Below are 127860 nucleotides of genomic sequence, written 5' to 3'. Positions count from 1 at the left end.
TACATTGGGGAAGAATGGTTCTAAAATGGTGTTCTGGCACCTCTGATTCTAAAAAGGAAAAAGGAAAAGTCTGATTTGTGCGCAGCGGCACCTGTTCCGCTATAATTAGCCTTCAGCGGCACTGTTTTATTGAACTCTGCTGCTCATAGAATTCCACCACTTCGCTAAACCCATTATAACCACTGATTACAATATGTGATTTCATACAATACGCTATCAATAATACCAGAATTCATTCGGTTATCTATTCAGATTATAAGTATATGAATTCCAAGCTTACTGTGATGGGGTTGAAATACACTAAATATAAATTAAGATTTATGGGTTTCAGTTTCTTAACAAAATTCCATCAAATTGAACTGAGTAATCTTAAATAACATAAAATTTAAAAAACGCAATATTTTAAGTCTTACCGTATTAATTTAATTTTGTAACAAAATGTAATAAAAATCTTAAAAATAGGCTAAAAACATTTTCATGTAATTTTTGAGTCTAGGCTTATTTCACTTACCATTCATTCTATTACCATTCAAGTTACTGTTCTCTGCTGTGTTGTTGCACATTTGAGAAATAAAACCTTAACTTTTATACTTTAAGATCATTCCGATCACTTTGTAAACTGTAAATTCTTCTTACAGAATTATTGCAAAGTGATTTTGAAAATGATCCTTTCTTAAAGGAAACGATGCCATTTGCCCCATTTGATACTGCGTCACATTATTTGATCAAATTGTTCTTGACACAAAACACAATAATAATAATAATAATAATAATAATGTGGTGTGGTGTGGCTCAATGATATTTGGCTGTCAAGAGCGTTACTCGACATTTTCTGCACTAACATTCAACCCCGAAACATTTTGAATATACAGAGTTATATTCACAAAATAAGAAATGTCATTGGTTACTGATCATTTTTCAACTACAATATGTGGTTTATTACAATGTGCACCCAAACTAAATGATACTACCAGAATTTATTCAGTTATCTATTCAAATTTTGAGTATATGAATTCCAAATTTACTGTGACGGGGTTGAAATAATGAAGTGTTGTAGGGTTAATCTTGATGTTAGTAACAATAAAAAAAACTATTGCTTCTTTGCAGTGCTGTAGCCAAATATTTATCGTTTAAGAATCAGCCACTGAAATAAGCATATTTGATGAGCACTGATCTCAATATTGAGATGTGTCCTCCATTGTTGGTTATGGCCCTGGTCCTTTGGGCCTGAGAATGGAAAATATCAGTTCAACAGTAACCTTCTCAAATAAATCGATACAAAACATTACAAACGTAACAAGTTTTCAAGCACAAATAACACTGTTTGATAATGGCCCTGCATGAAGTTAAACAGAAATGCCTAAAATGTTGATACATTTCTGATCCAAATGTTTTCTCCATGTAAAACAATGCATCTTTTGAACTCAGTGATCTTTTCTTTCACTTTGTAACACAAAGGGACATTTGAACACACTGAGAGGTCTTTAGTCTTCATTCTCACCTCATGTGGAGTCATATGTGTGGGCAATAGATGCCAGAGACAAAGAGCGACTCAGTGTGAAGAGGCACAGGATACTTACTGCTGAGGTGATATAATTAACATGGGCTTCACAGATACAACATTTCGTCAATGGCACGCCACATGTTTGCCTTTTGTCAATTTGTCATTTTGAGATTACAAAAACGAGAGAGACCTGGCCAAAATGGCAGCATAAAACGTTGCAACAATTAACATAAAATACACAAGTAAAACAATCAGGGTTTTAAACTGTATTCAGACGCACAACAAAATGTACAATGGAAACTGCAACCCTATCTCACAAAAAATAAGAAAATACGAAAAAATCCAAATGGTCTCGTGATTTGAGCATATGCTGTCAGCCCATCTGAGTAGGAGTTTAAGTCAACTAATCCAGCAAACACAGAGTGTAATTTGTTCAGCAGAAAATCAATGTTGGAGTTCATCTCACATGTGTCTCTTTGGTTTTTCTTTGTAGAGAGCAAAACTTATGTGAATGTCCTCTCTGTTAAGGCTGTGCCGGGGCATTCGGTCCAGGCTCTGCATTGTGAGGAGGATGTCGTAATCGTTCTTAGTACAGAGAACGCTGCCAATTGCTGTTTGAGAGAAAATGGGGCAAAGGGTCACTTGAGCTGTTGGATGTTTATGGACTTTGAGGCTGAGCATTCAATGAAGACTGAAACCTCATTCAGATGTTCATATTCTTAAGCTTAATGAGCATTATTGTGCATTAAAGGAATGTTCCGGGTTCAATACAAGTTCAGCTCAATTGACAGCTTTTGTGCCATAATATGATTACAACAAAAAGAATTTAGAGTCATCTCTTGTTTATTTTACTTAATAATAAAATAAAATTAAAAACATCTGGGTTACAGTGAGGCACTTACAATGGAACTCAATGGAGGAAGTTTCAAAAGTATAGCCACAGATGTAAACATTATATATGTTAACGTGATTTTAGTGTGATAAAATTGCTTACCGGCATTGTGTCGTTATGGCTACAAAGTTGTAATAGCACATCATTTAAAAATTGTTTACTAACTTTACACAGATGCGGTTAGTATCACTCTAAAATCATGTGTTTAATGTTGGTTACACTTTACAATAAGGTTCCATTTGTTAACATTCATTAAAAACATTAGTTAACATGAACTAACAATGAGCAATACTAATAAAGCATTTATTAGCATTTATAACTTATACAACTTTTTATTTAAAAATGTATTAGTATATGAGAAAAACATGAACTAACAATGAACAATTGTATTTTTGTATTTAAGTATTTATTTATCAGTGTTTTTGTCTTGTTTGCAAGAAGGAATATTTAAACACGCTTAAAACAAGTTTAATTTCCTTGAGGTTATAAACTGATCTTATTTTTCCCAATTGTTTAAAGCATAAACATCATTATTTTGTTTGATTTATGCTTGAAACTCGAAAAACTGGTAATTGGGTAAGAAAAGTAAACAATTCAAAGTATATATTCTCTGAAAAAAGTAAATTGAAATTAGAACTGAAGGATTCTATATTTTCCTTTGCAAAAAAGACAAAAATACTGATTTTTATTTATTTATTGTTTGTGGTCAGAGTAATGCCTGCAAAATGGCCTTTGGACATCAAGGAGCCAGTTTCATCTTGTGGAAACAGCTATGCAATTTTTTATCACTGTGAAAAAAATGAAACCTAGCTGTGTCTGATGTTTTTATCTTGATCTACTCCTGTATTATGTTGTCACATAATGAAGAAACAGTTCATAGAAGTGAAGGAATTGTGAGTATATCAGCTCCACTGACTGTCAACGGAGCGCCTGATAAAACTGATAACATGACGTATTAGAGGACAGAAGATGATCAATTACACAACAACAGCTGTTGATTAAAAACAACAAAAATAAAGAAAATGTTATCCTTTGTTTTATGTTTGCCTTTGTTTAATGAATAAAAAAACTATTGAGCTGAATTATGACAGCATATGAGTGTGATTTCAGTGATGAATAATGGCATATCAGTGTCTGAAATATAATTATGAAGTCATTTATTGATGGTAAGTATACATCAGAAATTTTCCAATACTCATCAGAACAGCAGAATCACTGGTTCTATATTGGCTGGTTTTATATATATATATATATATTGTAAATGAGGTACACAGTATGGCTGAAAGAAATGCATTTCTCAAATGTAAAAATATATTGCAAAATTTACTTTTGGAGCAAAAATGAGCAACACCGAGGTCATGGTTCGATTCCATGAAAATATATTGCTTCAAGTGTCTGCTAAATTAATACATGTAATATGTACATTTAATGGCATAGTACCATCAATACGACAAGGAAAAGCAACTTTCTATTCTTGTGTATTTTTTTATGTATTTTGAACAATATTTACATATTTCGATTTTACAATTTACAAAAAACAAAAAAACAAACAAACAAACAAAAACGTCTGAAATATATAAAGAAAAACACAATAATTATATATTGGGATTTTAAAGTAGTAAAAAAATTGGCTGAAAACATATCAGGAACGATAACTTTATTGACCACAAAATTATTAAAAATTTGAATTTATTCAAAATACATTTATATAAATACATATATAAGACCAATACATTTTCCTGATATAGTTTGTGTGTGTATAAACATCAAAATATTATATTAGTATTTATTATATTATATATAATATTTTAAATTACATTACAAATATACATTTTACCATACACAGGTTCACCTTGATAATTAATAATAATAATAATAATAATAATAATAATTTTATAATGATTTATGGTAATTTGTTCACTGTCTTCACAATTTAAAAAGTAACTCCTAACTCCTAAGTAACTAAAGATGTATCTGGTAATATAACTTTCAGAACCCCATCTTGTTTACCAGTGAGTAACACTACATTGGAAATATTTATCATTGTGTGTTAGTATATATATATATATATATATATATATAAACACAATGTGTTCCCAGTAAAAATGCATTTCCTTTCAAATGCTTTTTCACATTTACACAACCCATGTGTAACAGAATATATTGTGATAAAATGCATTACTGTTGATGTCTTTTGTTCCTGTATGTAGAGACTATTAACTGATCCTCTTCCCTTCCCGCTGATGTCACTGAACCCTTTGGGCTATTTCTCACTCATCTTTATGAGCCCTGTAACACTTCGTCTCTTTGTACTTGATCTTTCTGTTCTCTCCTCACTGCATGTGAATGAGTGATTGTACAGCTCTGTTCTGAGATCAGAGTTCAATTGAGCAGCCGTTAGTTCTCACCTCTCGCCTGGTGTTAGCGGAGACGACTCGGCTGTTAGTTTGAAGGATGGATTATGGCCAGTGCTCAGAGACCTACAGTGGCCCAACACTTGAAAAAAATGCACTGCAAATGTAAAATTGATATTGATGCTCAAGCTTGAATGTGTGCAATATACTGCAAAGCTACATGAATTCAAGTTTTATCAAACACTCGACAAGCTGCATTTGCAAAATATAGAGGTAAAATTGCGAAAATCTATGGTTGTATTAATTTTTCTTTATTAATTTTTCAGGCGTAGTTTTGATATAGCTGACATAAAGGGGATCAAAAACTGTTCTATCACTGCTTCAAACATTGTCAGTCCAGGAATCTCATTAGGGTGTATTAGTCAAATATGTTTTATTCTCTCGACAACATACAAATATAATGTGCATTTGTCAGAGTTAACACACTTTATGTTGAGATCACAAAGAGCCAAGCATTGATATCGATGATATATATATATATATATATATATATATATGTATATGTATATATATATATATATATATATATATATATATATATATATATATACATATATAATTTATTTATTTATTTTTTTCTACTTTATCTACTTAGGAAGCCACTTAAATTATGCATATTTTGCTTTATAGTGAAGTTTGGAAAAATTGTGCAAATTTGCAATGATACCTTGTGAATATAACAAAATGTCACTACTGCTATTATCATGTGTACACAGGGGCGGACTGGTCATCAGGAGAACTGGGACTTTTCCTGGTGGGCCGGCCGCGAAATGGGTCCGAATGGGCCACGATAAGCTGAAATGGGCTGCCGCGTTATGCAGAACGAGCCACAAAAATATGCCGAAGGGGGCAGCGATATGCAGAAAAGGACAGCGACACCATCCCTCCGCTCAACAACTTTTGGGCCAGTTTCTATGTAAAATCCTGGGCTGATTTCTCTTCCCAGTCCGCCCCTGTGTGTACACATACATATGCTTTGACTTCCTTGAGAAGCTTGTAGGTTGAACCCTCTGTATGTTCATGTCAGGACAGCTCTCTACTGTATACTGACTAAAATCACTCTGCATTCCCACCATTGGTCCAAAATCCCCGCAGCATTGCCCTAAAACCTACCTTTAATACGGCGCCCTGGTGCAAACGACACACCCCTCGCCCATTTCACTTGCCAAAACAAACACGCATGTTATCTAGATATCTAGAATATCAAGTATTTATTGAATGGAAATGTTAGCTAGCTAGCAAGATAAAGTAGCTTTGACAACTCATCGACTTTAACTGCCACCGTGTCCCGAGTTATCTCTTCACTAACAGCAGGACGATGTCCCAGCACAGCATCCATGATCTCAAACCATTGAAAGTTCTTCATTTGGGCATAGCTTTGTCCATTGTGCATCTTAAAGTATTTGTAACATGTCCGCAATTTTTTTAGCCAAGATGCAGATGCGTGACTTCCCCAAAAAATGTCAGCACCCTGAGATGTACAAAGTTAGTGATAAACATTCACTTTTATTAAATGATATTGATCAATGAGTCAAAGTTCCTATATTACAAGATATTAAAGCTTGTTTAACAAATGTTTGCAGAGACAGGTGTACAAAATTAAACTGTCTTTTGATGACAATGAAGAGTTTGCCAAAGATAATTTGCATGTGAAAATAAAAAATGGTGAATTTGCAGCAAGTTAACTCTATATTTTTTGTAATGGGGTAGGTCTTGCTCACGGTTGAGCATTCTGCCATTCAAAAGAATGCTCTTTTGACTGTGAGCTCATGTGGATGTGTTTGGCACATGTGCACAACAACAGTGTTTTGTGAAAGTCTTTTCGCTTTAAGACCCACTTTTGCACTTGTGCAACATTCAGACGAATTATCCTATATTTGTACACGTTTATTTTATGTGATGCCAAAATTTTTCTGTCACTGCACACGCTGAGAATTGAGAAAAGACAAATGGGGGAATTCACTAAGAATGAACTGCAGCTGGTAAATGTGCTATTTATTAGCACGCACTTTCTGCACTGGTTTAGCCCACCATTCACTAAAGGAATTTTGCAGATCAGCGCACAGCGCAATTGCGCTCACAAAAAGTGTGTAGATCGTAATTTGTACACACAATTCCGATTTTGCGTGACGGTTCTGAGCGCAATATACTGTAGTGGAGGATGCTACAGACCACCGTATTTGAAACCCTGCTGGGACTGTACATCTCCACTGTGATCCAGACACCTAAATCATCATTTAACCTTGTGCGACCCTGTACACACATGCCTGGACATGTTTTTTGGCTTCTCTACAGTATATGCAACGCATAATTAAATTTCATATAAACTGACTGATCTCAGTTCAGAAGACTCCGTGCTGTCAGTAAAGGGTTAAACTTTTGACATATGGGATCATGTGACAAAACAACATGGTGCTGATCACAGCAGAGTTTGTCTTTGGGAGAAACACCAACAAAACTACATCTGGTAAAAAACCTCATTAAGTTTTTACATTGAAACCTGGTTGAGTTAAAAAGAATATTTTCTGGTTTCATCCGATTTTATAAATTTAAGTGATTTATCGTGAAACGACATGCTGCTAAACACAATGTACACAACTGTGTATTTTAGTGCTATTGTCCCTTATAAATCCTATATTAACTGTGCATTATCACATTGAGAATCAATGTATTCATCCAAAAACTGAAATTTTTTGATTTCAGAGGCTTTGTACGGAGTTAGGATAAAAAATAAGGTGCATTTCGAACTGTTCTGAGACCAGTGCAGACAGACAGCACACTGGAGGTTAAATCATTCACTAAATAGGGAGCAAGGGTGCATCCTATAGCTTTCCAATGCAGCCATGTGCATTCACTCCTAAAATCTGATTAAAAGTTCAGTTTCAGGCTGCAGATGATGTTTGGCCACTCAACATGTTTGGAAGACAATGTTAATCAGTACATAGATTCATAATTTATAATGTAGAATTGTATTTTAACATGGTTGGCAGTGATTGGACGATGCAGGCCATTACTTTGAATCAGAATTATTTATGCTAATTTCTGACTGGTAAAATGCTTCAGCACTGGCAATCACTTGTTTGTTTGACTGTGCAAAGAGAGAACATTGAGATTTTGTTGCCAAAGCACAAAAAAAAAAAAAAAAAAAAAAAAAAAAAAAACATTGTAACATAAAAGTCAAATCAAGTCAAATAATTTATATTTGTATATTTTTTTATTTGTGCTTTTCCCAATATACATTGCTTCAAAGCAGCTTTATAGAAAATCAGCTGTAATGTCTGTAACTTCTCAAAAGCATGATTATACCATGGTCTGTTCTAATACTCAATTCTGATTGGCTAAAATGCATGCAGTTCAAACCGTTGAATACACAGGTAGTTCCATTCAGTTTTAATCACTGTTCCATATTAATACGCTGTTTGTAACCATAGCAACATAATATTACAGAGCAAGCAGAGTGAGCAATAGCAATTGAAAACATTTCCTAATCACTTTCACCATAGGGTGGCCAGATGTTCCATTTTGCCCAGGACAGTCCCATATTTAAGCACTTTTTCTAGTGTCCTGACTTATTCTGAAAAAATTGTGTTTTGTCCCATATTTCCCCTCTCCTAAAATTTCTCTATCGCCTATGTGGCTTTCTCAGTCACATGAGTATTCTTATCAAAGGCAGACAAGGATACGGTTGTAAAACCAATAAAATCACACCTTGTTATTTGAAGTACATGGTTGGATTAAACTATCCAATCACAATAACCTATCAATAGATGTCCAGCTAGTGAACTGATTGAAGAGTCATTTTGAAAGAGCACACAGATGAAATTGCGGCTGGAAAAATGTCAAGGAAGCGTGCATGTACATTTAATGAGGATCTTCAAAAAGAGTTTACATTTCTAAAAAGGAGTCACAGACAGAGCCTAGTAAAATGAGGTGTGAGATTTGTGGAGCTTGCTTTTCCATCGCCCATGGAGGCCACACCGACATCGCGCAGCATGTTCATACAAAAAAGCATGTGGATGCTGCTAAAGGTATGTGTGCCACACCAAGTGTTAGCGATTTTTTTGTGAAGCAAAGTTCAGAATCTGACAATGTGCATGCAAGTGAAGGACTTTTTGCTTATCATTCTGTTGAGCGCGGCCATAGCTATGCACATACATGACCTGAGAAAAGTCTTGCAGGCCAGGCTGGAAGAATCATTCATACCCTCTGACATTAAAAAGCAGTTGGATGCCATGATTGAAGCTGGTGACATTCGAGAAGATTTATTTTGTGCAGTCAGAAACTTTTATTCAGCATTGGTGGATTCCCTACAAAATTGGAGCCACTCATTGGAGAACACAGAAAAACATGAGTGGGCCCTACTGAGAGACATCCCTGAGCGGAAAGACATTCAGAGCAGCCTCGAACACTTCTACTCCAGAATCCCCACTCTCAGTTTGATTGACGAAATCATGCTTTTTGATGAGTGGGCTTGCATGAAAAACATTGTCACTCGTCGCATCACTGAGTGGAACATGAACAAGATGGCCGTGTCTGAGAGATCAAACAGACATTTTTTGTGAGCTGGAGAGCAAGACCATCAACTTTGGAGTGTGTTATGTTGCTGTGCTGAAGTGCCGCCTACAGCCACTACTATTACTGCCACGTTTGTTAAAATATAGCTGCAAGCAGCGATGACGGGCCCAAGCACCATGGGTCCATTTCCACCCAGTGGCTTTCGGAAAACAATGCATGATGGACACATGCATTTGGTCGAATAAACAAGACACCATGTCTTACCTTCTGCTAAGACATAATGGTTAACAACTTTGATGTGTGTGGAAAATGTATTAAATGTTTACCCTTGTACAGTCCAATAAAGAATATTTTATTTGACCTGTGGCTATGATAATATCATGTAAGATATCAAGAAGTGTTTTGGATAAAAGTAACAGGACTGTTTCAAAGTCTGTTGTAAGTGCCACACTTCCTGCTGCCAGTTAGTGGTGTTATGATGGTGACCCACAATAGCCACATCCATGTGATCAGACCCCATTACTAAACATACAGCTCAATTTTGATCTAAATCACACAAAGAAGATATGGATGCTTCCTGTTTCTCATTTTTTGCCATCAATTTATTGCCTCGCCCCCCAATCCCCCCAATAAACACCCCCCTACAACTTTTGCCCAGGCCTAATGGGCGACAACTCTGATGTGTGTGCAAACTTTTATGAGTTTTTAGGCATGTTAAGTGCCCCAAAAGCACCCAAAACCTTGAATAATAATAATAATACATTTTCAAAAAATCCAAAAATGGCCAACTTCCTGTTGGCTAATGACTGTAATTATGAAAGTTGTCCAGACTGATGAGATCTATATATGTACCAGTTTTGGTGACTGTAGGTGAAAAAGGAGGTGCCAAGGGGGGCTACACACCCCCCCTACAACTTTTGCCCAGGCCTATTGGCCTAAAACTCTGATGTGTGTGCAAAATTACATGAGTTATTAAGCAAGACAAGTGCCTCAAAAACACGTAAATATATAAAGAAAAGAATACGAACATTTAATGTGTTGCCATGGCAACATGACTTAAGCTATCAAGAATCCCTTCACAATTTTACATCAGCGGTGTCTGAACATTATTCTAAATAATTCTGAAGTGGTTTGGGTAAATTTGGTGGTGTCGCTATGACCGTGAATCTTAATAGCTGCATCAGTGTGATCAGCCTTCATTACCAAACATACAGCTGAATTTTCATTAAAATCACACAATGCACACAGAAGGTATAAGCATTTCCTGTTTCCCATTTTTCCTCATAAATGTATTGCTTCGCATGGCGACACCATTCAAAATATAAAAAATCTGTTCACAATTTAGCATATAAAATGTCTTGGCATGATGTTGCACAAATTTGGTGAATCCCCTAGTAGGAGTATTTAAAAGTTCAGAGCCTGCAATTTTCAGAAAATCCAAAATGATCAACTTCCTGTTGGATGTGCTAATGACTGTAAGTATGAAAGCTGTTTGGCTTGATAAGAACAATATATGTACCGAACAATATATGTACCAAGTTTTGTGACTCTAGGTGAAAATGGTGGTGCTACAGAGACCCTGTTACATGCCTACTTTAAAGGGGGGTGCTACAGAGCTCCCCTATATGCCCATTTGTGAACATTTGCCCAGTCCTAATGACCGACAACTCTGTGTGTGCAAAATTTCATTAAATTTTAAGCATGCCAAGTGCCTCAAAAACACCCAAATATAGGAAGAAAGGAATATTTCTTTTGCTCCTGACCTCCACAACACACACACTTATCATACAAACACACCCTTCACTAGCCCATTGCGGCTCGCTGGATTTCAGCCTTCTGTAGCCAGTGCCTGGTGCACCTTATCTTAACATCGAGAACTTTGTTAATAAAACCATTGAACCGTCATCTCTGCTTTTGGGTACTTTGTCTTCTGTGCTGGTTTGGTGTTTGAGATATTAGACATAATTTTTTTGGCTGTGTGATGACACTTTCCACCCCATGTGTTCCAAATTTCTCCAAACAGGTGTCGTTCATTTGTGCTCGATTTGTGCTGATTTGTGCCATTAAAAGAAACACTGTATCTGTTTCCCTGAATTCCTTAGATATATGAATTTGAATTTGGTAGCAGTGATGTCACTCTCCACTCCATGTCATCCAAATCGCACCAAACCGGTGTCATTCATTTGTGCTCGATTTGTGCTGGTTTGTGCTGTTAAAAGAAACACTATACAGTAACTATTTATCTTCCTTAGATATAGCAAGAAACTTGTCAGGAGCAGTGACGTCACTCTCCACCCCATGTCATCCGAATCACACCAAACCGGTGTCCTTCACTTGTGCTCGATTTGTAATGATTTGTGCTGTTAAAATGAATCTTGTATCTATATCCCTTCCTTAGAAATAACATAAAACTTTTCGGGAGCTGTGATGTTACTCTCCACCCCATGTGGTCCGAATCACTCCAAACCGGTGTCGTTTATTTGTGCTCAATTTGAAATTTAAAAGAAACATCATAACATATTCCTTTCTTTGTATTTAACAAGATAGCTTTTGGGAGCCGTGAAATCATGCAGGCTAAACCCCATGTCAACCCCTGTCTTCATCGTTTGTGCTCACTTCTGGTTTGTGCCGTGTTTGATATCATTGGAGCATTAACTTTTGGCCAAAGATGTAATCTTTCACCACATCAAACTTAAACACATCTCTCTGTCAGGAAATAACAGATTTGGACTGATATTTAAACCAGGATGCAAACTACTCACACTTTTCCACTCCAGCGCATGTGTGTTACAACATCCAGTTCATATTGGATCTAATCCAGTACGTCATCGTGCTACAGGCTGCAGTGAGGACCTGTTGGAGCTTGGCTGTCCTCTGACCAATGGAGCTTGGCTAAAGTCACTTTTCCTGAAACTAATTTGACCAAATTGTTTGGTAAAATTTCTAAATTGTCCTTATTAAAATCACTTTAAATGGTTACTTGAAGCCTAAAAACTTAAACTAAAAACTTGAAACTTAGTTATTCTCGATTTATCTACAGCAATAGCAAAACATAGCAAGATACAATACAAATCAAATATAGTAAAAGTTAGTAAATAAAATTATATCAAGAACTTATAAATATAAAATAAATATAGCCTACACAACCAGTCTAAAGGACACTGACTAAGTTTGTTTCTCATAATCTTAAAACCTTTTGATCTAAAGGCTTATGGTCAAATGCTTGTGATTATTTCTGTACTCAAAAATAAATTGTGCCTAATTATAGTTCCCTATCTGTCACTCGCTTGACGTTGTGTCGATGTCACTCTTGGGAGCCCGAAACACCTCTGGTCTTTGAAAAAAGGCCAATGAAAATTGGCGAGTGGTATTTGCATACCACTCCCCTGAACATACGGGTGTTAAAGGAGCTGGTATGCAACCACTCATTCAGATTTTCTCTTCGGAGCCAAACGGTCGATGCTCACTGAGCTGAATTCTTATGGCTGTTCATTCACCTCTGCTGGATCTGACGGCGCATTTCAGCGGCTTCTCCCCCACTGCACTGGTGCACTGCAGAGAACGCCCCTGGGTGCTTCGGCAGAAATAAAGGAGTATATTCTAAAAGAGTATGTTTCTCTAAAAGAGCGGCACACACGGAATGTCTTTTTAAAGATGCCCTTCCATTTGTGTGTTATTCCTGGTTGCGGTCGTTATCTCTTGCCTTCTGACGGTCACGATCACTGTCTTTCGTGTCTGGGTGCTACCCACATGGAGACAGCGTTCGTGGATGGATCATGTACTCATTGCGAGAACATGACCATGGCAACATTGCGGTTGCAGCTTGCCTTCATAAGAAAGCAAGCCACCCCAGCGGCTCCCCGCCTTGGTCCTTCTACCTACGGGTATGAGGCCAGCGCGGCTAGCACTGGGGGCGATTTGGGCACCCCAATGGGACCACTTCTGCCGGGTATCTCCCCATGGACCTCCCATTCCCCAGCACGCTCGTCTGCCCCGATCGGGCTTCCGGATGAGTCCGCCGGCTCGTCCACGGCAAGTTTGACCTCTTGTTCGGAGCCCGCGAAGGTGATGAGCTCTCGAGCGCAGCATTGGAGAGCGGGCTCGTCCAGTCAGACGCGGAAGCCTCAGCTGGGCTCCCCCCCTCGGGTACGGTCGCCCAGTCAAAGGCTGACGCGGAGATGACGGACATGCTTTCCCGGGCAGCCACGAGCGTCGGGCTAGAGTGGAACCCTCTGCTCTCCCCTGAACCTTCGTGGCTCGATGATTGGTTCCTGGGCTCGCGGCGCCGCTCACAGCCACGCCCCGCCCCAGTTCCTTTCTTCCCGGAAGTGCACGAGGAGCTGACAAGGTCATGGGGGGCACCTTTTACTGCCCAGTCCCGATCTTTCAGCTCCCCCACCCTCACTACCCTCGATGGTGGGGCGGCCAAGGGCTATTCGGCGATCCCCCGCAGAGCGCCGCCACCTGGTGCGGGTGCCCAAAGCTCCCGTCCAAGGCCTGTAGGTTTACGTCGTCCCTGACAGCCAAGGCCTGCGGTGCCGCTAGACAAGCCGACCTCCACCCTGCACGCCATGGCTCTCCTGCAAGTCCACCAAGCCAAGGCGCTAAAGGAACTGCACAAGGGTAGTTCCGCCCCGGGATTGATGCAGGAGCTGCGCTCGGTGACCGACCTCGCCCTCCGGGCGATGAAGGTCATGGCGCGGTCTCTCGGGCGGGTGATGTCCACCTTGGTGGTCCAGGAGCACCACCTTTGGCTCAACCTGGTCAAGATGGGAGAGGCTCACAAGGCACGGTTACTTTTTTCACAAAATCTTGAGAAAACTACCTACTAACTACCACCCCTGGAGTCACAAGCTCGAATCCAGGGTGTGCTGAGCGAATCCTTGGACAACCAAATCCTTGGTCTCCTAAACAACCAAATTGGCTCGGTTACTAGGGAGGGTAGAGTCACATGGATTAACCTCCTTGTGGTCACTATAATGTGGTTCTCGCTCTCGGTGGGGCGCGTGGTGAGTTGTGCATGGATGCTGCAGAGAATAGTGCTCAACAAGCCACGTGATAAGATGTGCAGATTGACTGTCTCAGACTCGGAGGCAACTGAGATCCATCCTCTACCACTCGAATTGAGGCAAGTCACTACACCACCACGAGGACTTAGAGTGCATTGGGAATTGGGTATTCCAAACTTAGGGAGAAAAGGGGAGAAAAAAAGAATAGGCAAGTGTGATCAAACTTTTCTAAAGAGTTCTAGTCTTACACTGAGGGGCCGTTCACATTGAGCACATTTTTGTGTCCGACCGTGCTGTTTTATAATTTATTTAAATGTAAACGTGTGCTAGATAGACATCTTTGACGGCTTGTTCATGTTTTTATACACCATGTCAAGTTAAAGAAGAACCTAAACTGTTAACCGTTTTGAGTTGAGACACCTACGTTTTGCTCTTTTGTGGCGGTGCGTGTAATTTTAGTGCAACAACAATGCATTCCAGTATGTGAACGGCACCTAACATGTTTTTTAACATTGCGCTGAAATTTCTAACAAATATTTGGAATATTAGCTAACAAATAGGACTATGCAATTACACAACCACCGTCAACACAAGTCGTGCCAGCTTCTAGCTAAATTAAAACTAATATACAAATTCAGAGCTGAATACTGTGGCTGTTTACTTACAAAAAAGACTTGGAAAAATGAACCTATATTATCATTATATATAGCTTTGTTCAGCAGTGTCACATATAGCCTATAAACAAATCATAATTTGCAGCACAAACACAGAAATTTATTTTTTTGTTTTTTTTGCATTTGGAGTTTGATGTGGTGAAAGATTAAATCTTTACCAAAAATTAATGCTTCAATGATACCAAAAATGGCACAAACCAGAAGCAAGCACAAATGATGAAGAGGGGTGAGAGTGATTGACATGGGGTTTAGCCTGTGCGATTTCATGGCTCCCAAAATGTAAAAAGGGATCATTTTCTATCCGTTCTGGAGTGGAGCTTCAATAAATTGCCCTTGAAGGTCTCTGCGTTGTTCTGTGTTTTCTGAGCACTGAAATAAAGCAATTTTTGTTAATTCACACTTTTGATTCCGTTATTAATTTTATCTGACTCCAATTTTATATTAATCTGACTCCAATTTTAAGTTGACCTCTAATTTATATTTAAGCTCTAATTAATTTCTGATCATTCTTTTAATTTAATATTTTTAGGTTATTGATTACTCTAAATCCTCTTCTATTCATTGTCCTTTCGATCTTTGGAGACTTATGCCAGCCGTTATTAAATTACGTAAACCTCCCGAAAATGGATAGCCAGTTCCCTTCTTAGTCAGCGGTTGTAGGGTTAACTAATATCATCTGGTTTGGCTTGTCTCCTAACCAGATGATATTGCCGCTTAGTCACGTACATACAGCTTGCTAAGATGGGCGGTGAGCAGTGACTGAGAGTCTTTAAATGGCTTTCTCCTACCTGGTTGTCCTAGGTTGTTGTCCTAGGTGGTTATCCTACCTGGTTGCCCTGAGTGGTTTCTCCTATATTAAAGCTCCAGTATGGTCTACCCTGGTCTAATGAAATTCAAATCATACCCGGTTGTCCTAGGTGGTTGTCCTACCTGGTTGTCCTGAGTGAAATTCAAACTGAGAGTCTTTAAATGGCTTCCTCCTATATTAAAGCTCCAGTAAGGATATAAATGATTTTGGAGGAATCAGAATAAATCAAATATTAACAATTTATTTGTCAGGTAGGATATAAAACATTGTTGCAGAAATTCAAATCAAAGCCAATTTCACATGATCAGAATAAACAAGCATTACTAAAAATAAAAGACAAGTCAAAGAAACATACCTGAAAAAACTACATGCAGCAGTACAGCATGGGAGATCTGCTTACAGATTCCTGGTAAAAACGACTACACACATCAATTGTGTGGGATATCTGCTTACAGATTCCCCGAGCTTCTTGCCAACTTTCCTTAAATACCCAGACAGAATAAACATTGTGTACCAAATGGTATTATCCTTTGAACTATGAGAATTTGGGGGTGAATGTGTTCTTGACCTCCTGGGTTTAACCTTGTTAACATACAGGAGATCATTTAAATTGTAGGTCAAGGAGGGGGATAGACCTCCAGAATCATGCAGTATTTGGCAAAGACCTTATAACTTTGTTACCATTAGTTTTATCAACATGGGAAAGAGACCACTATACCAGTCGCACAGAGACCTCTTAAATGATATCAAACACATACAGTTGCATTCATTGTTATCATGGTATTTGTTATATTTTTACATATAAATCTTGTGTCTTTGTGTTGGTCCAGAGCTGTTGAAGGGAAGAAGGGGGAGAGAGAAGAGGGGGCAGCAGGGTGATTTGCAATTTATCACACTGTGGTGATATTCAGGTGAAGATTTCAGCTTTTGTGAGAGAGTTCTATGACGTTGATTCTCGCAGAGTTCTTTGACTTTTACCGGAAATGGTGCCTTTTGGTTGTAGACATCTTGGTGCCAGCCTTACAGTTTCCTCCGCTTGGCCCCCGGGGACAATTCCAGAAGAGTCCCTGTGGGGTCATTGAGTCTTAACTTTTTTTTTTTTTTTTATCTCAGTCGCTGAAGTGTGTAGAGGAACTGGAAAGGATTTGTAAGTCTTTTTGGCCAGGTTTGTCTCTACCTGTGCCTGGGTGAGGTGATATTCCGTCTGCAAGATGATTCTTTGTGCCAAGTCCATTGTGTCCGCCCCAGCTTGGGCGCTGTGCTCGTAGTCAGTGGTATCCTCCCTAGGATGTTGATCTGACCCATAGAAAAGTCCTCTGTTACCTCCAAGCAAAAGGAGTTATTGGCAGGACAGGTCAGTCCTCCATAAGTGAAGGAATTCATCTCACTGATGACACACCACTGAGTATGTGACACCTGGACTGCGTCAAAATGGCCATGCAATGACTGAACATTTATGAGTTTAGTGTTATTATGAAAAAAAGGTTGTAAGGTGTTACATGTACAAACAACATAGTTATGAGTGTCATGACATGTGCGACTGGTAAACAAAGTCTCAGTACCCTTCAACGTCATACCCAATAATATGATCCCATTTTACTAACTGAATTATTCACTATCACGCCAATCGGGTGTATAGTAGTGGAATTTGGACAAGCTGATTTGGATGGATTAAAGGAAAGTTGGCACAGAATCCAAGGCAATCAGAACATTCATCACCAGTATACATCATCAATATATAGTTATAATAATAATTCTATGATTGTAGAATCACAGTTACATATATTATAATCACAGTGCTAATTCCAAATTATCCAATGTGTGTGATTTGATGGCTAAGTCATAATCGATGATACATGTCTATTTTCAAAATGTGTAGTGGATCGATAGAAGTGGCTGAACTTCATATCATCCACTTCTTATTACTTTTGCATTGTTATTAGTGATGTGTTGAAAACCAGGGGCCCTCTGGTTTGCAACCATGCCAACAACAATCAATTGGTTCAATTTATATTTAGGTGGAAATGTTAAAATTTGGGTGGCAAGTTTGCTTGCAATTAGTAATTAAATCATCGATGTGCGACTGTAGCCATGCACATGTCCATGTACATTACAGTGTTTCAAATAAGTTACAATGTTTTGTATAGGCATATAGAATATTGGATATGTTGTAAATTACATGAGTCATCACCAGATTTACATCATGAAACAAAGTCTTATTAATGTTCCCTTTGATAAGTTCACCAGGAGGAATTGGGTATAGCTTTGGGTATTGCTTTGGTTTACTATACCCACAGGTGGTTAAATTAAAACAGTGATTAGTAGTCCATGAACAGTTTTGTGGGCTAGTGAAATTGTTCTCGCTCATTTGACATTTTCCTTCACTTTTAATCCCTTCCTTTCGGCTAGTCCAGATTAAGGTTTTTGGCCCATTGTCATAGGGTTTGTATAATGTTAAATTGAATTTATATTCTGTGTAACTTATGTGTGTAGGGTTTAGTGTTTCTGTGTGGGTGCACCTATATGTGGCAGGTTCCAAATTGTTAACAAAATAGCAGATTTTAGGGTCTATGCCATCATTGTTTTTCTCATATAAAATGCGCATCCCACCTTCTTTAGCTCCTGGACATAATTTTAATTGATACCAGGCAGTGATATTGTGCTGGGATGGCCGTGCTGGTGTATGTGTTGATATGTTTTATGTATACGGGATGGGTGGAACCTAATTTACAACAGATTTGTGGTGTGCAATTTTGTTCCGGTGCTACTCCGGGAGGCCATGTAACTATTTCTTTGGGTGTAATAAGAATTTGAGAGGTGTACGGCCCCTTCGTATATTTCCATACCCATCTGCCGCATCCTAATGTGTGTGTGAGCAATACCCGTTGACCCAGCTTGATGCAGGTGGGTCCGGACACCTGCCTTGTGTCCGATCTCAGTGGGATTGCAGAGGTTATCCTGAAACAGAAAAAGGGAAAAAAAATACAGTTTATTGGTTAGCTGAACCTTTGAACAGTTTGCATTGAGACATGTGATACCGTCTTGTCTTTCATCTGACAGCCACAGCCACACAGCTGTTGCAGACCGCTTTGACCTCATATGGTCCATGCCACCTTGGACCGAACGTGCTTTGTTTTACAAGGACTCGCACCATTACCATCTCTCCTTCTGAAAATTTCGTTTCAGAGGTTGGATTAAATTGCATGTCATTTGTTAGGTCTGACTGTTGCTGCTTTAACTCGGCTCGTGCCTGTAGCACTCTGAGTCTTTCTTGTAATTGGCCCAGCACAGTCTGTTGTGTTGCAAGCATGAGAGGTCCCAGGTCTGCTGGGGAGACATTTGGATCAATCGGGAGCTTCATGATTCTTCCGGTCATGAGCTCATATGGGCTGATGCCTGTGGCTTTAGATGGGGTTGCACGTAGTACAGTGAGGACAGTTGGTAAGGCATCTGTCCACCTGTTTTGATGTTGTGCAATTTGTTTAGCTATGTTTTCTTTGATGTTGCAGTTCATGTGTTCCACCATACCTGAGCTTTGTGATCTGTAGGGAATGTGAAATTTTTGTTTGATGTTAAGCATTTTACACATGTTTTTCATAATTTGCCCAGTGAAATGGGTTCCCTGATCAGACTCGATTTGGACGAGTGCACCCCAAAGCAGGATGATTTGGTTGGCCATCACCCATGCCACAGTGTTTGCAGTGTTATTGCGGGTGGTAATTGCTTCCACCCACTTTGAGGATTTATCAATGATCACCAAGTAATAACGATATCCCCCTTTGGCACTGGGGAGTGGACCAATGAAATCCAACTGTATGGATTCTTCAAAGCCTGTAAGGTTGTTCGGTTGGCTGTGTCATTACAAATATACATGGCCATGCTTGGCCATTATAATATAATGCATATTATAATGTGATTATAATACAATTATATTATATTAAAAATAGTATAAATTAAAATAATTTTATTACTGGTCTCTGGAGGTTTTCTAGGATGAGATATTTGTCATCTCGCTGCTCTTTTGAGAATACATGCCTTTTGATTTGGCCCTGTATCAGATGTAGGAGCATGTTCATTGTATGCAAAGGTCAGGCTGAAAGCCTTTGGACATGTTACTGTAAACACCCAATGACTGCAGGCCATATTTACATGGGTCAAATTTCTGCTCAAGCTGCAGAGCTTTTGCGATTACAATATGAAATTGAATGCAATTTTCTCATTTTCTTGAGTTAAGATGTCACTAGGTGTATTCTCATGTGAATCTATTTGAATATGTAGAGGGGGCTGGGCAAAGTCAGAGGTGATGCAAGGCGCAAAGAGTATTCTTTAATTTTAAAGGCTTAATGAAGTTCTTCAGTCTTTTTAAAGTTACTGAAGTTTAATGCTAACTGTGTAAAACTACGGAGAGTTTGGTAATTGTGTAAAACTACTGAGAGTTTGGTAATTGTGTAAAATTACTGAGAGTTTAGTAATTGTGTAAAACTACTGGTAGTCACATGAAATTTTGTTCTCAGTATGGTTTAACAGCAGCTATATGGCAAATAGCACAGTGTGCCATATCAGAGACCAACATATCTGACATGATCTTTTAGTTGTTTACAGTTGCTACCCGCTCATTCTTTTAAAATGTTGCGAGTTCCTTACAGCAAAGTAAATAAACAATAGCGACAGTGTTCACTGATTTTAGAATGAAAGTTCCAATTGCAATCCTCCCTTGAATACCGGAATACAATTTTGGATGATGTTTTTGCCAGTTTAAGTTTGATCTCTTGTCGCTTGGGCGAACAAAGAGATCATTAATTTGCAGAGCAAGAGATTTCGTTTCACCCATACTGCCGCTACCACTTCCCTGATACACATGTGATTTTGTCTAATTTCTTTAGCCCCACCGGATTTTTCGGTCTCCGGTCTAACAGTGGGTATTCCAACCCGTTCTACAAAATGTGTCTATATGGGGTGTGTCTGTGCTTTCCCTCAACACTTCTAAAAGGCAAAAAGAATGGACTTACCACAGCAGCTGGAGACAGAGAAGTAGAATCTCAAACCTCTTTTCCTTTGTGGAATGGAACTGAATGTCGTGCTGAAAAGACATCACTCGCTCGCTGGAGATCACGTCGGGTTCACCATTGTAAAAAGGGATAATTTTCTATCCGTTCCAGAGTGGAACTTCAATAAATTGCCCTTGAAGGTCTCTGCATTGTTCTGTCTTTTCTGAGCGCTGAAGTAAAGCAATTATTGTTAATTCATACTTTTGATTCCGTTATTCATTTTATCTGACTCCAATTTTATATTAATCTGACTCCAATTTTAAGTTGACCTCTAATTAATATTTAAGCTCTAATTAATTTCTGATCATTCTTTTAATTTAACATTTTTAGGTTATTGATTACAATAAATCCTCTTCATTGTCCTTTCGATCTTTGGAGACTTACGCCGGCTGTTATTAAATTATGTAAACCTACCGAAAATGGATAGCCAGTTCCGTTCTTAGCCAGCGGTTGTAGGGTTAACTAATATCGTCTGGTTTGGCTTGTCTCCTAACCAGATGATATTGCCGCTTAGTCACATACATACAACTTGCTAAGACGGGCAGTGAGCAGTGACTGAGAGTCTTTAAATGGCTTTCTCCTACCCGGTTGTCCTAGGTGGTTGTCCCACCTGGTTGTCCTGAGTGGTTTCTCCTATATTAAAGCTCCAGTATGGTCTACCCTGGTCTAATGAAATTCAAATCATACCCGGTTGTCCTAGATGGTTGTCCTACCTGGTTGTCCTGAGTGAAATTCAAACTGAGAGACTTTAAATGGCTTCCTCCTATATTAAAGCTCCAGTAATTATATAAATGATTTTGGAGGAATTCAGAATAATCAAATAATAACAATTTATTTGTCAGGTAGGACATAAAACATTGTTGCAGAAATTCAAATCAAAGCCAATTTCACATGATCAGAATAAACAAGCATTACTAAAAATAAAAGACAAGTCAAAGAAACATACCTGACAAAACTACATGCAGCAGTACAGCATGGGAGATCTGCTTACAGATTCCTGGTAAAAATGACTACATACATCAATTGTGTGGGATATCTGCTTACAGATTCCCCGAGCTTCTTGCCAACTTTCCTTAAATACCCAGACAGAATAAACATTGTGTACCAAATGGTATTATCCTTTGAACTATGAGAATTTGGGGGTGAATGTGTTCTTGACTTCCTGGGGTTTAACCTTGTTAACATACTGGAGATCATTTAAATTGTAGGTCAAGGAGGGGGATAGACCTCCAGAATTGTGCAGTATTTGGCAAAGACCTTATAACTTTGTTACCATTAGTTTTATCAACATGGGAAAGAGACCACTATACCAGTCGCACAGAGACCTCTTAAATGATATCAAACACATACAGTTGCATTCATTGTTATCATGGTATTTGTTATATTTTTACATATAAATCTTGTGTCTTTGTGTTGGTCCAGAGCTGTTGAAGGGGAGAAGGGGGAGAGAGAAGAGGGGGCAGCAGGGTGATTTGCAATTTATCACACTGTGGTGATATTCAGGTGAAGATTTCAGCTTTTGTGAGAGAGTTCTATGACGTTGATTCTCGCAGAGTTCTTTGACTTTTACCGGAAATGGCGCCTTTTGATTGTAGATATCCTGGTACCAGCCTTACACAAAGAAAGGAATATGTTGTGATGTTTCTTTTAATAGCACAAATCAGCACAAAAGAACGACACCGGTTCAGAGCGATTTGGAGTGATGTCACTGCTCCTGAAAAGTTTCATGCTATTTCTAAGGAAGATAAATAGTTTCAGTGTTTCTTTTAACGACACAAATCAGCACAAACGAATGACACCGGTTTGGAGCGATTTGGATCAAATAGGGTGGAGAGTGACGTCACTGCTCCCGAGTACAAGCTGTTATTTCTAAGGAAGGGAAATAGATACATGATTAATTTTAATGGCACAAATCAGCACAAATCGAGCACAAATGAACGACACCGGTTTGGAGCAATTTGGATGACATGGGGTGGAGAATGACACCACTGCTACCGAATTCAAATTTTTATTTCTAAGGAATTCAGAGAAAAAGATACAGTATTTTTTTTTTTTTTAATGACACAAACCGAGCACAAATGAACAGCACCAGTTCTGAGCGATTTGGACGATATGGGGTGGAGAGTGACGTCACTTCTCCTGAAAAGTTTCTTGCTATAGGCCTATCTAAGGAAGGGAAATAGATACAGTGTTTCTTTTAACGACACAAATCATGCACAAACGAACAGCACCAGTTTGGAGCAATTTGGACCACATGGGGTAGAAGTGACGTCACACAGCCAAAAAAATTATGTCTAATATCTCAAACACCAAACCAGCACAAACATTAAATTTTTCAGGACAAATCAGCACAAACGAATTGTATAGATTTGGTAATGATTTAATTATATGGGGTACCAACTTCACGGAGATGGTTTGTTTCATACCGTTCAAACAATCATGACGTCAACAAAATTGGACTCTATTGGAAATTTTTGGTACTGCGTCTCAGCACACTGCCACTCGACCTAAAATTTGGAACAGAAAGGGCTTTAATTTTCTACTATTTTCACACTTCAGTTAATATTTTTGTTATTTTTTTATTTATATAAAAAAATAAAAGGTTTGTGCAGTACATTTTCATTACAATAAAAATAAACTTCTATAGCTTTTTTTATTTCACTTTAAAAACTGCTTTCCTTTACACAATAAACTGCCATGGCAACAATATTTAAGCTATCAAATATCCCTTTACAATTTTACATCAGCAGTGTTTTGACATCATTCTAAAGAATTTTGAAGCAATTCATGTAATACAAGAGGGCTATTTCAAAGTCTGTTAAAATTGCCTTACTTCCTGCAGCCAGTTGGTGGTGCTATGACCGTGACCCATAATAAATGTGGCCACATAAATGTTATCAGGCCCTATTACAAAACATACAGCTGAATTTTCATCAAAATCATACAATGCACACAGACGTTATAAGGCACTTCCTGTTTCACATTTTTGCCCTTAATTAAAAAAAGTTTTTTTTTTTAATTAATAAAAAATGTTTTGCCCTTAATTTATTGCCTCACCATGGCAACACTGGTAAAAATATCAAAAATCCATTCGCAATTTAGCATCTAAAATGTCTTGGCATAATATTGCCTAAGTTTGGTGCCAGTCACATGAATACCCTAGGAGGAGTATTCAAAAGTTCAGGGCCTGCAATTTTCAAAAAATGCATATTCAATCCAAAATAGCCAACTTCCTGTTGGATGGAGCTAATGACTGTAAATTTAAAGTTGTCCGGCTTGATGAGAACACTATATATAGCAAGTTTGGTGACTGTAAAAGAAACTGACCCCTACAGAGCTCCCCAGCCACACCCATGTGTTAACTTTTGCCCAGGCCTAATGACCAACAACTCTGATGTGTGTGCAAAATATCATGAAAATGTAAGCATGCCAAGTACCTCAAAAACATGCGAATATACATAAAAAAGGAATAATGACATTTAATGCATTTCCATGACAACACTTTTTAAGATATCAAGAATCACTTCAGAATTTTAAATCTGCACTGTCTTGACCTTATTCTAAAAAAATTAGAAGCAATTCAGGTAAACATAAGAGGAATATTTCAAAGTCTGTTAAAAGTGCCACACTTCCTTCCACCAGTTGGTGGTGCTACGACTGTGACCTACAATAGCCACATCACTGTGATCAGCCCACAAGGGCAAACATACGACTCAATTTTGATGTATATCACACAATGCATGCAGACACTTCCTTGATTCTCATTTTGTTATGTTAATTTATCACGTCGCCATGGCAACACTGTTCAACATTTCAAAAATCAGTTTGAAGTTTAGCATCGGCAATGTCTTGGCATGGTGTCGCCCAAATTTGGTACCTGTAAAATGAAATCCCTAGGAGTATTTCAAATTCCAGAGCATGTATTTTTCAAAACAATCCAAAATGGTCGACTTACTGTTGGGCGGAGCTTATGACTGTCTGCGTGAAAGTTGTCTGGCTTGATGAGATCTATATGTGTACAAAGTTTGGTGATGGTATTTTAAAAGGGATGTGCTACAGAGCCCCAAGAACATGCCCATCTTCTAGGTGGTGCTACAGAGCCCCCTGCACACCCCCCCCCCACCCCATAACTTTGCCAAACCGTAATGGCCGACGACTCTGATGTGTGTGCAAACTTTCAAGAGATTTCCCGCATGTTAAGTACCCCAAAATTACCGAAAACCTTGTAAAGAAGTAAAAGAATAATCTTCAGAAGAACAATAGACTTTAATAATAGTCCTTAGAAGAACAACAGGGCCTCCGCACTTTCAGTGCTTGGGCCCTAATAATAATAATCCTAAGAAGAACAATAGGGTCTTCACACTTTCCGTGCTTGTGCCCTAATAATACAAAACAAAAAAATCAATGACAGCTGAAACTAATCAATTCTGGCAAGTGACCATGGTATAAGCGACATAATCCACAGCTAGGTGCGCTTTAAATCTTTTTAAAAGCACTTTGCGGAGGCATTGGGTGGTTCTTCGCCTTGGTGGTTCTTCACGTTGTGCATTTAAAATCATTTAACGCATACCTAGCCGTGGATTATCCCTTACATAACCGACACTCCTGGAAACATTATAAACTATTTGATATAAAAATAAATCTGCATTTCTGTAGCTTGATATTATTTACTGTAAAACTTAACAACTTAGTGCTGCTGTCCACATGTGGACATACATTTTTTACATTTTTTTTTTTTTTTTTTACTATTTATTTATTTTGCATGTTTATTAGGTGCTACTAGTTACAAATCAAAAAAGGAAAAAGCACCCAGCAGTCATGCTCGGGTCTCAGGAGATTAAACATGATGAAATTGGGCTTGACCACACTGCGCATCTGGATATATGCCAGGTTCTCCATCATTTGATCATTATTTGATGAATTACTGCTGATATGATCAGTTGAAAATGTTCACAAACTTATCTTTTAAACAAAATAAATGTTACCATCTACTTTCATTCACAGTAATAATGCGATAAATTGTGCCAGGCAATTGTTTTTAAATGAAGCGCAATCTACAATGAGCCTAATTTACATAGAAAGGAGGCATGTTTGCGCGGAAAGGAATGACAATGACTTCATTTAAATACTCAAAATGCAGCACAATTTCAGTACTGATTGCGCCAGCTAAAATGGATTGCAGGTGGTTAGTAAATAAAATGCAGACATTTTCACTGAAATTCCTAAAGCAAAAGTGGCGCAACGTTTAGTGAATCTGCCCCATACAGTAATGTAGGACAAAGACTCGGAAGATTGATACATTTGAAGTTAATTAGACTAAATTAAATTGAAGCAAATTAGACTAAATTTAACCCTTATTTACAGTAGAAACTTTAAACAGTTGTTGCAGGTTTGGTGTCTGATGGTTAGATGACATGTTATAATGTATTACTTTGATTGTTCAGTGGGTCAGAGGGTTTATCTACAGTGTTATCTACGGTATGTAGAGCATTCTGTATTCTGATGTTCTAGTAAAATTATGAGTAATAATACACAGATGCTCTGTTATTATATATCAAATATAATAATATAAATGATATACTATTTGATTAATTATTACTTTTTATTCCTAGTAATATTGAGAAACAGTTTATAATATCTCTAATTTATAAATTAAAGTAAGACATACATAAGCTAATGTATAATAATGTGTTAAGCATTGTTTAATATGTGTAGAAGACTAATGTACAAGTTTAATTATACTGTATGTTATTCTTAGTCCAAGCATCGAAGGTGCAGGAACCATATTGAATTTGTATTGATTTTCTGTTTATTATTTATTATTCTTTTTCTGCCTTAAAAATGTCTGGGCATCAGAGACCGTAAGTCGCAGAGACACCAAACTTGGTGGGTTGGTCCGAAATCTCCCCCCCCCCCCCACTACTCAGGCACCCACACACACCCATCGGACACTAGGTGGCTCTATAATAAGCACCTTTGCGTTTGTGGTCATAACTCTGGAACCGTAAAGGCTAGGATAAAAATGTACTTTTTTTAACTGCTCCAAGGCCGTAAGTCAGATTCGCACGAAATTTGGTATGCATCATCTATGGAACATCCTGACAAAAAGTTATCAAAATAATTTTATTTTGTTGAAGCTTTACGAAGATATAAGCCAACAAACTGGTCAGGCATCGTCCATCGATCGAAATTGACCTATATCTACCAAACTAAAAGTCCAAACTTAGCAAAACTTGATAAACATAGAGAACACGACATTCTAAGTCTGCACACCAAGTCGCTTCAAATTCCGCCTATAAGAGGCGCTACAACTGAAAAACGCTCATAACTGTTTGATCACTGATGTTGAAAATTGGTTTGCATCTTCTATGTCCCAAAGGCTAACATATCACTCAAATATCATTTAGAAAAATCAACAAACATGGCTGCCAGCAGACAATCAAATTTCAGGAGCTAATAACATCAAATCTGAATGGCCGGCCATTATGAAACTTGAGATATTCATATACAGTGTCAAAATGAGGCTGTGTACCAAGTTTTGTAAGTATCGGCCACAAGGTGGTGCTCTAAAAAAAACATTTAAGTTTTTGCTAATTACTCCGCATCCGAGCACATTAAAATCAAAATGCTTTTTACCTCTAAATCCTTGCGTCAAATCCTACAAAATGTATATCTCATTTTATTTCATTTTATAAAATGTTTCTGCCATTCTAATTTACTGAACGCTACTTTTTCGAACTCCTCTTAGGGCGTTAATCAGATCTTCACCAAACTTGGCCCAGGTCAGCGCTAGACCATGCAGGCAAAAAGTTATCAAAATAATTTTGATCCATTAAATCGTCTAGAAGATACAATCCGATATATTTGACTAGTGTGGCCCATTATGACTAATATTCCTGTATCTTGTGTGTACAACTGCCACACTTCACAAAACTGTGTAAATATGGAAAACAGGACATTCTGAGGAATCATACTAAATTTCATGGTTTATGATGACAGCTAACAACAAATTTTAAATAATCAGCCATTTATCTGACCAATGAAAGCTGTAATACTATTTTTTGTCCACCAGAGGGAGCCACAGGATAAGGAATCCTTTTAAGTCTAAGGCTTTCATGAGTGTATGAATGCATATACATTTATTTGAAGAATATGGTACACTGACAATGTCTTCTGACTTTTATAATATTAGTTTGCTAATAAATCTGAAAATGATTATAGATAATCAAATGTCACCTTAATTTTTACATATCCTAAAAAAAATTTAAAACAAATTTGTCAAGTTGCCAGACATAAATAACTGTCACATTGTTATAATTATAATTAATAATTATATTTATTTATCACACATTATACATTTGCACATGTACAGTGAAATTCTTTTTTTTTCCACATATCCCAGCTAAGCTGGGGTCAGAGGGATATGTTTACATATGTCTGGAATTATATTATGTGTTTATTTCTCCATTATCCCATTTCTGTCTCATGTCATTTCTATATGGCTGTGTCTGAAAACTGTAAAATTTTACCTTAAAACCAGCCCAAAAGTGCCCATAGGCATTCTATGGCAAGGCTCTTGCCCATGAAAACAATGACAAGACAATGAATTTTGTGGAATCATATCTCCCAATCAGAATGTCGTAGAGACATAGGGGCAGGCTCATTTCACTTGGGCTACCAATCAGTCTTTAAGTATCAGCATGGAAATGGAGTAGCCACACCCTAGCAACCATTTAAGGCACCCTAGCAACCACCCCCATAGACTTCCATTCAAATTGGCTCAGAAGGGTATCTTCAGAACAGAATTTTGTAGACACTTGGTGATTGGATCTTTTGAGTCAGGTTAGTAATCAGCCAATAAGAATCTCTCTGGTCACTGGCTAACCATGCCCTAGCAACCATTTAGAGCACCCTAGCAACCAGCTCTATTGACTTCCATTAAAAGTGGCTGAGAGGGATATTTTTGGAACGGAATGGACTACAGACATGACAGTTGGCTAGTTTCACTTGGGTGAGCAATCAGACTTCATGAATCCACTTGAAAAACTACTTAGCCACGCCCTAGCAACCAGCCCCATTGACTTCCATTCAAAATGGCTGAGTGTGATATCTTTGGATCAGAATATCCAAGAGAAATCACAGTTGGCTTGTTTTACTTGGGTGAGCAATCAGACTTCAGGTATCATCACGGAAACTACTTAGCTATGCCCTAGCAACCATTTTGAGCACCCTAGCAACCAAATCCCAATTGACTTCTATTCAAAATAGGCTGTTGTACTTTTTGTCCACCAGAGGGAGCCACACGACAAGAGATGTCTTCAAAGAGTATTAACAGTTAATATTGAAATATTTTGCCATTCAGCCACTTATTGTAAATCAGATGAATAATTTATTAAATTTGCAGCTTTTTTATTCTTAATTTCTCCTTTAGAAGAATAGCTTCTTTTTGTCAGTTGCTTTGGATAAAATCATCTGCTTAATGAATAAAGGTAATAACAGGGTTTTCACAAGGTCCTTAGAGTGCTTAAAGTGCTTGAATTTAGCTTTTCGAAGTTTAAGGTCTGGAAAACCTGGAAAATCTTGTTTTGTGGAATAGTGCTTAAAAGTGCTTGAAATTAAAAATGGAATGTGTATGCGATTTGTACAAATTATAAAAAAGTCAAAGTCTATAACGATATTTGTAATATTCCCCGCAGGCAGGACACAAACTGCCCTTGATTGGAAGGGCTGTGTGACTGACAGTACAGCTGCCTTCTAGAATTAGTGTTAATAGTGGAGTCCCCCTCCCTCACCCTTTTACAACTACCACTGCGGTTGATGAATTTTATAAAATTTTGTGACATTTTCATGCTCAGATTCAGTTGATTTTGTGTGCTCATTTTTGCTAATCAGCTAATTTGAACCTTATTAATGGTCATGGTTAGATAACTATCATGCCTGGTAAGTGTAAATTCAATTGACACTTTGCTCGTGTCTGGCAAGAGCCAACCATAATAATGCACATAGAGCTTGTTGTAAGTTATCAAAAAAGAGCCACATGAAGGGGGCAAAACATTTGGCGTCAGTTTCTCAAGTTGGATCGTCTTCAATTCGTGACTTTGTGGGACATCCATCACTTGCGAGAGAGCAGGTAAGAATACGGAGCAGTTAAGTTAATACTGTGGGTGCAGTAGTAGTGTGACACATCTATACTCTTAAAGTTGTGCAGCTTTTTCAACAAGTAGTGGAGTACTGTCAGTGTCAAATTACTACATCATGTTTAAGTGATATTAATTTATAATGTGTTCCTAGAGACGGGTTGTTCATGAATGATTAGTTCATTTTGAACTAATCTTTTATATGACTTGGAAAAAAGAGTAGTCTCAGAGAGTGATTCGTTCATTATTTTGTAGCTGCACATGCGTAAAATCCGTGCTCGTGTTTCTTTCATTTTAAAAACATTTGGGGGAAAAAAACATGCACTTCCTTTTAGCTATTTATATTAATACATGAATGTTTGTATTATTTATATGAATTCATCTCATGTTCACATGGATTGTTATTAAAAGTATTTGTAATCTGTTCAAGTGCTCTTGTATTTTGCGAGAATTTATTCATGTTCCTATGGATTATTAATATTTGTTGGAGTCTATTTTAAGTGCTCTTTTGTATTTTGCATTAATTCCATGTTGATATGAGGGAGGTAGATATAGCCAGGGAAATAATGGCGATCAGATGCCGCTCTTTGGCAGCAAGCTGGCATGATCAGCGTTACTATGGAAACAATCACGGCTTCCATGGCAACGCAGATTATGCGAGTCAGCAACACATGAACAGAGAACGTGATGACAAACAAAAACAAACTAGCGGACTCTACATCCCTTAATGATCATCATGGAAAGTACTTAGCAACCATTTTGAGCACCCTAGCAACCAAACCCCATTGACTCCCATTCAAACTGGCTGAGAGTGATATATTTGGATCAGAATGTCCTAGAGAAATGATAGTTGGCTTGTTTTACTTGGGTGAGCAATCAGACTTCAGGTATCATCATGGAAACTACTTAGCTATGCCCTAGCAATCATTTAGAGAACTAAATGGACTCAAGATGGTGCCGAGTATGGCTGCTACGTTGCAAGCTCTGACACAACATTGTAGTGTTTTGTTTGTTTTGTTTACAATTCTTATGTTTTTTGTCTTGGATGTTGTCTGCCTTTTGGACATTGTTTCTGCAATTACACACCGTAAACCGGACTTCAGATTCCTCAATGCCGACCCGCTGTTTACAAACACACCAGCAGAGCCCTTTGTCTGGGCAGCCCGGCTGCGGAAACGCAAAAGGAAAAGGGGAAACAGAGCCGGCGTTCTCATCAGAGTAAGACGTCGTGCAAATCGACCCTCGCTACCCAAAATTCTACTGGCAAATGTTCAGACTCTGGACAACAAACTCTGCGAGCTGAGAGCGTGGATCTCTTTCCAACGAGAGACGAGGGACTGCTGCATTATCTGCCTTACAGAAACTTGGATGTCTGCGGAGATTCCAGACTCAGCCATTGAACCCGCGGGGTTCTCCGTGCACCGAGCGGACAGAGCGAAAGACCTCTCAGGTAAAAGCAGAGGTGGTGGTGTATGTTTTATGATCAACAAATCCTGGTGTGATCAGAGGAATGTACATTCTATCAAGTCTTTCTGCTCTCCTGATCTGGAATTTCTCATGCTTCTGTGTCGACCATTCTGGCTACTGAGGGAATTCACAGCGGTCATTATCACTGCTGTTTACATCCCGCCACAAGCCGACACAGAATGGGCACTCAAGGAACTGTATGGGATTATAAGCAAGCAGGAAACCACGCACCCTGAGGCCACGTTCATTTTGACCAGGGACTTTAATAAAGCCAGTTTCAAATCAGTCGCACCAAAATACCACCAAAACATTAGTTTTAACACACGAGGGGACCGGGTTTTGGACCATTGCTACTCTCCCTTCCGGGACAGCTACAAATCCCTCCCCCACCAACCATTTGGCAAATCGGACCACTCTTCCATTCTGCTTCTGCCCACTTACAGGCAGAAACTGAAACAGGAAGCACCCACCCTCAGAACGATCCAGTGCTGGTCGGACCAATCAGACTCTACACTACAAGACTGTTTTGATCACGCAGACTGGGAGATGTTCCGGTCCACCTCTGATGACGACATCGAGCTTTTCGCTGATAGCGTAACGTGTTTCATCAGAAAGTGCGTAGAGGACATCGTTCCGACCAGATCAATACAGATCTATCCGAACAAGAAACCTTGGATTAATAGCGATGTTCGCGCGGCACTTAACATGCAGACCTCCGCTTTTAATTCCGGGAACGCGGAGGAGCATAAACAAGCCAGTTATGCCCTCCGAAAAACAGAACAGCAAAACGCCAGTACAGGAACAAGATTGAAGGACAGTTCAACACCACCAACTCTAGAAGCATGTGGCAGGGAATTAACATCATCACAGACTTTAAAGGGAATAAAAACTCCGCTGTGAACACCACTGCCTCTCTCCCGGATGAGCTAATTACTTTTTATGCTTGTTTCAAGGGAAATAACACCACCCTCACAAAGAGAGCTCTCCTGGCCGAAGCTACAGAGGTTAGTTCACTCTCCATCTCTGTAGCGGATGTAAACCGATCCTTCCGATGGATGAATATCCGCAAAGCCACGGGTCCATACGGCATTACGGGCTGCATCATCAGAGCGTGCGTGAACCAACTGGCTGGTGTTTTTACGGACATTTTCAACCTTTCCCTCTCTTTGTCTGTAGTCCCCACATGCTTTAAAACGTCCATCATTGTGCCTGATCACTTGCTTAAATGACTGGTGTCCTTTTGCTCTGACCCCCATCATCAGCAAATGCTTTGAGAGACTACTCAGAGATTACATCTGCTCTCTGCTGCCTCCATCACTAGACCCATTGCAGTTTGCTTACTGCAACAACCGCTCCACTGATGATGCCATTGCATCAACAATATACACTGCTCTCTCCCACCTGGAAAAAAAGAACACTTATGTGAGAATGCTGTTTGTAGACTAGAGCTCAGCATTCAACACCATAGTGCCCTCCAAGCTTGATGAGAATCTCCGGGCTCTGGGCTTAAACAGCGCACTGTGCAGCTGGATCCTGGACTTCCTGTCAAGCAGATGCCAGGTGGTTAGAATGGGCAGCAACATCTCCTCATCACTGACCCTCAACACTGGAGCCCCGCAGGGCTGTGTTCTCAGCCCACTCCTGTATTCCCTGTACACACATGACTGTGTGGCAACACACAGCTCCAATGCCATCATTAAGTTTGCTGATGATACGACGGTGGTAGGTCTGATCACTGACAATGATGAAACAGCCTACAGAGAGGAGGTGCACACTCTGACACACTGGTGTCAGGAGCACAACCTCTCCCTCAATGTCAGTAAGACAAAGAAGCTTGTGGTGTACTTCAGTAGAAGAGATAGAGAACACAGTCCCATCACCATCAATGGAGCACCAGTGGAGAGAGTCAGCAGCTTCAAGTTCATGGGTGTCCACATCACTGAGGAACTCACATGGTCCATCCACACTGAAGCTGTTGTGAAGAAGGCTCATCAGTGCCTCTTCTTCCTGAGACGGCTGAGGAAGTTTGGAATGAACTGCCACATCCTCACACGGTTCTACACCAGCACTGTAGAGAGCACCCTGACTGGCTGCATCTTCGCCTGGTACGGCAATAGCACCGCCCACAACCAAAGGGTGCAAAGGGTGGTGCGAATTGCCAGACACATCATCAGAGGTGAGCTTCCCTCCCTCCAGGACATATATACCAGGCGGTGTGTGAAAATAGCTCGGAGGAACATCAGAGACTCCAGCCACCCGAGCCATGGTCTGTTCTCACTCCTACCATCAGGCAGGTGGTATCGCAGCATCAGGACCCGCACCAGCTGACTAAAACAGCTTCTTCCCCCAAGCAATCAGACTTTTGAACTCTTGATCTCCCACCATCAATACATCAGCACTGCACTTTATTACACTTATAACTCACACTGGACTGTCATAAATGATATTATTATTATATTATATTCTCTCTTAACAACACACTGGCAACTTACTATCAACCGACAGCCTGAATGTCAATACAGTACAATACAACCTACTGTATATTTTATATATACTATATATACTTTTTTATTGTATAATGTGTATTCTATATTGTGTGTATTGTATACTGTACATTGAATGTTATTATTTATATATTGTGTTATGTGTAATTATGTGTATATTAGATTTTAAATTGTGTTGTGTTAATCTGATGTCTATTGTAAATTGGTATACGTCTCATCACTGTCATGACTACTATGTTGCTCGGAACTGCACCCAAGAATTTCACACACTATTGCACTTGTGTACAGGTGCATCTCAATAAATTAGAATGTCGTGGAAAAGTTCATTTATTTCAGTAATTCAACTCAAATTGTGAAACTCATGTATTAAATAAATTCAATGCACACAGACTGAAGTAGTTTAAGTCTTTGGTTCTTTTTATTGTGATGATTTTGGCTCACATTTAACAAAAACCCACCAATTCACTATCTCAAAAAATTAGAATATGGTGACATGCCAATCAGCTAATCAACTCAAAACACCTGCAAAGGTTTCCTGAGCCTTCAAAATGGTCTCTCAGTTTGGTTCATTAGTCTACACAATCATGGGGAAGACTGCTGATCTGACAGTTGTCCAGAAGACAATCATTGACACCCTTCACAAGGAGGGTAAGCCACAAACATTCATTACCAAAGAAGCTGGCTGTTCACAGAGTGCTGTATCCAAGCATGTTAACAGAAAGTTGAGTGGAAGGAAAAAGTGTGGAAGAAAAAGATGCACAACCAACCGAGAGAACCGCAGCCTTATGAGGATTGTCAAGCAAAATCGATTCAAGAATTTGGGTGAACTTCACAAGGAATGGACTGAGGCTGGGGTCAAGGCATCAAGAGCCACCACACACAGACGTGTCAAGGAATTTGGCTACAGCTGTCGTTTTCCTCTTGTTAAGCCACTCCTGAACCACAGACAATGTCAGAGGCGTCTTACCTGGGCTAAGGAGAAGAAGAACTGGACTGTTGCCCAGTGGTCCAAAGTCCTCTTTTCAGATGAGAGCAAGTTTTGTATTTCATTTGGAAACCAAGGTCCTAGAGTCTGGAGGAAGGGTGGATAAGCTCATAGCCCAAGTTGCTTGAAGTCCAGTGTTAAGTTTCCACAGTCTGTGATGATTTGGGGTGCAATGTCATCTGCTGGTGTTGGTCCATTGTGTTTTTTGAAAACCAAAGTCACTGCACCCGTTTACCAAGAAATTTTGGAGCACTTCATGCTTCCTTCTGCTGACCAGCTTTTTAAAGATGCTGATTTCATTTTCCAGCAGGATTTGGCACCTGCCCACACTGCCAAAAGCACCAAAAGTTGGTTAAATGACCATGGTGTTGGTGTGCTTGACTGGCCAACAAACTCACCAGACCTGAACCCCATAGAGAATCTAGGGGGTATTGTCAAGAGGAAAATGAGAAACAAGAGACCAAAAAATGCAGATGAGCTGAAGGCCACTGTCAAAGAAACCTGGGCTTCTATACCACCTCAGCAGTGCCACAAACTGATCACCTCCATGCCACGCCAATTGAGGCAGTAATTAAAGCAAAAAGGAGCCCCTACCAAGTATTGAGTACATATACAGTAAATGAACATACTTTCCAGAAGGCCAACAATTCACTAAAAATGTTTTTTTTTATTGGTCTTATGATGTATTCTAATTTGTTGAGATAGTGAATTGGTGGGTTTTTGTTAAATGTGAGCCAAAATCATCACAATTAAAAGAACCAAAGACTTAAATTACTTCAGTCTGTGTGCATTGAATTTATTTAATACATGAGTTTCACAATTTGAGTTGAATTACTGAAATAAATGAACTTTTCCACGACATTCTAATTTATTGAGATGCACCTGTATATGGCTGTGTGACAATAAAAGTGATTTGATTTTGATTTGACTTCCATTCACACTGGCTAAGAGTGATATCTTTGGATCAGAATGTCCTAGAGAAATGACTGTTGGCTTGTTTTACTTGAGTGAGCAATCAATCTTCAAGTATCATCATGGAAACTACTTAGCCATGCCTTTGCAACCATTTAGAGCACCCTAATAATCAAACCTCATTGACATCCATCAAAATGCTTAGATGGGGATCTCAGGATCAGAATGTTGTAGAGACTTCTGGTTTCATTCATTGGACTCAGGGTAGCAATGAGCCTTTTGAGTATCTCCTTGGTAACTGCCTAGCAACAAGATGGGGTTACCCTAGCAATTAAGTAACAAATCACATATCTCTTCACCATAACATCATAGCGACATCCGGTTTCATTAATTTGTCTCAGGGTAGCAAGGAGCCTTTTGAGTTTCACCTTGGTAACTGCCTAGCAACCAGATGCAGTTACCCTAGCAAACATGTAACAAATCACATATCTCTGCACCAGAACATCGTAGACACTTCTGGTTTCTTTCATTTGACTCAGGGTAGCAAGGAGCCTTTTGAGTATCACCTTGGTAACTGCCTAGCAACCAGATGGGGTTACCTTAGCAACCATGTAATAAATCACATATCTCTTCACCAGAACATCATAGAGATTTCTGGTTTCGTTCATTTGACTCAGCGTAGCAAGGAGCCTTTTGAGTATTACCTTGGTAAATGCCTAGCATCCATATGGGGTTACTCTAGCAACCAAGTAACAAATCACTTATCTCTGCACCAGAACATAGTAGAGACTTCCGGCTTCATTTATTTGACAAAACAAACAAAAATTACATTTTGGGCCATAACTGCTGAATAATTTTGCTTCAAAAGATATGGATTCAACCATTGGAGTCGTATGGATTAATTTTATGCTGCCTTTATGTGCATTTTACAGCTTCAAAATTTTGGTACCCAGTTTTCAACAAATTTAGTTTAGGCAGGATCTATTCTGTCAATTTGTATTATTTGGCATCCACTGGATCATTTCTGTCAGTTCAGATTGTTTTGTTTATTTCTTCACATGTGCTTGGACCCTGATGATTGCCGCTTGCGGCTATATTTATTATTATTATTATATTGTAAATTATTATTAATATTATTATTTTCTTGATACATTTTTTGATTAATATATCCTGAAATATCTTTTTTTTTTATTATTAGGTGACATTTTCAGTAAATATTGATATATGCAATTAATTAGATTTTTATCAATTGACTGACCTAGTTAAAATGTATCACCTTACAAGTCATGCAACATAGTAAGAGTGTTTAGATGTCATAAGATAGCATTGTGTGAGGAACAGGGTGAAAAATAAGTGTTTATGAACTGACTATCTGCCATTTTACTCGTGATTTGTGTGAAAGTGAATAAAAGTCATTGTTGTTTTAGCTCCACTAGTAGTCATTTCACCAGGAAACTGCTGCGATATGTACAACGAGCAATGAAAAAATCATGACGTGACTCTATGAGCCCAGGTATGCACTTTATATTTTGACCTTTTCTCCATTTGACTGAAACATACATAATTGTGGCCTATTATTCTTATTGTATTTGAATGAACTTTTAGACTCAAATAGTGACTACACATAGTATGAAATTTGGGTGAAATTGTGCCATTGTTTTTTTTTTATTTTATTTGTTTTAAATTGGGTCAAATTACAGTCATTATAAAACAACGATCTTTTACCTCGTCCACCTCCTGAACTGAATGACTCGGAAAATAACCTTTATTTTATGCAGTTTTGTGGTCATTACAGAACAGAAATATTTAGGGAAAATGTCACTAAAAAACTTGAAGCATTATGTTGCCAGCAGTTTTGTGATGTGAGAGCACTGACTGTAAAAGAGACTTGGTAAAGGTTTGGTTAAGGTTAAGGCTTGATTATCCACTGAACGGCCCCAGTTGCACACACATTGGTTTAATAATTTAAATACAAACGAAACAAAATGAAACCTCAATCATAGTGGGTCTTCATCTACTGGGACACTGTTGAAATGCATGAATTGATTGGATTTGGACGTTCAAAGCTCAATGAGGTTACATCTGCTCTCTCAAACAGACACCCACATACGCTGATAAAGCAGGTTAAAGCATGTCCAACTCAAAGTTCTGCAACTGACTTTTATATAAATTAAACACTTTATAAAGCTTTTAGTTTTGGTGAATTCACAGTTTCATTGCAACAATTATGTTTTTTCATAATTGTGTATTTTTGTTTTATATTGTTTATAAGCTTCATTTTAATTATGTATGTATGGTTTAAATATGTTTGCCTCAACATTGTTATTGTCTCCCATTTTGTAAGTGCAAATTTAGGCCACTAGATTCGATTCTGATTGTAAGTGATTTCAGCCTAGTTTACTAGTCGACTTGTGCTAAGCATTTTACTGCCACTCTGTGGAACACAAGAGAGATTCATGTGCTGTGATGTCACACGGAGAAGCTGTCACAAGATCTGTATCTCAGAAACGGTCAGGTTTTGAGTCAAAAGTCCAGTCAGACAAATGTGTGTTTTCTTTAGCAGTTGTTTTGCATTGGTTTCAAACATAGTCTTAAAAATCCTCTTAAATTAGAGTATTTTTTGTGAATTTTATGAATCTCTTGAATTCTTCTACGCTATACTTGTTGGTTAAACAAGTGAACAAAATAAAACCACACTGGCATACTTCAGACAAAAGTCAACAGTATAATGAAGGATTTTAATTGAAAATTTGAACTATTTGCTCAGGGTATATTTTGTAAATGGTATGTCAGGGTAAATTGTCACACGAGTTTTAAATATACACAACAATTTATAACTTGAAATATTAGTTGACCACAACTATGGTTTGATAGTTTTGCATGTTTCATGAATTTTCATAAGTTTTGTGTTCCATAATTGTTTTACTCTTTAAATTTTGTTGAAATAATGGTGTGCCTTTATATATATATATATATATAAATATAACACAAACACACATACACACACTTTTTAATGCGAAATTGGCATTATTATGAATAAGTTAAAAAGCGATAGACAGCTCATTGTCACAAAACAGTTTGTATTTATTATTTTAAATATTTCTAGGCATCCTTAAACAATATTATGTATTTATTAAAGCCAGTGGACAAATTTCTCAATACAGTTAAAAATAAAAAGAGTAGTGAAGTTTGCACAAAGAAAAGCAATTGAAAACAATGATATAATAATATAAAAAGTCAAAGAAATGTGAGCTGCTCATTGTAGACCAAAATAAACAGAGAATATTCAAATACATTGAAAACATATTAAAAAACAAAGAGCGTTAGGTCAGAGTGTTTTGATGTCCTTAACTGTGTACCTGAAACAAATAGTAATATATTTCTTTTCCATTTCTGATACAGTTTCAAGAGGCCACCGTATATAAATATTATCCTTAAGACATATCATGACCCAAAAATCTATATACTAGTCTTGTTAAACATCCTTATTTGTCAAAAATTAAATACCTTCTAACAACAGAAAATAAGCATCTATAGTAAATATGTGCAATCATTTTCCCCTTTTACTCAATGCAATGACTGTTCAGACTGTTATTTAAAGTTTTCTTTTTTACTGCTTACTAATATTATTCTTTTTCAACAGAAAATATATGACATGTGACAAATATATAATTTATCTCTATAGACTTTAACTCCATGTCTATAACATTATAACATTACAGATATTTTTACTATGAGCATCCGTCATAAAGAAACGGCGTCAATATATTTCCTCTTTCATGCTCGTCATTAAACATGCACTTGTGGAATGAGTTCAACTTCAAGGCCTGGAACAGCTTTTCCAGACGAGAAATCATAAACGTGTTAGCCTTGTTAACAAAAATATCGCTCTACAGTACTTTATATCTCCAATAAGAAAATAAAAGAATTTTTCCATTAGAAACTTTCTAAAAGAAGCAATTTTGCAGTGTTGTACACAGACAAAACCAAAAATACATACAACAGATGCAATTAATGAACAATGTACAAAGAAACGTACACATTGTAGAAAAAAACGATTAAATAATTTCACTGTGTCTATCCTATGATATCGAGCACTTAAAAAACAACCTTGGAAGTACAAACACGCAACGGACAACAAGCAAATTGGTTAAAGGGCTGCTGTCTTGACCGGCCCCTGAACCAGAACACCCTTCACAAAATCAATGCCTTTATTTTTATTACCTGAACAAAGACATTGTTCTATTTAATAAACTATACTGCGCCTGTAAGCACTCAAAACAATAACAGCCTTACAGAACAAATCAACATGTCCAAGTCATATTTCACCCACAAATAAATATATATATTATTTATTTATTTATTTTTTGCATAAAAAATGAAGCTCAGGAGCATTCATTTTCTTGAAAATTAAGCACATTTCTTTCCAAATTCCCAAACATTTCCCAAAAATCTCATTCTCATAACTGTAATGTAAGAAAAAATGAATTTTTGCAGATGTTTATATTCAAAATCTCATCATATAACTTTTTTTTTTTTTTTTTTTTTTTTTTTTACTGTAATAGAATGATGACTGTGTTACGGTATGAGAATCTAATAAAAATTACTATTAAGAAATAGGGTGGGAATTAAGTTTTTTCGAATATAGTTTTGCGTTCCCTCACAATACATTCTGTATTCTCTTGCAATACATTAACTACTGATTATTACAGTAACCATAGCTGAACAATGGTATTTGTAGTAAAACCATATTAATCACAACATTTACCATGGTTTTAGTAAAAATCATAATTTCATGGTGACCATAGTTCAACAATGGTTAATGTAGTAAAACTATGGTTAACCCTTATGAAAATTAACTAGGGTATTATTACAGTAACCATTGTTTAAACATGGTATTTGTAGTAAAACTACAGTAAACAAAATACTAACCAGAGTTACTACAGTCATGGTTAATATAATATCACTATAGCAAAACCACGAAACCCCAAATAATTGCAAAAGAATACAAAACTATTTCAGAAAATAAATTCCCTTCGTAATAATGAGAATTACCGCAAAATCTGAAAAAAAGAAAAGAAAAAAGAATAAAAGAAAAACAAATCTCAAACGTAAACCTCCCAGACGCATTGCAGTAATGAGAATGAGATTTTTTTTTATTATTTTTATTTTTGAATTTGGGGAAATGTACTTAAATATACATCAATATATATATATATATATATATATATTTAAATTATTAAACTATTTTATATTATAAAACATTAATCATTCTGATTACGTAATACATCTGGGAAGTTTACAGTTTTATTTTTATTTTGTAATTATCATTATTCTCAATGGTGATTTCCATTCTCATTCCTGTCAGTCATTATTGTATAAAAAAAAAAAAAAGAAAAAAAAAGAAAGAAATATTGTAAGACATTTTAAATATTAATATCTGTCTAAATTAATTATATAATTTAAATAAGATATCATTATTTTTGTATTGCATTACAGTATGAGAATTAGATTTTTTTTTTTTTTTTTTTTTTTTTCATAATATAGTAATTAGAATTTTGGGAAAGGTTTGAAAATTTAGGAAAATTTGTTTAATTGTCCATAAAATTATGTCACAATGCAAAAAATCTTAATAGTCCTAAAATAGACTTCATTTTCTTACTGCAAAATAAAATTTCTTAATGTGTTTTTTGATTTTTGGGTGAAATATGACCCGGCATGTATTCATGAGATTCAAATGTATAAACTGTTTACTCTATTTCTGGAATTGTAAATGTGAATGCACAAACAAAATGTGTCTTCATTGATATGGTCATCACGTGCACTAAGCTCTAGACAAGGCCGGCGCGGGCCAAACTGATGCCCTAAACAGAGGGGGGTGCACGAGGTAATAATCTGACGTGGTGCGCGCTGCGAGGTGATCGTCTGTGTTCCGCGACTTCTATCGGGTCCTTGAATAATGTATAATGTGCAAGGAAGGGCAGTCAGTGGAGTTTCTGGTGCCCCGCCAGGTTCACACATCCTCTGTGAGCGGGGCGTATTCATTTCGCCGTCCATATTAACGGATTACACCGATCGCACTGCAAGGGTGAGTCGTAAGGTGGCGCGTCCGAGACACGGCATTGAGTGAATAGTTTCGGCGTTGACCCTATTTTTGCCATGTGGCTCATGCTGAGATCAGTGGCTCTGGGTGCAGTACAACACTAAAATAATCAGGAGATTATAGAAAAGACACAATTTTTTTTTTTAAAAAATCTAAATTATTCAAACTGAACCTATAGTACACTACAATTTATATGTCTGCATGCAAGTAAACTCAATAAAATAAAGAATTAATAAACTGCCGTACAGTATAGACACAAAATTAACCAATCACAACCAAGTGTGCTGATAAAGATGAATTGCATGTGACTGCCCGCTGTTGTCCTTGAAGCAGCAATAACCTCAGCTTATTATGACCTTATTAAAGAATACATTTGGCGTAGGACCCCATAGATAACATAATTTTCTGCACAGAGGTGCTGCTGTTTCTCGCGGAAGAGACGCAGCCAATGTGAACGTCCAACGCGACCACGCCGCTCACGGAGGATGTGTGAACCCGGCATAAAAGGCTGCATAATATGAGTATAAGGAGCAGTGGTACTGGCTCCAGTTCTCATATACTGCAGTAATTCGACAGATATCACAGTGAAGGTGCTGGAGGGGGAGGGGCAACTCTGGTGGGTGTGGTCAGGGGCAGTGCTTAAGAGCAGAATGACACATTGTTAATATGCCTCTTTCTGTGTGTGCATCTGCTCTTGAATCTTCTGCAGCATCTCCTGCATCCGTCGCAACTGCAAAACAAGAACAAACACACAAACATGAAACTGACAAATCAATACTGACCGATCAATGAGTCCAAGAGATTGGCCAACAGGCTACAAGTCACATTATCGAGTGGAAAGTAGATAAATATTGATCAGATATCTCACATTAGTGACCCGGATGTCACATAGGCAAACGGTCAATAACGCGCATGACTTCACTATCAGTATGTCATGAATATATATAGAAATCTTTACATGATCACAATATGCAGGAAATCAATATCTTTGTTACGTAACGTACAGTTTATTAGGTAAAATCAATCCAACATCCTGCATGTGTCATCATATATCAATGTGACTGCAGCAATTCAAGGCTGCATAATAATTGTTAAATTTAAGTAATGATTGAGTTGAAATGTGCATGCGTGTGTAAAATTTAAAGGGACAGTTCACCCAGCATCATTTATTCACTCTCATGTTGTTCCAAGTCACAAGGGTGAGTAATTGATGACAGAGTTTTCAGTTTTGGGCGAACTATCCTTTTAATGTCCTAATTTTAGAGTTATTTGAAAAGGATGTCAGTTTCTATGAACAGCTGATGAATATCAGAATATTTAATTTTTTTACAGCTCATTGTATTGATGTCAGGGTGTATGAAGACAGACGTGCAGTGTGAAATCATATCAACAAGACTTTAATCTCAAATTCCAATGCAATAAATTCAGAACAGAATCATATATTTCCAACTCAAATTATGTAGTAACTGGAACAGAATACTGTTGTTTAAAAAGACACTTATCATTAATTCAAACATATTAATCTACTAATCTTCCAAAATATATTTATTTCATGACGGAGTACCTCTATCATTGAAACAAGTACAAAATATATTTAGCCCTCTAACTCAATACAAGAGAAACATATTATATGAGGTTATCTTTTGGGAAGTTGAAGGGAGTATTAGGGTGAATCTTTCGAAACCTATCAAGAATATATCCAAGTCATATTTGATCCCAAAATCAAAATAAATAAATAAAGTTTCAAATCAAATTGTCTATTTTATTTTAGGACTCTAGAAGTGTTTTTTTTTTTTTTTTTTTTTTTACATTGTAACATTATTTTAATGAAAATTAAACACAGTTTCCCCCAAAGAATTTCATTACTAATATGCAATATATATATATATATATATATATATATATATACATACATACACAGTACTGTGCAAAAGTCTTAGGCACATAAGATGTTTCACAAAAAGATTTGTCTTAAGATGGTTATTTATATCTTCAGCTTTAATGTGTCAATAGGAAATATACATTTTAGACTCCCAGACAATACTTTTGCAAACAGAATAGAATATAATAGAAGAACAGGGAGCCCTGCAACAGATGCCATTGCCCCCACAGAGCCCCCCACTGAACATCATGTCAGTCTGGGATACATGAAGAGACAGAAGCAATTGAGACAGCCGAAATAGATAGAAGAACTGTGGTGAATTCTCCAAGAAGCTTGGAACATCCTATCTGCTAACAACCAAGAAAAACTGTGTCCAGGTGTACCTAGGAGAATTGGTGCTGTTTTAAAGGTAAAGGTGGTCACACTGAATATTGATGTAGCTTTTTTTATGTTTACTGGACTTTGTATGATGTTAATTGATTAATGAAATCTATTTGTCATTATTTTATTCAGAAATCCTCACTTTGAAAAATTTTCACAAGTGCCTAAAACTTTTGCCCAGAACTGTGTGTGTATATATATATATATATATATATACAGTATATAGACATTTATTTTCAAGTATTTCCTTCTCATGTAAGTATAAATCATGGTTGCACTTGTTGTAGAGAATTTAATTTATGCAGCTTTTAATTAATAATAATAATAAAAAAAGAATTGTGTCTGGACAGGATCATTTCCATTATTGTGTTTTTTTTTTTTTTTTGTTTGTTTTGTTTTGTTTTTTTAACATTCCAGTAATTGATTAATTCTGAGAGAAATGAGCTTAGTTGTTATCAAAGTCATGTCATTTAAAGAACAACTTAAAGGGATTTAAGTCCTTTTTTTTTACTCTAAATTTACATCTGAAAGTCACATATAGTGCCTGTTTAGTTTTCACTTTGACATCTGAAAGTGAAGTTAAAGTGGAGATTTATAGTAGAAAAGAACTTAAACATTGATCTGTTTCTCATCCACATCTATTATATCACTTCAGAAGACATAGATTTAACCACTGGAGTCGTATGGATTACTTTTATGTATTCTTTATGTGATTTTTGGAGCTACAAAGTTTTGGTCACCATTCACTTGCATTGTATAGACCTACAGAGCTGCAATATTCTTCTAAAAATCTTCATTTGTGTTTGCTGAAGAAAGAGTTACACATCTGGGATGGCAAGATGATGAGTAAATCATGAGAGAATTTTTCATTTCTGCTTGAACTAACCCTTTAAATTCCCAAAATAGTATAATTTCTATTTTTTAGTGGTCCAAGCAAAAAGGTGCAGGAATCCTGATGTAATAGTACTGATTTTCTTTTTCTTCTTCATTTGCCCTAAAAGTGTCTGGGCAGCAACCGTATGGGCTAGAATTATTCCCTTTCCTCTGATTCCCTGAGTCAAAACAAACTAAATGTATATCTCCGATTTCATTTCCGTCTTAAAATTTACGACCAATTTAAGCTTTCGAATTCCTCCTTGAACATTGATCCGATTCACACAAAATTTGGCTTGTATCATCTAAAGACCCTCATGACAAAAAGTTATGTAAAGTATTTTAATTCATCAAATCATTCATAAGATATAGGTTAATAAGTGAATTGGGCAAATGTCAAAAAAATTATTGGCCTATATCTTATAAACGATTTGATGCATCAAAATTCTTTTGATTCATTTTTGTCATGAGGGACTCTAGATGATACAAGTAAAATTTTGGGCAAATCAGACAAGTGGTCTACGAGGAGTTTAAAATAGTAGGTTTTTTGGAAAAGTTTAAATGGAGGACAAAACACCTACAAAGATCAACCATTTTGAGTTTTCCGAAAAACATACTTTTTCTAACTCTTATACTTTAGTCCAACTCACACACAATTTTGCAAGTATCATCTAGGGATGCTCATGACAATTCGTAAAATTGTTCAGAAGTTAAAGGTTGATAAGTGCATTAAGCAAACGCCAAACAATTTATTGGCTTATATCTTCTAAACTGTTTGATGAATCAAATCGAATTTATGATAGATTTTTTTTTATGAATGCCTCTAGATGATACATGCAAAATTTCATGAGAATCTGACCAATGGTCTAGGAGCAGTTTGAATTTTTCTTTCTTTTCTTTTTTTTCTTCAGAAAACTCAAGAGTGGAAAGAATACCTAAGAAGTAACAAGAGTACTTAGCAATTACATTACTTTGCCCCTGACAGAAGTTTGGCAATTTCTGTCACTTTCTTCAACAATCGCACTCGATAATTGCTGCTTGCGGCTATATTTTTCTATCAATTTTGGGGTTAAATATGACCTGGACATTTACTCATGAGATTCTCTCATTATGGGATGCAGTATTAAAGTGCATCATCCCAGTTATGTGCAGGCTTTCAAAACTCTAAGACACGCTGAATACAAATGTTAAACACATGGCACATTTCACAGTGAACATGTTCCTTACAGAACAGCATACAGCATGTGCTCAACTCTAACTGTCTGATCTCTGTCTGTTACACCTACAGGGGGCGCCACTGCTCCATATAACCCGTGTTGTAGGAGGGATGGGTGGAGGGTTAATTTGAGGTTCACATGGTTATGTACACAGGCCATTTTTAGCGTGACCTTCTAAATGAAACCCTATGAGAAGCAAGCGGTGTCAGGACCCTTTAGGTTGCGGGTCAGTATTTGGTTCTGGTTCTGTGGGGGGCGTGTCGCATGGTTCTGGGTCAGGATGCTGCTCGTGTTGCTGTATTTGCTCATGTTCGTCAGGGCAGGGATGCTGTACCTCCTCGTCTTTCTCACGGATCAACTTCTCCGTCTCGTTGTCAGTGACGCCGGTCACCATTGGAATGGGGAAGTCTGTGCCACTCTCCCGGGTCAATTTGCTGCTCAGAAAAACAAACAATGTTCTTTGGAGAGAGAGTTTTAAGATAACTTACATTACATTATTAGATTACATCATTATCTATGGTAAAATTATGCATGAAAAGTACACATCAATTCAACACCCAAGAAAATAATCTCAATCCATTTTTCTCCATTTTTACAACAATCGGAGTGTTGATTAGATTTGTCAAGCACCAACCATTCAACCAGTTACCAAAGTAACTCTTAGTTAAAATTATCTTCATTAATTTGTGGAAAATGTATGTTTAAAAATAACTACAAACCAACATTTACTCCCCAACTATCATATATGGCACATTCCAAAGTGTCCCGTAGAGGGTGCTAGGTTTATTGTGTGTCTTTTTTATTTTGAAGTCCTGCTCTTGTTTCCTGTTTTCCTTGTTGATTTGTCCCAAGTGTGTCTTGTTACTAGTCTTGTTAAATTTTTTTAGCCCTTGTGTATGCATATGCCCTCATGTTCTCTGTGTCTATGTCGGTTCTTGTCCTCGTAAGGCTGTATTGGTTGTGTGTTCCAGTTGTGTTTCTTGTTTACTTGTGTTTTGTTCGAGGCCTTCAATAAAGTCTGCACCTAAATCCTCATCTCCATGTCTCCAGACTCCAATCATTACAAAAGAACTGACCAAACAATGGATCTAACAGTCATGAAACTCCTGTCCTTCTAGCAAGAAACTGATGCCATAAAGTTAGATTGGATAGGCGTTGTTCTGAAAGACATATTTTTTTCAGTCTTAATGAGTGATTAAATCATGTCTGCCAAGAGACAAATGTGAAATCTCCTTATTAGAATACATTGATTATGCTCTCAGGCTTAGCTTCTCCTTCTGCACTGCGGGGTACAGCATTACCCCCAATATGGCACCCAGCACTCCCTCACTGGAGGCAGAAAGCTCTAGGAAGAGGAGGAGGAGGAGAAAGGCATTGGCCCTTAATGTGATGTCAGGAATGCCTTCTCAACTCATCATGGTCGCCGCCCCCGAGATTCCCAATTCTTTCAGCTCCTGCTGCAGCTTTCCTGGGGGTCCCGGAGGTCCCTGCTATGGAGGACCCTCCGCTCCCTGTTTCTCTCATTGCATAACCAGAGTCCCCTGCCTTGCCATTGCTTGAGTCTCCTACCTTTTCAGTGCCCTTACCTAAGCCCCCTTTGCCTTGACCTCACCTGAGTCCCCTGCCTTGCCCACTGCCCTCCCCTGAATCTCCTGCCTTTTCATTGCCCTTGCCTAAGCCCCCTATTCCCACTGCCCTCATCTGAGTCCCCTTCCTTGACCTTGCCTGAGTCCCCTGCCTTAGCATTGCCCTCGCCTGAGTCCCCTGCTTTGCCACTATCCTTGCCGGAGATCCCCCGTGGTCTACTGGTTGTCCATTGTCTCCACCTGAGTCCCCTTAGGCTGTCATCGTTTAATTGGTCTCCAGAGCCTCTACTAGCTCCCCCATGGTCTGTGGTCCATGGCCTCTACCCAAGTCTCCTGGTCTGCTGGATCCCCTGTGGTCTCCAAGTCCATGTCCTACACCCGAATCTCCTTATGCACCGGCGCCCCGTGGTCTCCTACACTGCTGGCCACAGAGTCCACTCCTTGTCTGGTCCAATTTTTTTTTCATTCTTGTGTTGGGCATCAGGAGGCTCACATTAAAGGGGGCATTTTTTCTTTTAAAAATATGTTATTTTTTAAATGAAAGGAGATGTTAGGTGGAATGACAGCCCCAGTCACCATTCACCTTCATTTAATTTTTTTTGCAAAATTGCAAGCATTTTAAAATAAAACAGATCATTTAATATTTAGATTTATCTCCTGAACTGGACAGTCAACATTTTTTTAAGGTTAAGCTGACCGTTTGCTGAAAAATATACCTTTTTTTTTTTTAACAAAAGCACAAGCACACTTTTTAAACAAAACGTTTCACAAAAAGAAGCTTGTGAGGTTGAAAATGATAAAACAACAGACGTATTGTTGAGAATTATGACAGATGGTAATGTGACACTTAGTGTTTGTCAACCAATAGTGTAACATGTTGCTAGTTACTATGTTGAACTGTTGTTCCTCTGCTAGGACACCTGTGTGACTTGACTTCATACATCCAATAAAAATATCCAAGACACCAGTTGATTAAAAATCATTAAGCAAAAATGAAAAGCAAAGTTAGTTTTGAGAAAAGCTCCAGCAGCATTGGAGTGCAGAGCACACTTGATTTTTTATCTAATGCAACAAAGTCCAGACAATTTGAAGTGTGACTTAAGTGCCCAATTACATTTTGGGGCCACTGTATGTTCCTAAAAAAAAAAACATTTATTTTTTATAGCAGACAGTGAGAATACAGGTTCTGCTCTGTGAATCAGTGCTGCCTACTTGCGGTTGCGCTCCTTCACCACCATGCGTGTCATGCTCTGAATGCAGTGCGCTCTGTAGTTCTCATAGTGAGTTTCCCGTGTCACATCCTTCAGATCCTGCATGTGTGTTCGTACCAGCATGTTCCTCAACTTCACAAAGTCACAGTGTGCTGGATTCTCCACTGTACAACACACACACACACACACACACACACACACACACACACACACACACACACACACACACACACACACACACACACACACACACACACACACACACACACACACAGAGAGAGAGAGAGAGAGAGACAGAGTAGTTTGTCAACAGCTTTCAGGATCCAATCAGGATCCAAGACCATAACCAAAAAAATAATAATTTTTTTTTTTTACATTCAATAAATCTATTTTAAAAACTATTGGTCGATTAATCAGTTATCAACCTTTTCCACAAAAGTTATTGGTATCGGCAAAATGCACTATCGGTCGACCTCTGGTATGTATCAGCTCATACCTTCTACAATACCCCAGGGGTACAGACGGCCTCGAACCCTCTTGCCTTTCGCCTCCACTACTGTGTTACTGCCAATCACAGCGAAGGGAATACTGTCCTACAGGAGGAAGAGAGACCATGAATAATAAAAAGTCATCTGGACTGATGTTTTATAAGTCGTAATTCCCATAAATAGGCTGCAAAATATGGCTATAAACTCTTAAGAAAAGAAGACATTTTTTTTCAACAAATGGTCAAAAAGGATGTGCTTAAACTTCAAAAACAGGATAGTAACAGGGTGGGACACACAAAATTTATGTTAGATAATAGTCTAACATATTGAATCGTCTTTAATCGAACATCAGACATGTGCCTTATGTAATTTAAAAAGTGATGGGACACCTATTTGTTCCCTATTTCTGTACATGTGTCCTTGTTACAGTTGTGCTCAAAAGTTTGCATACCCTGGCAGAAATTGTGAAATTTTGGCATTGATTTTGAAAATATGACTGATCATGCAAAAAAAACTGTCTTTTATTTAAAGATAGTGATCATATGAAGCCATTTATTATCACATAGTTGTTTGGCTTCTTTTTAAATCATAATGATAACAGAAATCACCCAAATGGCCCTGATCAAAAGTTTACATACCCTTGAATACTGAGCCATGGGAAGCAGAACAAACTGTCAAAAGACCTGCGTAACAAGGTAATGGAACTTTATAAAGATGGAAAAGGATATAAAAATATATCCAAAGCCTTGAAAGTGCCAGTCAGTACTGTTCAATCACTTAAGAAGTGGAAGATTCGGGGATCTCTTGATACCAAGGTCAGGTAGACCAAGAATTATTTCAGCCACAACTGTCAGAAGAATTGTTCAGGATACAAAGAAAAATCCACCGGTAACCTCAGGAGAAATACAGACTGCTCTGGAAAAAGACGGTGTGGTTGTTTCAAGGAGCACAATACGACGATACTTGAACAAAAATGAGCTGCATGGTCGAGTTGCCAGAAAGAAGCCTTTACTGCGCCAATGCCACAAAAAAGCCCGGTTACAATATGCCCGACAACACCTTGACACACCTCACAGCTTCTGGCACACTGTAATTTGGAGTGGCGAGACCAAAATAGAGCTTTATGGTCACAACCATAAGCGCTATGTTTGGAGAGGGGTCAACAAGGCCTATAGTGAAAAGAATACCATCCCCACTGTGAAGCATGGTGGTGGCTCACTGATGTTTTGGGGGTGTGTGAGCTCTAAAGGCATGGGGAATCTTGTGGAAATTGATGTCAATATGAATGCAGCATGTTATCAGAAAATACTGGCAGACAATTTGAATTCTTCTGCATGAAAGCTACGCATGGGACGCTCTTGGACTTTCCAGCATGACAATGACCTAAGCACAAGGCCAAGTTGACCTTCCAGTGGTTACAGCAGAAAAAGGTGAAGGTTCTGGAGTGGCCATCACAGTCTCCTGACCTTAATATCATCGAGCCACTCTGGGGAGATCTCAAACGTGCGGTTCATGCAAGACGACCAAAGACTTTGCATGACCTGGAGGCATTTTGCCAAGATGAATGGGCAGCTATACCACCTGCAAGAATTTGGGGCCTCATAGACAACTATTACAAAAGACTGCACGCTGTCATTGATGCTAAAGGGGGCAATACACAGTATTAAGAACTAAGGGTATGCAGACTTTTGAACAGGGGTCATTTCATTTTTTTCTTTGTTGTCATGTTTTGTTTTATGATTGTGCCATTCTGTTATAACCTACAGTTGAATATGAATCCCATAAGAAATAAAAGAAATGTGTTTTGCCTGTTCACTCATGTTTTCTTTAAAAATGATATATATATTACCAATTCTCCAAGGGTATGCAAACTTTTGAGCACAACTGTATATTATATACGAGTTTGATATATTTGAACAGCAGCTCTGAATATAATGTGTGAACCTTGAGCTCCTGGTCTTGTTGTTTGAAGTCCTCATCTTCATCCGAATCACAGTCTGGAAACTGATAGATCTTGATCCCGTATTGCTCGATCTCCTCTCGAATCTGTTTTGAGCAGGAAGGATTTGAAAGTGAAATACAGCACATTTAAACACACACACACACACACATATATCACAGGTTCTGGTCACTCAAGTACTCGCCTTGATCTTCTTCTTCTTGACTTCAGTCGGGGTGAGTGTGTCTGCTTTAGCTAGTACAGGAACAATGTTGACCTTCTCGTGGAGAGCTTTCATGAACTCCACATCCAGAGGCCTCAAACTGACCCAAAAACACAGTGACAGCCGTCAATACAGACGATACAAACCACACAAAAAGAAATTGCCATTGTCATTATCGCTGTTCCACATCGCATATTGTGTTGTTCCTTTTACACATGGGATAATTCACACTAAAATAGCTCTTTGACTTGGCTTGATTTCTGTTTTAAGAGACAGCTGTAATGACACAGATCTTCCAGGAGAGGTCACAGATACATCATTGATCTCTCCTGTACTGAGGCAGATCATATTGTATTGTACTGATATATAGGACAATGTCTAGATAATGCATCACTAACAGAGTGTGTATGAATTAAACACATTTTATATGTAGTAAGACAAAGAGAGCCATAAACTTACAGTACAGCCATTAACAGACGCTTTTATCCAAAGTTATTCAATTATGAAGCTAGAGCAATGACTAAAATATTTGAATCTGAATTTTTGTACATTTGAATTCTAGACATGACATTTAACAAAAATGTATATTTTTTTGTTGCTCATTTTATAAATTCATCATTTGAATGTGGTGGGATCACTGTAGCTGCATATATTCAGATTATAAAATCTTTAGGGATGGACCGATATGAACATTTTTGGCTAATCTGTTGAACACATGACAGGCCACAATGACAGATAAATAAATAATAAATAAAGATAAAAATAATGGTTATTTTATACTTCTTAAACATTTTTTTTATGCAGTTCAAAACAACAGAACTCATATTTTACATGTATGTACTGAATATAATAAAACATTACAAATTCATACTACGCATATAATTCCACGAAAATGTCAACTGCTTTTTTATTTAATTAAAACCCCCTTTTAAATTCTGTATTATAATAGTATAATGGATAATGCTGTCCAGACCGCTAGAGGCACTGAATGCAGACAATATTTTAAAATGCAGCTTTTTAAGGTTTAGTAACTGCACAAGGCCATATTGCAATTTCAATTTTAATTCAATCAATCGTGCAGCATTAATGTACTGTATATCACACCGATGTCTCAGAAGTCAAAGTCTGCTGGTTTATAAGCATTTTGGATGGTTTCCCTCATCATGTAGCCTATAGGTAAGTGCCACTTTTACAACTGTCGCGTCCGTTTATGGCGGTTTTTCCAGATTAACTTGAAAGAATAAAACACATGTTCTTAGGAGCGCCAACCCCCACTTGAATTTACAGAGTTTTTACAAAATTTGTTACTAATTAATTATAAATAAACCATTGGTTTCACATATCAGCGTTTTCATGCTTATAACCCATATGCTGATGGTTTTATTTGGTCAATAATTGGCCGATAAATATCGGCAGCTGATACGTTGGTGCATCCCTAAAAAAATTACAGATTCAAACTTTCAGATTAAGAAGAAATTCAGAACTCCAAATACACATCTCTTACAGATCTTTGAAATTCAGATTTTAAAGCTTCCATGATCCAAAGGGAAAAGTAGATGTTAAAGATGCTATTTGTAAGATTGACAAGCGTTTGAAATGGGTACTACAGTCCAAATTCAAAATATTGTAGAGTTGTCTGCCCCACCCCAGACTCGAAGCTCATGCGGGTTGCCAGAATGTTGACACGCAAATTAACCAACTCAGCATCCCTTTTAAAGGATTTCTGGGCTTTAAGATGTCTCCATCTTCCAAAGGCATCTCCAATATTTATTCTTGTTTTACTATGCCTCTGGTCATGGTGGTTTTTAGATGGATGGCGAGGCTTTTTAGGTCGGGTGGAATCTGTTGTGTTGTGGGCGAGATCACACAGGCCAAAACATAAACAGAAATTCCGGCCTGGAATGGAAACTTTAAAGTAGAATAAATATGGCTGTAGCATTGTTATCGGAGAAGCCAGTATTTCAACTTAGCATGTTTCCTAATTCTCTAATGACATATAATGGTCATTTTATGATTTAGCACAGTAAAAATATTACATATAACACATTTATCAGAATAGTCGAACTTGGCATTTTGGCCGATCACAGAGCTGCAAGACTTCTCTGACATGGTCCAATGTATTACAGAAACATGGCCTTTGGCCTAGTTTGTTTACGATCTGAATTTCTGAGATCTGAATGTGAGAGGTTTGCATTTGGAGTTCTGAATTTCTTCTTAATCTGAAAATTTGAACCTGCAATTCTGTAATCTGACTTTGTACAGCTAATTCCACCTCTAGAGAAATTAAAAACAATCAAATCTACTGTTTAAAAAATACACATTTTAAAATATGCCACAAAAAACATTCATTTTTGTTAAGTGTCTAGAGTTCAGATTAACAGATAATCATTTTTCTAGCCCATACTCAAGTCACACATTCACACCAAGAGCAAATATTCAGTGTGAATATTACTTTGAATTGAAACTATGTATTCCTATGGATCTATTCACACTGGGGTTGGAAAATTCATTTAACAACAGATCATGGTTTTGTAGGTTGATTTTTTATATATTATATTATATATAATGTATTGGAGTTCTGTTGATGTTTATTTTTTGTGAAAACTACTGTCTGACGGCTCATTATCCTGCTTAATACAAGACTACTTGCAAAAATAAATAAATAAATAAATAAATGGACATAAAATATTGATTTAAGTCTAAACTGTTTTACTAGCTTACTTATAGAGATCGCAGAGTGATACGAGAAGTAGGAAAGATGACTCACAATACCCGGATGAGCGGTCTGATATCACCTTATCCCTGGATGTGCAGCCATTATTCAGAAATATTGAATGGATCAATTGACCAATCATAATCAAGTATACCAGAGAGCCGTGTAATACAATATAATATGAAAAGCTACTGCTGACTAAATGGGAATGTGTTTAAAATATATTAATATATATATCAATGTTTTGCATTTTGCATGAAACCATGTGAACGATTGGAGTCCTTTTTATCCTATCACTCTTAGTGTGAATAGATTTTCACAGTACATTTAATACAGGGACACTCCACATTTAGTATCCTGAGGTTTGTGGGGGGTTTTTTGAGTCAAGGAAAAAAAAAAATGGATCATGCCTCACGGACTTGAACCAACAAAATCCCAGTTACCAGGCCTAAGCTTTACCGACTACGCTACACTACCACAATGAAATGTAATTTGTGTGTATAATGCTGATAATGCTTGCACCCGTGACCGAAGGGTGAAATGAAGTAAAGGCAGCAGTGCACGCGATTATCCTGAATGTTCTTGCGGTTCAGTCCACTCTCGTCTCTGAAGTACTGCTCGAACTGCTGATCAATGTAATCTGCCACTGACTTCCAGCTGAAAAAACAAAACAAAACAATGAATACATTACTGAATCAAAATAATGAGTGAAACTCACAAAAACTGCGAAGAATATCAAAATCAAAAGAAAGTTGCTTTGTAAAATTACTTGATATTTTGCTTAATGGTCCAAAAATAGGCTTAATTTTGTAAATGTGCTCTGGACATATTTTGTGAGATTCACCCTAAAGCCCTTTCTGTACCATTCAGTGTTATTGACAGCATCTCCAAATCCTGGTGTGTCCACGATAGTGAGTTTGAGTTTGACGCCCTTCTCTTCAATGTCCACTGTGTGTTTTGTGATCTCCACCGTCTGAGTGATCCTCTCTGAAAACAACACAAACATCATGAACATCAACACATCACAACCATCAGGACATTTTAAATTACACACAGCTCTTGGTGTGAATCGTCCGTTTATTTGCAAATCATTTTGTTTTTGATTTCATTCTCGATGTGAATAGACTGTAAATTCTTCAATTACAGGCATATTTGACTAATTGCAATCTTAAAACATTACACTTTTTCAAAACTAGCCTATATTTAATCTTTTTTAAAACATGTTCACATGTCCTGGAAGAGAGATCTGAGTTAATTTTGGTATAATGTGTGATGGTGTGGATTTTTGATATTGTGTGTGATGGTGATGACATTTCTTAAAATGTTAGGATGAAGTTGGATAAACCTTGGACTTGCTAAGACAATAAGCTAATTAACTGCAAGCTTATCACAAGTGCTTTTGACATTTAATTGTGTGTAGAATATGAATTATTCATATATATCATTACATTTTCACTAGCTGAATGCTTATTCGAGATATCAGCAATGGAATTATTACTAGTGAAAATGCACATTTTTATTTAGCAGTAACTAGCTTTGCACTAGTAAAAACATTAATTGTTGATATAAAAAATGATGTCATTACTCGCAGAAATACCCATTCCTGATATCAATTTTTTTTATTTCAAATAGAAAAAGCCGTAATTATTGATATGTGTAACTGCATTTCCACTAGTTGAATTTCACAATCTGTCATTAACTCCTGTTCAAAGTGCAATTACAGATATCTATAATCCACTGTATTTCTTACTAGTTGAAATTCCAATGGCACATATCAACAATGTACTTCTTACTAGTAAAAATTAGATTTTTTTTTATATCAATAATTACATTGTTACTAGTACAAATGTCCATTCCTGAAATTTCTGATATCTGTAATTTGGTTTTCACTAATGGCAATGTTAATTTCAGATATCTGTAACGTGATTGTAACTAGAGAGAATGCCTTTTAACTTTTAATTGCTCATCAATTTAATGATATCTGCATTCGATATTTAAATTCTACAAGTGAAAATGCAGTTACAGATATCAAATATATATCTAATTTTTACTAGCTGACATTCCATTTTTTATATCAAGAATAATACGAATTTTATGAAAAAGAAAATACAAACGTAATAACTGATATCAAAAATGTGCATTTTCACTAGTAGTAATTCCATTACTGACTTTAACTATAGTTAAAACTGAATAATTGATATATGTAATTCATTTCCAGCACAAGATTAAAAGTCAATTCAGCTTGCCATACAAGCTAACTTGCGTTATTTGCAATTCCAATGATTTAAAAAGTCTATGTAGGGGACCATTTAAAATCATCCATGGGGACAAGGACACTCCCTTAATTGAAGAATCATCCAAATTACACATTTCAAGTTCATATTTTTACTGAATGTCAATGCATTATTCATTTAGGCATTCATATAAATGTGAGAAACAGTCAGAGGTCAATCTTACCCTCAGCGTTCAGCAGTTTTCTGTCTTTGTAGAGATCTGTGAGGAACAGACTGTTGACCAGGGTGGATTTTCCTAAACCAGACTCTCCTATGAAGAAAAAACATCATCATTATCATCTACAACAACTGCAATTAATATTCAGAAAATTACAACATACACATTTGATCAAGTTTGTAAAGTCATGATGTTGACATTACCAGCTACCATTAAAGTGAAGTCAAAGCCCTTCTTCACAGATTTGCGGTGAACCTGATTTGGCAAAGTGGCAAATCCCACATACTCCTTATCTTGATCCTACCATGAAAATAACAAAAAAAAAGAGAGAGAGAAAAAAAAAACAGAATGATCATCTTTTCAAAGGTGATTTAATACACATTCAGGTCCAAGAAATGTCAAGTCTCAGTGTGCAGGCGATTTCTCTTATTTCCACAGTTCATGTGAAACACCTGCAGGACCTGACCAAAGTTCTGTTAGTTTCTCTGTGGGAGGCAAGCCAGATGGGCCAGACTTCGGTTTAAATTGAAAAGGGGAAAGTGGTGGGGTGGAGTGTCGTAAATCCAAAAAGGATTTATGGAAGCTTCACCCCTTTAATTATAACCATTTACAAACGTACAGAAGACCACCAGCAGAACCCATTTTAAAACATGCCATCAAAGCTGTAAATCCATTCACCCAAACAGGAAGTGACACATTAAAACACATTCAGATGGATGATTTTACTATTGAAGTCAGATAACCTAATGTTAGGATGAGGAGAACTAGTATTGTTTAGCTGAAGCTCGAATTTTATTCAGAACTGATGTGCCCAAGAAACAAAATAAGATTATAATAAAAAGAAAAGAAAATATTGCTTAGAAACCGCATGGGTGGTACGGAGAGCCCTTACAAAATAGTACTGTGCAGTGAGGGTATCAGATGCTGTGGTACTTTGTTATATGCATGGTACTGAATGATTACCATGTTCATACCCCAAAGTATATGAGTATGACACTCCAAGGAACTCCAAAGAAAGAATACCATGGTATTACCATGGCACCATGTCCAAAACACTAAATGATTAATAAATTCATAAACCATGGTTTTAACATGTCACTCCAAGGAACCTAAACCCATGGTATTACCATGGTACTATGTCCATTAAATGATTAGCAGATTCATGAACCATGGTATTTACATGGTACTCGAGGACTACCAGGGTAAAGAGGGCAACACGGCCCAAACACTTTTTCAGCCGTGTCGGTTCCGGATATATTTTTCCCAGTCATTTTCGCTATAGGGATTTCATAAAATTGTTCATGAAATAGTTGTGTGCCATGAACCAAACCAACCAGGTCTGAAGTAAATCACATTACAAACTTTAATTTGAAGCAAAAATGTATTTGAAAATTGGACAAAAAGACAAAGGTCCAAGACTGTGTACTTAACGTCTTTAATGAGGGAATAAACTACAATCCCATGAAGCAGTGCAAATGACGTATTCATAAGAAATACAATATATACAAATATTGATTTAATTTGTTGATTACAAGTATAGAAACAATAATAATTTTTTTTGCAAGGTATTCAGATATACCATTGTATAAGTAGTCACAGTGAATCTTGGAAGTGGGAGGTCACTGCACAGCTCTTTTGTCAAGCATTTTTGGCAAGCGATTCTCCAATTGGTGGATTTTTCTCTTAAGGATCATGGGAAGTGCAATTCTTCACCAGGAAATCTGCATGATTCAAAAAGAAAAACTGAAATAATGTGGACTTCACAGGTTCAAATCCCACTGATTAACTATCTTGGAGCTCACAGTATGTCTGTCATTAAAGGTTTATAAATGATCAATTCACCTATGAAGAAAATGAATGGGATTTTTACCACCGGAACCAGGCTGTTGAATGTTATTTTGGGGTGTTTACATATTTCATGTACTGATGCAGTCCATGTTATTTTGGTTGAAATCTACTCGTCACTAGTCCACCATTACCTCAGTAGAGTCGTATGGGTCATATCGACCCCAGGGACTTTTAGGTCTGGAGGGGCTGATAGGAGACGGCAGGCTAAACTCCACGTGGCCCCGCTGAGCCATGTGTCTGGACTCGTGCTCTAACTCTCCCGGGCCCCTGGGCACCGTGGTGGCCCTCAGGTAGGTGGGTGTTCCCGGGGTGTGGGGTCTGCTATGCCCCTCACCCTCACTCTCGCCCTTATGGAGCCTGTGGTGGGCGAACGGGTGGCCCTCTTTGGGTGGGTGATGTCCTATGATGTTCTCCAGCTCGGAGTCATCAGAGTCTTCCTTAGGGAAGTGCTGAGGATCAGGAGGGGTCAGGAGGGGAAAGGGTAGGAGCGTTTTTGGAGGGATCAGGGCAGAACATGCAAGCAGGGTCAAAAGAAGTGGTTTAATATGGGTGGGTAAGTATGTATAGAAAGAGAAAAAAAGAGAATAGAACTATTTAATGGTTAGATGCAAACACTGCATGCCCTTACAAAAGTTTAACAAGGTAACCTTAGTTTCCGCCAAAGTAGAATAGTAACTACAGTTATTATTTACAATGTAAAATTTTAATATATCAATATGGGATATCCATCAAGAGTGATTCCATGACAAAATGTGTCAATCATATTTTATCACAATTTAATTAATAAATAAATTATAGTTTGCGTAAAGTGCCATTACTGTAATGTGAAAATAATCTAAAATTACTGTAATACAGTAAACATTTGTGTCCGGACAGAATTAAAAATTAAATTAAACAAAACTACCATGATGGATACACACAAAGGTACATAAAAATTTACATTTTCAATAAAATTCTAAAAGTAGACTTAATTTTCTGTATACAAAAATATTTAATTTAAAAAAATTTTTTTATTTATTTATCGATTTTATTTTATTTTTGGGGTGAATTATGAGCTGGACATGTTCTTGACAGGTTTAGGGAGATTTATAAGCTTTCAGAATCTTGTCATTGTTATATATTTTTTAAATTATTTATATACTTGTTTATTTTTTATGGCAGTGGTAGCTAATACTAAGTTACCACTGTTGTACTCATGTAACAGTAATTGTAGATGCTATGGTATTTTTGTGGAAACTTAAGGTGAATGGAAAATTTATGTAAGGTACATTGACAAGGATCAATAAATATAAGAGAAAAGTACAGAAGTGGCAAAAGAACAGGAACTGACTAAACGCCTGTTAGTGTCCAAACAAGAGGAGTGTGAGCAGTACCAGTAGGCACAACATGGATGATACCGATACTCTCTGCACAGGTTACAAAAGCTTTATTGATAATGAAAGAATCATTGCTGCTGATGTAGTCGAGTTGTGATATGAAAGTACAGGGTAGTTCCTGCTCCAGACACCCTTAAAAGACAGCAAGACTATAAAACTTTGATGTATCACTTTGGAAGAAGACTCAGATGATAATCTTTCCACAGCAGATGTTGAACTGGATGAGACACAGTTGCACACATTAGTGAATACATACATGTGACAGAAAGACCATTAAAGAAGACCACTAATTTGTTTCTGTTGAACACAATGGCCACGTACACACTGCAAAGTTTTGAGAGTGACAACCACATTTGCAATTACTAATTGTGATTGGGAGCAAGCAAAGACACAAATTATGTTATCAATAGTGGGTCACTTCCATGATTTTAAACATTTGCATTCATATCATATTCATAACCGTAACTGAGTTTACATGAAACATACCCCAGATCACCTTTTCAAGGGGACTCAAGTGAAGCTGTGAACCAAACTTTGACGTCAAACAATCAATGGCCAGTTTAAAGGATTTGAATTCCAGTAATACAGCTAAATGTGCTACAGGTTACATGTTGAGAGTTACAAATATCAGATGACAAGTTCGTAAAAGTCAGCCATGAAAATGATGTGCACATGTCATGTACAACCTCTGTGTAGTACCAGTGCCCTACTGTGTTAAACTAAAGGCTGAGCGTAATAGTTAGGAGTGTTGTTAAAGCACTCAGGTTTCCACTGCTCTGAGATCTGTCCTGATGAATAATACATTGTGGTGCATTAAGGTTGTGATGTTTAAAGTGCAGATGCAAATCTGTTAATTGGAATAGAGATCTTGTAACAACATATGAACAATCTGTTGCCACAACCTGGAAGATGTGAAAACTAGAGTTGGGGTACTCCAGTTTGAACTTAGACTTGAGTATGGTCTCGAGTCCAACAATATCCATAAATGGATAGTTGCGACGCTGATATTGCTACATTGTTTTTCTTAGTTGTGAAGGTTAAAATAAGCTTCAACATTGATGTAATGGCACAGTGTTGACAAGTTTAATTTGAACCCAGATTCATCAACAAATTTACTCAGCTCAGAGTTCAACACGGCCCCTTAGGACTAGGACTTGACTCTAACTTGATTGGTTAAAGTTTATAAGTTAACCCCGAAAAAGAACAACCGTTTAAGGTGTTTACAAGACTGAGCATGTAAACGCGCTTGATGAGAACAAGTTGCAAAAACTAACTAAACAGAAGCACAGTATGAATCCTGTATGTAATGATTATCAACGAAAGGATATTTGTAATACCTGATTGATTTTCGTGCCGTTTTCTGTTCTTAAAGCCAAACTGAATTGTACCACAGGACAGTAAAATGCCTAAACTATGTAAGATTAGATGAAAAGACCAATGCTTTACAACACTGCATTTAAGGAATCACTTTAAGCCATCAAACTAACAAAAAATATTCTAGCTTAAAGAATTTTTTTTCCATATGAAAGGGCAGTCAATGGGGCAATATCCTAACAGAGGTAAGAGGTTATCTGTACCCCAAGGGAGATGCACAAGTACCTGTTCCACTTCATGTGCTTTGGGTTCAGGGGATGCTGGCATAGAGTCCTGATCATCAGATGCTGAGTCAGCTTCACGGTCACTGTCCTCCATTGCTACTAGGGCTACTGTACACTCTGCCATCTCCAACCACAAAAGACAGGGCCATTTGGAGTGGATGTACATGGGTAGGTTTTTAAATGGGCAGTGGTGGGGTTCAGGAGTGAGGAGGTGGGGTATTACAGAGGGGTAATATTTTGCGAAAAAGATCAGAAAGGTTGAAAAGAAAGAATAAAATGATTTGTTAAATAAACTCAATTAATTTAATGCAAGATGCAGCCACTGTAAATGCCAGTCAGATTTATATGTGGTGTGGATGTTAGCGGTATGTTGGCGTGCTTTTAGGTCTAAAATGTGCTACAGTATCTAAAGTAGATGTAAATAGTGGAAATCAACTCATTCACTCAAAAACCACCACATAATTCCAAAATATAAGTGTATCACATTCATTTCTTCCATTTTATTGATGTTTGAATGCATCTTTGTTAATACACAAGTCTAACCATTTCATGGTAGTAATAAGAAATAATACTATAGCACATCAAAATTCTAATCCTAAAACTTCTTTCCTGGGAAAAACCTGATAACTTTAAAACACGTTACTGGACAATTTGTTTAACACTACATCTCAGAAACTACAGAACATGCTGGTGTGAATCACTTGTCTAATGTAAAGTCTATGTAACCTCACAGTTTGAATTACACAGAATTCAAGCTGAACAATAATAAGAAAGTAAATTTTCACACTTTCTGAAAAACTGTGAATGGTATATGCCCATGCAAAAGTTGTGGCCACAACGCTAGGGTTGTCTTGGTGGATGCTAGGATATTGCTAGGTGATTGCTAGGGTATTCTGGGTAGTTGTTGGGTGATTGCTTACTGGCCCAAGCCAAAAGAGTCCACCCCCAATTCTTATAAGTTATTGCTGGGGTCCCTCCATCAATTAAGTGAATGGAATGCAAGGTTAAAAATCACAAGCCTGATATCTTAGAAAAATAATAGCCCACCTCTCCGCTACAAGTTTCAAGACTTCATTCATTTTTCATTCATTTCTGCAGCACAAACAGTGTGCCCCAGATTTAATATATATAGTTAAGGGCTTGTTCAAATAACTAAACCTAAGCATGAGCTTAAGTGATGTTGACTTAGAAAACACCATTAATTAGGAGTTTCACAGATTAGGTAATGGTGACCTGCTTTGTGCAACATGTATGCTGCAGTGATCAATGATTAATGTCAATCATGATGGGCTTTACTGACCTATTTCTAGCCACTGCTCAATACAGCAAGCAGAGTCTTCAATCAATTTAGACTGTACGGTGTCAATGAACTGACTTCCTGTAATGCAATAGATGAAACCTGAATCTCCCCATCATATTTCAAAATAATCTATCAAGTCTGTCTCAAGACAGATTTTAGCTCAACCTACTTAGACTAAGCTTAAAGCAGATACCTCCTCTCATTATTAAGATTTTTTAGGTTGGATGTTGGAAAACAGTTTGAGACATCAACATTCTCTAATACAGTGTTTCTTAATCTCAGTTCTTGGGATCCACAGCATTGCACATTATTTAACACACCTGATTTAAATCATCAGCTCTATATTAGAGGCTCCATTAACTAAACTGGGTGTCAGATGATGAAGATATCTAAAATGTGCAGTACTATGTGTCGCCAAGACCAGCATTAAGAAACACTGCAGTAATAAATTAAATCGGTTCTCTGTTTGGTGTAGTTCAGTGGTTTTCAACTGGTTTTGTGTCAAGACCCAGATCTTACAATGGACATCAACCCAACACAGTACCAAAATTGTTTATCATAGAAAAGTGCATTTCAATGATTTCATGCTCTCTGCAGCCAATAATTTACCACATAAAACATGGTAGGCGAATTCCAAACAGCATTTTTGCACCCTTGAAGGGCACTGCGGGAAGGTGATGCAGTTCGAAAAGTCATTGCAAACTAAAGGGAGGAACTCGACCCTTCACGAAGGGCTGTTCTGCAAGGCCATTAGCAAAGGGTAGATTCATACAGTAATGCTCCCTTCAGAGAACCAACTTTAAGGACTCTGTCCTCCAGAGTGAGTAGGGAACAGGGATGCTCACTTGCGATTGGAAATTTCCCATTGTGGTCAAAAAAACAAACCATATTTATGCTCGCTGCAAGTTGACCTATAATTATCTTACCCAAGGATATATTTTATTATATCTTGTGTAGTTTTTTCATGTTCTTTGAGGATGAGGGCATCCTCAATGTTGGCTTGTATGTAATTTGCCTAGCTTCTACCAAGTCATAAATGAATTTGTGCCACAGTACCATAGAATTTGATTGGATGCATCAGTCTTTGACGTCAACAACAAAAGATACTGGAAGTGTTTATTCTACAGTTGATTTTCTCTCCTTCCTAAATACAAGATTATACAGTTACATGCATTTTATTATTTGCATCTACCATTGTCTTTTCCCTGCTGTCTGTGACCCAATCTGAACAGACCTATTTCCCAATTTGGGATGTGACCCACCAGTTGAGAACCACTGGTCTCCAAGTCACACTGTCAAAAAAAGTGCAGAAATTGTTCCTTAAATGGTACAACAGCTTTTTACTGGGGCAGCACCCACAAAGGTACACTCACTATACTCTCTAACTGTCAGTCAAATGTATTTGTACCTTATCTGTCCCTAAAGAGTATAAATTAGCACCTTAAGGTGTAAAGAGGATACAGTGGGTGTACCTTTGAGGGTACTGCCCCCATGACAAGCTGTTGTACTACAAAAGGTAAAACATTTTAACATTTTCCTCTAACAGTGTAAATCAATGAGTTTAAATAAAAATAACAGGACAAATTATGGCCAAAGAACTCAAAAGATATCTTCCACTAATTATAGCTCATTATCCTGAGCACAAAGCCCCTATTCCTTCATCCCGACATGCAGACAGACTCTCACCTGAAACGCCTTAACCAGATGAAACAATCTAATTTTCTTGCCTTCACGAAGCCAGCTCCTCATTCCCCGCTCCAGACCCAGTGTCCAATGCATTTGCTCAGGCTTTTATACCACTAAACCCAGGACGCAGTGTCCTTCAGCCACATTGAGCTGCCCCAACGCCCCAGGGCACCAATCAGCACCAGCCTACACCACAGTGCCATTGACATTGTTCAGTGAGATGGGCACCACCAATCAATGCAGTGCTTTCAGCCTTACAGTGCATGATGGAAATTTGTTAACGTGACCTCGTAAGCTACAAATTTCTGGTCACGCCTGATAAAGTCAACGTAATAAGCTTCATATTACTCGAGGCTGACAGAGACAGGGACAAGCCCTACAATTTGCTGCAATTGTTTTACTAGGTCAGGCTGGTTTGTGTTGCTGGTTTCAGAGTGGTTTTGGGCACTTCATAGCAGGCCAACCAGCTGAAAACCAGCTTGGCCAGGTTGAGAGACTAGCTTAAACAGGCTTAAATCAACTATGACCAGCGTAGGCGTTTTTTCTTTAGGGTTTACAGTAAATGAATATTTCAACAAAAGCCTCTTAAATCTCATTTGTTTATGTGCATATTCAAACTTGGCCCATAACATTCAGTTATTATTCATGTGACTTTATATCAGTGAAAACCATACATGAACATATTTTTCATATATGTGTTTTTTATACAGCATATTGCCATATATCAGAGCATGGGTGATAGTTACAGGGGAAGATGTTCTGCAGAAAAAAAATGTCAGTTGGTTTCCCACACAAAGCTATTGTTTGACTTCAGAGGACTTAGAATACTGCACAAGGATAGTGACAGTCCCTGCTCGGTCACTGTATGCTTTCATTGTTTGGAAAAGAGCAGCTTGGAGATTCAGCTTTTTTCTAGTGTGGTAAATCTCTCCGTGGTTACAAGCTGTTGAGGCAGTAGTTGGAATGAGGTGTGTGATTATACTCAGTATTAAAGTCTTAAAATATCTCAACCACAGCAGAGAAAGATTTAAAGAGCAAGATTAAGGAATTTCAGAGCTTGTCCTAGATCAACAGCAAACATTTCCCCCTCCTAAAACTCTATTTTTGGGTCTACATCACAGAGACCCCATTTACACCTGGAATTAAGACGCGTTTCGGGTGATCCGATCATATGTGGTAAGTGCTAAATACAGGTCTAAACAGGGTCTAAAACGTTTTGTGATCGGATCACAAAAACTACATATGAATATGGTAAAAACGCATGTAACCGCATCACATTTGAGGTGTAAACGCTAATCCGTCCTGTATGTGTCCCTAACCTATCAATCAACCACTGCGCTAAGAGTTTAAACTTTGCCGGTTATGAGCGGCTTTAAAAGGAAATAAGTGTGAGATCGCAAAATTAAAAAAGCAGATACATACACAAGCACAAAAACTTCATAGAACTTCTTCTGTGACTATGTTTACACCAGACACCAGAGAGCGGCCTATTACAAGAAAGTGGGTTATCACACGAAACATCTCAAGGATGATCAGTGGAAACAGGATGCACCTGAGCTCAATTTTGAGTGTCATGGCAAAGGCTGTGAATACTTATGTACATGTGATTTTTTTCGTTTTTTATTTTTAATGAATTTGCAAAGATTTCAAACAAACTTCTTTCACGTTGTCATTATGGGGTATTGTTTGTAGAATTTTGATGAAAATAATAAATTTAATCCATTTTGGAATAAGGCTGTAACATAACAAAATGTGGAAAAAGTGAAGCGCTGTGAATACTTTCCAGATGCACTGTGTGTATATATATATTATTATTTTTTTTTTTTAATTTTTACAAAGAAAATATATTTTATTTTTGGTCATTTAAAATGCTGCACAAAAGAGCTTCACAGTACTAATGAAAATAATAATGAAAAGAAAATCTGATTACCTGTGGCTGCTATGGCTGGATCACAACATGCTGATAAAACACTTGCATTTGTGATATTGCTTACAGATGATGATAAAAATAATAATAATAATAATAATAATAATATTAAAACAACCATTTAATATTATAGAATTGTTATTATGTCTGTCATAATAACAATTCTGTCATCAATTTCACGCATCCAGTTGAATAGAGCTTTAATTTAAGCAGGACTTTTACTTTGACAGACCTTTGAGTTATTCCCTGTTTTTGATGGGTTAGTTATGTCAAGCTTCCCATTAATGCTGGGAAAATCCTGTTGCGACTCTCGAGCTGAAATTTATTAGCTGCACCAGAGGAGTTAATTTAAGCGTTAACAGCCACACTGCATGAAAAATAAGCACCAGTAGTGTTGCTTTTGTGTGAGTGTGTGCGTGCGCACGTGCGTGCGTGTGTGTGTGTGTGAAGCAGATGACAGAGAGCAGAGCGGCACCTCTTTTATTCAGTACCATGCAGCGCATGCGACTGTACAAATTTTTATTAAATTACATCCTTCTGCTAATGGTCACACGTAGCCATTTCCAGAGATTTTTTTATTTTATTTTCAAATTGTCATTGATTTCCTCTCAAAATTGTCACATCTCATATAATTTAGCTAATTACAGCATACTGTAATATGGTACTGAAATTAGCAACAAGATTATATCGTACTGTTTTAATTGTTTTGGTATCGCAATACTTCATTATTACCGGTAAACTGCGCAACCCTAGTGCATGTACGTGAGCGTGAGGGACCATCGATATTTAACATTGGTGTGTATAAATGGGGATAGTTTCTAGTATATGTGATTTTCCCATTGGACTCCCAGAAATTTTGAATTCTTTCCAATGTGTTGACTTGTTGTTGGGCTCCATCCTATGACGTTTGTTATCCTGGTCTGTTCCACACACGCATACTCTTCAAACACCCAACACCATTACATGGCCACATTAAGCCGCGTTTTCCGAGAAGAACCTAGGTAAATTAAACCGCGTTCTCTTATTCTTGTTTACATGATGTTTCAGAATGCCACTTTCTGCTAAAACCCTAGAATAAACTGTTTTCTTAAAGGTGCACTCAGTAATTCTAATCCAATACACTTTTTGTCAAATTCTGCAAATATCTCCTCATAGTCTGCTAGCTGGCCTTTCTGTGGGTGGGCTGAAAAAAAATCTAGAATTTGTACACAGCCCTTGCTCTGTAAATGGGACAAAAACAAAGTGGATCAGACCAATCCATACAACATTACTCCAGCCAATCAGCAACAGATGGGGGTTCTTGCGCATGCACAGGATGGGGGGTGGGGGCAGAGCGAGAGGGAAATTCATTAGAAGAGCGACGGCAAATCTGGCTGATGCAAACTTTCTAAACTCCAAGGAGGACAAATGGCTGAGAAACAAACCAAGAGAAAAAGGTCAGACGAATATAAACTAAAAAAGAAGGATTATTCTTTTTCTTCTCGATAGGTGGGTAACATAAATTTTGCTATGTTTCACAGAACCCATATATGCTGTTGTTGTGATGTTAGATTTATTAGCAGGAGAGTTGTGAGTGTCTGGAGCTGGTGTGCGTAAAACCATCTCATCTGCTCTGCAAGTTATCTTAGCAGCAGCAACTTACTGTAACAACAATTTGCTAAACCACTACATAGCTAACATTATTTACATTACTTGCCATGTTGTTGTTCGCTCTAAAGGTCTAATGGTATTTGTCTGCACAATGTTTGCAAAGGGTTTTATAGCCACAAAGATTTAAAAACACATGTTTGGTAGCACCCTCTTTGGTCACTGTGGTTTTGTATGTGTCAACTACAAAACCACAACTACAAATCAAACTAAGCAACTAACTCTTGCTAGTTCTAGTTGCTGTGTTTTGTATGCTGTTTTTGTGCTTGCTTGTCTGTCGTTTATTAACATATTAGATTATTACTTCAGTTATGAGACAGAGACCTCCACTTCCACATCTTACACTGCAAGCCTGGAGCGCCTAAACCACCTCCACCGCCCGTGTCAAGTATTGGCTCACAGTCTTTGTCCGAAAGGTGAGTTATTACCTTGTCAAATAAAAAAATTAAAATATTTTAAAAAAAGTGTAATTCCTTATGAATTACACGTCTTCGCATGTGTAACGTCACTCTCATTGTCTATGTGGAATTACACCTTTGTAACAATAAAACATATTTGACGTCAGAGACATTATCCTGCCATGTTACTTTATTCCTTTTTATTTTAGGAATGACAACAAACTAAATTTCCACATGTATAACTGACCATCGAATATTAGCTACTGTTACAAGCGATAATGTATCAATACATTTGCTAAGGTTTTCCTTTAGCTTAGACTTTTGCTAAGATAAAAATTTTGCTTCCAAACCGAGTAACAGGGTTATTGTCACACCTTTTACAGTACTACAAAAAGCATAAGCCACTTGAACTTTCATAGGGATAAAAATTGCTTCCACTTATTGAAGCTAACTTACCTTTAAGTGCATGTAAACATAGCTAATGTTTCTGATTTCAAGATGCAGGGACTTACAGAAAGATTTCAGCTACAACTGCCAGAAGAATTTTTCAGGATACAAAGAAAAACCCACAGGTAACCTCAGGAGAAATACAGGCTGCTCTGGAAAAAGATGGTGTGGTTGTTTCAAGGAGCACAATACGACGATACTTGAACAAATATGAGCTGCATCGTCGAGTTGCCAGAAAGAAGCCTTGACTGCGCCAATGCCACAAAAAAGCCCGGTTACAATATGCCCGACAACACCTTGACACACCTCACAGCTTCTGGCACACTGTAATTTGGAGTGATGAGACCAAAATAGAGCTTTATGGTCACAACCATAAGTGCTATGTTTGGAGAGGGGTCAACAAGTATTGTGCTCCTTGAAACAACCACACCGTCTTTTTCCAGAGCAGCCTGTATTTCTCCTGAGGTTACCTGTGGATTTTTCTTTGTATCCTGAACAATTCTTCTGGCAGTTTTGGCTGAAATCTTTCTTGGTCTACCTGACCTTGGCTTGGTATCAAGAGATCCCTGAATTTTCCACTTCTTAATAAGTGATTGAACGGTACTGACTGGCATTTTCAAGGCTTTGGATATCTTTTTATATCCTTTTCCATCTTTATAAAGTTCCATTACCTTGTTACGCAGGTCTTTTGACAGTTCTTTTCTGCTCCCCATGGCTCAGTATCTAGCCTGCTCAGTGCATCCACATGAGCTAACAAACTCATTGACTATTTATACACAGACACTAATTGCAATTTAAAAAGCCACAGGTGTGGGAAATTAACCTTTAATTGCCATTTAAACCTGTGTGTGTCACCTTGTGTGTCTGTAACAAGTCCAAATATTCAAGGGTATGTCAACTTTTGATCAGGGCCATTTGGATGATTTCTGTTATCATTGTGATTTAAAAAGAAGCCAAACAACTATGTGATAATAAATGGCTTCATATGATAACTATCTTTAAATAAAAGACAGTTTTTTGCATGATCAGTCATATTTTCAAAATCAATACCAAAATTTCACAATTTCTGCCAGGGTATGCAAACTTTTGAGCACAACTGTATGAGAAGCACGAACATCTGCAGATCAGATTAATACAAGTAATCCACTAAATAATGGACAATTCTGCTCGAAATGTTGCATTTGTCCTTGGATAAAATTTCAGCCACATCTGGGAGAAATGGCGGGCTGTTTTTTTTTTTTTACGCTTTCTTTGTCTTTTCTGACTTTGTTGCACTTTACTGTCATGCAGTCATACACTGACATCGTGATTGATTTGTGTCATCATGAAACAGAGTCCCTCCCCTCCAAATCCAATCACAAGTGGTCACAGGAGATGCACTTAAGTGACCAGGAATAAACACAATTATATGTCTCACCTGAACACATGTGATCGGAACACCCGAGACGCATCTTAATACCAGGTGTAAACGGGCAAATGTACACATTTTCCATGTTGTTTTAATAACTGTGAGTTCATAAAAACTAATAATTAAAGTTTAAATTTGTTTTAGATGGAGTATAGCCATCACTACTGTCACATTTCATGTCAACTAGCCAGATGTTGTAGTGTACACCTGTGGATGTTATTTCCTCTCGGTCGATGAAACAGACAGATCAGCCGTCTCAGTGGCAGTCAGATGTTTATCATTATTCACACTGCAGTAGAAGCCAAACCTCAGTGTATGGACAGCCAGGGACAATGACAAACTCACTGAAGACTCACTGCGTGAGCATCTAACACTCTTCAGTCTGTCATGTGCATGGCACAACATCCATCTCACAAAACATGCAGGGTTTGATTCTGTATTTCTGCACTGATGTTGTGTTGACTCCAGAGTGTGTGTGTGTTTGTGTGTGTGTCAATGGAACTGTTGTAAATCAGCACAGCAGAGCTCTTTGTGTATCTGTGTATGTGTGTATGTGTGTTGGGGGGGGGGGTGCAGGCAGATGGTGCAAACTCAAATTAAAATAAATCAGGTTTCTCACATAGGTGCATCATTCAGAGAACACTTAAACATGACTCAACTTTTCTTTTAAAGAACATATGCTATATGTAATTGTATATATGTGTCATGTTAATATGTGTATATTCTATTATATCTATGTGCTGATAACCCTTCACATTGTATATTAGGCTAAAATATATTATCTATCTATCTATCTATCTATATATATATATATATATATATATATATATATATATATATATATACACACACACACACACACACACACACACACACACACACACACAGATGTATTCAATTATATTTATTTTATATTTTTATTTGCATTAAAAATTTATAACAATTCAAATGGATCTATTTATTTAATTTTTAGTTTTTATTTTATCTAATTTATTATTAATATTACTATTATTATCACCCTCATTAATGTTATTATTATAATTGGATAGACATTTTCTGTTTTCCAATTTCAGCTTGGCTTATATTTTCAAACTTTACTGAATTTTGAGTGAGTATTGTGTGAATTTGATGTATGTTTTTCCAGAAATGTTATGCATGTCATGCTTGCCATCATTACATTTAACTGTTATATCAGTTTTATTATTGTATCGGCATCTCTCCACTATCAGACCAATATCAGTCTTCACAAATAATAACCATAAAGAGTTATAGTAAAATAATGATTTTTTTTTTTTTTTTACACAAAAGCTGTATCGAAGTTGTCTGATAAAACAATATTAATAAAATACACATTATTACATGCATGACTAAAAAAAATTACCATAAAGCATGACACAAATGCATCTGTCAATGCAGTCAGTAATTAACTCCAATCACAATTTTAATCCAAAATAGTTTTCTTCATCACTGTAACAGCATCAAGCTACTGCAAAGTCACAAAGTGAAAATCCACAAAAGCAAACAAGTATACATACTGCAGACATACCTTAGAATCGCTGTTTACTTCAGCGTTTGATGCCATGTTTACTAATGCAGAGCAAATGGTCAGCGTGTGAAGGGTTTATCCAGAGAAACATCTGCCTGCATCTCACTGCAGCTTATTTGCATAACCACACCCCCAGCACATGCATCTCACACCCTCAAAGAAGCTCATGTAGACAATCCAGTACATGTATCTTACCCTCAAAAACGCCTTATTTACATAGCCACACCCCCAGCACATGCAGTTAGTCATATAGAGTCTGTGGAGGCTTTCAGACATCCAGGACAGTGGATATGCATACAGTCCATTTACACTAGCTACCAATGTCCTGCTGTCATTTGTCCTTTGTGTGCACAATATCGGCAAACACCTTACGCTACAGATGTTACAGACATGACCGTTGAAAGTGACACTTTATACATTATGAGTGAAACCATTCAAAACGCTTTGACTGACTTTGACTTCTTAGACATTGGTATGGTATCCATTAAGGCTGCACGATTGATTAAGTTGAGATTAAATCGCAATATGTTCTTGCATGTTTATAAACCTTAAAAGGCTGTGTTTTAAAATGTAGTATGTATTTCAATGCTTCAGTCAGCGCTGTGTGAGCAGCGGCTCCCTCTAGTGGTTTGGACAGCAATATGCATCATCATTACACCACAATATAATATAAAATGCCGTTTTTGGACTTTTCATTTTTCCATGATGTGGTTGACATTTCCGTGGAATTGACCAACATGTGCATACTATGAATTTATGATGTTCTTTTATTAAAATGTGAGTTATGTTGTTTTGAACTGCAAAAACAAAAAATTTTAGAAGTACAAAAAATTTGTCCTGTCATATGTTCAACAGATCCTATAAGACTTAAAGGGATAGTTCACCCAAAAATGTAAATTCAGTCACTGTTTACTCACCCCTGTGTTGTTATAACCCTACATGACTTTCTTTTTTTTTCTTAACACAAAGGGAGAAATTTTGAAAAAATGTTGTGCTCAGTGATGTCATTCAATGGCAGTTTATGGTGACCACCTCTTCAAGCTTCAAAAGAACACAAAAGTATAATTCAGAAGTCTAATAAATTATTCATGAGACTCATGATTGTTATGAAAGCATATGATAAGATTTGATGAGAAACAAACTGAAATCTAATGTATTATTTAGTGAAAATGTTCACTGACCGTTGATCTCCTGTGCACGTTCATGACAGGGCACGAGAGCAACAGTTCATGCAGCCCCCTCGCGTCATTGGGGCGTTCAAGCGAAAACTAGTTTTGGTTATCTAAAAACAGGTCCTCCACAGTGATAGTGACAACAGAACACAACACAGCTGCACACAAAACAGAGAACAGAACTTACTAAACATGTCTGAAGAGTTTGTAGTTGAAGAATTGATGCATTTCTATGCCCAGACTTATTTTTCCAATAAGGAAATCAAACAGAAACATAGAGGAGGCTACAGTCAGCCACAGTCACACCATGTCCTAACCTGATGGCAAACGGCACATGATAAAAGGTATATTTTCTATGGTAATCAGAGTTTTTGTCCTAACCAGCAGTGACGAGCGACGGTACAGTCTATCAATCGCTTGTTTTCTATTTTCGGTATTGCATGTGTAACTCCATCCACTGTGAACTGGCACCGGTCCAAAAACTCTCCAAACAATAAGGCTGGGCATAGAAATGCATCAAACTCTACAAACTCTTCAGACATGTTAAGTAAGTTCTGTTCTCTGTTTTGTGTGCAGCTGTGTTGTGTTGTTGTCACTATTGCTGTGGAGGACCTGTTGTTAGATAAACAAAACATTATAGGGAAGTCATATGTTCAACAGATCCAATCCATGTTCAACAGAAATTATTTATTGTTATAACATAAAAAAAATAAATAAATAAATAAAATAAAAATGAAACTTTTGTAACTCTGTAAATTTTAAAGCAGAATTTCTGAACAAAAAAAAGTGATCTGATGACGAAATAAGGTAAGTGGCAAAATATTGGTATCGGCATATAGTATTTAGTTAAAATCGGTATCGGCCAAAAAATTTCATTTCAGTGCACCCCTAATTATTATTATTACTATTATTATCCACATTAAGTACAGTATAATAATAATAACAACAAAAAACTCAAAAGTTAAATGCATGGAAGCATAATGAAAATGTAGGTGAAAAATATTGTCATGAAGATATTGCAAAAAATGCCAAAAATAAAAAAAATATTTTTTTATTTATTTATTTATTTATTTATTTTTTCATAAAATTGTATTTTACTTTTTCTTTTTTCTTTTAATTTTGGTGTGCAATATAAGCCGGGAATGTATTTTTAAGATTCACCATAGAATATATAAGCACTGCTTCAGAGAAGATAAATATGAAAGATCTATTATATTTAGAGTTCTGCTTTTGCTATTCTATCTTCTTCATTAGAGCTGTGTGTTGGATCTGCACCCAGCTCTCTGCCCGGCTCTGGGCATCTCTGACTGCAGTGCCAAGCAAAGCCTGGTGCCACTGAACACATCATCACAACATCCGTCACATCTGAAACACTGCACAGCTCTCAGAACAAAGATACACAAACACTTTAAACCCATTAAACTTGTCCTCTAACATCTCTTACCACCAGCGGTCATGCCCTCACCACAAAGATGAGCTTTATTAACTACACCAAGTGACATACTGTACATTTCAACTAATCCTGGACATTAAAACTGGGCCTTTCTCTGTGAACGTTTGAACTTCAGGATTTGAGATTTGGTGATTACTGGACTCTCCAAAAGCAAAGAAACTGGGTGAGAGTCCGAAAACAGACCCTTTTGGTCACAAGCAAAGCATTCTGGGAAAGATGCAAGATTCTCCATTAAGTGTCCATAACAAATGATAATCTCCACAGATAATCTCACAGGATTAGTCTTCTCTGTCATTATGAGAAAAAATAGCTATGACGCATTGTTCTTCCTCTTTGTTGGGCTATAGTGTGTCTGTGACATATAGACAGAGGAGAGATTGGATATATATCTTTTAATCCTCTTTTTATAGATGAGTATAAATTGATGGGCTTCAGAATCAGAGAGGAGAGAATTGTTCTTTGCACACCGTTGCTGAAATTCATGTAAAATTTCTCACATTTTCTATTCACACAGTTAATATTAAGAAATTGTGAGTGGTGGGGGCCTGGGTAGCTTAGTGGAAAAGACGCTGGCTACCACCCCTGGAGTTTGCTAGTTCGCTAGTTCGAATCCCAGAGCATGTTGAGTCACTCCAGCCAGGTCTCCTAAGCAATCAAATTGGCCCAGTTGCTAGGGAGGGTAGAGTCACATGGGGTAACCTCCTCGTGGTTGCTATAATGTAGTTGGTTCTCGGTGGGGTGCATGGTGAGTTGAGCGTAGATGCCGTGGCAACGGCATGTCTCCGTGGCAACACGCTCAACAAGCCACGTGATAAGATGCGCGGGTTGACGGTCCCAGATGCGGAGGCAGCTGGGATTCGTCCTCGCCACCCGGACTGAGGCGAATCACTACACGACCACGAGGACTTAAAAAAGCACACTGGGAATTGGGCATTTCAAATTGGGTGAAAAAGGGGAACCCCCCCCCAAAAAAAAAACTAAAGAAAACTAATTGTGAGTGGTGCCTGTGCAAAATTTGCTGCCATAATGCTACAGTATTGTGGGTGGTTACTAGGATGTTGCTATGTGGTTTCTAAGGCATTCTGAGTAGCTTTGTGTGGTTGCTAGGTTGTTTTCGGTCAGAAACTCTGGTCTGTCGATATGGCTTGGTTCCCTCCTTCGTTATAAAGATTGACAGATGTTGCTAGTGTTGCCAACTTTTGACCTGCCAAATACGGGGCTTTCCCCATACAAATAATCATTAACAAACAAATATATTCTGCAACTGATAAACCAGGGAGAATATTTACTTTTAAGAAAGACTATCTTTTGACAAAAAAACAAAGCCACAATCCATGGAGAAACTCAAAATTTTTCTGTCAAGTGTTTTGTTCCCCATAACTGTACACGTTAAGCCTTTTCTTTTCCTTTTTTTTTTAAAGAGCAAAAAACATGCTTTCTATTTTTGGACGAAATGTTGCTGTTTTTAATCCTTCTGATGGAAAACATGCTTTAATTGTCATTGATCTTTCTTGATCTTTCCCCCGGTCTTTTCTGTCAAGTTTAGCTGCCGTTTAATGTACTGTAGCAACAGTCAATAGCTGGGTTATTATGTGCATTTTGGGATATTGCATAAAAACCGCTGGATGGAAACACCAAGATGAAAATTAAATCTCCAGAATGTATATGCTCACTTGAGATGGATAAACTGTTTATTTGATAAGCAGAAATGCGTATAAACTATGATGGAAACACATTAACATAATAAACTCTTATTGAATTTATTAAGAATACAAGATGTGCATTAAAAAAGTAATGTGACTGAATAACTCATTCATAACTGGAATCACATCTGAAATGTTGCTCTGGTCATCCTGAAATAACGGTGTCTAAAAAATCCAAAACCAGCAAAGAGTTTACAGAGAAAAATAAATCAAATAAAAACTTAAACTGTGCGTAAGGGCAGTTTTATTGACACTTTTGAAATATATCTTATAGATCCACATAGTAAAGTCATAAGGAAAGAGGAACGCACAGAAATGTGTGACAAGCTGTCGCTCTCAGACATGAGACAAGTTCTTAACAGTGTTTTGTCTGTGTGCTCTAAACCGCGAGTATTTTATTAACAAAAGAGTCACAGTGGCTAAAATTTCTCCGTAAATGATGATTTTGTTAATTTGAACACATGGGATGGAAACGTGGCTTAATGTGCACATTGTTTTTGCAATATGTGGTCTGTTCCAAAACTTAGTGAGCTGCCTTGCTGTCTCCTGTCTTCTATGGCAGCATACTTGCTGAAATGATGCCTCATAAAAGAGCGTTTTTGAATGCTCTACATAGGCGGCAGCTCCATGCATCATTCAAATAGTGCACCTCACGCACAACGCACGAGACTTGACTCGCAACTGATTTCAGTACAGGTGACGCCAGAGAAACGACGCGATCCTCTAATGAGCATAAATACTCACAGCACACACACATTTTGGGTAAAATAGTCAGTTTTGTATCATAATATATATTTATCAATACATTTCAGTATTGAATGTATTCTAAGTATATTTATAATATAAATTTCTCTCGCTTTATCCACCATCTTGGATTTATTTTTCCACTAAGGTCATCACACTGCATTCTGGGATTGCCAGGATACATATGATGCTACCGTAGAATTTGGCCAAAACTAGATATCTTAAGAGGCAGTATAATAAAGATACCTACCTTTTGGGGAGTCATGTGACGCTATGTGAAGGTTGGTCGCTTAAAGGCGAGCTCCGCTTAAACTTTGCTACAATTATCCTTTTCAGCAATATTAGCTGGTGAGAACTGTAACAGTTTTGTTTGCTAACTGTGCTGGGAGGGCAGGATGTCGAAAAATTTGAAATCGTCGGCCTGTGGGGACATTAAAAATCACTTCAATTCTCATGTGTCGGATGCTTCGCAGGATCAGGATGGCGGAGGTCCAGTCGATGGTGGCTGCAAGCTTCATGAAGTAGGTAGGGAGATTTCTAACATATATAGAGCGCTGATGAAAATCTTGACTGACTTGGAGGGCCTTGCAGAAATATGTCAAGTGATCACAACTATGGAGGCAAAACTTTCCTGATCACAAGAATGGACAATGTTGAAAATGGGTTGAGTTTCTGGAGTCGGTTGAAAAAGAGCTACAGGTTAACTCGCCTGCTACCAAGGTGGATGTGGAACGCACGTGGGAAAAACTACAGGATATGGAAAATCGGAGCAGACGTAATAAAGTTTGTTTCGTTGGAATCCCAGAGGGAAAGGAAGGTCAAGAAATGGTGACGTTTTTGGATGGGCTTATTCTGAATTTGATCGACACAGCGGCTCGAAATTGAGCGTGCCCACAGAGTTTTCGGTCAGCTTCCCGCGGCAGGTGACAGACCCCAATCTATCCTGGCAAGATTCTTGTGGTCGGCTGACAGAGACTTTGTTCTAGGAGTGGTGAGGAATTAAGGCAAGTTGTGCTGGGAGGACCACAACATCATGTTTTTTCTGGACTTTGCTAGATTTACTCTCTGCTTCACCAACAGAAGGTGGTTTCACACTGCTTATTCCTGCTAAGCTGAGAATTGACGCCAAGGGTGGTCGCAAGACATTTACATGCTCATGACAAGCTATGGCCTTCATTAAATCAATGGTGTGAGTGCGTAATTTTGTCTGCACTCAGTCAACAATACAAACTACACATTGTGCATTTTACTGATGCAGCCTGAGAGGGTATGCTATTCTGTTGGCTGCCCACTGACTCTTTTTTTTTTCTCTCTCTTTCTCCCTTTATTGACATATTGTTGAGTTAATTTGTTCATTTTGTGGGTTCGATGCGATTATTTACTGGGGCTTATTTTATGGAATACATTTTTGTGCAATTTAATGGCACGGTTTATGTAAAAAAACAAAACATAAGGAGAGAAAAAAAACACTTCAGCAATCCAGTAGCAATAGTGTTGCAGAAAATCTCGTGAGCGTGCATGGACCGTCAGATTTCCGGGGGTTTGGATGAAGGTTGGGACTGTTGTGTGCGGGGTTCAAGTGCATTTTTTTTTCTGTTCTGTGGGTTGTTCAGGATTTGATTGTTAAACCAATGTTGGAAAGTGGCCAATATAATTTTGCCTTGGGTACACAATTTATCTTTACGTCAATGTCACACTTTAATATAGGTAAAATGTTTCTCTCCACATGTAATGTTAATGGGCTGGGGCACCCTATAAAAAGAAGGAAGGTTGTATCTTTCCTTAAGTGTAAAACATATGATATAGTGTTCCTTTAAGAAATGCATCTTTCTTCACAGGAAAGAGGAAGCTGAAAAACTTGGTAGGGCATGGGGTGGGCATGTGTTTTGCAGTGCTGGTTCAAGTAAGAGCAGGGGAGTCATCACATTGATAAGTAAGCATTTACAGTACAATTCAAATGTCTCAAACAGATCAAAGATAATTTAGGAAGAGTCATTTTTGTTTTGGCTGAAAAACAGGGGTAAAACCTTATTTTGGCTAATATTTATGCACCCAATGCTGATGATCAGAACTTTTTTTATAGATCCTGAGGGGAAGCTACAAGCCGCTGGGATCCTTCATGATATGGTTTTGGATGGAGACTTTTGGAGAATCTTTTAATGGATCCAGTCCTTGATCATAGTGATGCAAAGGTGTGTAGACCCATTAGAGCAACATTGACACTTTAGAGGATGTGTAAAAATCTTGGTCTTACAGACATTTGGAGACTTCTGAATCAATCTGAGAGGGACTACACCTTTTTTTCATCAGTTCATAAGATTTACTCTTGAATAGGTTTTTATTTTTATATCCAAGTCACTTATTCAGTCTGCTTAATTGGGAACATTTTAGTTTCAGATCATGCTTTGGTGTGTTTAAGAGATGTTGCTGCATATAGAGAAAATAAAATCATATAGATGTCGTTTTAATACATACCTTCTACAAGACCCTGAATTTCAACAAATTAAAGATAGAAGTGTTTATGTAGAAACCAACTGGTCCTCAGTGTCCTTGGAGGAGCTTGTTGAGGTAATTAAAGCCTTGCCTAAAGCCTTATGTCACAGAACTGGCTCCACTTATGTTGGAAGTTTACACAGAGTCATAAAAGAAAGGTGAACTACCGCCAACCATGATGCAAGCCCTGATCAGTCTCATTCTTAAAAAAGATAAGGACTCAAATTAATGTACAAGTTATTGTCCAATTTCCCTGATCCAGTTAGATGTAAAAATATTGTCTAAAATTCTGGCTAATCGATTGAGTAATTACATCAATTATACATATAGATCAAGTGGGGTTTATTCATGGTTGTAGTTCTGTTAAAATTAGATATTTTATAAATATTATATGGTCAGTAGCGAATGATCAGAAACCAACTGCCATCTCTGCCATCTCACTTGATGCCGAGAAGATGTTTGATAGGGTGGAATGGGATCTTTTTAAGAACTTGGAAATGTACGGGTTTGGGAACACTTTTAATGGGTGGATTAAGTTACTTTATAAACAACCGTTAGCAGCAGTGCAAACTAATGGATTAATTTCAGATTATGTTTCTCTTGATAGGGGAACCTGGCAAGGCTGTCCTCTCTCCCCTTTATTGTTTTGTCTTGCCCTGGAACCATTAGCAGCCGCAATAAGAAAAGAGGATTATTTTCCTGGTGTTGTAGCAGGAGGTGTGGTGCATAAACTTCTACTCTACGCAGATGATATATTATTGTTCGTCTCTGAACCTAGTAGATCTATGCCGAGCCTCCATAAAATTATTAATTCCTTCTCCAAATTTTCAGGATACAGGGTGAATTGGTCTAAATCGGAAGCTCTTGCTCGAACAGCATATTGCCCTACCACAGCTTTCCAACCTGGCACCTTTCAATGGCCAAAGCAAGGGATTAAGTATTTAGGCATTTTATTTCCAACAAATCTGAGTTTATTTTGACCCATTAATGAAAAGATTCTCCTGGGATGTGGCTAGGTGGGCTTCACTACATTTTTTTATGGCTGTGAAGGTCAATGTTATAAAAATGAATTGTATCCCAAAATTCAATTATCTACTATAGTCTCTCTCTTAGAAGTTCCTCTTTCTAATTTTAAACAATTTGATAGAATATCTAAGTCCTTTATTTGGAATGGTAAATGACTTTGGTTGTATTTCAGTAAGTTAAATTGACCAATTGACAAAGGAGGTTTAGGCCTCCACAAAACTGTGTTTTATTACTATGCTTTTAATCTTAGACACTTGGCCCATTGGTCTTTCCCACCTGAGAGAGCCCCTCCCTGGTACTACATTGAACAAGCGGTCCATGCCCCAATCTCGCCATTGCAAAGTCTTAATATCAAACTGCCTGGAGAAGTAAAAATGCTTCCCATTATTTCACCCTAACATTCAGTATGGACAAAGGTTTCCCGTTTGTTCAATTTTGATATTTACCTAAATGTTTCCTCAAGCATATGGCTGAACCCAAATTGTGTATTAACATGTCCCCTTTTTGCTGGAAATAAATGGATTGAGAGGAGTGTTGCTACACTTGGTGACCTTTATGAAAATGGAGCTTTGATATCTTCTGAAAATATAACACAGCAATGTGGGATTTCTAGGTCTCAATTTTTCAGGTATTTACAGTTGCGTCATCTACTTTGTACTATTTTGGGGGTAGTACATGATCCCCTAAAGCTGCAGACACACTCTGTATGGTGCTCACAGACTTTGTAAACGGGCATGAAGCGTCAGTATATTATTTCTCGTTGATTCAAAGTCTTAGTGATGGGGCCTTAACATCTCTAAAGAGGTTATGAGAAAGAAATCTGAACTTGGTATTGGAGGATGGGGAGTGGGAAAGAATGTAAAAAAAAAAAAAATTAAAACTATGTCTAGGGATGCAAGTGTATGCCTTATTCAGTTTAAGATTTTGCATCATTTCTACTGGACTCCCTCTAGATTGTTTAGGCTTGGTTTAAAAGACACCTACCTGATGGCGATGTCAGATGGAGGATGGAGACATTCAAGAATTCTGGTTGAGAGTCCAGAATATTATCTGTGACATTTTAGATACTCAAATTTCATTTTGCCCCAGACTATGTATATTGGGTGATGAGGTTATTATTAAAGTAGGTGACAAATATACTAAAAGCTGGATCCAAATTAGCGTAATGATCGGCAGACAAATAATTCTTTGAGGATGGAAGTCAATTGGTGGTCCCTCATTTCAAGAATGATTCACCGAATTGGGCAATATTGCCGCATTTGAAAAGATGTCATATAAACAGTTTGGAAGATTGAACGCATTTGGTAAGAGATGGGATAGGTGGGGCCTGGGTAGCTCAGCGAGTATTGATGCTGACTATCACCCCTGGAGTCCTGAGTGGAATCCAGGGTGTGCTGAGTGACACCAGCCAGGTCTTCTAAGCAACCAAATTGGCCCGGTTGCTAGGGAGGTAGTCACATGGGGTAACCTCTTCGTTATCGCTATAATGTGTGGTTTTCACTCTTGGTGGGGCACATGGTGAGTTTTGCGTGGATGTCGCAGAGAATAGCGTGGGCCTCCACACGTGCCACATCTCCACGGTAACGTCCTCAATGAGCCATGTGATAAGATGCGTGGATTGACGGTCTCAGAAGTGGAGGCAACCAAGATTTGTCCTCCGCCACCCGGATTGAGGTGAGTCAATATGCCACCACGTGGACCTAGAATGCATTGGGAATTGGGCATTCTAAATTGTGGAGAAAGGGGGAGAAAAAAAAAAGAAATGGGACAGGTATTTGTCCTTTCTGGAAGGCTCACAGTGAGGACCATTAGGAGAGAAACAAAATTATGGTAGTAACTGTGGATTCTGTTCTTTGTGGAATTTTTTCTTTTCTCTTTGTTTGTTGATTTTTATACTTTTATAAAATAATAATTAAAAAAAAAAGTATATATATTATATATATATATATATATATACACACAAACAGTACCCCATAATGACAACGTGAAAGAAGTTTGTTTGAAATCTTTGCAAATTTATAAAAATAAAAAATCACATGTACATAAGTATTCACAGCCTTTGCTCAATACTTTGTTGAAGCACCTTTGGCACCAATTACAGCCTCAAGTCTTTTTGAATATGATGCTACAAGCTTGGCACACCTATTTTTGGGCAGTTTCTCCCTTTCTTCTTTGCAGAACCTCTCAAGCTCCATCAGGTTGGATGGGGAGTGTCGATGCACAGCCATTTTCAGATCTCTCCAGAGATGTTCAATCGGGTTCAAGTCTGGGCTCTGGCTGGGCCACTCAAGGACATTCACAGAGTTCTCCCGTAGTCACTCCTTTGTTATCTTGGCTGTGTGCTTAGGGTCGTTATCCTGTTGGAAGATGAACCTTCGCCCCAGTCTGAGGTCCAGAGCGCTCTGGAGCAGGTTTTCATCAAGGATGTCTCTGTACATTGCTGCATTAATCTTTCCCTCGATCCTGACTAGTCTCCCAGTTCCTGCCACTGAAAAACATCCCCACAGCATGATGCTGCCACCACCATGCTTCACTGTAGGGATGGTATTGGCCAGGTGATGAGCGGTGCCTGGTTTCCTCCAGACATGATGCTTGCCACTCAGGCCAAAGAGTTCAATCTTTGTTTCTCATGGCCTGAGAGTCCTTCAGGTGCCTTTTGGCAAACTCCAGGCGGGCTGTCATGTGCCTTTTACTGAGGAGTGGCTTCCGTCTGGCCACTCTACCATACAGGCCTAATTGGTGGAGTGCTGCAGAGATGGTTGTTTTTCTGGAAGGTTCTCCTCTCTCCACAGAGAAATGCTGGAGCTCTGTCAGAGTGACCATCGGGTTCTTGGTCACCTCCCTGACTAAGGCCCTTCTCCCCCGATCGCTCAGTTTGGCCGGGCGGCCAGCTCTAGGAAGAGTCCTGGTGGTTCCAAACTTCTTTCATTTATGGATGAAATTTCTGCACCCTTCCCCAGATCTGTGCCTCGATACAATCCTGTCTCGGAGGTCTACAGACAATTTCTTGGACTTCATGGCTTGGTTTGTGCTCTGACATGCACTGTTAACTGGGACCTTATATAGACAGGTGTGTGCCTTTCCAAATCATGTCCAATCAACTGAATTTACCACAGGTGGACTCCAATCAAGTTGTAGAAACATCTCAAGGATGATCAGTGGAAACAGGATGCACCTGAGCTCAATTTTGAGTGTCATGGCAAAGGCTGTGAATACTTATGTACATGTGATTTTTTTCATTTTTTATTTTTAATACATTTGCAAAGATTTCAAACAAACTTCTTTCACATTGTCATTATGGGGTATTGTTTTTAGAATTTTGAGGAAAATAATGAATTTAATCCATTTTGGAATAAGGCTGTAACATAACAAAATGTGGAAAAAGTGAAGCGCTGTGAATACTTTCCGGATGCACTGTGTGTGTGTGTGCACACACACACACACACACACACACACACACACACACACACTATTTTGCCAAAAGTATTCGCTCATCTGCCTTTAGACGCATATGAACTTAAGTGACATCCCATTCTTAATCCATAGGGTTTAATATGACGTCGGCCCACCCTTTGCAGCTATAACAGCTTCAACTCTTCTGGGAAGGCTTTCCACAAGGTTTAGGAGTGTGTTTATGGGAATTTTTGACCATTCTTCCAGAAGCGCATATGTGAGGTCAGACACTGATGTTGGACGAGAAGGCCTGGCTCGCAGTCTTTGCTCTAATTCATCCCAAAGGTGCTCTATCGGGTTGAGGTCAGGACTCTGTGCAGGCCAGTCAAGTTCTTCCACACCAAACTCGCTCATCCATGTCTTTATGGACCTTGCTTTGTGCACTGGTGCGCAGTCATGTTGGAACAGTAAGAGGCCATCCCCAAACTGTTCCCACAAAGTTGGGAGCATGGAATTGTCCAAAATCTCTTGGTATGCTGAAGCATTCAGAGTTCCTTTCACTGGAACTAAGGGGCCAAGCCCAGCTCCTGAAAAACAACCCCACACCATAAACCCCCTCCACCAAACTTCACAGTTGGCACAATGCAGTCAGACAAGTACCGTTCTCCTGGCAACCGCCAAACCCAGATTCGTCCATCAGATTGCCAGATGGAGAAGCGTGATTCGTCACTCCAGAGAATGCGTCTCCACTGCTCTAGAGTCCAGTGGCGGCATGCTTTACACCACTGCATCCGACGCTTTGCATTGCACTTGGTGATGTATGGCTTGGATGCAGCTGCTCAGCCATGGAAACCCATTCCATGAAGCTCTCTACGCACTGTTCTTGAGCTAATCTGAAGGCCACATGAACTTTGGAGGTCTGTAGCGATTGACTCTGCAGAAAGTTGCCGACCTCTGCGCACTATGTGCCTCAGCATCCGCTGACCCTGCTCTGTCATTTTACGTGGCCTACCACTTCATGGCTGAGTTGCTGTCATTCCCAATCACTTCCATTTTGTTATAATACCACTGACAGTTGACTGTGGAATATTTAGTAGCGAGGAAATTTCACGACTGGACTTGTTGCACAGGTGGCATCCTATCACAGTACCACGCTGGAATTCACTGAGCTCCTGAGAGCCGCCCATTCTTTCACAAATGTTTGTAGAAGCAGTCTGCATGCCTAGGTGCTTCATTTTATACACCTGTGGCCATGGAAGTGATTGGAACACCCGAATTCAATTATTTGGATGGGTGAGCGAATACTTTTGGCAATATAGTGTATGTGTGTGTGTGTGTGTGTATATATATATATATATATATATATATATATATATATATATATATATATATATATATGTGTGTATATATATATATAATATATACACTATATTGCCAAAAGTATTCGCTCATCTGCCTTTAGATGCTTATGAACTTAAGTGACATCCCATTCTTAATCCATAGGGTTTAATATGACGTCGGCCCACCCTTTGCAGCTATAACAGCTTCAAGTCTTCTGGGAAGGCTTTCCACAAGGTTTAGGAGTGTGTTTATGGGAATGTTTGACCATTCTTCCAGAAGCGCATTTGTGAGGTCAGACACTGATGTTGGACGAGAAGGCCTGGCTCGCAGTCTTCGCTCTAATTCATCTCAAAGGTGCTCTATCGGGTTGAGGTCTGTGCAGGCCAGTCAAGATCTTCCACACCAAATTCGCTCATCCATGTCTTCATGGACCTTGCTTTGTGCACTGGTGCGCAGTCATGTTGGAACAGGAAGGGGCCATCCCCAAACTGTTCCCACAAAGTTGGGAGCATGGAATTGTCCAAAATCTCTTGGTATGCTGAAGCATTCAGAGCTCCTTTCACTGGAACTAAGGGCCCAAGCCCAGCTCCTAAAAAACAACCCCACACCATAATCCCCCCTCCACCAAACTTCACAGTTGGCACAATACAGTCAGACAAGTACCGTTCTCCTGGCAACCACCAAACCCAGACTCGTCCATCAGATTGCCAGATGGAGAAGCGTGATTCGTCACTCCAGAGAATGCGTCTCCACTGCTCTAGAGTCCAGTGGCGGCATGCTTTACACCACTGCATCCGACGCTTTGCATTGCACTTGGTGATGTATGGCTTGGATGCAGCTGCTCAGCCATGGAAACCCATTCCATTCCAGCTCCTGAGAGTGGCCCATTCTTTCACAAATGTTTGTAGTTAACTATATTGCCAAAAGTATTCGCTCACCCATCCAAATAATTGAATTCAGGTGTTCCAATCACTTCCATGGCCACAGGTGTATAAAATGAAGCACCTAGGCATGCAGACTGCTTCTACAAACATTTGTGAAAGAATGGGCCGCTCTCAGGAGCTCAGTGAATTCCAGCGTGGTACTGTGATAGGATGCCACCTGTGCAACAAGTCCAGTCGAGAAATTTCCTCGCTACTAAATATTCCACAGTCAACTGTCAGTGGTATTATAACAAAGTGGAAGCGATTGGGAATGACAGCAACTCAGCCACGAAGTGGTAGGCCATGTTAAATGACAGAGCGGGGTCAGCGGATGCTGAGGCGCATAGTGCGCAGAGGTCGCCAACTTTCTGCAGAGTCAATCGCTACAGACCTCCAAAGTTCATGTGGCCTTCAGATTAGCTCAAGAACAGTGCATAGAGAGCTTCATGGAATGGATTTCCATGGTCGAGCAGCTGCATCCAAGCCATACATCACCAAGTGCAATGCAAAGCGTCGGATGCAGTGGTGTAAAGCACGCCGCCACTGGACTCTAGAGCAGTGGAGACACGTTCTCTGGAGTGATGAATCACGCTTCTCCATCTGGCAATCTGATGGACGAGTCTGGGTATGGTGGTTGCCAGGAGAACGGTACTTGTCTGACTACATTGTGCCAACTGTGAAGTTTGGTGGAGGGGGGATTATGGTGTGGGGTTGTTTTTCAGGAGCTGGGCTTGGCCCCTTAGTTCCAGTGAAAGGAACACTGAATGCTTCAGCATACCAAGAGATTTTGGACAATTCCATTCTCCTAACTTTGTGGCAACAGTTTGGGGATGGCCCCTTCCTGTTCCAACATGACTGCGCACCAGTGCACAAAGCAAGGTCCATAAAGACATGGATGAGCGAGTTTGGTGTGGAAGAACTTGACTGGCCTGCACAGAGTCCTGACCTCAACCCGATAGAGCACCTTTGGGATGAATTAGAGCAAAGACTGCAAGCCAGGCCTTCTCGTCCAACATCAGTGTCTGACCTCACAAATGCATTTCTGGAAGAATGGTCAAAAATTCCCATAAACACACTCCTAAACCTTGTGGAAAGCCTTCCCAGAAGAGTTGAAGCTGTTATAGCTGCAAAGGGTGGGCCGACGTCATATTAAACCCTATGGATTAAGAATGGGATGTCACTTAATTTCATATGCGTCTAAAGGCAGATGAGCGAATACTTTTGGCAATATAGTGTATATAAAATTGTGCTCAAAAGTTTGCATACCCTGGCAGAAATTGTGAAATTTTGGCATTGATTTTGAAAATATGACTGATCATGCAAAAAAAAAAAACTGTCTTTTATTTAAGGATAATGATCATATGAAGCCATTTATTATCACATAGTTGTTTGGCTCCTTTTAAAATAATAATGGTAACAGAAATCACCCAAATGGCCCTGATCAAATGTTTTCATACCCTTGAATGTTTGGCCTTGTTACAGACACACAAGGTGACACACACAGGTTTAAATGGCAATTAAAGGTTAATTTACCACACCTATGGATTTTAAATTGCAGTTAGTGTCCGTGTATAAATAATCAAAAGAGTTTGTTAGCTCTCATGTGGATGCACTGAGCAGGCTAGATACTGAGCCATGGGGAGCAGAAAAGAACTGTCAAAAGACCTGTGTAACAAGGTAATGGAACTTTATAAAGATGGAAAAGGATATAAAAATATATCCAAAGCCTTGAAAGTGCCAGTCAGTACTGTTCAATCACGTATTAAGAAGTGGAAGATTCGGGGATCTCTGGATACCAAGGTCAGGTAGACCAAGAATTATTTCAGCCTCAACTGCCAGAAGAATTGTTCAGGATACAAAGAAAAACCCACAGGTAACCTCAGGAGAAAAACAGGCTGCTCTGGAAAAAGATGGTGTGGTTGTTTCAAGGAGCACAATACAATGATACTTAAACAAAAATGAGCTGCATGGTCGAGCTGCCAGAAAGAAGCTTTTACTGCACCAATGCCATAAAAAAGCCCAGTTACAAAATGCCCGACGACACCTTGACATGCCTCACAGCTTCTGGCACACTGTAATTTGTAGTGACGAGACCAAAATAGAGCTTTATGGTCACAATCATAAGTGCTATGTTTGGAGAGGGGTCAACAAGTATTGTGCTCCTTGAAACAACCACACCATCTTTTTCCAGAGCAGTCTGTATTTCTCCTGAGGTTACCTGTGGGTTTTTCTTTGTATCCCGAACAATTCTTCTGGCAGTTGTGGCTGATATAATTCTTGGTCTACCTGACCGTGGCTTGGTATCAAGAGATCCCTGAATTTTCCACTCATAATAAGTGATTGAACAGTACTGACTGGCATTTTCAAGGCTTTGGATATCTTTTTATATCCTTTTCCATCTTTATAAAGTTCCATTAACTTGTTACGCAGGTCTTTTGACAGTTCTTTTCTGCTCCTCATGGCTCAGTGCATCCACATGAGAGCTAACAAACTCATTGACTATTTATACACAGACACTAACTGCAATTTAAAAAGCCACAGGTGTGGGAAATTAACCTTTAATTGTCATTTAAACCTGTGTGTGTCTCCTTGTGTGTCTGTAACAAGGCCAAACATTCAAGGGTATGTAAACTTTTGATCAGGGCCATTTGGGTGATTTCTGTTATCATTATGATTTAAAAAGGAGCCAAACAACTATGTGATAATAAATGGCTTCATATGATCACTATCCTTAAACAAATTTTGCATGATCAGTCATATTTTCAAAATCAATCCCAAAATTTCACAATTTCTGCCAGGGTATGCACATTTCTGAGCACAACTGTATATATTCTTTGTTTGTTTATATTTGTGCATTGTGTAATTTAGGCTTTGACCACAGTGTTGTTTGCTGAGAGACAGGGTGGGGTTGGGGGCTGGAGGGGGGAATAATGGGGGTTAAAGTTGATCTTGTATATATTTATTCTGTTTATTGTTTTTTATTTTTATTTTATATATATATATCAATAAAAAGTGTTAATAAAAAAAAAAGATACCTACCTTTTGGAACAGCCTTCACGTCAGAAGCGTGCCTATGATGTCTTAAAATGCTGCCTCTGGAGGACGCTCACTAGGTTTTGGAACAGACCCATAACTTTTTGCATAAATTACATTCGCAACTTGGATGGAAACATAGCTAATTTTAGGGCTCAGTCTGTCACACAACTCATGCAAAAGGTGTCTGCATTTCAGGTCCATTTCTCTCGACTGGTTTTTTATTCTAATCTGTAATTTTTAACATTGACTACTGTATGTGAAACTGATTCATGTGCAAAAAAACCTAAACGTTCTCAGTTGTTTAGGTGCGAGACGCTAAAATATGGACAAACTGTGTCCTGTATAGATTTAATACAGAACAGTTCCGTATAGTGCAGGACCGTTGGCAAACCTAGATAATGTTGACACAGACAGTCATTAGTGAGACCACTGTAGTAACACCGTCAGAAAGGCCAGCTGCTCTTGTCAGTTATTTTGAATCATATTTCCCATATGTGGAATAAGTGTTTATAAGTGTTTAATATTGTGAGGTCAGCTGGCAATGGCATCACTCCAGAGGGCGCACACACGCACACACAACACTTTCAACCTAGTCTCATAGAATGAATGTTACTATAACAACAGTATATTTTTATACTGTATATTTTACATTTACGTGCCACGATCTACGTTTCACTGCAGTTTCCTGGTGAAATGAACACTAGAGGCACTACAACAACTGTGCGTTTTATTCACTTTCCCACAAATCATGACTACAATAGTGGATTATGACTTTATAAACAATTATTTTTCACTCTATTACTCTACACACTGCTACGTTATAATATCGAAACACTTTTACTATAATGCATCATTTGAAAAACGACACATTTTAACTCTTGTATTACAGACTCACCTACATTTACACACTTATTCCAATGTGATTAGCTTCCACAGTAGCTCACTTCATAGAGTGTTGGACTTTGGACTCGGAGACCCAAGTTCGAGCCAAGCCAAACACACAAGCTGATACGTGAAACGAAAGTGTCATAGAAGCAACACGAAATGGTGGTTGCTTCAGAAAATGTGCTTTTCATTTCTCTATTTATTTGTATTTTTTGGACACTATCAGTTAGGTTTAGGTGCTGGTTAAGGGTAGGGATGTCTGTTTTGTGTCTACATCTCATTTCCTTTTAGATCACTACCCTTACAAAAAACAAACTTGCTGCAAATTCACAACTCATTAATTTTCATATGCAAATGAGCTTTGCTGCAAATTCTTCATTGTCATCAAAGGTTAGCTGCATGTTCACCACTACCGTTGAAGAACTGCAAACTTCTGGCAAACATTTGCAGCAAATAGCAAGCTCAATTGCATGTGAAAATAATGGAAAGTTTTCCAGAATTCAAAATTATTTGTAAGGGTATTGGTTAGGTTTAGGTTTAAGTAAGGGAGGAACATTTTACTCATTAAAGCATCCATCTAATATTCACCTTAAAAACTCCTCTGATTACGACACTATTTCACTTGCTTTTGGCACCCCCCACTGGACATTTAACTGGGAAACTGCAGCAAAACATGTAATGAAGCACATCATCTCATAAGTCTGAACATTTGATATGTTATTTACAAGCTCTATACAGTATATTCATTTGAGACTGCATCCAAAAAACAATTAGAACTATCATATATGTTGTGATGTTAATGATAAATGAGAATATATCAAATATATGTAAAAGAACTATGATATCTGCATGAGAATGTTTAATGTAAAATAATGTTTTTCACTGATGTGTGCTGATGACAGGACAGAGTGCCTCCATCTACTGTGCACTGGTGCAGACATTCATTTCTAAACAAATATGCTTTACCTAGCTATTTCAGTGATGACATATCATAGACTTCTGTCGTTTTCCTATAAAGCTACAGTATTTATAACTATAGACTCACCCTAAAAACCTTTTTTTATAATAATAATAGAAAACATTATTTACTTAATTCACATAAACAGTATTTCTAACCTTAGGTATGATAACAGGTCATTGCAAGGCTTGCCTTCACAAACACGACCACTAATAACAGAAAGAGCCTGTGAGATCATGTTCTCCCTGTTTTTGATGACAAACACACACAGTACCCTGGAGGCAGACTACATATCATCTATTATCTCAAAGTGTGTTCAATATTTTACACAGAAAATGGTTTGTTGTGGTCTGTATATTTGAAAAACACTGTCTTGCATTTTCCACATAGCTAGTTGGTCCTCACGTCAGACTATAGTCTCTCAAGGGCCGACTGGCGCTGCCAAAGTACCTTTTCCAGACTTCCTGTCACATTCAATTAGAGTCTTTATCTACAACTCTTCTAGGTTCCTGTTCAAACTGGAAGCAAGCTCGGGCGATATCCTCTCCCTCAGAGTCAGTTGAGCGATTGCATTTACGTGTTTTGCTGATGAAGCACTACCCTCAGCAGTCGAGTGGCAGGACGCAGCAGCCTGAGGCCATTACAGCTGCACAGAGATGCTGAGATGATACAGCGCTCATAGTGTCTCATTCATGTGCAGACTGGTCCTCTACTAGTGGCTACAAGAACTGAAAATTGCAGGCATTTGTACGTGCTAGAGGGCTAATTAATGGTTCGGAAAGGCAGGGCTGACTTCTGCAGCTTTATTTTGCATATATCCCAAGATTTCGTTACAGCCTCAAAGGAAATGAGTAAAAACATTATGCTTCAGGTAGTTAAAGTCATTCAAATGAAATGGCTTAATGTAGCAGAACAGTGTTTCTGAACTGGTGAGTTTTGGAATGCTCTACATAGGCTGAACCTCACAAATGCTGATACTCATGCAGAATATCAATCAAGTTTTAAAGTTACCATGTTGAAAATCTAACAACGCAATAGTCTAATAAGCATAAAAAAAAAAATTAAAAAAAAAACACAACACAGAAATATTGGGTAAAATAGTCCATTTTTAATTAGACTGAATTATTTTTAGCAATACTTCAGTAATGAATGAAATAAATACATGCATTTTTTTATTTATAGATTTTAATTATATTTTCAGCCTGACCTCATGAAAATTACTCGACTATGGTGACATTTTTGCAAAATGATATTACATGGTCCGGCAGAGCAACCTGCCCCTCCCTCTCATCATCAGCACTCCGACTCTTAGGGCCATACTTCAGCCACGCATACAATGGGAGTTGGCTGGAGAGAGGCAAAGCCCTTCTGATAGGGAAGCCTACAAGGTTAGCATAGATTAGCATAACGCAGCCATTCCATAGACATTCTATGAGACAAGAGGCTATTCTTTTTGAATGGATGTCTATGGAGGAGATGCTTCATAACGCTGAATAAACCGCTTTTGTGAGGAAACAGCTCATCACTTAATGAATTAACAGCCTGTCCACTAATCTTCAACATTTTTTTACACTAAACAATCCTTTTGGAGTGAAATATGTGTGGAGTTTACTTTTATAAAATTGCTGTTTTATAAGAGAAGTCACTGACGATTTTACGACTGGAAGGTGTCAGTTTACGGCTCTCTCCGTTCATTTGAATAGCATCAGCAAACTGTCATAAAATGCTAGTTGACCGTAACAGCCGTTATGCTCTCTCTAATGATAGAACCACAAAGGTTGCTATCTCAGTACTATAAGATCTCTGGGAGGGGTGCCACTTAATGAGCCTCATTGGGGCCATGGTTGATGAGGCACACCTGATGTTAATAGAGCCTCATCACTGCTGCCATTAAAATGCAGAACGCACCTCTCCTTGGAAAGCCGGCTTCTATCTCCTTGTGTGCACACACTGGCATCCTTCGCAGATCCAGGAGCAGAGCGGGGAGGGTCCAGGCAGAATTGGATGTGCACCACACCCGCACCCTCGGACCCCACTGGGCGAGTTAGATGCGACGTCGGGGGAATTGGCGCATGCGTCAAAGCCGACAGGCATGGATGCCGGACAGCCTTCCCCTCACACTTGCTGTGGCCCTTGGGAAGACAGGCCACCAAAGAAGCCACCACCCCTTGCACCACGGACCACGGAGGGGAGCGCGTGCAGCCATCAGACCTCGCCCATGTCCTGGACCATTCCTGTGGATACTACCCCTTCCCTCACTAAGCCTCCTTCACCGTGAGGATGTCAGATTCCTCTTTATTTTGGACACAAATTCCCCATGGATACTTTATTCACCTTTTATGAACATTTTATGTTTATTATTATTTCCAATAAATGCCTCTCAGAGGCTTGACCCCACACCCACTGTGTCTGTCTCTTGCTCACCCCGCCACAGTGATGGAGAATGCTGGCACTTTTGTGGGCATGGACGGCACGGTTTGGCACCAACAGTGACGTGACTCGCCTTTTCGTTCGCAGGTTAGATGGAAATCCTGGAGCTGGATGGAGAATCCATGTGCACGGCCTCCCTACCTCCAAAAGGGTAAGTGGCACTTAATAAGCATTTACCCTGCGGTTGGTTGAGGCTGTCATGTTTAATCTGTGTTTTCTCTGTCTCCGCCCTGGTGCGAGCGAGGGGGTGAGCTGGCCCGGAGAGATATCCCCTGTATGCCCACTCCGGCCTGGTTCAGGAAGTAGCATTCCCATGTGGGTAGCTAAAGAATGTGCATCTGCGAATCCGTGTTCTAGTTGGAGCATGGGTGGCACCGCTGGAGCGACGCTTTGGGGGGGGATGTGGCATCCTGGATCATTCCTGTGGACACTACCCCATCCTTCACAAAGCCCCCTTCATCGCAAGGATGCCAGATTCCCTTTATTTTGGACACTAATTCACTATGGACACTTTATTCCTATTTTATGTTTATAATTTTTTCCAATAAATACCTCTACAAGGCTTGACACCACACCCACTGTGTCCATCTCTTGCTCAACCCACCACAGTGGTTCATTAGTAGTTGTGACCTTTCTGGACGTTATGCAACTTTTTTTTTTTTTTTTTTTTTTTTTTGCATATCTATGAATCAAATTTGACCTATAAAATAAATACTTCAAATTTAGCCACTAGCCACATTTTGTTTTCTAGCTTCCCCACCTACTACACTAGGTACTGCATCTTTCCCACAAATTGCATTCTTTCCTCTCAAATGGGGTTTATGCACACATGCACATGTCGAGACACACAATCACACATTTTTACAATTTTGAAGAGGAAATGTGCCCTATTTTAAGAGTGCTAAGCGCAGCTCTATGCGATAAGTCAGTAGACATGGCCATGAAGTTTTGGTATTTTTGTGCAAGCATGCGCTAATTCTAAGCGCAAGTCTGTGAAATTGTGCACACAAAGCGCTAATGGGCTGGGTCAACTGAGTTTCTTCTCCAGTAATTGCACTGTCTGCTTCCAATGATATACATTTATATTGAAATAATGTGTAGTTAGAAGTTTGTGTTTAATTACATATTAAAGAGTACCCCAAATAACTGTTTTTTCACACAATGAGGTAGAGATATTTTAATCTTATTATGCAAAAAATCAACACTGGTATCAGATCGGGATCGACTGATACTGAGATTTCAGATATCGGATCGGAAGAGAAAAAGTAGCATCGGTGCATCCCTAATGGAAAACTCGGTTCTCATCAGGACTTGAATGTAGGCTCCATTAAATTACGGAGAATCTAAGTATTATTAATATAATTGATCTACTGACACACAAATGATGGCTAGTATTTTAACAGTAAATGTATCAACCTTCCAGGTTAGGCTGTGGATCGAGGGATCTTTTTTTCCTTTTTTTTTTTTTTATACGCACTACACTTCTACCAGTTGATTTTGCTTTAAAAATGTGATTATTTATTGAAACACGAAAAACTTAAACCAAAAATATTTCTAAGTTCAAATTCAATTTCAAACTAAAAAATATTATTGACATTACGAAGAGGTCAAAAACAATCGTGTATAACCACCTACCCAAATCCAAACATTTTACACTTTCCAACTTCTTCCAATGGACCCTTCCAATGGATCACTCAGTGCAAAGAGGTGGAAAAATAACAATATAAATTAGATCATAAATACAACTGTCAATATAAATATAACAATAATAATAATTGAAAAATAAACCATGACCTCTAGAAAGTTTAGCACAAATCTCATACATTTTTGTTTCATAAAACGGCTACAACAGTGATTGTCAGGGACATAATTTGATGCTCCACTATATTTTCAGAGTTTGGACATTAACTTTTTTACCAGCTGCTGGTGGAATCTCCAAACTGCAAATGCATGAACTGATTTTAGAGTTTGCCCTGAAAATAGTCATGCTTTTGAAACGTCTTAACGATGAACTATTTCTCAGGAAAATTTCAAATTGCACTTTGCGCCTCTTTAAAAACATACAATACACCCACAGCTTGCGCGCATACACCCACACCCCAAACACTCTCACCCATGGCCACTTGCACTTTGCAACACTTGTGACACTGTAACAAATTGTTTGACATGAGTGGGAAGGAACAGATTTGTTTTAATGGACATGCAAAGTGGGCCCATTTTAACTGCTGGAAAAGCTGATAAGAGATTCATTTGAGAAATAAGCATTTACTAAAATTGTAACTCTAAAATGAACACAGTTGATGTTCTACAAGCAGAATAAATGGTTGTAAGATATATTTAAGATATTATGAAATGCCAAAAGTTATTAAAATAATCATAAATTGACATCCTTGGCCAATGTTTTCCAAGTTTTTAAACGTATTTTTTATCTTTAAAATTGTTATTATGTCTATAAAATCATAATTATTCTCAACTGCTTCTGCTGCTCTTCTTTTCACAGAACATATTCCAACAAATCAGATAACTGGTGTTGTATTAATAGATTTTTGTAAAGCTTTTGATACAGTTAATCACACACTTATTATAACCAAACTATATATTTTCAGTCTATCAATAAATAGTATATATAGTTGCCTTTATATCATTGTATTCAAGCAATTGTGTACAATCAGTTAAAATACATAAAGTTATCTCTCATATTGTATCTTGTACCTCTGGAGTTCCACAAGGCTCGGTACTAGGACCACTTCTATTTCTTCAATGTACTAATGACTTTCCTTTAGCTAATCCCACTGTATCTTGTGGATGACACTGTCATCATTACATCATATAGTAACTTGTTACAAATCACAACCACACTAAATGAAAACATGAATGCATTGCATATCTGGCTAAATCACAACAGTCTCCCATATTAAATATTAAGAAAAAGATAGATATGTTTTTTAGAGCTTCAAAATTAACGCGTTAACGCATGCGATAAGTTGAACGCTTTAATTTTTATTTACACATTTACCATTAATAAGCATAAACACTGGTTGGAATAGGGCGGAACCTTTGTGTGTCCACCTGCCATCATTACACTGACGCACACTCCACAAACACACACACAAGCGATTCTGTGATGAGTAAACTACCTCTTAATTTTTATTGTACAAAACAAGCCTAGATGGGACTTGTGACAGTTATCAAGTACTTTGCAGCCACTGTAAGACACAATTTAATGACCACAAAAGCATGTCAAGTCTTAACTATTATAGAAAAGCAGAACAAGATGTTATTTGCAAGCACTTATCATGTGGAGTTCAAAGCGGCTCGAAGCTGACATTGACGCCTTGATGCAAAGCATGAATGCCACTTTCATTTTTGCTGTAGTACAGCGGATAGCCACAGTCTGCCAGCTGATTAATATTGTGGAGGATTAAAGAGATTTTGCCTTATTCTTCATAATTTATTTACTTTGCTGTATTAGGCTTGCTCGATGCTGTACATCCCCTCAGTTGTCACTATGTTCAAAATAAATGCATTAAAAAAAGTTTAGTTACTGATGTTGTTTATATATGCCAATCGTGATTTCTGATGTCTGTGTGATTATGCTGCAAACCCATTTTCCCTATGGGGACAAATAAACTAACTAACTTAAGTTTAAGAGATTAAATGCGCATTGCAATGAATATGCATCTCCGCCTGGTACAGCAATAGCACCGCCCACAACCGCAAAGCACTGCAAAGGGTGGTGCGAACTGCCAGACACATCATCGGAGGTGAGCTTCCCTCCCTCCAGGACATATATACAAGGTGGTGTGTGAAAAAAGCTCGGAGGATCATCAGAGACTCCAGCCACCCGAGCCATGGGCTGTTCTCACTGCTACCATCAGGCAGGCGGTATCGCAGCATCAGGACCCGCACCAGCCGACTTCATGACAGCTTCTTCCCCCAAGCAATCAGACTTCTGAACTCTTGATCTCCCACGATCAAAATACATCAGCACTACACTTTATTACCCTTACTCTTATACCTCACACCGGACTGTCATAAATTGTATTATTATTATTATTATATTATGTTCTCTCTTAACAACTGACTATCAACCGACAGCCTGAATGTCAATACAGTACAATACTGTACATTCTATATATACTATATATACTTTTTTATATATTTTTTTATTTTTATTGAATAATGTGTATCTATATTGCGTGTATTGTTTACTGTACAGTGTATGTTATTATTTGTATATTGTGTTATGTGTAATTATGTGTATATTAGATTTTATATTGTGTTGTGTAAATCTGATGTTTATTGTAAATTGGTACTATCTCATCACTGTCACGACTACTATGTTGATCGGAACTGCACCCAAGAATTTCACACACCATTGCACTTGTGTATATGGCTGTGTGACAATAAAGTGATTCGATTTTTTTTTATTTTTTTTTATTTTTTTTTGACTTATGGGAAGTTCTTTCAATTAATCAACCTCCCACTTAGACTTTGTGAAACATTTCATGTTATTTGAAACGGTGCTATTTTAGTGCACTTTGGAGCCCGGAAGTTTCGCTTTCTTCACATTACACATCAGGACTTTTAACATTAATATCATGGTTATGTTTATCTTTATGCTCTGGGTACTGTAAGGTGTTACAATCTATCAGTAGCAATTCTTTTAAGATTTCATGGGAAGCACGGCTTTGCTCAAAAATTTCATGAACGCGCGAATACGAATTTGCCACCTGTATTGTGATGAATTCTCATGAGATTGGGTTGAAATATGAGATGACAAACACAATTGCTGAAGCAACCATGTAATTTTGTGGTGTTTCTATGTCACTTTCTTCATAAAAAATAATTGTGCAAAAAAAGTAGGTATAAAAAACGTGATTCCGTTAGACTAGGTTGTATATTTTATATTTAGATGACTATGTTTTGGAACAGAACCAATTTGTAATTTTGTTTGTTTTGGAAGTATCTGATATTAGCAAGCCAGTTAGTGAAGTGCTGTTCGATAAACACATTCATTATGAAAAGTGCATTTATCTAAGGAAGTCCATCATATCACATAACCAAGTAGCTTACCTTCAAAAGTACAGCACTAAATACATCATACGGCGAGCGGTTTGTGATTTTGCACATACTAATGATCCATAAAAGTAAGTACACAGTAAATACAGCTTCATTGTAGACTGTCTAGAGAAAACCAGACATTATGCTGTCTATTGGTTTCCACTGGACCTCAAGCGAAATAAACAGTGAATTGTGTATTTACTTCTCACATACAGAACAAAGAGCCATGGTCTTGAATGGTTCTTATGTGAAGTTTCCATGCCAAAACAGCGAGGGGTGGAGGCGACTTCACCTGAGACGAAAACAATAGACATAGACATAACAAGAGTGGAATGTGGAAGGTCGTGCCCCGGTTTTGGTTTTGCTCTTGGCATTGTGAAAGAGATTTACTCGCTATCAAGGTGGCCTAAATCCAGGGTATATAGGGTTCACTACCAGCATTAGGGCCCGACTAAACCTAAAAAGTTGCATTTACGCTGTAAACCATTTGTGATTTTTCACAGATATCTGGCACAGATTGAATCTTGTTGCGTGTAAACAATAAAAACACTCATGAGATCTGACTTTTTAGCATCTGAGTTTTTAAATGTGGTTCTAAATACGATCTGACCTAAATCTTGTTAAATTCTCTTAATTCACCATTTTTTGTCATTGTCACATGACAGATTGGCTCAGGTAAAGTTAATGAATACATCAGAATTCTTATGTTTGAACCATGGAGGCAATTAATTGGTGATTTGAGTGAGAATAATTGATGTTCCATGTATTTTTTTAGTTGTTTATTCTAGCAAAGTTGAAGTTCCTTGCACCTAATTGTTTTATTTAGTTACGAGAAGCCAAATGCCATCAGATACATATCAAAATACTGTGGGGCGCATTCACTAAATAGTTGTAACTCTTTTGCGCATGGTATTTCAGCTCAAAAAAATAAAAAACCTTGCATCTTTTTCACTAAGCACCTGCAATCTATTTTATGCAGACGCAATCAAAGTAGCGTTGCGTCTTTCAAAAAAAGTCATTGTAATTCTTTTTGCGCAAACACAAACACATATCTATATAAATTAGGCTTGTTATAGATTTCACTCTATTTACAAAAAATACTTTGCTTAATTTACATCATGCTATTACCACCAGAAACTGAATTTTATTTAACCTCGTGCAACCCCGCGTACACGTGTGGACGTTGGCTTCACTATATGCAATGCATAATTTAAATTAATTTAAACTGACTGATCTCAATTCAGTAGACTCTGTGCAATCAGTAAAGGGTTAAACTTTCAACGCACAGAGTCATGTGACAAAACAATATGGCACAGATCACAGCAGAGTTTGTCTTTGGGAGAAACGGCAACAAAACTACATCTGGTAAGAAACCTATTAAGTCTTTACATTGAAACCTGTTAGAATCAAAAGACTAGAGTCTCTAGTTTTATTCGATATACTATTTTTTAAAACTGGATTGATTTATCATGAAATGGCACGCTGTTAAACAAAGTCACCACAGACTATAGGGCTATTTTTCGTTAGAAATCCTATATTTACTGTGCATTGAGAATCGATGGGTTCATCCAAAAGCTAAAATTTTTTGCTATCAAAGGCTTTATTTGGAGTTAGAATGAAAATAAGGTGCATTTTTACCTATTCTGAGACCAGTGCAGTCAGACAGCACACAGGAGGTTAAGTCATTCACTAAATAGGGAGCAAGGGTGCATCCTATAGCTTTCCTATGCAGCCAAGTGCATTCACTCCTAAAATCAGAACAAAAGTTTCAGGCTGAGATGATGTTTGGACCACTCAACATGTTTGGCAGACATGGGACAATGGTAATCAATACTTAAATTCAGAATTTATAATGTATAATTTTATTTTAACATGGCTGGCAGTGATTGGACAATGCTGGTCATTACTTGAATCAGAATTAAGTATGCTAATTTCTGATTGGTAAAATGCTTCAGCACTGGCTATCACTTCTTTGTTTGACTGCGCAAAGAAAGAACATTGAGATTTTGTTGCCAAAGTAGAAAAGAAACATTATAATATAAAAGTCAAATCAATTAAAATCATTTTTACTTGTATAGTTTTTTATTTGTGCTTTTCCCAATACACACTGCTTCAAAGCAGCTTTTCAGAAAATCAGCTTTAATGTCTGTAACGTCACAAGACATGAATAACCAACACTACTGGAAACATAATAAACAATTTGATTTAAAAAAAAAATCTGACTTTTAGCTTGGAACTGTTTACAATTTCACAACTTTGCCCTCCTCAACCACCTACACAAGCTCCTCTGCCAGTGCTGGGAAGAAGGAGCAGTACCGCATGACATGCGAGACTGCAACATCATCACCCTGTACAAGAACAAAGGGGATAGAAGCGATTGCAACAACTATCATGGAATATCTCTATTAGTGTCATTCTGAGCCTGTGGCAGCAGGGGCGTGGTCAATCGTCCGTCCGGAGAGAGAGAAAGCGGTAAGGGCGCTTGCACCGGAGCTAGATTATGTGTAACACCTGTCTCTAATTCCAGTGAGCATGGGGAGAGCGGCATATAAGAAGCCACGCCACCAGCAGAGAGAGAGATAGAGTCTGGCACAAGGAAGGCCATGGTGCTCCTGAAGCTGTAGCGTTTAAACTGTTGTGAAGCTAATGTGTTTAAAAGTCTACATGCCTGTGAAGCTGATCATTGAAGTGGCCGATTAAAAGTCTTACCTGAGCCTGGAAAACCTGCTTCCCTGTGTTCTCCTTCCCTTCTTCTGCGAAGCTGTGTTACAGAGCCGTCTACAGAAACTAGCCAAGAGAGTGTACCCAGAATCACACAACGGTTTCAGATCAGAGCACTCTGCAATCGACATGATATTCTCCCTTCATCAACAACAGGAGAAATGCAGAGAACAGAGACAGCCACTGTTCGTCTATGGCGAAGGCACTGTCTAAAGGCAAAGACTAAAGTCCGCAAGGTCATCATTAGAGACATGCTTTTTGCAGATGATGCTGCCTTGGCATCTCACAAGGAAGAGCATCTGCAGCACCTCATGGATATGTTCTCCCAAGTGTGCCAGGACTTCAGCATGACCATCAGCCTAAAGAAAACACATGTAATGGGCCAAGGGGTGGACCACCTCCCTGAGATCACAATCAACAACTACGTACTTGAGGTGATCCACAAATTCACCTACCTCGGCTCAACCATAACAGACAACCTCAGCATGGACACAGAGATCAACAGGCATATTGGGCATGCTACAACAACTCTCGCCAGACTGACAAAGCGAGCCTGGGAAAACAGGAAGCTGACCATCCGAACAAAGGTGGCAGTGTACAGAGCCTGTTTCTGAGCACCTTGCTGTATGGGAGCGAGTCCTGGACCCTCTACGCAAGGCAAGACAATAGGCTCAACACCTTCCACTTGCGCAGCCTAAGGCGCATCCTGGGCATCAAGTGGACCAACCGTATTACCAACAAGTGGTCCTTAACCGCGCCCAGATTCGCCGTCTCCGCTGGCTTGCGACATTTATCACATGCAGGATGGAAGGATTCCAAAAGCTCTCCTCTATGGGGAGCTGGCCACAGGTAAACAAACGAAGGGATGCCCCCATCTTTGCTTCAAAGATGTGTGCAAATGCGACATGAGGGAGCTGGGCATGGACACTGAAAAGTGGGAGGAGTATGCCAGTGACCGCCGTCAATGGCACCACGAATTGACCAAAGGGCTCCAACAGAGAGAAAGGAAGATGAGGCAGGCGGCAGAAGAAAAGCGCGCCTGGAGGAAGAAAAAACAACCCTCGGGCACGAACTTCACCTGCGACAACTGCGGCAGAGACTGCCACTCTCGCGTTGGGCTGTACAGCCACAGCAGACCCTGTTTCACCAACTGACTTCAGTGTGCACATTCCATGGTCTCTCGAGACCGATGGATGCCATCCATTTACAATTTCACAACTTAGTCCAGCTGTCCACATATGTGGACATACATTTTTAAGAAAACGATTTGCTCCAGATTCTTTTTTTTTTTTTGCTTGTTTATTAGGTGCTACTAGTTACGAATCAAAAAGGAAAATGCACACAGCAGTCACGCTCGAGCCTCAGGAGGTTAAAACTGTTGTTTGTGTACATTTTCTATTGATCATGGCAGCAGTAATTCATTAAATAATAATCAAATGAAGAGTGTTATAACAGAGCATATATCCAGACTCTTCTGCGCTTTATCATCATGGAGTAGCACATTGATATAGTGAGTGATGTTCTGTGTGCAGACAAGAAATCAGAGACCCTGTGTTCACAAGAGACATTTAGTATTTGTATACTACAGAAGTTTACACATGAAATGTGAATTTTAACTGGTAAATCATCTTTAAAAGAAAGTGTACTGCACTCTGGAATGTCCCGAGGAAGTCTGGCCCCTGTGTGTATTGTTTTCGGTTGTTTTCAACACCCCTCCCTGCAGCTTATCCTCTGAACGATTATCCCATTATGCCATTAGAGCGATTGGACTGCCTTACTGGCCCAATGAGTCAGAAGTGTCCACCCTCAAGTATAAATGATATTCTTGTATCTAGATATAACAGGGGTCTCTCCTTCGATGTAAATCAATGGGAATTTTCACCCATTTTTAAACTGCCAAGCAAAAATTTTGAGTCTGATCTCTTAAAACAAGTAATCCCGGGTCACTAAAGACACGAGGTATGCATCTTAGACACTGCAGGTTTTTACACGCCTGTCTTTTACTGTTGTGGCATCTATTTTAGATAAACTAGCCCTTAAATAGCACGTACAAACAAAATAAACTGTAGTTGGTCACTTTACATGTCTCTTCCTGTCCAAGCGGGCAGTTCTTAATCAGAATAAACTGCAAAGTGGACCAGACTTTGTGACAATAGTAAAATTCTCCTTCAAACAGATGAGATGTGGCCATGAGTGTGAAATCCAGACAATGCAGCTGCTTTATATCTTTCCTCACAGTCAGCTGTGCTGCACGTGTCTGTGAAAGTGTGCCAAACACACTCCCTATTTCCATTAATATTGAGAAACCAGGACGAGACCACAGGGAGACACGATGGAGAAATAGCATTATTAGAATGGAATCGGTCAGCCTACCAGCTTCTGGCTACATTTAAACAGTGTTTGTGTGGGAATATAAGCACTGTAATGTCCTGTAGATTAGGAATTCTCAACGTTTTCATCCATGACCGACCGAGAGGTACTTAATCTATAGCCCAATATTTGTAGCTCAAGTAATTTCATAAATACACAAACATTTTCAAACATTAAACACACTAAGAAAAAAAATAAAAAAAAAATAATATTTTTTTTTATATATATATAAATTATAGAGAACTTTTTTATATTATGAATTTGTAATTTTATAATATAATATCATACAAGCCTATATAAAAGCCTAAATTAGAGATATAACAGTTCAGTTTTCTCATGGTTTGGTTTTAATTTTTCAAAGAGTCACTTTCTCCCACATTCATTGCAATAAAGAAGACAGATCAGTATGATCAGTTCTGTTGTCACTGTCAAAGAAACTGTCAACTTAAAACTCCATGAGTGTTCAACATCACACTATGTGAGAGATATATCCACTATTAATTCCAAAACTGTTCCAGTGAGAAGTCATAAAGATTTGTTCATCCTCTTTAGTGTTTTGCAGTGAAGTAATGCAGATCACTAATAAGCATTTGCGTGAAGGCGTCTCAACGGCGTTATTGCAGGATAAACTTTTCTTTTCTTGTTACAACTGTTTTCATGACAAGCAAATATCTCTGTTAAGCTATTCAAACGAGTGACTCGCGTGAGATTGTGAGCGAGCATTCTTGACAGACAACACGTGCGCACATACTGTTTCTATGAACGCACCCGCTGACGAACCGCTGCTCTCATTAAACATTAACTGTGCTCAGATATTCTTTGTTGTTTATTTCATTCGTTACATTCTTTTGCAGTTTATTTCCATCTCTAACTGTACTGTGCTTCAGCCATTCAGAGAGCTACCGTAAACCCTCTGATAAAGGAACACCTCAACTGAATTCATGCACATTTTATAGGCTACTGATAAATATATTTTTTATGATGAATGCGGCCCGTGTGCCACGTGTTGAATAGCACTACTACCGCATGCAACGCTACGTACAGAGACCTTGTCCATGGATTATTGTTATTGGACAGCTAATATTTAACATGAGATAAATGCAGCCTCTGACTTGTAGTTGTTTACGCAAACCTATTAACATGATTCGACAATAGAGGTCACTGTTGCCCAAACATTGCAGATGTACAGTTCTGTCCTTCTAATTGGTACTGGTACTGGTAATTGGTATGTACTCATGACAGAAAAGATTTTGTGACCCAGCAGACAATGAGTGGGTCGCAACCCAGTGGTTGGGAACCTTGCTGTAGATAACTAGTGTGATGTTTGTGGGTGCGGCCGAAGTTCAGTGATCACACTGATAACACATGCTCACATATGTTCCTCTGGAGAGATCTCACAGTATATACTGTCCATCCTCATTTATCTGAGCTCAGAAATCTACAACTAAAACCTTGATTTCAGAAGAATATTGACTGGTAATAACGGGCCTCATTCATGAAACACGAGCAGAATACATTTTTAGGACATTTTTGCATTCAATTCAGTGCCCAATTAGTGCATGTTTCTTCAACATCAGGCAACCCATGTCCTATGTGTTAGTTAGTATTAAAACAAACAGATTTTTACTTTTTCATTTTGTTATATGGTTTCATTAAAACTTTGGAAACTTTTACCAGTCCTTCATCATTTATTTTTGATACTTTTCAAATGTCTTTTATGTATAGACTTGATATTTTTAGCCTTTAGACCCAGACTTTCAATATTAAACTATGAAACTCTAAAATACAAATGGTTACATGTTACGATCATCTAAACAAAGATTAAAATAAACAAACCATTTCAATATTTACTGTGTGAAAATAATTTCTCAGTTTTTTTATTTTTTATTATTACGACTGTCCAACAGTTGTGGCATCATTTCATTGTATTTATTTATTTTTTCAAAAAGTTAGTGTACTCACAAAAGTGTCAGTGAAGAGCATGCTTGAGATGAAATATGAGACAAAACAAATAAAAATCAAGGGAAATATCACTTGTGAGCAGAAGATTTTTATTGGGCGTCATTTCCAATCAAGCTGTAATTTTGACAAATTAAAGTGTGAAAAAATGATTAAATTGTGTGTATTTAAGATACATAAAATGTTAGCTATGAAATTAGCCATAGCAAGGCAAAGGATTCTGTCATTTTATTTCAAAAACATTAAAAATGTACTTGAAATGTGCTGGAAACGACACCGTGATGGGAATTTCCATGATTTTCAGACAAAAAAAAAAATTACAAATCTCCTGATTTGCTTGTGAAAACACTGTTGGAAATTGTTAGTAGACAAATAAAAACAGTTATTGAGAAATGAAAAATAGGATTTTAATATCTAAAAATTCACAGCACTAAAAGTTTCTAAAAGTGAAGAAACATTCATGTAAAAACACTTTTTAAAAAATGTCTAAATTTATCAAATACATAATCATTGATTCATATGACAGCTGTCAGGTTTAGTCTAGATAAATAGAGGCCAGAAACAGTTTAAAATACAACCAATCCATTTCTGAGCAGTATGTGCAACAATATGATGTTCATGTATTATTAGAAGTCGTGTTCAAATCTCAGCTTCCCACTATATAAACAACGCTTTCCTCTGCACAGATATGCGTGTAGGTTTTGGATTGACTTTACTTTATCTCCAACATAAGTATCCATAAAAATGTAATTCTGGGCAATAAGCCATGCAGGATTATAACAGGACTCCACTGTGACCTGCTGAGATCAAATCAAAACATGACATGCTTATTTTAGAACTCATCGTCATGTATGACATGACAACAGAACACAGATAGACTACATTAACAGTGTGTTTAGCTCAAGTTTGGGGTTAAATCTGTCAACATATGGAAAAATGTACATTTCTCTTTTCATTTAATTTAAACTGAACAGTCAGCATCACTTTCTTAAGTCCTTCTATAGACGTTCTATTACAGCAGAGCATCGACTTTAGAGAATATTAGACAACATAGTGTCCGCGGTGGTTATTTCTAGATGCTCGACAGAGAATGTTGACCCGGCTGTAAAATCCCTCAAGTTTGATCCACTGCTGCAAGTGTGAAGCTGTAATCCATTAAACTCAATGACCCCACTGCCGTTAATACAACTTGCGTTGTCTTGGAGCACGGTAAAAGCTGATCTTATCCTGGGTCATCCTGTTCAGGGTAACCTAATGTCTTTTACCACAGACTATAATTTCAATTTATCCCACAGTTTGTAAAAACAAACACGATGTTTTAACAGTAATGCACTTAAAATAGAAGTATATGAGGCCAGTGTTCTGGAGGGTGTAAAAGCAGAAAGATGAGCCTCGTTTTATCCGAAACTGAGTTCTTCGCAAGTAATAATGCATCCTAAATACCGGAAGTGAATGATGTACGATTTGCATCTTTGCATACTTTTAATCAAACTTTTTGTAGTATGATGCATTTCCCATAGCTGCTTGTGTCTGAATGAATTGCATTGCTTTACATTTTACTGTGGAGCTACTGATATTGTGTTGCATGGGCAATCTCAGAGACAGCTTCTGGTCTAGTGGAAACCAGGGTAACCCTAACCCTAACATTACCCTACTTTTTAGCACAATGTGTACTTTTCAGATGGTCCCTTACCCACCTTAGACAAAATTTCCAACAAATATCAAGGTTAAATTAACAATCTTCAATGATTGCGCCATGACACCATCGGACCATTCGCAACTGACTTTAATCGCAGTTATGTGACGTATTTCTGAGTGAAACAGGAAAACAGAAACAAATAAGATTTGATTTTATGAAATGGGATTGATTTGACTGAAAAGTGGCTGTTAGATACCAGAATGGTAACAGGTGGAGTGAAAGGTGGAAGAGGCGGAGCAAGTCATTACATTTCGATTAAAGATTTCAAACACTTTATTCATCAATTTTCATCAATAATATTAAGTTAGTATATCAGTGAAGGAAAACGTATTGATAAGTGTCAGAGTTTTACAAATAAAATTTGAATACTATTTAATTAATAATTAAAAACTTAGCCTCGGATTGTTAGATCCCTCCATCGTGATGAACGGCTCCACTTTTAAAAGGCGCAGGCTGGTGCTGTGGAGTGACATCATCAAGTACAAAAATGTCCCATTTCATTGACTAGACATCAACCAATAAAATGACTTAATTGCCCCCTCCCCCACCAAACACTGGTCTGCTCTCTCGCAACTGCACAAGTGAGTTTTGCTACAGGTTTTTCACAAAAGTAGTTGCAAAAGTCAAGGCAGGAAGATTTGAAGTTGCAGTGTCAGATTTGAGAGTATGTGCCGATTTGTGGTTGTACTGCGAAAGTGAATTAAATTACAAAAGTAAATGTGTAATACAAGTTTGTGTCTGTAGTTGTATTAATGTGAATGTCATTTCACACATTTGTGACTATTTGTCTACAACTCTGAATTATTGTGTGAGTGCAGATTGCAACATTCAACAAGTTTTCACATCGGTGCTGTGAGTGTAAATTTCAACTTACAAGTACAAATATTTATTGTATAAGTTCTAAAATTCAAATATGCAAGCTCTGCTACTGATTTACCTTCATACATGTCCACTTGACTGATTAACAGTTGTAATTCTCCCATGTTTCAGTTCCAAAATGTTTTTTTGAGTTTCATGGCAGGAATTTTTGCAATCATTGAACTGCATTACATATCTCGGCATTATGTCGGCCATCGGCCTGATCTCACAGTAAAATCAGAAAGAGTAGGTCGACTTTTCTTTAGCAAAAATCGGTATATGATTACCGAAATTTATAACACTGCCCCCAGTGGCCAAAGCGGGAAGTGCTGTAGGGCGTATCGGCAAGTGTGAGCTCCATTCATGTCCAGGAGAGGTCGCCAAAAGCTAGTTGTGAAGCGAGTTCATTTCAGCTGTACAGGCTGTAATACAATGAAGAGAAATTATTATTTTATGAACTCTATCCCCCAAACCAAACCTAAAACTAACCGTCAGTGGAGTAAAAATGAAATGTTAGGGGGGGAAGTGCAACCTCTGAATCATGTTCATCACTAATTAAGTGAACGTGATTACTTCCTGGTTTGATGGATATGAAACCAGGCCACTCAAGCTGCCGACTCAATGCACTGCCATCATATAATCGAGCCATGTGGGAAGGTAAACACACTGAAACAGATGCAAAAATGTCCGGTGGGGAATGTTGCACGTCAATGAGTTGGCATACTGTTGCCGATCCTAGGCTACCGCAACATTTGGAAACACTTCCTGTGTGATGTTGGAAAAAACCCATATTGATCGACCACTACACAAGGTGAGAAAATAATTATTTGACTGGTTCAAATTACTGCAGCCATAGTCACTACAAATGTACAAACATCCCTTTTAAGTACTCTTAGTTTGCATGGGGCAATTGCACCTGAAGCATGGAAACATGCCTTAACAATGCCTGAAAGACAAGCGGTAAAAATTTAAGACTAGAAACAGAATTGTTAGTTCCTCTGTCAGTAGATAATACAAATGGATTGGATAAATTCGCTTTTTATTTGTATTTTATTTTTTGCTTCTTAGATATTTTTGCTGTCATTGATTACATATCTCTGCCATCAGCCATTCAGCTCTCTAGATATCATTACTAACGGTTACAACACATGAAGTAAAACAAATCCCAAACCATGATCACTAGAAAAAACACAAACATCCCTTTGAAATAAACTTGAATTTACTGCCAGCTTTCCACAGACAGCAATAGTGCAACTGTAATTGTGTCAGGCAAATAACGCTAATGTTTGTGAATCTCGTGCATTTATGGTTGGATTGTGACATCTCTTCACAGAACAAACAGTTTAAACAGTCAAAGTCATTAATGTAAAAGTACATTTAAGTCTTTATATACAGTCACCGCTGGAACCACTTTTCTTGGGTACAGCCTTGCCAAACTACATAAGTGATGACAATCAGATATTACAGTCCACAGATATAAACAGCATTTAAAAGGACATTTGAGGAACCAACAGGGCATCTAACCTTCTGTAGGGCCAACCACTGAGTGACATTTCCAAACCAGCGGTGCCACTGCTGGATAATTAGAGGTTAAAAGAAGGCACGACCTGAGTTCATTAGCTTGAGCATTTACAATATATCTATACTGACTTTTTAAATCAATGCTCTCTGTGCTTGCACCATTTAATTAACTAATGGTAGAGCTAGAACTAGAATTTAAAGGAAAATGAAGCCTATTTTTACTACTATTAATTACTATTTTACGATGACTAATTACTATTACTATTAATATAACTATATAAAAATATGAACCGTGTATGATATTTTCATGACAATGCAAAAAAAAAGTAATGGCCCTAAAAAAGGCTTCAATTATTTAATTTTTTGCTTTATTTTATTTGTATTATTTATAAATTTTTGTGCAAAATGTAATTCCTAATTATATCTTTTTCTATTGATTTTGGGGTGAAACACCTGGACATATTTTTGTTAGATTCACCCAAGCTTACAAGTGCATAAATTACAGTTCGGTGTCGTTTCCAGCTCCACTCTTCACCATGATGGTGAACATAACCCTGTGCAACATAACAGAAATTCTAAATCTCAGCATAAAACATGAAATACTAACAAGTCTCGCCCTTTATGTTCATCTTGCACAGTGACACATAAAATAACACTTAATTTTAACATTTACTCTCCCTATCAAGCCCCATGCAAAGCATCTTGGAAATTGAAACCCTCTGCCCAGTTTCAGTTAACGAAAAAAAAAAAAAACAATGATGTTGTCCCAACACAAATGGATTAAGTAAAGCTGACAAGACACTTTTTTAGTTGAATCAACTCAAGTAATTTAAGTTCCCTGGTAATATGAACATGAGAGGATTGAGTAAAACTGACGATAGTGAACATTAATGTTTTGAGTGAAGATGGCAAACAAATGTTCTAGAAAAGACGTTTTTTTCTTTCTCTGGCAAATGCAATACCTCCTGAGGAACGCTCATCCCTGTCAAACACACAGCATCAACACATCACATGAACTAACACAGACTTTCTCTTCAATGGTACGATCCTCTGCCAATCATGTAACACACATCAGACCTCCACAGAACTTGGTCTGATCAACTCAGATTAACACATTGATGTTTTTGTTTAAGAGGCATCTCCTCTATTGACCAGTCAACCGAAAATAACCTTATAGCACTAAAGCCAAACATAACACTGAAGATTTACAGAGATCAAGCATTCAAAGAGCCCTCAAAGTAAGTAAATGCATTTAAAAGCTACATTTGTCAATTTCTGAAGAAAACGTGAGAGGTGCTTTTTTTGCAAAACCTGCGACGGTTGCCATTCAGATAATTTAAAGTGTGACTGAAGTGTGTAAATATATATTTGTTTTTCAAGTAGAACAACATCAGGACTGTTTTATGTAGTCTAATTGCGTATGTACATTTCAAGAGAAAATGGGCCGATAATTTGTAAGTAATTCTGCAGCTATAATCAAGGGCAGCAGAGCACTAAAATAACATTTTAGAGGAGGACAATTTTGCTTAATGTTTGACTTTAAGCAAGTGCAGATCATTTACAAGCGTTTTAAGTGTTGACAACTCTTTTTCTTTCCACTAGAGAATTTAAATGCTAACAAGTTATTTTTGGGAGGTCCGATGCATTATTTATGCAGAACTGCATTCATAACGTAACAATCAAAACAACTTAAGTTTTTTTTTTTTTTTTCTGTTGTTTGATGGGTTTTGAATAGAATGGTTATGAAGGCTGATGGGATTGAGACAATTTAGTTCTCAAAGTCAACAAAGTCCTTGGTAGTGAGTGAGGATGGATGGTAATTCAGTGTTTTGCATAGTCATGATAAAGAGGGGAAACACACACATACACACTACCGGTCAAAAGTTTTTAAACACTTACTCATTCTTTAATATAATTTTTTTTTTTTTTTTTTTTCACATTTTAAAATAATATTAAAGTCATAAAAACTGTGGAATAACAAATGTAACTATGGGAATTATGTTGTGACTAAACAAAATCCAAAATAAATCAAAACTGTGTTATATTTTAGCATCTTCAAAGTAGTCACACTTTGCCTAGAATTTGCAGACATGTACTCTTGACATTTTCTCAACCAACTTCTTGAGGTATCACCCTGGGATGCTTTTTAAACAGTATTGAAGGAGTTCCCATCTATGTTGGGCACTTATTGGCTGATTTTCTTTATTATTTGGTCCAAGTCATCAATTTCAAAAAGTTTTTTTTAATTTTATTTTATAAAATTTTAGTTTTATAATGAAATAAATTAATATGGTGGCACAATTATATTTTTGTCTACAAAACTAATTTCAAACATTTAAGCATACGCCTTCAGATCAAAAGATTTTTAAGATCATGAGAAACATTTCAGTCAAGTGTTTCAAAACTTTTGATCAGTAGTATGTGTGTGTGTGTGTGTATGTATGTATGTGTGTATATATATATATATATATATATATATATACACACACACACACACACACACACACACACACACACACACACACACACACACACACACACACACACACACACACACACACACAGGTGCATCTCAATAAATTAGAATGTTGTGGAAAAGTTCATTTATTTCAGTAATTCAACTCAAATTGTGAAACTCGTGTATTAAATAAATTCAATGCACACAGACTGAAGTAGTTTAAGTCTTTGGTTCTTTTAATTGTGATGATTTTGGCTCACATTTAACAAAAACCCACCAATTCATTATCTCAAAAAATTAGAATACATCATAAGACCAATAAAAAAAAACATTTTTAGTGAATTGTTGGCCTTCTGGAAAGTATGTTCATTTACTGTATATGTACTCAATACTTGGTAGGGGCTCCTTTTTGCTTTAATTACTGCCTCAATTCAGCGTGGCATGGAGGTGATCAGTTTGTGGCACTGCTGAGGTGGTATGGAAGCCCAGGTTTCTTTGACAGTGGCCTTCAGCTCATCTGCATTTTTTGGTCTCTTGTTTCTCATTTTCCTCTTGACAATACCCCATAGATTCTCTATGGGGTTCAGGTCTGGTGAGTTTGCTGGCCAGTCAAGCACACCAACACCATGGTATTTAACCAACTTTTGGTGCTTTTGGCAGTGTGGGCAGGTGCCAAATCCTGCTGGGAAATGAAATCAGCATCTTTTTAAAAAGCTGGTCAGCAGAAGGAAGCATGAAGTGCTCCAAAATTTCTTGGTAAACGGGTGCAGTGACTTTGGTTTTCAAAAAACACAATGGACCAACACCAGCAGATGACATTGCACCCCAAATCATCACAGACTGTGGAAACTTAACACTGGACTTCAAGCAACTTGGGCTATGAGCTTCTCCACCCTTCCTCCAGACTCTAGGACCTTGGTTTCCAAATGAAATACAAAACTTGCTCTCATCTGAAAAGAGGGCAACAGTCCAGTTCTTCTTCTCCTTAGCCCAGGTAAGACGCCTCTGACGTTGTCTGTGGTTCAGGAGTGGCTTAACAAGAGGAATACGACAACTGTAGCCAAATTCCTTGACATGTCTGTGTGTGGTGGCTCTTGATGCCTTGACCCCAGCCTCAGTCCATTCCTTGTGAAGTTCACCCAAATTCTTGAATCGATTTTGCTTGACAATCCTCATAAGGCTGCGGTTCTCTCGGCTGGTTGTGCATCTTTTTCTTCCACACTTTTTCCTTCCACTCAACTTTCTGTTAACATGCTTGGATACAGCACTCTGTGAACAGCCAGCTTCTTTGGCAATGAATGTTTGTGGCTTACCCTCCTTGTGAAGGGTGTCAATGATTGTCTTCTGGACAATTGTCAGATCAGCAGTCTTCCCCATGATTGTGTAACCTAGTGAACCAAACTGAGAGACCATTTTGAAGGCTCAGGAAACCTTTGCAGATGTTTTGAGTTGATTAGCTGATTGGCATGTCACCATATTCTAATTTGTTGAGATAGTGAATTGGTGGGTTTTTGTTAAATGTGAGCCAAAATCATCACAATTAAAAGAACCAAAGACTTAAACTACTTCAGTCTGTGTGCATTGAATTTATTTAATACACGAGTTTCACAATTTGAGTTGTATTACTGAAATAAATGAACTTTTCCACGACATTCTAATTTATTGAGATGCACCTGTATATATATATATATATATATATATCTAGATAGATAGATACTGTTTATATATATGAATGAATATATAGTGCATTCATAAAGTATTCAGACCTTGTTTTTTTGTTGTTGTTGCAACCTTATGCTAAAATGTAAAAGAAAAAAAATTCACATAAATCTACATGCTATACACCATAATGACAAATCAAAAACCAGATTTTTCATAACTTTGCAAATTTATTAAAATGTATTAAAAAGAAAAAACTGAAATATCACATTGACATAAGTATTCAGATCCTTTGTTATGACAATTGAAATTTAGCTCAGGTGCATCTCATTCCTCTGGATCATCTTTGAGATGTTTCTACACATTTATTGGAGTCCACCTGTGGCAAAGTCAATTGATTGGACATGATTTGGAAAGGCACACACCTGTCTATATAAGGTCTCACAGCTGAAAATGCATATCAGAGCAAAAACCAATCCATGAGGTCAAAGGGACTGCCTGCAGAGCTCAGAGACAGGATTATGTCAAGGCACAGATCTGGGGAAGGTTACAAAAACATTTTGTCTGCATTGATGGTTCCCAAGATCACAGAGGCCTCCATAATTCTTAAATGGAAGAAGTTTGGAACAACCAGGTCTCTTCCTAGAGCTGGACGCCTGGCTAAATTGAGCAATCAGGGGAGAAGGGTCTTGGTAAGAGAGGTGACCAAGAACCCAATGGTCACTCTGGTTGAGCTCCAGAGATCATGTGTGGAGATTGGAGAAACTTGCGGAAGGTCAACCATCACTGCAAAACTCCACCGATCTGAACTTTATGGCAGAGTGGCCAGACGGAAGCCTCTCCACAGTGCAAGACACATGAAAGCCAGCTTGGAATTTGCAAAAAAAAAAAAAAAAAAAAAGCACCTAAAGGACTCTCAGACTGTGAGGAACAAGATTCTCTGGTCTAATAAACTGTTTGGCCTCCAATTCCAGTTTCTGAAGGAAACCAGGCATCGCTCATTACCTGCGCAATACCATCCCAACAGTGAAGCCTGGTGGTGGTAGCAACATGCTGTGGGGGTGTTTTTCAGCGGCAGGGACTGGGGGACTGGTCAGGGTTGAATGAAAGCTGAACACAGCAAAATTCAGAGATATCCTTAATGAAAACCTGGTCCAGAGCGCTCAGGACCTCAGACTGGGCCGAAGGTTCACCTTCCAACAGGACAATGACCCTAAGCACACAGTCAAGACAACACAAGAGAGGCAACTCTGTGAATGTCCTTGAGTGGCCCAGCCAGAGCCCAGACTTGAACCCAATCAAACATCTCTGGAGAGACCTGAAAATGGCTATCCACTGACAGTCCCCATCCAACCTGACAGAGCTTTCCCCAAATCCAGGTGTGCAAAGCTTGTCGCATCATACCCAAAAAGACTTGTGGCTGTAATCTAAAGGTGCTTCAACTAAGTACTGAGTTAAGGGTCTGAATACTTGTGTCAGTGTGATAATTCAGTTTTTTCTCTTTAATACATTTTCTAAGTTTTCAAAAATCTGGTTTTTGCTTTGTCATTGAGGCATGGAAAGTAGATTGATGTGAAAAAAAGAATTTAAAGCATTTTAGCATAAGGCTGCAACATAACAAAATGGGAAAACAATGACTGGAATACGTGCTGAAGGGTGATACGTGCTGGAGGATGAACATGATCTTCAGCCTCCACATACCGGTCAAAATGCCTTCTTAAAAGTGAGTGCCGGAAGTGTATCAGAATCCTCCAGAATCCACTGCAAACTTGCATTCAGCTCACTTTTTATCATCCAGTCACGTCCCATCCTGCATTTTTTCTAGTTGTATATCCTGTTTCACTTGCAAATGCTATATATTGTGTAAAATCGATTGTTTCATGTTGAATTTAAAGAAAAGACCAGGAGAATGCCACTTCATGCAATGCAAGACATTAAATCACAGCCTTACATTAAAAATTACTAGAAGCATATGAAGAGTTATAATTAATCTTTGTATTTATTTTAAGTTTGCCCCAGGGAGAAGGGTTTAAAAGTCACTGTTTGGAAGAATCACAGGGAGCTTGAAAAGGGAGAAACATTCAGTATGTTCAGTTGGCATTCATTCAGATGTGATTAATGATGGCATCCCAATATGTACAAACTATTTGTTTATAATGAGTACATTAAACCGACCCACAAACCTCGAATTGGCTTGGATGCACGTTATGTATCTTTGCCTATTCAAAGTCTGTTTAAAAAGGCTTGTTGTGTGGAGTGTTGGGCCAGATTTGACAGGAAGCTGTATTGTTTTTCTTGTTAACTAGTGCATCTTGGGAGATTTCATGTGGGTTATTTATACAGTTAGCCTGAGAATTCAGACGGAGGTCACCCTCAAACATTCAGCCCTTGCAAGTGGCCATGAAATATATTCTCCTGTGATGTGGTGAATTCCGAACATTTTATTTTCCACCACTGAAGCACTTTATTAGTGAACAGTTAAAAAAAAAAAAAAAAAAAAAAAACATCCCTCGTGGGGCCGTGTCGGTAGTGTTCCGAGTTGTGAAAGAAGCTGGCCAAGTGCATTTGGGTGTGCTCTTGGGTGGAAATACAGAGATTGCAATGTGAGTTGGAGGTGAGGTTACTTGGTGGCGCTAAAAGTTAAGCTCCACTTTGAACGATTGTTCCAGATAGATCTCACAGTGAATTCAAAACTTGGTCTGTGCTTTTCAAAATTCGCAGCACTGCCCCCAGTAAGGGGGAAGTGTTTTTTAAACATAATACACATTTGAGCTCCAGTTTCCGGGGCGCCAAAAGTTGTGATGCCAGTTGTTTTTAGCTTTAGTAAGAGGAATTCATCTTTTTATCTCGACCCCCAAACACCAACCCTAAACCTTGCCATCAATGGAGTAAACATGTATTGTTAAAGGGAAAATGGAAGCTCTGAATCTCTTGACATTGATTATGCGAACTCAATTACTTCTTGGTTTCAACATGGGATGAGAACCCATGTCTCCCATGCGGTTGATGCAAAAATGTCTGATGGGAGATGGTGCTTGTCAGTGTCATGGTTCTGGAACATTCGGAAGCAACATTTAGACTTCCTGTGTGATCATGTTGCTTGTTTGCCATCTCCGTTTCTTGAGCTTCGAAGCCCTGCAAGATCTATTGGCTGCTCAACATATATTTGACTTCGAGTCATGGAGCATCACACAAAGTATGTGATATATTTTAGAGTCAACTTTACAATATCAAACACGTTTAAAATCCTCTGATTGGATGTGATCATGGTTTGAGGGTTAGAAGTCAGAATTTGTGACCATCAAACTCTACTTCCTCCATTAAAGGGATAGTTCCCCCCTAAAGGAAAACAATTATAAAATTGTCAATTAACTGACCGTTGTCTTTCCAAACCCAAATTACTTACTTTCTTCTACCGAACACAAGAAAAGAAAATCCTGGCCACTCTTTCACACGTAAAATAAGGCAATGTGGACTTGGGCTGCCAAGCTTCAAAAGGAAAAAAGAGGAAAAAAAAGTGCCATAAAAGTATCATAAAAGTGGTCCAAATGCACTACACTTAAAGTCTTCTAAAGTCTTACAATTGCTTTTTGTGATGAACAGACCAAAATTGAAGTCATTATTCAGTTACAATCTTGACATTTGCCCCAGCTCTCCTTGGCACGTTCATGGGAGTTCATAAGAGAAGTAGCGATGTCCAATTCACCTTGCATTAAAATGTGTATTATATCTAGATAGTATCTGGATATTCTGGTGGTGGTTGAGGAGATTCCCCCTATACTATGTAAAGCGCTTTGAGTGCCTAGAAAAGCGTTATATAAATGTAAGGAATTATTATTATTATTATTATTATTATTAATTAATAATAATAATAATAATTATTATTATTATTATTATTATTATTTAGCTGTGATCAGATAGGGATCTGATCAAAGTTACCCGCGCAAAATGGAAAATGCTACTTACATATTACATCAGATGCTGTTGTAACGTAAAATTCTCTGTCTTTTAGTAAATTTTAACACTGATGGATAATTCAAATACTTTCCATCATTTTGACTAGGGCTTGGAATCTTAAGGAATTTAACGATTCCAGTTCCTTAACAGTTCCAGTAACGATTCCAGTAATTCTTTTAGTACCTTTTTTTCAAAGAAATATTTGGAAATGAGAAATGCAATTCTTATTGTATTTACCACCCTCTGCAGTCTGTTACCAAATAATGAAATCATTTCAGATTTCTACAGAGCAACACAACTCATGTATCTTTAATCTTTCATTGTAATATGAACAAGCAGTCAGTGACTGCACTGCTTGACTTAGAGACACAGGTCATCATTAAATAAACAATAACAGTTCCAGAGACAGTTTAGACTGTGTTATGTAGACTAATTTTGTATTTCAGGCTTGTGAGATTTCAACAGCTCTTATTTAATTTCGAGTTGGACATTCATAACTTGCACATCAGTATAAGATTACTTCTATACCGGACTATAACAGAAGCAGCGTATGTTTTGGGCTCTAGATTCAAAAGAACCGGCTCATTCATTCTTTTGGGAATCGAACTATACCGGAAGTGGCGTATGTTTTGTGCTGTAGGTTCAAAAGTGCCGGCTTGAGACTCGTTTGATCGGGAATCAAATGCACGGGTAGAACTGTGTTTTTACGCTGTAGAGTCAGTACAGGGCAGCGCTGCTGCAGAGATGTGCTGCTGGAAACACAGTCAGAGTATTTCAGAACAGTGTTCCAGCCGCATTGGCAGAAAATTGCAAGCAGGAGAACCGTTAAATGGAAATGAAAGTCACGAAGATCATATGATTCTGGTATTTTTTTAAAGAACGGAACCGGTTCTGAACCAGACCCAGTTCTCAGTTAACAGAAATTAACAGGGATTTTCCTTTTTTGAACATTTTTTTGTGGCTGCCAAAGCTAAATTTTGGGTTGGCAAAAAAATGTAATGTTTTTAATCTCACGTTCTGCACTTTGTAAGTGCTAAATATGCTTCATATCTGAAACGTGCAAGTGAAGCCTGGTTTCACGTGAGTGTAGTGCGAGCCACACAGTGATTAGAAAACAGGAGAGAGACACAAGTGAGTGGGCATTTGAGGAGAGAGATGAGATATTCCAAGTGTATTCCAATGGAATAATTCATGGGATATTGTTCAATGTTCAGGTGACAAAATTACAAGACGGCAGTGTCTGTTGTGTTTTTCATATTGCAATGGCAGAATAAACGGACAAAATCAAAAACCCACAACACAGCACTATAAAGTCTACTGGACAATCAGCTACAGATTAAATCAAACCCAGAAAGCCATAGGAAATAAGTGCTCCAATCCAGTCTCATAAGTCGTAATAATATTATGAGATGCTTTTACTCCCACAGAAAAAAACAAACAAACTAACAAACAATGTTATTATGATTTTTAACCCCTAAATAATAAAATGAAAAAATAAATAATACAGCCTTACCCCAAATCCAAACCCTAAACCTAAAAAAAAATGATTTTAAAAGAATAATCACTGTTGTGTACCACGGAGGAAAGAAAAACATTGGGTTTGGAACTAGACGAGGGAAGTGTATAACAGGTTATTGACATGGTCATTTGTATTGCATAAATAAATCTGTAATGAGTAACCAGATTTATTCAAAGATATTTTCTTTCTTAAATTAGGTACTGGACAGGAGGCTAGCTAAATTGTGATGCCTGTATTGAATTGATTTGAAACACTTTTTGCTGACCAACTGTTGTAAGTCAAACCTTTCTGTATGAGCCAAGTTGAAGTTGTCATGAGACAATGTTGAATGCTCTGTAGCATCACAGCACAAAATCAATCATCAATTCGGAGTCTAGATGGGACAATTCTAGCAATACATGAAAGAAAACTACACAGAATGGACAGCTAGCAGACCGTGAAGAGATATTCGTGGAATTTGACAAAAAGTATATTTGATTAAAATGACTTACTTCACCTTTAATTAAAATATTAAATTACAATGTTTAAGTCTTCTATGTTTTGGCTGCCACCATCATGTACAGCTTTAAATTGTCAAACCCAAAAAAGCCACTAGGAATAAGTGGTCTGTAGCAAACAGTTCCCCACATCAATTCATCAGAGCCTTAAAATCATAATCCCCCATATCCACCAGTTACTTCATGAGATGATCAGCAATGCAAGCTACACCTGATAAATGAATGAGAACTACCTATGCCTTCATACGACACAACTTGCCCAATAAGGTAATTACATACAACTAAAGATTAACATTTTTTATTTTTTGGCTACCACTATCACTATTAAGTGTAGATTATCAAATACAGACAATCACAGGGAATAAGTGTTGTAAAACAGCCATAAATCAAATCTCTGGAGTCTTAAAATCATTATCATCAGTATTCGAGACTTACTTCTGCAGCTGATGCATTATCCACAGGCACGTTTGAAGGATTCAGCATCCTCTGCTCTGTCCTGGGCCAATGTACACAATATTCCTGCCACTGCAGAAAGCTGAATGACTGCACACACACACACACATACACTATCTCCTTCAATTAGTCTTCACTTCGTCGGCTCAGATTTGCAGCGACATACTAACCACAGCGGATTTGAGAGCTCTCTTACAGATTACTACTCACTCAGGCTGTGCGCTATGAGCTGATTTTTAGTAGCCTGCTAGTATGCACTGCCACCCTCAGACACTGACATAATAGCTAAACATTACAAAACTGGAAATGGACCAAATTATTACATAATCGTACTAGATAACTTTGGGCACATACCATTGCAGACATCAACTAGATTTCGACATTTTTGGAGATAAAAAAACTCACTGCCATTATGCTTGGGTGTTGTGGATTGTTGCCAGGTTACTGGAATGCAGTTGCTATGGTGTCCCGTGTGGTTTCTATTGAGTTTCTAGGTGGTTGCTAGGGTGTTCTGGGTGGTTACTATTAGGTTGTTGCTTACTGGCTCAATGATATTCTCTATCATAAAAGTATTATTGTTTAGAAAAGTAACTGCACACCTCTCCTCAACAAGCCACATGAATGAAAGTATTATTCATGCCCCTTACGCAAATGGTGTGGGATGAATTCCACAACAAAGTTTGATACTTTGGAATTTGTTCAAATCACTAACACCTGCAACATCCTCTATGCAAGTACGTGAGTGAAAACACTAGGGATGAAACAGTTCCCTGAAATCAAACAATCCGTTTAGTTCGCCACCCACGGCTTGGTATACGCGTGGCTCATCTAATGTCTACAGATGTATGGAAATGTATTCAGGACCACTGAATTCAATGAGACAAATTACGTAAAATGGGTTAATGAATGATATACACACAAATTTGTTCTGCTCCTGTTTCATGAAAAAGGCCCAATGACTGTATATGCCAGAAAAATGTGTCTCAAAATGTATTTTTTGGTCTTTAATTTCAGTGTATAAGTGCTGCTTATGGCTTAATTATTTTAAAAAGTGTGGGGCCCATTGAAAAATAAATACTGGCAATCACTGGTTTCGCCCAATCATAGTGTTCAAATATCAATGCACTCCTAATAGTACCAAGTTGTAACGGGGGGGTTAAAATGGGAAAGGTGGTGGCGGGAACTGGACGAACCATCAAAGTAATGTATAATGAAAACTTAAACAAAAAGACACAAACATAAACACACACACGGCAGCTGAATGTGGTTCTCTCTCTCTCGAACTGCCACATCTGGCTCATCTTTATCCCTCTCCTCGGCTGATTAGCACGATTGGGGCCGGGTGTGCGCACTCACGGCCCAGCCCCATCCTCCTCCTCGTCACACTCCTCCCTCCTTTGCCTCAGGCCGAGGAACCCCCGGCATGACTTATGGAAGCTTTTCAGTCTGCTCTGGCAGCTATGTAACCTCGTCAGCACCCCTTCCTTGTGGGGTCCCACAGGGTTCTATTCTTGGACCAATTCTGTTCTCCCTTTATTTGCTCCCTTTAGGATCTATTATCAGGAAATATGGCATCTCGTTCCACTGCTATGCTGATGACACCCAACTTTATTTACCTCTGAAGCATAATGACGCAAGCTCCTTAGAACCACTTGTGATTTGTCTTGATGACATCAAAACAAATTTTTTTATTTTAACGAAGACAAGTCTGAAGTGATGGTCTTGGGCTCAAATGGCTCCTCTGTAGCTTCAGTTACTGACCAATGTTTCCTGAGCAAGTATGTGAAACCAACTGTAAAAAATGTGGGTGTCATTATAGATAGTGATTAGATATTAAATTAGATAAATTAATTCAGCAGTAAAATCTCGCTTTTTTAAACTGAGGTCCCTGTCTTAGGTTAAGTCTTTTTTGTCTTTTAAAGATTTTGAAAGAATTATACATGTTTTTATTTCTTCCCGGTTGGACTACTGTAATGCCCTCTACATTGGTGTTAGTCAGGCTTCCCTCTCGCATCTGCAGTTGGTACAAAATGCTGCAGCTCGCCTCTTGACAGGCACACGCAAACGGGAACATATTTTCCCTGTGCTGGCTTATCTTCATTGGCTCCTCATTTTAGGATTGATTTTAAAATTGTGATGCTTGCCTACAAATCATTAAATGGATTAGCTCCTACCTATCTGTCTGATCTCATCCAAACTCACGTTCCATCAAGGCCACTCAGGTCCGCTGACCATATGTTGTTGGTTGTTCCCAGGGCTAGGTTGAAGCATGGGGGACCATGCTTTTGCCGTTGCAGCCCCAAGGCTCTGGAATAGCCTTCCTCTGCATGTTAGGATCCTAATTTGAGTCTTTTTAAATCGAGGCTTAAGACTTATTATTCACTGGCTTTTAATTCTGCATGAGATAGTCTTTTTGTGTTTTATGTTTTTATGTTCAATTTGTTTGATTCCTTGTGTGTGTTTTTGTTTCTATATACAGTACTGTACAACACTTTGGTCAATGACCATTGTTTTAAAAGTGCTTTATAAATAAAATAAACTTGAAACTTGAACCCCCCTCCTTTCTGGCTGTGCCTGCTGGCAGGCTTTCCCCGTCTTCCTCAAGACCTGGGAGGGAGACAAGGGGAGGGAAAATGGGAGAGGGAAAGAGCGAGGCAGAGCGACAGTGAGAGAAAGAGAAGAGAGAGAGAAAAAGAATTGCTTGCTGGTTCCCAGACATGCCGTCGCCTGGTCCTCGTCCACTCCTCCACCTTCTGGCGGATGACAGCTACTCCTCCCCAGGCGGAGAGCAGCGAGTCCTCCGACCCCTGGCGGATGGAATGCCTCTCTGCGTTCTGGCAGCCGGTAGCGAGCCTCTCCGCCCCTGGCAGCGGCTCCACTGCTTCAGGCGGCTGGCAGCAAGCCCCTCCTCCCCTCGCAGACGGCGGCCATTCCTCCACATCCAGGCGGCTGGCAGCGACTCCTCCGACCCCCGGCGGATGGCTGCGGCTGCTCCTTTGGGCGGACGGCAGTGGCGAGGACTCCACGACAGCGCATCCCTCCTCCCTCCCAGGTTTTGTATGTAACAGGGGGCTTAAAATGGGAAAGGAGGAGGCGGGAACCGGATGAACTATCAAAGTAATATTTAATGAAAACTTAAACAAAAAGACAAAAACAAACACACATGGCAGCTGCATGTGGCTCTCTCTCTCTCGAACTTCCACATCCGGCTCGTCTTTATCACTGTCCTTGGCTGATTAGCCCAATTGAGGCTGGGCGTGCGCACTCACGGCCCGACCCCACCCTCTTCCTCGTCACACAAGTATTTATCGAACTGTACCGAAACCATGAACCCTGAAGCATAATCCGAACCGAACCATGAGAAAGGTGAACTGTTACACCCCTGACAAAAACTTCTATGTACGCAATGTCAAATTCATGCAGTGTTGCATTCCAAAATGTGTTAAGACAGCAATTTGTACACTGCAAAACAATCATTGTCTTTCCGAGTATTTTTTGTCTTATTTTACAGTAAAAATATCTAAACATCCTTAAAACAAGAAGAAAAAAAAATACTTGAAAAACAAAATAGTATGAGAAGTCTTGTTTTCAGAGAAATCTACCAAAATTTGGTGTGGTCTATGCTTCAAACAAGAAAAAACTATTTGTCAATTGGGTAAGAAAAATTCATTTGTTTTCCCTTTGAATCAAGTTTTTTTTCTTACCCCATTGGCAATTCTTTTTTTTTTTTTTTTTCAAAGCATAAACGTTACAAAATTTCTGTTAGATCTCTCTGAAAACAAGAAAAAAAAATATCTAAATGTCATTTTTCTTATCAAGTTAATTTAACATGTTTTAAGACTCTTTGGAAATGTTACTGAAAGAAAAAGATTTTTTGAATTGTAAAGCTACACAAGTACGTTACATTCTTAGAATTGTCACGAGAGCCACTAAAGGAGCATATTTCTGGCCTTAGTATGAGCAGTCATAATAATGATTCTTGTCTTAGAAAACACTGCACATTACAGAAATAATGGTTTGTGATTGGACATAAAATCCACTATAGATTGTTGAATTGCACAGACTCAGACACAACTGAAAAACATGACTGCTGCTATTCCCTTCTAGGTCTGTGTGGGTTTATGTATATATCTAACTCTCAGTTCTGCAGCCTGCACAATTTTATTTGATTCCACTTATGCAGGAAGCCATTGATGCCAGTTGAGGTCTTATCTGTCATGAGTACTGAAGGAGGATATCTATGGCAATGATAAACATCCATTTTTGGTTTGAGTTCCCAAGACAAAAATATCAGCTGAACTGAAATAGCAGGTCAGACGGTGTCAAGAGCATTTGTGCTCTATGGATTGGTCTGTCAAGAAGGTGGATTTTGATTGCGCTGTCTTTCGTTTGTGTAGTATTCACCATTGGTCTGATATTACTTATCTGCATCACACAAAGCTAGCTGTTTTATTTGGACTGGGAACTTACAGTCTGGTAGCTTTATATCCTGTAAAACAAATACATTGTGACCATAGGCAACAGTGAGTTTACTAAAGAGCTTTCTCTGCTTAGATCCTGCCCGAGCAGTGATTGCTAATCCTAAATCTGTAATTAACTATAGATTCATGCAAGAAAATAGTAAAACTAACCAGCCAAAAATCTACCAAGTGAGCATACATGACCCTAACCCTAGTAGTACTAACCCTAACCCAACCGACCCAGGATCTAATCAGCCAAAAGGCCAGATTACCCCTGAAACTGTCCAGAAATGAGCAATCTTCTCAGCACTTCACTGAGTTTTTGGAGAGTAGCAGCCCAAAAGCAACCCAACACTGAAGCAACCCCATCCCAAATACAGGCAAATCCAAAGGAGAAGCCGTCTCAGGTATCCAAACATCAGTGTTTAGGGCGAAGATTAATTTTTCTGCAGGACACATACTCAAAGCAGAAAAACTATGAAATGAGCATCGAAAAGAACATCCATCTAAACACCCAGTCAGAGCACAGACCTACATCCAGTAGAAAGGTCTGTGTTGTGTGACCTGTAAAGCCTAGTGCACACTACTCGACTCAAGCTTGTCACCTTTGATGTTTTTAGTTGGCAACTAGAAGTCTCATGGTGTGTTCAAGTCATGAGGAAGAATCGTATTTACAAGTTGAGTGCACATGAGCGCCATCACACAGTTGTAATTATTAGTGGAAAACTCTGGATTTTTTTGAGCCCTGGCTTTTCAAGTTGGGGGGTGCATCAATTAAAGAATCATGGCAGTGGGGCCTGGGTAGCTCAGTGGTAAAGACACTGGCTACCACACATGGAGTTCACTAGTTTGAATCCCAGGGCATGCTAAGTGACTCCAGCCAGGTCTCCTAAGCAACCAAATTGGCCCAGTTGCAAGGGAGGGTAGAGTCACATGGGGTAACCTCCTTGTGGTTGCTATAATGTGGTTCGTTCTCGGTGGGGCGCGTGGTGAGTTGAGCGTGGATGCCGTGGTGGATGGAGTGAAGCCTCCACACGTGCTATGTCTCCGTGGCAACATGATCAACAAGTCAAGTGATAAGATGCACAGTTTGACGATCTCAGACATGGAGGCAACTGGGATTTGTCCTCTGCCACCCGGACTGAGGCGAATCACTACATGACCACGAGGACTTAAAAAGCACATTGGGAATTGGGCATTCCAAATTGGGAGAAAAAAAAATCATGGCAGAAGCAAAAAAAAGTTGCTGACTCGCAGACTCAAAGCATCTAAGGAGATGAGCTTAAGTTATGTAGTGTGCGCTAGGCTTAAGTGAAAAAGAAAGAAATGTGAAATAAAAAAGTTTGTACATTCTTAAATCAACTAAAATCACTTCACATCGTACATCACATAGTTTTTACAACTTTTGACCTTGTAAACTTACTGGGGACTTGAACGCAGCATCAGATGACAGCATGTGTCCATCACCAACAGTTGTGCAGTGTGCGCACTCCTTTGACTCGATCAGACTAGTCACAGATGCTATGAATGACGAGTTGTCAGGTGTGAACACTGTCCAGACGAGCGAGAGACCGAAAATGAGCAACAGGCAAGGAAATATAGAGAAAGAGCAAGTGGAGAATAAGGCATTGGGACGTGAGTATTCTGTGAATCTTGAAGTATGTGCTTGGCTCAAGAAGTTGATGGGAAGTGATGGAAACACAAAAAGAGAGACAGTAGTCCTGTATCAATGCTTTGATCCCTGAATGAAAAACACATGTTGAACCACACACACTTTTCTTTGGACTTTTACTTCACTACATTTTGAAGAGAAAATTGACACTTTTACTCCAGTAAATTTCTCCAGATGCTTTTGTTACATTTGCGACTGAACACCGCAAAAAATAACATAGCTGTTCATGTATATTGCATGCAGATCGGTGATAGTGATGTCTGATTCGTAAAACAATAATTTGAACCAAACAAAAAGATTCAAAAAGCAGTCTGAATGATTTGTTTCGCAAATCATGAATCTGAATCAAAATCACAAGCGAAGTGCGCGTCAGATAACAGTCTGTCTCCACTGGGTAAGACATGAAACCTCATGTAAGTTTAAATTTGTTTTTTGACCAATTAATAAGACACGTTTTGGCTTAATCATTATGAAAGCTGTGAAATAATAATAAAGTTATGTTCTATCAGCATATGGAAGTTGATCAAATGTGTTTAAGCAACCTTTTATACAGTATATAACCAAGGATGTGTATAAATTATTACTAGCGCTCATGAAAATTTCACACAATATTTATTTTATAAACTAAAGAGTTCTGGGTGGTTGCTAAAGTGTTCTTTGCTTTTAGGGTGTTCTGGGTGGTTTCTAAGGTACACTATTTCAGTTATGTTGTGGTTTAGGCTAAACTACGTTCAAGTCCTCCTTGGAAGTTCGTACTTACAAGGTCAGAAGCCAGTTAATTATCGTAAACTGAAACGAAAACTAAAATAAAAATTCATGGCTCTGAAACTAACTGAAATAAAATAAAAATAATCTCGAATAAGATTTATTTTTCATTTTTGTTGCGGTATGTTTTTAAACCTTTAAACCAGCCATTACCGTAACATGAAGATGCCATTAGACGGCAATAATAGATAGCCTAAAACCTTATTGCATCAGCAACAGAGCGGGAATCACTACCAGAGAGGCAAAACAGGTAGGCTAGATAAAAGTCTTTTCGCTCGTTCTGTCTTACCCCATCAATCTGTGATTTGTTTAACATTTCATTTGGAAGTGGTAAAGAGTTTGGTTTGAAGTTCAGCAGGGTTCGACATTAACGCTTGTCCGAGACATGTAGATTTTTGAAGAGGCATGTAAAGAGAAAAGTAGTCTGAATGTCAATAACAAAAAAATAACCTGTATATTTGTGATATAGCCAAAGCCTCATTACAAAGTTCTTATTCTTATACTGCTGTTAAAAATAATCCAGAGTACGTCATTTTATAATTCCCTAGCGGTCT

The 127860-nt window shown here is 38.2% G+C and overlaps 1 protein-coding gene across 5 annotated transcripts; it reads right to left on the bottom strand.

Annotated features, from left to right (window-relative positions):
• Positions 1-40396: 40396 nt before the first annotated feature.
• Positions 40397-120544, bottom strand: LOC127429801 (septin-4). Of its 5 annotated transcripts, XM_051679024.1 has the most exons (13): positions 64745-64807; positions 61760-61882; positions 58916-59233; positions 57140-57236; positions 56943-57029; positions 55349-55472; positions 55008-55142; positions 51755-51872; positions 51555-51656; positions 49619-49715; positions 49124-49286; positions 46660-46759; positions 40397-42702 (listed from the first exon to the last, which is right to left on the bottom strand). In XM_051679024.1, the coding sequence occupies exons 1-13, from the start codon at positions 64805-64807 to the stop codon at positions 42634-42636; spliced, it is 1596 nt and encodes a 531-aa protein (XP_051534984.1). In that variant the 3' UTR covers positions 40397-42633. The 5 variants fall into 5 exon arrangements, with proteins under 5 accessions (XP_051534984.1, XP_051534985.1, XP_051534986.1 ...); XM_051679025.1 differs by lacking the exons at positions 61760-61882; positions 64745-64807 and adding an exon at positions 72118-72166; XM_051679026.1 differs by lacking the exons at positions 61760-61882; positions 64745-64807 and adding an exon at positions 72118-72147 and having other exon boundaries at positions 58916-59217.
• Positions 120545-127860: the final 7316 nt, after the last annotated feature.

The sequence above is a fragment of the Myxocyprinus asiaticus genome, chromosome 39 (genome assembly GCF_019703515.2).
Source record: "Myxocyprinus asiaticus isolate MX2 ecotype Aquarium Trade chromosome 39, UBuf_Myxa_2, whole genome shotgun sequence".
Classification (NCBI taxonomy): Eukaryota; Metazoa; Chordata; class Actinopteri; order Cypriniformes; family Catostomidae; genus Myxocyprinus; species Myxocyprinus asiaticus.
This window is presented reverse-complemented; position numbering and strand designations above follow the sequence as displayed.

Coding starts and splice junctions, on each gene's coding strand:
- LOC127429801 (XM_051679024.1), bottom strand. CDS start 64,807: ATGAGGAGCTGGCTTCGTGAAGGCAAGAAAATTAGATTGTTTCATCTG. Junction 61,883..64,744: donor ATCTGGTTAAGGCGTTTCAG/GTGAGAGTCTGT, acceptor TTGTGGTTGGAG/ATGGCAGAGTGTACAGTAGC. Junction 59,234..61,759: donor AAGCACATGAAGTGGAACAG/GTACTTGTGCAT, acceptor CCTGATCCTCAG/CACTTCCCTAAGGAAGACTC.